The following is a 138,050-nucleotide window of genomic DNA, read 5'->3' on the forward strand; positions in this document are numbered from 1 at the left end:
GTATAATACTTTCTACTGCGTCACACAAGAATAATTTCATGTTTTAAATATTTTAATTTTTTCACTTTTTTAAACGTTTTTAGAACAATTTGTAGAACATTTTTAAAACAAAATGACAACAACAGCAATTTTACAACAGCAATGATGATGTCAATAATGGACAATGTCAACATCCATTATTGGTGTGTAGGTGTGTGTGTGCATGGGGAGAGGGTGCGAAAGAGCACATTTCTTGAAACTAGCTAGCTAACCAAGCTAGCTAACATTACTGTCTGTATTCTATGATGCTATGTGTATCACGCATGTGAGTGTATGTGTATGTGTGCATTTATCCATCCATCCATCCATCCATCCATCCATCCATCCATCTTCTTCCTGATGGATGGAGAGGCTACTCCCTACTTAGACATATTTTTTGAGGAATACCTGGAATATGAAGTGATGAAAACTTTTCATTATAAAGATATTGCAAAAAGATGACCTTACCGGGTCAAAACGGACCCACTTACACATCAGAGGGTTAAGATAAACCCAATCCGCTAACCGTTGACTGATTTTGAAAGCACAATGACTCAAAAAAGGTCTACACGTTCACTGCAGCATCATAAGTGATGAATAAAAGACAAGTGAAGTATTCTTGTTTATAAAGGCTTTTCACATTTTCTTTTGGTTTGGAGGTGAAACAGTACCCTTCTATTTCAGTACTTCAGATTGTCATGTTCTGAATGACTGAATCTTCACCACCACACTGCATCATCCATCAATGGTCTGATTCACACAAGTGAAATAAATTTATTTTATATGTACATGTGCAGCAATCAGTCAGAGGGAAAATTAGAAGTGGCAGAATGTCTTCAATTTTGTCTGTAGGCAGCTGCTGCACTTCCTGTCATGCCTCCATGTCTCTCATCCATCAGCCTAAAGCTCTTCAGATGTCATGTCTGTTTGTGTTTTTACAATTAACCTCAACATTAACAGACTTCTCTCTGTGTGAGGTTTCACTTAATACTACACCCTGGAAGTATTTTTACAGCTTCGTGAATGTGCAGCCTTTGAACCAGAGGTCTTCAGATCTCTGGTGATAATCTTTATTGCCTTTCTTAATGTTAGTTTTTCATGTTTGTGTTATTGATGTTCAAAGGAGCTTTTCTGTCTTCGCCATAGTCGGTATTAAAAAGCACTGATTAAAGCAGCTAAAGTCATTAGTGCACAAGTGAATGCCAATATTTTATGTGGCTGTGTTATTTACGTAGTGTGAAATTTACAAATGCAATCAGACTCCCTTGGAAATACTTCCCACAGATGCTTTGATGAGAAAGATAGACATGGCTGAGTAAGATTGCTTAATGGATTTAAAAAAAAAAACTGCTCATGGTCTATATTTAATTTGTGAAGAAGTACACTGAAAAAGAAAAGAAAATCTATTCTTGGTTATCAACTTTTCAATTAATTTCTGATTACCGTATTTGTTTAAACACCAGTGTCCTTCTTGTCAGGACACAAAGTTAATTTAACCCCAAACCCATCATGAAATGCTTGGAAAGTGATGAAAGTTTCTGGGAAAGAGTTGTCTTCAGCTGAAGTACCTGTTAAATTTTCAGAAGAAATACATTTAATTACTCATAATGTTACATCACTTTGCTTGTAAATGTTTGGCATAAGAAATCAAGCTAAAATTCTTACATTTTTCACCTCAAGTGTGAAGGGGATACATCTGATAGACAACCAGCCAAGGTGAACAACTGTATAGCTCTGCAGCATAGTGTCAAATTGCTGAGTGGTGTTTGAATACTAAGCTGGGGGAACAATAATGTAAATAAACACTGAATTTTATCAATTCACACTGTTATGATTCAAAAATAAGGATAAGAAATTGCTTCACGAACTTAATTCAACAAGCCCCACTGTGAGGCTTTTAAAGGGCAGATTGCAATGATATGAAAGACATTTGTTGGCAGAAGAGATTGCACTCTCAATAACAGACTCATAGAAACTCAACATTGTTAAAGAATAAAGTCTCCTATCTCTGTTTTTTGTCGTATTGTTTATAGTAATTGTCAATAAGTTTATGCTCCCCTTCAGTTGTTCTGCATTTAGTTAGACTCACATTTTTATTGTTGCATTAATCACAGAGGTCTCAAACTCCAGTCCTTAAAGGTCGCTGTCCTGCAGTTTTTAGATGTGCCACAGGTACAAAACGCTGGAATGAAATGGCTTAATTACCTCCTTGTGTAGATCAGTTCTCCAGAGCCTTGCTAATGACCTAATTATTCTATTCAGCTGTGGTGCAGCAGAGGCACATTTAAAAGTTGCAGGATACCGGCCCTTGAGGACTGGAGTTTGACACCTGTGCATTAATCACTCTGCATTGTGTTTTCCCTCAGTTTTTTTAAATTTTCAGCTATGTCAGGTTCCATATGCATCACCATTTTGCATGTTGTTGATTTTCTTTCTTGACACCAATAGTTTGAGAAAGAAAATACTTTATTATTTGCCAACCTGCCTCTTGTGCAGGGGTGGGCACTCCTGGTCCTCGAGGGCCGGTGTCCTGCAACTTTTAGATGCATCTCTACTTCAACACACCTGAGTCAAATAATGAGGTCGTTAACAGGACTCTGGAGAACTTGACTGCACTTAGGAGGAGATTCAGCTGTTGGATTCAGGTGTGTTGGACCAGGGAGACATCTAAGAGTTGCAGGACACCGGCCCTCGAGGACCAGGAGTGCCCACCCCTGCTCTTGTGTGTGCTTGGCTTTTTGACACAGACACATCCATCCATGTTCATGTTCAATCACTGCATGTCATCATTGAGGTGTCTTAAAACAAGGAAAGCTCTGAAACATGCAAGGGATTGGCTCTTGAGGAAAAGCTTAAGTAGCATTCCTTAAAAATCACAATCTACAAGTATGTATCTCTATTTGACATCAAAAATAGACAACACAACAAAATTGTGTTTTTCTTGTCCAAATTAATGACGCATAGTCTTCTTTCAGACAGATCAGCAAATTGATAGGTGGTTTTAATCTCCCCTACTTCAATTACAACTCTGGGTTTTATCTCAGATATTCACCACAGCATCAGGATATACTGTAGATATCTCAGTAGTGCTTTTGGGATCTTGATCTTGGCTGCTAGCAGTGCAAGTTCTTCCATATCAATTCACAAACATTGCTACGGATCTTATCGAAAAGCAAAAGCACAGGTGTAAACAATACATCCTGTGGTGTAAAGACAAAGCAGTGGTGCACTTGGTTCCTGCTTCCCATTTACCCAGGTTATTCTGTGTTTCTAACCGGGTAGCTGCTGTGCTTGTCTGATTCATACTAATCCATCTGACAGAGCAGTGCAGATCCAGCATATTCCCTGCCTCTCATCCAAGGACAGGCGGGAAAGTCAATGACCCCTGGAGGCCTTTGCATGATGGCTGGAAATTACATTATTATGTACATATTTTGCATCTACCCATATTTCTCGTGTCCTGTTTGTTTTGATTTGCAATATGCCTTGCAAAGACAAGGCCAAGGCCTTTTTGCAAAAAGGCCTTGTTTTTTTTTTTTTGCAACCTGTGAGCAGAAACAGGCAGGTGATGAGCCAATAGGAGCATCAAAATAGGTAAATCCATCTGTAGAGATGGCATATGTTGCTGGACAGTGATCAAGTTGAATCCTTTCATTGTAATTAGGAAGATGATGAGTACTCAGTTGAATATATAATTCAATTAGTTTTTCTCTCTGTTGGGCAGTAGTTGTCCGTTTGATGTATTTAGACTGGCAAGAGGATGCATGTCATTTTTGTTAACCTCCTAAGGGTGTTAAATTTAAAGTAGATTATTTACTTCAAAATTGATTTTAAGTTTATGAAACTGAAAAATGTTTGCAGAGGGGCCTCTCAGATTTGATCTGTCCATTTATTTTAGTTTTGGGGAAACTGCAGGAAAAGGGACATGACATTGTTTAAACCTGCTCTGTGAAAAAAAAAAAGATGATATTTTAACTTACTTGAACTAGGAACAGCAATGAGCATGTAAATAATATAAATGCTTGATTTTAAAAAAGTAACTTCTTATAAAAAGGCAATTGCACTTTGAAAGGTTTGTTTGTTCTGGGAAGATGACGAAAACAAAAAACTTTCATCCTTATCAAACATCACTCCCTCAGCGGACAGAGTGGACTTTACAAAACTAAAAATTAATTGTTGGAAGCAGTGAGATGACATAATTTCAAATGAAAGACATTCATGACAATTTACACCAGATCATCTTTGACATGTTTAATGTGGTTATATAATTACATGCTGATGTCCCTCAGGGATGATTTTTCTGAACAACCCATCTGCCGGGGGTGTTGAGCCATCTGACAGCTGTTTAATGACCAGAATTAGATTAAAAACATGCAAAATAAAGATTTGCCTTACACGCCCTGACCCTGATATTATTACAACAACAACTCCTGCTGTGTAGCTACATTAACAGAATTTACAATTTTCTTGAGCAATCTTCACTTGGAAATGTCGAGCAAGAGAATCACCATCAAAAGGTATTTACTGCTAAGTGGGGTCATGCCACTTCTCTTGTGAAGATATAATGCATTTCAAAACAGTTCTATAACAAAACAAACAGTGATTCAGAAACAAGTAGCATAGAGATGAAAATAAATCATTCAAAGGATTCTCTGTTGTAGAGTTGTGTAGCTCTAGTTTGTGCACTTAGTGTGCAGCTTTGATGAGAGTTGTCATGTTTGCTAATACTGTAAAAGGGTACTTTCTAAAGAATAAACCTTATCTACCCAACAAAGCTGACAGTGAACAATGGCATTCTGACAGAAACATGGATAGCACGCCATTCTGAGAGACATGAGAAATCAAACTCCAACTAAAGGTGAGAGCCAATATGTGTTATCAGAAAAGACACACCTGGATGAACAATATTGGGAAACAGTTTTTCTTTCTTTTTTTTACACTCAAAACCTTCAGACGAGAATAACCAGAGTAAATACAGGAAGTAGTTTCATTTATCAAGGGAAAAAAGATGGCTGATATATGTGTGTGTTAACATTGTTATTTTCTTTGAGCTTTACCACCCCAAAAAGTTACTGCCCTGGTCTGGGGCCATCATGAACATGCTTTAAGGTTTGATCTGGTTTAGTGAATTAAGTCTGGACTGGGGCAAAAACAAGATGCTATCTTCAACAAACCTGGTCTTTTTTGTTGTTTTCAGCACTTCTCCCCCTCATCACACCGTAGGCTGTGATGTCCCCGGGCATCTGCACTGCAATTTATTTTTTGTAATTTTTGCTGCTTCATCTACTTGCCCCAGGCCTTTCAGCCAGCATTCACACCAGCTGCTGGCGTTTGTTTTTCTTTTTAAACTTCCTTTTCTTTCAGATAATTAACTCTGAATGAACACATTTCTTTTGCATTTGCTAACCTCTGTGTAACCAAGACTGCCCTTTTCCCCCCAATATGAACCAAAACATAAAATTGAAAACCTTAATTAAGATAAATTAATTGCAATGTTTTCATTTTAAATGCGTATTTCGCGTTCAAACAAATGCCACAAAAACACACATGCGCCTCCCCAGTCGGCCAAAGCGCCACAGTCTTTCGTGACGTAAGAGCAGCCGTGCCTTTAAAGCTGCTGGGAACCACTGCACGTTAATCCTGCTGGAGTCTGCACTGTGAGGACGGATTACAATCAACTCTACTGCACTTGAAAATGACAGGCTTCTCCGAAGCATTAATACAGTAGAATCCTGAATCAATTTAACCTGGCATGGTGTAGACTTTTTAACAGAAATGTGAGGTTCAGCAGCGCGCTGAACACAGAAGGAGTGATGCATTGAGGTTAACAGGTGGCCCCCCCCCTTTTTTTTTCCTCTTGGAAAGGAGTTTTCATTTTGGAGGTATGTGCGTTTTGTACTTAACACGAGGCTCTCAGGTTGTGCGAGCAAAATCAGCCCAGGGAAAAACTTGAGAAAACTACTGCTTTTTTAAAAAAAAAAAAAAAAAAAAACAACAAAAAAAAAACTTTCCACGTATGAAATGAGTCGCACGGTTGCTTTGTCCAGTGCGACCAAACTCCTCCAGATCAAAGACAGAGTTAGATGAATGGACCACAGGATGTTTTCTGGTCAGGGTGCTGTGAATTACAGCTTCAACCAGAGCGATGGCCTGGAGCCCGGCGACGCGTCCGCGGGCGCGGCGAAGCTCTCCCCGGCGGGCTTCGTCGTGCTTTCCGTCGTCCTGGGCTTCATCATGACTTTCGGCTTCCTGAACAACTTTATAGTCCTGCTGCTGTTCTGCAAATTCAAGAAGCTGCGCACGCCGGTGAACATGCTGCTGCTCAACATCAGCATCAGCGACATGCTGGTGTGTTTGTTTGGAACCACGCTCAGCTTCGCCTCCAGCATCCGGGGAAAGTGGCTGCTGGGGCGCGGCGGCTGCAGCTGGTACGGCTTCATCAACTCCTGCTTCGGTACGTGTCTTCTTCTGCTCTCACAATCTCCAGCAGAACGTGTCCAACTCAGTTTGTTTTTTTCAATTTAATGCATTGATTCGACTTTGTTTTTTTTTATTTGAGTGTAACTTTTAATTATGAAACAAACAAATAACTAATGTAACTGGCATAAATCCTACATGAGGGACAAATGTAACGTGTATTTGCAAGATACAGATGTCACAGCAGGAAGAGGGAACAGAGTGATATTTTTGTTAAACAAATTCCCATTTAGACTTGGAATAGTTACAGTTTTTACACGTATCTGCAGCATTTCTTAAACTATAACTTTATGGCGCATTTCATAAAAAGGATGGCTGACTTGACTTCACAATGAAATCCCATCAGCTACAGTACTAACACACTGCTTGTCTATAAAGCTCTAAAGCAAACAGTCGCTACCAATATTTAGCAAAGGAGATAGGGTTTTGGATAGTTATTGCATAGATGATCATATTTCAGCTGGTAGCAGTGATCAGCCTTGTTTCTTAAACAACCATGTCAGACAACACATCCATGTGGTCAGGAAAAATATGTTCATTTATTTTAGAAAGACTTAATTTAGTGGCATCCAGTAATGAAAACTAGATGCCACTAAATTCCAACTGGATGCCAGTTTTCATTACTGATAAAACTGTAATGAAAACTACTATAATGTAGTTTTCATTACAGTTTTCAGCCAGTAATGAAAACTGGATGCCACTAAATTCCAGTTTAGTGGCATCCACTAAACTGGAATTTAGTTTAGTGGATGCCCTTAGAAGTTCCAGCAATTTAAGGGGATTGCTGGAACTTCCAAAATTTGGTGAAAAACTATCCAATGCATTATTCAGAACAGAAATGATAGTGGGGAACCATCATCTTTACAATAAGAAGTGCATTTGTAAAAAATAAACTCTAAAGATTATGATTAGCAATTTCTTAAATGTGTGGTGGAAACAAAAACAGGAGAACTCACTGTTGTTGTTTTTTCAGTAGTGAAAGTAAGAACATTTCCACAAATAGTGCGAAGGAGGCTCAAGGAATTGGGACAAAGCGGATCTGTGAGGGTAACCAGGAAAAACTTTGCTGGGCAGCATAAAGATTGGAATCTGGATCAGTGGCACGCAGTCGGCCAAATCACAGACATATTTGTAGAGACATTGGCAGGTTATTAGGCACTGCACTCTCCCTGGTTACCTTAATAGTTGAAGGATCTTTGGTTTCTACTGATTAACTATCTGTGTCTTTCATGATCATTTTACACATCTGAAATAAACTCTTGCAGTTAAGGTAAATGTGTTGCCTTTCAGCCATCTGACTGGCAGCAACAGGTGGGGAAGCGAGAGTGCAGAAGTGGTCAATAGATAATTGCTCCATCCTGACCTTGAGCTGTCTCTCCAGTTATGGTTATTTTAACATACAGCACAGATTATAAACTAGTTGAAATGAACAGAGCTTTTCAATAAGTTAACTATTTCAGTAAAGTGTGAAATGGCAGCAAATCTCTTAAATTGTCAAACCTAATTAGATGCTGCGCTGGAAGTATTTTTCTCTTGTACAATTGGGGCAGAGAGGCTGATGGAGATTAGAGGCACTAATGTTGTTTCTACTTGGGTAGCAATGCAATTATAAAAACAATTGTTTTAAATGTGGCAAATCTGCTTTCATTCAGAGCTTTAAAGCGCTTGTTTAATTAATAGTTTCTGACAGTTTGGGCAAGATTAGAAGATTACACACTATAATTCTGACATGCACATTAGCAAGTGTTATATTATTACTGAATATTTCAGAGTTGGGTTAAATTTGTTGCATTTTTTTCATAAGGGACTGTTACTGCAGAGCAAGATAGTTTTATTTACTATATTGTTTGCGCTGCGATGCGCAAACTACAACTGTGACAGTTTGAAAATGGTGAAAAATTGCTTATTTAGTTGTCAAGTAAAACGCCGGCTCAAATCTGCACTCTCTATAGAAAACTAAAATCCAATTTTTACAAACTATTTCACCATGTTCAAGATCCACTTTCCCTTAAAGACAAACACCGAGGTTAGTTTTTTTTCTTATTAAACAGGTCTCAGGGAGGTATATGTTCTGATGCCGATGCTGGGGATTGCAGAGCCTGTGGCTGAAGGCTTTTTGTGTATCTGTCCAGAAGGTGGTGTGACAGAGTAACAAATTGGATTCTCCAGTTACCGCTCCTGGAAATATTAGATAAGACTGCTGAGCTCATTTGCATTCTTGTTAGCTGCATATTGCAGGGATACTAGCTGAACACTGAACAGCTGATATCAATGTGAAGTCCCTGGAGACTGGGCCAACAAGTGTGAGTGAACAAATAAACCCGACCCGAACAGCTTTAACATTAATTCATATGAAAAGCCCAAAAACTAATTTGTTTTTAGCAATTACTAAAAGATCCTTCGGTTCAGAGCATCACTTACCTGAAGAGCTTCAAAATGGACATTTCCCTTTGCTTGATTTGACCAGAACCAGCAGGCAAACAGCTACAGAGTCATCATAGTGATCCAGTAATAATATGTCCCCTGATGTTAATGTAATAGCAAAGTTCTTCATAAGCATTTTACCTGCCATTTCTACAGATTTTACCTATTTTACTTGTCATTCTGCTATGTTAAAGATGGGCAGTGGTTAGGCTTGAGCTGCAAGTGAAAGACCAAATGTCACTCTAAAATATTGCAAATAGATTCCATTAGCTGCTAAGTACAAGGGGCAACGTGGACAGCAAATGCTTATTTCAAGGCGTGATTTTTAAAGCTGTCATAATTTGCTGTCAGGCTTCAGATAATTTCTGGTTTTCCACTTTCAATAATGTCAAGAGTGTCGAAAACCGACGGAAACGGCTTGTTAATTTCGCTGCCATTAGCTGATGCAGTGCCTTTCAAAAGTAATTACACCCCTCGAACCGTTTCACATTTTGACTCATTAAGGCCACAAACCTCATTGTAAATTATTTGGATTTTATGCATCTTTGCTACGTCAAAGGAAAATGGCAAATTGGGTCATGGGCAGAAGTATCAGATTAGGGTCACATTCACCTGCTGTGTGAACGTAGCTTATTCTAGCAGGTTTGCTGCCGTGCCATTTGCTTTCCTTGTTCAGGTGATTGATTGAAGACAGCTCTGTGGCTTGTTCGAGCTTGAAATATTGTTTCATAAGCTAACTCTTCTTTTAGCATTTCTATAACTTCATCCCTGAATGGTCTGCTCTGTTACTTGGCCTTCATGATGCTGTTTGTTCTCTTATCTTCTCTAATAAACCTCTGAGGCTTTCACAAAACTACTGGATTTATTCAAAAAATAAACTACCCACAAGTGGACTCTATTTGCAAGTTGGGATACTTCTCAAGAAATGTAGGTGCTCTGACTTTTTATTCTCAGATTCATACTCTTAAAAGAATCAAAACTCTGAAGTGATAAACAATTGAGGAATGTTTTTAAATACAGGAACATTTAAAAAAGTCCACTTCAAGCATTTTTTGTTATAATTTTATGGACGTTTTCAGACATAGACAATTGGCACAGGGAATCGTTTCTTTGTATAGTCTAATTTTTTGTCATTAGACTGGAATTTACATGTTTTTTTGTTTTTCCATGCTCCATGGAAAAACATTTTTTATTATTTTGTTTTTGTACAGGTTTGCTATTTCTTCTAGCAATAAAGCTAAACTTTTATGTAGTAATTTTTTATGTAATTTAATCATAGAATAGATTTCTTTCATTAGCAACTGTTCAAAAACATTTAATAACCCATGTTATGTTATTAAGACAACTTTTTCTTTAGGAGGATCAAGAGCAAAAATATCTATTTGGATTATAAAGGTTGCTGACCTCAGCTGTTTTGCATAAATCCAATAAAACTTTTGGTTTAACAGGACAAAATCTTAAACAATTCTCTGCATACAGAACAAAAGACTTGGAAAAAGTTTATTGAGACAAGAACATTTGCTCACACAATAATCAAAATATCTCTAATTTCTCTGCACCTATGGAGCAGTTTTGAGCTTAGTCTTATTTGTTTCTATATTCATGTTTGTTTGCTTTCTTATCATCACAGTGGGGATTTTGGTGAAGCATTATGATAATTTCTCATCCCAAAGCCTTAAATATTTCCTGCTGTGTTAAAAATGAGCAGGTGTTTGGACTTCATTTTGCCTGGGGCTTCTATGCTGTGCTGAAGACGCATGATTTCTGCATGAACAAAGCTTGATCCAGTGCTCTTCTGAATTCTCCTGTATATTCTGTTGTATATACGGGCATATCTGATGGAAAGCAGGCTGTGACTCTTAGAAGTGAAAGTCTATTCCTTTCAAATTTACAAAAAAATACAAAGTTGGTTTTGTACTCATATTTTGAAGTTTAGATAGTAATTGAAAAATACCTGGCACTGTACAGTCTTTTGGCATTTTACCAATTAATTCCCTTGTTGGGGCAGCAGTACACAATCATTTACAGTTTTTGTGGGTCCCAAGCAAATATAATAAATCTTAACTTTAATAATTTATTTCAGCAAGCTATTGTTCTTGCTCTTTTGCTTTTACTTCAGATAACATTGCCAGGAGTCTAACCAGAAAACCATAATCAAAGATTAATTTGCATTAAGTTGCAATGTCACAATTGATCACCATATGCTCCAAGACTCCAGCAGGCTTGATTCAAACAGGGATAAAAATGAAGCAAGGTGCACAAAGGATCCCATCTATTCTCCTGAGGGATGGCAAAGACACAGACATCTGGCATCTTTTCCAACATCTGTGTCATATCTCGTCTAAAGTGCAATCACCTTTTCAATCTGTTTACCTTTTGCTTTTCTATATGGAACCAAATGCCAGGATCCGTCCTGAGCGGGATGACTCATGCTCATCTGCTCTCAGTCTTTATGTCTTGACTTTTGCCTTGTACGTGTGAGATTCCTGAGATTCCTGTCTACCTGTTGCCAGCATCCACAGCATTGCTGTCTGCTGATAGTGTTCGTTTGAAGTAAGCATGGTTTTTAAAATGACAAAGTCTTCTTTGTAACTTGGCCTTGCGTTTGTACGCCTCTCAGCATGGTATGTCGCTACAGGGGATCTTAACATTACCAAATGTTGAAAAAAAAAAAAACAGACTTGTACCTGTAAATGCACTGTTGTATTGTGATTTTATATAATGTATATACTATCTTTTACTGAGGTCGCTCAATCCGGGTTTTTTTTCTCAATTAAAGCCTTTTCTTTTTATAGAAAGGGTCTCTTCATGTGTTCTTCAAAAAATGTTCCACTTTTATTTGTTCAATAGATCTCGTTCAGTTGCTTGTTGCACAGGCTCAAACATCCTGGGAAGGGTGTTCATCTGCTTTCAATCTGCTGGTTATTTACAGTAACAAATAGATTGAGTGGTTTCTGTGACATACTGCATGCCCTCAGTAATTGTATTCTTGTTTTATCTCTTATCTTTTGTTTCCTGTGGCCTGTACTGGGAAGAAGCCTCAGTTTTTCACTGCATCATCATATCTTTGTTGCATCTGGCTTTTTTGACTCGGTCAGGCTAAGCGGTCTCATGATGAAATTGAACTCTGGCTTTCTTTTGAGTACATCCTGATCAATTTGGAACTGATCATACATGAAGGTAAACCACACACCTCCCTTGACTTATTCCCATTTAAATACCACAAGTTCAGTGGTACCAATATTTGGACAATAACATGAATTTATTCATCAAGAAGTTACCGGTTCTACACTGCGCCACTTTGCAGTTTACATTTGAGGTCTGAACCTAACCTGCTTGTCAGTACAAACGAATTGTGTGTTAACCCATGTTGGTTAATTGCAAAATTAGTAATTTTGTCCTGTACACCCGGTGGGTTGACCCAATTCACATTATGTCCATAAGCAATAGATAGATCTTGTAATTGTTGCAACTGACTGAAGCACTTGTGCCAGCCATGAATTTGGCCCCAGGCAAAGAGCCACATACAGAAAACTGATAAACACTGTCAGACTGAGCGGTCTCATGATGAAAGTCAGCTCCGGCTTTTCTTTCAGTACATCCCAATCAATTCCCTATTCCCTATATTTTTGCAAGTAGATATGGGGAACTTAAAAGATGATAGCTTCCACGCAAAAAGCTGAGTGAACATTTGCATTGTGTAAAATAAAATAATTAAGAACAAAAATGGGCACGAGTTGCTCTTAATGCTACTCCTATTATGAATTTCAATAAATGTTTTTGCCTTTCTGGTATGCAATTTACCTTTTGTGTTATGTTTTTAATTTAAATCCTGGCGCAGTTAAATGCTCCAGAGAACTGATAAAAAGCTAATTAAATAAAGCATGTAATTGCTAAAGCTGGCACATCTACAATGTCAGGCAGCTACAGAAAGTAAAACTGCTTCAGCAACATGAGAAAGCAACAAAAACTTTTATCTTAAAGTTATGTTCCTTTATAAACCCCAGAGCTTTCTCAGTTCCTTTCTTTTAAAGAAATGGTTGTCGAATAAATGAAGTGGCGAGATGGTAGACAAGGCTATAATCTGCATACTGTATATCAAAACAACAGCAGCGCACCTGCTAATAAGAAATGAACTCCTTTGTTCATATTGAATACTTGAGGAAATTCTATATCCTGCAGCTCATAGCCACAGACTTTCCACAATGAGTTTAGCCTTCTATTAATCAAGCTTTAAAAATAGTCTTGCTCATATTTTGCATAATATCAAGCTTGAATATAATGCAATGCAGTGTTAAGATATGATAAATATGACAGTCGTCCCTTTTTCTGGTATCTCTTCCCTTCTTTGCCTAACCCCTATGTTTATTTGCTTAGTTTTTCCTCTTATTTAACCAGCTTTGTCAGCTTGTGCAGGACAATAACTCTGTGCAACCTTGTGTACTTGTGTAATATATAGTTCAGCTTATCTGCAAGATCATTTGGAAAATATGTATCAAAACCCCTGTATTTAAAGCTTCTGTTAAGTCTAAACAGTAGACATTTTTCAGATCACAAAACACAATGTAGTGAATGAGGGAATATTTTGGAGCATACAATGCAAAATAAAACACTATTTTAGTGTTTTAATAGAGGGAATTTAGATTTTACGTCTGCAAAATAGTATTAGACCACAAATATGTCAATTGCATTTTTGTGAATATATAAATGAAAAAAAAATCCATTCTCAGGAGCTGAAATTCCCAGATGGTTGCAAATTATTTCACTGTAAATTAGGACTGAAATGATTCCTGGAGTGATTCGAATACCTCGAATCACTCCAGATACTTGATTATTAAACTTCCTCAAGGAAAATTTACCTGCCTCGAAGCTTCGTTATGTTTTATTATTTAATGCACCGTATTCCGCCAGGTCGTTATTTGCGTTGCGCAGCGCTCTCACTTCCGCCTGAGTTGTTGACGAAAGCCAAGTGTTAGCAGCAACGTCCAATTTTCAAATTCGGCCTGGGAGGATTTTACTGATTTATGATAATCCCCGGATTTTTGTCATTTTTCGGGAAACCAATAAACACCCTCAAAATGACGGGAGCGATGCTTTGAGTACGGCAGCTTTTCTCCTCCCGGAGCTGCTGGTTCAGAGCGAACGGCAGGGACGAGCACGGCGGGAATATTTATACAGGTGAGCGGATAGACTGAACACTGTGGGCGGCTTTGCTTTAGATGTGTAGCTCTACTGACTAATCCCGGAAAATAAATTTTATTTCATCCCGGTGTCAACAAATGGGTGGAAAAACGCATCGTGGCGGTACATAGATGGTAGATGAGTTTATGTGTGTGACGAATGCAGGAGTCAAATCCCGCCGCTAACATAAACACAAGAGCTATAAATGTCTGGGCAAGGTGAGAGTTCATCTGTTAAACTGACTGAAGATGAATACAGAAGCTGGAGTATAAACATCTTTCATAAGCGTATTTGTGAGCTTGTCCCTTTATTAATGAATTGAATATAATTTCAGACTTTTGTATTACTTTTTCTTCAGGCTAACTTAGAAAGTGAGCTATTATTGTTACAGGTTGATTTTCTATACTACAGAAAAGTTATTGTTAGGGAAGCTCAAATGTGAAAAACTATTGCAAGAATAATCAATAGATTACTTGATTACTTGAATATTCGTTTACAACAGCCCTACTGTAAATAAATTGGGTAAAACATAAATTTTATAATCACAAACAGGTATTTAAATCTAGATTTATATTTTCATAAATATGCTTTTCATCACTTTGCTTTTATCTAGTTAAATTGATGATTTTTATAATCACTGACAGAGAACTTTATTAAAGACAACAATATTTGGATAGCATTTCTTGTGTTTTGCTGTGTTGGCCTTGTGATGCACTTGGTTTTTGTCAAGGCTTTTTTTTTTCGTCAATGAACTTTACCAGGATAAGCCAGGAAGGAAACCTGTTCCTCACTTCATATTGTCTGAAAATAACCAGCAGAATTGAAGCACTTTGCGCATTTTCCAGCACACTTCAGCTAACAGGTGCACAGCTTAAGGACATAAAACTTACAAAGACAGGAAGAGCTGGAGTACGTGCCCTGTTGTTGTGTTCACTTGTAGCGATAAAGAAGACACACACTGAAATGTTCTTACAGCTTTTTTCTCAACAGTGATTTTCTTATTGGTACTCTATGATAAAGGCCATTTTTGTGGAATTCACAACTAAAAGAAATTGTGAAAAAAAGATTCTTCATCTTTGATGAAAGATAGGTATAATAACTTTTATTATTTTACTACATAATAATCTATGCTTTACTATTTTTCTTTACTTTTTTCTTCAATATACTTTGCAATGTCAGGTCTAGGTATTGACTGCCATGGAGGTTCTGTTTCTGGAAAAGCCTGGTCCAGTCAGTAGTTAGTGGTTACCAGTTTGTTTAATTCACCACACCTTCCCTTTTCTAACCACTAGCATAGATTTAAGAAGCTAAATAAGATCAGAGATCCCTGTGAAAGTTGTCTGAGAAATCAAATCTAAAAGGAATTTGAGTGACCATGTATTTTACATTTTTTTCCCAGACAAAAACAGATTAAGTATTAAGTGCAGTTTGAAATACAATAGAAGACAAATTAATTTGACTTTATACCTTCACAAAATTTCTTCAAACATTTCCTCCTGCTGTTGTTCCTTTAAATAAGACTGTCTGTTCATTCCTCAGTCTGCTGAGACTGATCCTTAAAAGACAACAAACTGACCACCTGCAGAGAGAAATCTTCAATTTTATTGTTTTTTCCTTCAGAGGGATTTTCTTGTCTTAGAGTTTGATTGAGCCTTCACTCTTGTCATTTATTTTTGAACACACAAAAGACAAGAGACAATAGCAGACCTTTCAGAAAAATGAAACTACAGGTCAGCTGCTGATTCTGGGTTTTAGGTTAATGGTAGTACCTTAGAAGTTAAGGCAACTAATGGATGAAATTCCATGCTCGATGCTTTTTATGTAGTTTGGCTGATTTGTTTGTAGAGTCGGTTGTTCTTTTAACTTTGATTTACTGCAAGTCTGGAATAATATGGTTGAACAAGTTGCATTTAAAATTTTCAAACTTTCACCACAAATTAGATTAATTTGCAAAATGTACAAACAAGACGCTTCTTGCAATAAACTATTAAAACAAAAATAGGTTTAATATTACAGGTGGCTAATAAAAAAAAAACATGCAGAAGACTTCACAAAGCAGTGTTAAATAAACCATATTTGGTTCTGGTTTCTGCAGGTTAGACTCATTGTTATTGTAATATAATGAAAGAATACAGGACTTAAGCTGTGTGTTATACCGATGTCATTATTAGTGAAGTGAACAAAATATTTCTTGTATTTTCCTTGCTTTCATTTACATAACACTGCCATAATAGTATGGTGGCTAAGTGACAAATTAAAGTACTGTAACATCATAGCCATTAAGGATGGATTTAATTGTGAAAAACAAGCTTAACAGATGGTATTGCACATCAGTCCTGTGATTAACAGTGCCTAGCAGCACAGATGCTTTAATCCACACTGGCAATATGACTGCTGTGTGTTTGGATACAAGGCAAATATTCTTTCAAATATTAATGCTCTATAAAAAGGTTTCAAAAATTTTGCCAGAAATTGAACAGGTGCTACTGCCCTGTGATAACTGCTTCTCCATTTGCACGCTGCGTGAAAGCCAGCGACGAGCCGTAGTGTTGGGGGTTTTATTTCTAATCTGGCACAAGCTGAAAGCAGGTGTTTCTAATACAAGGGAAATTGCTCCCCAGCTGAAGGCATACAGGTAGAATAACCAAAATCATACAATGACATCAATTTTGGAAATGAACCGAAATTGGTATTATTATCATGAGAACAGCAAATGCTCCAGGAAATAAACAGCAAAGAAAATCAGTTAAAAGATTTTTACTTTTCTTTTGCCATAGACGGCATTTTAATAACTTCCACACTGTTTAGGAAAAGAGGCAATTCCTCAATGGAAATCCTCGTTACTTGCTTCATGTAGCATGAAAGTCTCTCCTGGCTGTGTTGTAACTCAGTCCTTTTGAACCTTAACAGAAAACTCCTGCTTTTTCTTAAACAATTTGCTAAAGGCAGCATGAATATCTTGTATTAATCTTTATTCTACTTGACATCAGTCCCACTAGAGTCTTACCCATAAACCAGAGAAGTACCAGGCACTGGATGTGTACAGATCTTGTCTCTGTGCCCACCCTCTTTTCCCAGGGGGTGTGCATCTTAGAAACCTTTGAGAATGAGAGCTAAGCTGAGACCGGCTACAACTTGTTACGAACAGAACAAAGCGGAAAAAGCACAAGAAGGAGAGAGACTTTCACTGGGTTCTTTTTCTTTAATCTGTGATTAAAGCTCCTTGTCAGACTTTTCTGTTGAAGTTATTTGCCATACAGATACCCCTGCCATCTGACTTATGAAAAATGTTCAGTTACATAACAGCAGATCAGAAATCCTATGGCAGCAACTTGTTGCCTTTAGGCATCTAGAAAGAAAGAAGACTGGAAAGAAAGCTGGTGATCAAACTGAGCATCAAAATTGGGGAAGAAAAGGGATTACAGTAACTTTGAACTTGCCGTGATTGTTGGTGCCAAACAAAGTGGTCTGATCTATTTTTCATTGATTAAGTTCAAAGTGCCTTACTTAATAAAAACACAATAAGAAGACATTAAAAAAATACAGTTAACAATTGACAAACCAGTGACAAACTTTACATTTTGACAGGTGTCATTGTCAAAACACATCGAACATGTTGGCTAATATTCAAAAGCAACTCTAATCTTGATTTAAAGTAACTCATTGTTTCAGCTGTTTTGCAGTTTTCTAAAAGTTTGTTCCAGATTTGTGGTGCATAGAATCTGAATGCTGCTTCTCCATGTTTGGTTCTGGTTCTGGGGATGCAGAGCAGAGCAGAACCAGAAGCGCTATACAAGTATTGGCCATTTACCATTTTTATCGTTTGTACTTTCTCTTTTTACTCAAACCCGTACGTCAAAAACAAAAATGTGCGAGATGTGTGAGAGCAATGCATGGATTTCAGAAAAATTGGACAAGAACAAAGCGGTTGGTGGTCGGAGTACCTGTCAGAGAATAAAGTTTGAAAAGAATATCACCATAAATCAGTTCCTGTGGAAATGATGAACCAGGTTTAATTTATTGCTCAGTGAGCAATTATTAACTCAAGCAGCAGTGAAGGCTTTACTGCACCTCAGAGTGCTAGAAATGAAGGAGTCAGCTGATGGTTGAGAGGAGCTCTTCATTTATTCACCTGTCATAAGAATTTTTTTGGTTGCTGCTAAAGTCTCTAATTTGTTATTGTTCACCACATATCTGGAGGAGTGATGTATGGGCGCTAGCTTCTTTGTGAGTAAATTCTCAGGGGAAAATTAGTGAAGTTGAAGGCTATCTAAAAAAGAAAAATTCAGCATAACAAAAACTTCTAAAGTATTTGGTTGAGTGTTTGTGATCTCCAACCCACTGTCAGTACCTCACACTTCCACTTCTTTGTTTTTGTTCCCCAGGTATTGTATCCCTGATCTCACTGGTGATCCTCTCATACGACCGCTACAGCACTCTGACTGTATTGTACAACAAGCGCGGACCAGACTACCGTAAGCCCCTGCTTGCTGTTGGGGGGTGTTGGCTTTACTCCTTGTTTTGGACAGTGCCTCCTCTGCTTGGCTGGAGCAGCTACGGCTTAGAGGGGGCTGGAACGAGCTGCTCCGTCTCCTGGACCGCTAAGACCGCTGAGTCACATGCCTACATCATCTGCCTGTTTATCTTCTGCCTGGGTCTGCCCATCCTCGTGATGATCTACTGCTACAGCCGCCTGCTCTGGGCAGTGAAACAGGTACACTGGTGCTCGGTATTCACGTGTGTTTATTTGTAGAGGAACAATTACGGCACATCATTCTACTATGTCGAAGACAAACAGTGGCTTTAAATACTTTCAGCTCCCCAGAGCAACTTTATCCTGCTACTATTTCTGGTGAAGTACTCAAACATCACCAGATATTTTACTAGATTTAAGCATATTGTCCCACAACTATTTTTAGCATCTCAATCTTTTTATCTTTCGGTTTTTATTTTTTTATTAATCCATAGTTTTGCAACAGTTATTCTAAAAATATGCCTTTACCAAAGATTAATACCAACTTTGGGAAAGGCTTTTTTAAATTAATACCTAAAATCTACCTCTAGAGCACCAAAAGCTTTTCTCAAATTACAGAACCCTCCAGGTTTAATTGAGTCCTTAGTTAAGAGAAAAAGTATGAAATATAAGATAATGCATTTTTTTCTTACAGTAGCATTATTCTACACTGAGAAACCTCACTTTAGGAAATATTTATGTATATCTTTTACAAAATTATACAAATATTTTCACTTCTTCTGTGAATACATTCTGTCCTTTACCAATAGGACATCAAATGGTCTTTTTTTGTTACATTTCACAAGATTAGAGCATGCAGGGGGAACTTTAGCCATTGGACCATGATTGGTCAACAAAATCAACCTGATTTTGGAATTGGATCATTGTCCTATTAAAAGATCTAATGGTGAAATATTTTTTTAGTTTTATTGCTAGAAAGGCCCCAGGATTTTATTTGGATGTCAAAAAACCTCTGGAGGAAAGACGGGTCTAAAGCATCATAGATCCTAATCTGCCCTGAGGTGCTTCTCTCCAAATTGATCCTTTGTGTCAGCCAGCTGGAGTTTGTGTTGCCAAACAGTAAAATTTTAGTCTGTCATTATGCTAAAGTCCCAGCATTGCTTAGTAAACTCCTTATCCATATCCAGCTCATCCATACTTGTTTAGACTTTGACACTGACTTTCTATTTTTTCACATGTACCTTTTCGTAGAGCTAGTTTCTGATTTATTCAGATCTGCATATACCAGTCTTAGTAGTCAAAGATACTCTGATCAACTTTAAAAAGCTAAATATAAATTGGAAATTGCTTCAGTGGGAGATCGACTGGAGTTCAATTCTAGAACTCAAGACCTTTGCTGTATGTGTTCCCCATTCTCTCTGAACATTTTCTGCCTGATTGCTGTCAATAAAGACCACTAGTGCCTCAAACTCCTCGGGGAGAAAGAAAAGGGTTCAGTTATATTTATTTTGTAAGAATTGTTAGGATAAGATTTTGAAAAAATAAATAAATAAAATGGGACAGTTTTTCATTCTTCTATTTTTATCCACATCGAGGAAGGAGGGTTGTTGGTGCATGCAAATCTTAAAATGTGTCCAGAAATGTCCAGTGTTGACTGATGTCCACATTTGTTGGCCTGTATTCAGAGTCTGCCAGGTTGACACCTCACCATGCATTGAAATGTTATTTTGGTTACTACCTTGGCTGAGTTAGCATTGAGAAAGCCGTTTGCTGAAAGATGCAGGAAAGATGGGTCTAAAGCATCTTTCCTGGAAACATAGAGAGAAAAAAAAAACCAAATAAGCTTACAAAAACCTGAATACAATGCCATTAAGTTGAGCCGTATTATGCTGTGTAATAGGAAAATCATCTTAAGCAGCTTTACGGAAAGCTTTATGCCTGCATCCATTGTTTGAGATGAAATCTCTTCATCCTAGGGGCAAAACTTCATGTAAAGAGACAGAGGGGAGTGCTGTAGGTAACTGCATCAGTGAACTGGAAACTTCCGGGCGAGGTTGTAATCCTCTTGTGTTTGTGTATCCATAGATAACTGAAAATAAAGCTATTTCTCTGTCAAATATGCGTGTACATTCAAGAAAGGAATCGGTTTCATTGTGTTTGTGTTGCTGTGTATTAAAGCACCGTAATACATTATTTTATTGCATATTTATTCATTTTTGAAATACTTTATTGCCCTCTTACTATGGAAATAAAGAGCTAAAAGTGTCTCCTTCCCCCCGGCTAGAAAACATCCACTTATAGGTCCTGTATGTGTGTCTTTCTATGCGAGGACACAAATTCAAAACTAATAAGTAAAGTCGTCTTGTATTGCATATAGCTGGTGCTGGACAATATCACCTTATGTGGCGCTCGTGTAAGCTCTTCCACTTCTGGCTAGATGTGGCTTTATGCTGCATGCAATGTCACCATGGGAATGCATCTTTAGAAGAGTACACACTGATTCCACTAGCAAAAAAAACCCCATTAATATTTCAAAAATTAAATAAGAGTTTGAGCCACTTGTCATGAGTTGGAGGGACATGTTAGACACTTGAAAGACCTTTTTTCAGCTTTTCATAAGGCTTGGTCATAACATTCTTATAGATTGACTCTGGAGTCTGGCCAGGATTCAAGATTGTATTTTTCTTAATTTTGATTCACATCCAAACTATGTTGCAGAATCTGGTCTGCTGAAATTTACTTTTCTCCACCTCATCCCCTCCTGTTATCTGTGGAGTTCCTGAAGGATCCATCTTGCGACTCATCTTATTCAAACTGCAATTGATTTTTTTGGGTCTTATCATCCGTAATATATTGTATTATACTTTTATGCATTCTGTGCATGCTCCTGAGTCCTAATGACACTTTACCTGTTTTTCATTCATTTATTCATTGGCTATACCCACTTATCCTTGCAAGGTAGTAGAAGGGGTGGTGTTTGTCTCAAGCAGTGAGACGTGGGATTCATTATGGAAAGATTACCAGTCCATCACAGGGCAACAAAGAGACAAAAAAAGGTATTTTAATTAATTAACCAAACATGTATAAAAGCTGGAGAACCTGACACTTGTAACCAAGCATGTGTGAGAAAAACAGCTGCAGGATCACTCAAACCCATTTTGATAAATCTCTAATTCTTGCCTGAGCACAAATTTTCATTACTAGAAGTGTTTTTGATTGGAAATTTAATTTGCGGGTCTCAAGATGAATTAGCTGGACCTTTATTTCAGGTCCAGCTAAATAAAGCAGGAGCAGGAGAAAGTTGCAGGGGGATTATCACTGGCCTGCTCATCTGACGAAGCCTAAACCACCAAGGCTTGTTGAGAGTTGTGGAGTTGCTTTAATCCATTGTAAAGCACTCTGGACCTCACAGTGACCCCACCGTATCAATAAGCAGCTTTCACAAAGTGCCTACTAACTTAAGAAATCTGCATAGGTGGCATTAGATGAAGTACATTCTCTTAACTCATTACATTTATTGTCTCTGTCTTTGAGCCGTCATTTCGCTAATGTCGAGTAGAATAAAGAAATGCATTTGAATCTGTTTCACTGGGATTATACCTTCTGTCAATAATTACACACAAATGAGTGGAAATTACAGTATAAGCAAAGAAGGATTAATTTGTCATGCTTGATGGTAAGTCAGTTTGAAGTTATTTATTTCTTATTTTAATGCTGAATTTCTTTGATGAACTTTATAAACAAGGATAATTACAACAAATTAATCAGAAGGAAGTGGAAAAGCAGCACATGGAAAAACATACATACAGATGAATTCAGCTAAAGCTCAAAATCCAGAATCAATTTAGTGATCCTGTCTTTCTCACTTTTGCATTTAAGTCGTCTCTAATCAAGGTCCAAATTTAGAAATCATGGAAATAAGATTAATAATTTTTTAATTGACAACATGTTTTTAAATTATGTTGTGCTTTGATTACATCCAGCCATGGTAAAATGAAAAGTGCATGCTTCTTTGACTCTTGGGTTTAGGATAACAGGACATGATGAAGTCATTTGGTCTTAAGGTACTAACTGTTAAATACACACATTATATTTCACACTCATTAAACAAATAAATGATACTAAAATGGAAAAGATGTATGTGGAATAACTAAGTAGACATCACTTGTAGAACTAGCACCATTATTTACAACATTGCTTTTGTTCATCCCACCAGCACCAGTTCTGCTTCCCAGTAGGGTCCCACTGGGAGCCTGGGTCCAAGTCAGTGAACCAGCAGTTGGCCATCTAATTTTGAAAACGGATTAGGATCGTTTTGTCATGAAATTGTTGCTTTACCAGAGATAACTGAGAAACTGAGCATCAGCACTCCTAAAGTTTGAGATTCTCAAATATTCCTTAACGTAGATCACATCTTGTTTCAATCTAGTTGCGGTCTGTCTGGACAATTTTGAAACTTGAATTTTTGTCAGTCTTCATCTTTTTGACCTGGATTTCTATGTTTGTCTCATTGAATCCGTTCCTCACTGTGCTTAACAATTGCTATGAGCTGTTTGTGATGATATACTGTCTATTGCATTTTGCATTAAACATGGTGGTGCATGTTCTTTCCAGAGGTCTTGATGTTCCTTCAGGTGCAACTTTTCAAAACTAAGCTATACTGCCGTATTCTTTTGAGACAGAAAAAAAAATGCTTTTTCATAGCAACTGTTCCAAACAAGAAACATTGGTTGTGTGTTTCAGTTTGTTAGGAGGATTTCCAACTCTAAAATGTTTTCTACTTCTCAAAAATCCTTCTCACAGTAGAAAGGACAGTTTGGCTCGTAAATCATTTATTCAAGTAAATTTGATCACCACCACCTGACTTCTACTTTTCTTCTCAAATTCTCTTTTTTCTATTTTTGCTTTCTTTAAACCTGAAGCTCAAGTGATACGAGAAAAAAAAAAGTTTCTCAAGTGATACAAGAAAAAAAAGTTCAGCAGTGAAATTCTATCATTTATATTCTCATCAGGGAAAGCTGTCAGGAAAAGTGGCATTTAGAGGAATGCGTATGTGTATCATGAGACCACAGGGAGCATTTCTGGAGATAAAGAGCATCATGAATATGGTAATCTCACTATAATCTTTAAAGGCTCAGATTACATGATTCTTGGAAGAACACAATGTTCAATACTGCCATGATTCTCAACCCATGATCAAGTACTACTAGTGGTACTCGGGATGCCTTGAGTGATACTTATAGTAAAACCTGTTATTTATGAGGCAAATATGAAGCAAATTAGATGTAATCTGTAGCTTATAAAAGCCAAATAGATGGTAGTCAAGGACATTGAGATACAACTCATACTGGGAGTGAAGTGAGGATTATTTTAGGAACATTGAGGTAGAACCAAAAGCAGAAAACTGAATTGAAAACTGTCTGTTTTTAATTATTTTACGTTTAATTATTAGCTCCGAAGTTGAAAACCAGATCTAAGAAAGCATCCACCCAAGTGAAGCATCTTCTAGACAAAGGTTGAAAAAGGATTTGCCAAATTCTGCACTCAAAGATCAGACTAGTTACCATTAGTTAAAGCTTTAGCAGTTTGCCAGCCTATACTTTGCCTTCAAATATAAAATAAGCTTTACAAATATTTACTGAGCATGTGTGGATGTGCTTTAATTAAATAAAAAATCTCAGAAGAGCAAATAACTTCTTTATTAAGAGAGTTATCACAAATAACTCACAGCAGCCATATTGGTTTTTAAAAGTCTTAAACTTTCAACCCTGATCCAAAAAAGGTTGAAAGTTTCATGCTTGGGTTTATACGTTCATACAATCTTTCTTCTTATTTTCTCAACTTTTTATATGGATTTTTTATTCTCATTAAATTTAGCAGGAATTGAAGAGATCTAACTCCTGCTCATAGTGCTCTCTCATCTAATGAACCAGGACATATAAAATATCAGTATTCTACGAGAGTAATTTTGTAATTTTACTTAAAAAACACATTATATGACTCCCAAACTTAAAAATGATTTCACTCATAAGAAAAGTTGCATGGAAATATAAATCCTGGGAAATATTTTAGTGTAGTTACGCAACTTTCTTTCATAATGAAGTAATTTTATTTTAACCTTGGGCTGGGTGAACATAACAATCTTCCTTCATTCTTGTTTTATCCTTTTAATGAAAAGTTCTGAAGAAACAGGATAAGGCAGATGTAATTACACCTGGCAAAATATTTGGCAATTAACTGGAAAACAATTCAATCAACTCAACTGAACTGAGAACAAACAGAGGTAATGATTTTTAGCCATTTCTAATAGATGATTAGTTAGTCCACATATGTTGCAATGAATGGACTTTTATAGATTATATTTACGTTACTTTAATTTTCTCATATTCTTGTTTGAAATTTAGCTTAACACATTGTATTCATAACCTTGGAATTCTCTTTACTTTAAAAAATGTATCATTACTTTTAAAGGAACTAAAACCATAAACTGTGACTTAAATTACTTAATAGTTTGTTGTTTACAACATATGTATGCTTGTCCACTGAAGCCCAGAAGAGGGTCTGGACTTAAGTGGACAATTATGTGAGATTCATACTACCTGGAGGAGTCCTTTTAATGTTGAGCCAAATTAAATCTGACATACTAAAATGTGTCTGAGATGTTGGAAGGAAATGGTTTGTTGTGGGATAAACTTTCACCAGCATATCCAGGAAGTCACCCGACTTTTCCTTTTGAACACCTGGCATAGCTGAACTTGGACAATGCAACACTAGTCTGGACTTTATTCTCATCCTGATCCATCCACCATGTTGGAATAGCTTGAATCAGGAATCCTCAGACTACCTGACTTTTACCTCTCTGTGCAGCGTTCAGGCTTCATTGGTCTGTTTTAAATAGTTTGAGTTGAAAAGCAGACTTCTTAAAGATACGCAAAGAAAGCTTTTGAATCAACTTTCTACCGCCTTAATATGTAGTCTATCCCATAACACTTAAGTAATGTCATTTTATATTGAGCTTAAGTTTCATTTTATTTTATTTTATTTTATTTTATTAAGTATCATTAACATAATGCAACAGAACATCTTGCATTATATTAATTACCAGAATTTTGGATTTTCATGAGTTGCAAGCCATAGACATCAAAATGAACATAAATAAATACGCCTACTCTTTTTGAACCGAATACGTGAAGAAAATTCACTTTTAAGAAATTTTGGTTTCTTAAAAGTGAAACCAAAATTGTGGTTGTCTGAGGATCTGAGATGAAAAAATCTGCCAACTTCCCTTGTGCTCATACTAATTTGCCGTAATAAGATGTCCAGATATTAAAAGAGAACCAGAATGTGTTTAAAGATGTTCATCTGATGTTTTGATGGCTAAACCTTCTGTGTAATCAAACTATTTCCAGATGCATTCAGGCACTTAGGCGCATTCCTCACACCAGTTCCAATATTTGAACAACAGCTGCCGCCTTTCTCAACACAAGTGTGTTACTTGCTCCACAGACAGCTTATTCCTCAAAAGCAAGTATTTATGTCAAAGAAAGTGTCAGCATCATCAAAATGTAAAGTCGTGACGCCATTGTTTAGAAACAAGACAGTGAAATGGCTTTCACTTATCAACATTATGGTTGTTCACTTTGTTTTCTAATGCGAAAAAATAAAATCTTATGACAGTGCTATACACTATCTGATAGGTATTTTCCTTTCGAACCTAAATAAAAGAAAGAACCACAGACAACGTATATGAATTTTATGTAGAGCTTTTGCAAAAGGAGAAGGCTTTGAGAACTCCTGGGAGAAGGCTCTGAGAACCCTTCCTCCGAGGAATCCACAGAGCATTCTGATCTGCTCTCACAAGGACTCCTGTTTTTATTGTCAAATAAGAACAGGCAAGGGGGCAGTCAGGAAACACAACAGAGGTCGTAAAGCTTCTAACCCAAACATCTAACAACCCAGGTCCAGATGTGATATCTGATCAAAGGTCTGAGCCCGGTTCAAATCTCGGTCAGTACTGTCAATAAAACAAAATACGACTGTTCACAGGTAGTTACTAAATTAGGGGGTGCGTAAAGTTGAACCGACAGTAGTGACCTCCATACACACGTAAGGAAGAGAACACTTTAAACAGAAAATCACAATGATCTATAGGCTGAATGTGAACTAAAGTAAGAATAAAATGATAATACCAAAAAATCTCTAACACTATCCGCACAGTCACACAAAATCTACCTTAAAGTTACTCATTACTGTATTTAGTGAGGTAAATAAGTATAAGACACTGAATACAAAAACTTTGCTATTCTACTGCATAGTTTTCTATTTGCAGTTGTCATTTCTTCACATAATAGTGCAAGAGAAAAATACAGATTTATTTACAAAAACCATAAGAAACATCTTTTAGGTTACCGACAGTTTTTACTGAGGTTAGGAGTGGATTGTATGGAAGCGTTTGATGCATGTCCAAAAGGATTTTCAGTTTGTTGGCAGGAATGAAAAACTGCCACTTATGATGTTTGCAAAGGACTAAAATTATGGAGGTTGAGCTGTAATTTATGAAGATTTAAATTCTGATTAGATAAATGCAACAGAGCAATTGGGAAACAATAACCGGATATTGGACATGTAGTGTTAGATTAAAAAATGGTTATTTCAATTAGAGTAAAACTGAGCTTTTAATTGACTAATTGACACAAACATTCAGTTGAAGAAACTCACAGGCCAACTTGGATCACTGGTAATGATCCCTTATGTAAAGTAGAACCTAGATGTCATGTAATTCAAATATTATATTTAATTAAGAATAACAAGATGTTTACAGAAAATTAGAAAAGCTGGAGACAGCAGCTGCAAACAGAGATTGGAGAGTGGTTTTGTCTGTTTCTGCGAAAATACACAATTTTCTTGGTTTTTTTTTTATGTTCAATGAGATTTAATGGAGGCAGAGGAATCATGGCTGAAAAGGGAACTAAACACATATCCTTGGGTTGGTGAGCATTTCTCATCTTTAGTTTTAAATCAAATTGCATCAAGCTGTGATTATATTGATGCATTCCCTTACAGAGATATTGCTTTTTTCCCCCTTTTTGCATCTCTGAAGCATTAGAAGTCTCCTTATATACAACCTCTGGCTACATCACATGTTGATCATAGTTTACATTTTGCTAAATGCTTTTTGTGTTTGAGGCTGAAAAGCTGTTTGTGTCTGTGCATCTCATTATTAGTTTTCACTTTGAGCTGAACCCTCTTATTTATGAGGACTAAAATATTGAGGTCCTTATATTCAGGAGAGCGTTTCTTATTTGGAGGACTATTGTAAAGATGTTTCTTACAGGATAGGATTTTGCATTCATTCAGCTGTTCTCTTTATCCAAAACTTTTTATTTTGCCCAGCTTGTCTTTGTTGCTTATTTTCATCTTAAATGAAGCCTGAAAATGTTTAATTTCTGCATTTTTGTTGTTTTACATTAAGGCAACTTTGATCCCTTTCTCTGTTGTTGTCCGACAGGTTGGGAAAATCCGGAAGACGGCAGCCAGAAGGAGAGAGTACCACATATTGTTTATGGTTCTGACTACGGCAGCGTGCTACCTGTTGTGCTGGATGCCGTACGGTGTCGTAGCCATGATGGCAACATTCGGCCCACCCAACATCATTGGTCCCGTTGCCAGCGTTGTCCCCTCTCTTCTGGCTAAGAGCAGCACCGTCATCAACCCTATAATCTACATCCTGATGAATAAACAAGTGAGCAACAGTATATTTTTTTGCTGTGTTATATAATTTTGGTATGTTTTTCAATTTTAGAATTAGTGACACTTAACACTTTGGCATGTTTCAACAATTTTATTCACACAGTAAAAAAGGAGATAACAGCTCAAATCATACAAATCCTCCATTTAAATATCATTCAAGTGTAAGAAGAAGAAGAAAACCCACTGAATAATAAAAATCAAGATCACCCTAAGGCTGCTGGGAGTGAAACAGGACCTCCTATCGCACTGAAGTATAACCTAAAATTAAATGCTGAACAATGCTTCAGAGGCAGTGTGGTCCAGAGTAAATCAAATCCCACCATAGTAAATCAAAACAAAGACATGAAAAGTAGGCCTCAAGAGAAAAAAAGGCTGGAGAACGGGTTGAAAAAGGAAAAACTTTATCATCAGTGTCTAAACAATGTACTCTTTCACCACTTATCCACAAGCTAATGTCAAAATTTTATACAGCTTCCGGTATTTAACACTGGCAATAAAAAAATCAGTACTTAAGTGGACAGAAAAAAAACTATTAAGGTCACAGAGAGAAACCCTAATTTCCCAGACGTGTCTTTATTCTGAGTTCTTGTTCCACTTTAACAATCTGACAAACAATTTAAGGTGGAATTTGGCACAATACTGAATAAATGAAGTTGCCAAGAGGCATCAGGGACCAGCTGAATGCTACACCACAACCCAATGTGGTCCACAAGCATGCAGTAAAAAAAAAAGATGCAAAGAAAAATCCTTTAATAAAACAACGAAGACCTTAAAGCACAGTCGACTCCTACAACATTAATGGCAATGATCTTCAGCACAACACAGCACACACAGTTTAAGACTCAGCCCTAATCCTGACTTTTGCATGCTTTGTGCAACAGAAAGCACAAATGTACAATATGTTCAGGGCTTTTTGCACGTCAACACCCCTGCAGCGAAACCTGCAGCCTGTAAAAACATCATTTTGTTTAGTCTTATAAGCCTCATTACTGGGGTTCTTAGACCAGACTGGGGTTGGGTATATGTTTATTTTGAAAAAGTGTCAACAGGCCTTGCAAATGCTTCTAGTCTGTACTGGGAAGAGTGAGAATATTGACTACAATTATTACTATGCATGGGCCTGCATTACATTCCTTTGGTACAATAACTACCTTAAAGAAAATCCCAATTAATAAGTAAATTTGAAAATAAAAATATATAACATGACATAATTGCTTTGGTTGAAAAATAGAAAAACTTTTTTTTCTACTGCTGCTAAAACTACATATTTAATATTAGTCTAACATTCTATATTAAATTTAGTACTTTGACTACAGAATGAATACCCACTACATGTATCTCCAACTGTTGTGCAGAATTTCACCATTTTTGCAAGAATAGCCAACTAATGATAGCTGGTTAATTAGTTGGGCTATCTGCTGTGGTACATACTACAGCCTGTTGCTTAGCAGACATGGTAGTATCTTCATAACTGCAGTTTTAAAATTGTGTTAACTGTTTTAGAAATGACTTTAAATGTCTGCATGGGTTTTCGTGTTGATAAAGGGAAAATTTTACAAGCACAGCAAGTTGGCGGGAGAACGCGCCAGTCAACCCAGCACCTCCGCTTGCATCTCTTTAAAAAGCAATAGCATAAAATTATTAAAACCAACTTTCCAAAATCTTGGCACACACTGACCTCAGGGCATGCCCACTTTCTAGAAACATCCTGAACAGAATTTACTAAAACCTTTTCAATATCTCATTGTGGGAAATGTTTTCCTGGTTACACAATTTTGCATCAATGTGATGAAGCTTTTTTTTTTTTTTTAACTAACGTCTAAGTAATTCACTGAATTCTGCGTTATCTTATGCGTAGTGTACTACATGTTATCAACCACAACATTGAAATCGGATGGGGAAAAGTATGTTGCTTTATTACTTGGTGTGAAATACACCTCGCAAAAATGATTCTGGTAGTTTGACAGAAGTTCCCTTAAAATGTCATTTCAACCAAATCTCTTTCCAGGTCTGAAATTGTGCTTGGCAACTATTTCCAAAAGGACTGTGCACTATACTTCATAAGAGGAGCTACTCTTTGAAAGACATTCATATGAATCTATTTTTTTGTCAGGATTAGTTTTTCTTTCCACAATGCAGGGAGAGAGGGAGTAGGGGAATTAATGATACATCTTCATGTATTAATGGATAACTTAAGCGTTCTTGTCACAACGCCCCTTGAAAACTTTGCTTTCTTCCTCCTCCGCAAAACCTTTCCAACTTCCAGCAGCAGCTACCTGTGCTGCAATGCTAGAACTATAAAGGGCAAAAAACATGGTCTCTGTTTTAAGTGTTATATTTATTGAATTGGATTCAAGTCTAAATGCTAATTCTACTTTATTTTTGTTATAATCTCTCATCTTTAAAACTACACAGTTACGTTTTTCAAATAACAACAAGGGTCTGCCGGCTCATTAAGAAGAGAAACACTTTGCATCAACATCTTGGAACATGGAGATGATAAACCTATAAACTCCAAACAACCAATCGTGTATGTTGGACAGCTGAGGTCCCACATTAAAAAAAAACATCTACACAACTGATGGTTTTTTATGTTGGCTGACCATGGCAGTTTCTCATAGTATTTGCAAAATCACAAATTTATATTAACACACAGTGTATAAAACACCAAAAAGTGAAAAATGGCACTCGATTTTAAAGTATTTAATCATTTCTTTCATAAAATAAAGATTGAATAACTTTAAAAAAAAAGCACATACCCAACCCAAGTCGAACCACAGAAGCAGCTTTTTCCTTTCTACACTACTGCAGCAGTCGCTTTCTTCACATGCAACATCTTCAAATCTTTGATCAAACCACTACCGATTGCACACATTTATTAAAACACTTCCCTCAAGCCAAATATTTTCAGACCTTCATTCCCGTGCTGACTTTAAATGTCTACAGCTACCGCCTGATGTGGCACCGGCTCACTGCAAACAAAACAATCAAAACTTGGAGGCAAAGTAAATCTCGAGACACTGCTGGCCAAAAATCCCGTATTTTTAACCATCTCTGTTCTGAGCCGTGGTGGATATTGCAACTCTGAACCATGTATAATTGTAAGGAATGCACTTTACCCAAAGTAATATCCCTGCGACGTATGTATGCAGACAGTACAGCAGAGGTGAGCTCCAGTACAGGGTTGGCCAAAGCAGGCAGTGGTAAAAATACATTCAATAAACAGTGAAATGAGAGCAGAGAAGGATAAACTAAAATCTGAGGGGCTGGTGATTGTTGAGGCAGAGCTGAGAACTATATGACTGCAGGAAAATCCACTGCTCCACACAGCATCACAATCAAACTGGATGGCAATGCAGTCCTGCCGCAAAGTGTACTGCATTTATCTAAACAGTGACAAGGCAACCCGAGGAAAGTGTTCAGCTGACCATCAGGCACGGGGTAATGGCTGTTCTCGGCACCCGTTTCATTTTTTGGCCCCCATTTACGTTCATTTTTTACAAAACAAGTGCATCCTAAAAAAAAAATAAAAAAAAAAAACCTAAACTGTGATCAGACTGGTGACTCTCAGTCATCGTGCAAAGAACAGTGATTTTAGACCAATCATAACATCAGTAGTGAGAAACTAACGCCCCGGTGACGACTCGAAACGGCTTCTGATTCTGCTGGAAGATATGTACAGTAATGCGGATAATCTCTCTTTAAAAACTGCACATTCTTTTTGTTGCTGCAGTATGTGGAGACTTTTATGAAATTCAGAGTGACTCTTCTCTTCACTCACACGACTCTGGATTGTTAAAAAAGAAGTCTGAAGTAATAAACTGTGGCTTTTCCTTTTAAGTGGGATACCACCCATAAAACTGCAAAACTTGTTTTTGTTTTTTTGTTTTTCTTTACATGACTGATACACACCAAGTTATTAAAAACTGACTTTCTATCTAAAACACTGATTTGTTGCTACCCTAGTCAGCTCCACAGCTAACGTGGCTCAGCTAAAGCAGAGTTTTTGTGTTTTACCTCTCCAGTCTCTGGTCAAGTAAATTGTTATTAAAGAAGAGAAGGTTTTTAGAGAACCTCGGAGCTGATCCCTCCCAGGAGGGCTATGGCTTATGCTCTTACTGGGGCTAATTGAAAACAAGTAAGCCTCAACCTTCTTGTCTGCTGTGGCTTTATTGCAACTCTCCCATGGTCAACCACCAAAGACCAGTGTATGCAGTTTTTTTTTTACTCTTTTACTTTCATCCTCACAGGGTTTTATATTTCAAATGCCACAGTCGATGGTGCTGAAGCCCGGAAGAGTTGCGCGTCCCTTCCTCCGGAGGTCGCTCTCGAGCCCCTTATTGATGCGCTGGATCAGGATCTTCTCGAAGAGGAGGGGGTGATAGGCGCCTAGTGTACAGGCAGCATCGTAGTAATGCTCGTGGTAGTGGCACAGGTCGGACTGCCTCATGGAGGGAATGTACTCGTACACGTGCACCTGCTCACACAGCGCCATCATCAGGAGAATGCCTGCAATGTCAATGTAAACAGGGAGAAAGTCCAGTGTTTATGTTTGAAATACTTGCAACCTTAAATTTACGTATTTTTTGCAAACTTTTTTTTTTTATTATTAAATACGGATGTTTCTATTTTGCACCACTTTGCTAAAGCGGATCTCATCATGTTTGAGTGAGAGATGGAGTTACATCCACATCCTGGGCACCTTTTCTGTGGAACATCTTAGGTGCTACAGTAACATTCCTGACAGCATGCAGTTAGTATAAAAATACCGGTGATGAGAGGGGCTGAAATTTTATTGAGATAAATTACTGTCTGCAGCAAAAAGACAGTACATTTCATCACCCTCCTCCCCTGGCCAAGATTTCTGCAGAGTATTTGCTCCAATAGAAAATGACTTGTCATTTCTCACACTCTCCTTGCCATGTCTCAGGAAAACTGTAAGCGTTGGTTCACGGTGCAAGCTGCAGTAGTAAGTTGACTCAGGATAAACACCACCTAGTTTTCGGAAACAGAAACCCCCAGGATATGCACATGCTTACTCCAAAACCTACTCTGAATTTTCACAAAGCCCACGTTCTGAAAGAGGCCCCAGGGAAGAAATAACAGAAAACATGGATGAAAACAATGTATGAAGAGTGAGTTCGTTCCCCACGGCGTGTGCTGCAGGAGAGCTTCTTGCTGTGACACGCTGGGAATACAAATGGCATTCAGCATAAATCTATATTAGTAGTTTTGTCATTCATCATTGCTCTGCTCTTCCCTGCTGATTTTGGTTTGTCATTCAGTCCCCGATGGTTTTTGTGCTCGCAGCCCTAAATGTCCCCACATGTCTAAATCTTCTCCACTGTTGCTCTCTCCGTGTGAACATTTTCAGCAAACTGTCAAATGGAGGACATGTTTAGTAGGCCCCATTTTTTAAATTTATTCTTCCCATGCTGCTAAAAACCTTCGGTGCTTAAATATTGCGTGTCAAACGTTTATTTCTGTAAGTTCAGCATTTTCTTACTTTCTATAAACTTTTTCAACTTCTTTGTCTACTACAAATAACTTAACATTTGCACTTATTTGTGTTATTGTTGTGCTTTTATTTCCTTGTAGGTTTGGATCATTTGTGTTACATTTGGTGGAAGCTTCAAGTCAAAAACTCCATTAGAAACATATTTACTTAGAAATGTGTTGATGTGCTCAGTCGTTTTTTCTGTGGCATAAAGTGCAAAACAAAGCAATATTAATTCCTATATATACCTATCATTATGGATAAGTGTAAAAACAGAAAATGGCGTCTGTTTTGTCCTGTGATGTTGGTAAATGGTGACACTGCTAGTATAGAAGATGAATGGATAAAGTAGACTTTTTCATGTTTTTTCTTGTACAGCTCAGTTCCAGAATATCTAGAAAGGACAATACTTTTATCTTCATGACAGCACCCTGAAGAGATATCACAATTTACAGTAAATTACTCTTTAAGTAATTGCACATTTTCTTGTCAATTTTTCACAACTGAACCACTGAGCTATTAGAAGTTTGTTCTGCTCTTTATTATTACCTGCTGTTTTAATTTGGAAACTAAAAAGATCAACATTTTGTAGGAATACTCTGTACAAACACAGAATTAGATAAAAGAAAAACAGTCCCGATCCACAGACAGAGACCCAAAGGACTCTTCGTCTTTTAAAAATGAGGATAAATCTGTTCACTGTGTATCTTTATCTTTTTAGTCCTTCTGTTTCTCAGTTCTACAGGTGTTTCCTGGACCTGTTCCACTGCACTCACTGGTCGTCAGAAAACGGCAACACTTCGTTGCCCTCCAAGACGACAGTAATCCCCTTGAACCGCAGAGTCCACAGCAACACAGTGGCCCAGATCTCTACAGATGCTCTCAACTAGTCTTACACCAACTAGTCCACTTCTCAACCACATGACCCAAGCATGAAAGTCCCAACCGTGAACCACCTGTACTAATATGCCGTCGTGACAGCTTCAATGATTCCAAAAAGACTTTCCACGGGATTTCAGAGGTTCTACGCAGGGATAAGCTTCCTCTCTGCTCGAGGTGATGCTTGGTGATTTCGTCTCGCACGGAGTCAGCTTTATGCGTCATCCTGAACATGTTACACTGATTGAGGTCATGGCTTTCTGCGTGCAGATTAGATTTTCAGCCATGCCAAATTTATCAATGCCAACAATTTGCTTGCCAGTACAGAAAACGACCAACAGCTGATGTTGCCGGAAACCAAGAAAGGTGGATCATATAGGTGAACAATAATTTCTGGCAACACTTTTGTTTTTCTGTGAAAAAAATAACATGGCTGCTGTGTACTGGGCTTTTTTAAAGTGTACCTGCTTGAATTTCTTTTTATTTCCTCAAGCCATCTTCTGTATTCCTCTGCCACTCAATTTCTGAGTATTTAAAGGACTTTTTAAGGTATAAATTCATCAAAAATCCATTTCATGTTTGCTCAGATGTTCCCTTTGAGTCAATTCCCTCTTCACCAATTTATACTCCACTTTGTATCAATGCATTACCATTTCATCCCAGCCTGCTTTTCATATCTGTAACTTAAACTGTGTCAAACCCACGTAGGCTACCTGAAGATTTGCTTCTCTCAATATCAAGTTCTTTGATTCATTTTTAGTGTATAATTGTAAAAACAATTCATTTTTAAATAAATTTCATTCCAAATTAGATTTTATTTATACCGATTCTGGTTGCAAATAGAAAAATAATAACAAAAAAAGAGAAATACTCTATATTTCACCTTTCAAGACACAAATTCAAAATGTTACAAAAAGCAGTTAAGTTACTAAGAAAGATTCACCTACCTGAATTCTCTCAAAACACTGCTTTCCTCCAATAGTATTGTGCTCACTTTAATCAGTATTATCCTCTGAATGACATTTTTATAAGGGGGACATAACCACTCGTTATCTATTCACACATTCATTAAATAAATCTACTGAAGTGCAAGTAAGATCAAGGATTCAGACTGAATAGAATTTCCTTTTCTGACAGATACGACACGATGGCTAAATTATTACAGCAATGCATCTGCTTTCAAATGTTTTTTTTTTCTGTTAAAAAAACTGTAAAAGAAAAATCTTCAGTCTATTCTTCAGTCATTCATTCTCACTGTAAAAGCCAGCCAAAGAGAAACTTCTGCCTTGCTTTGAAATTTAGTCAGAAATTTTGGGACTAAAACCTGTCCAGCTGTTTTTAGCACTTTGACTGTAAATAAAGTAAAACGTTTCAAAGGATCACAAAGTACATGTTCCACCACCATTTACCTTGTGTGTAGCCTAAACCTAATAAATTTGTCTCTATGTATTCATTTGTCTTGTCATAATGTTCTTACATCTATAAAACGGCTTATGTTGTATTTCTTTCACCGTATTTTTCTTCTCATGCTACGTCTTTACATTAAAGCCTACCTTTACCAGATTAAGATGTATTAAAATAAAACCCATTCTACCAACGAGAAGTCGCAGGAAGGAAAGCTGCAGTGTCTCACGGTGGCATAGACAAGGAGAGCAAACGGGGAGCTAAATGTGATTTCTGTGGGGGAGTTCAAAATATCTGAGGCTGTGATGCAACACATTAAGAGTGATTAAGGGGGTTGTACACGCTTCCTACGTAAGCATCTCAGGGGAATATTGACCCTTTTTGCAATTTTTTCCAGTAGAAATTAATAAAAAACAAGATCCAACCACTTCAAATGCATCTACTTAGTTGTGACTAACACAGCGAAACATTCACAAGGTCTAAAAGAGAAAAGAAAACACACTGCACGGTCAGTGGTCAATTAATTTTTGACTGGTGCCAAATTAAACCTTAATCTAAGAAATATCCCCAAATTGCTTTGCTTTGTTAAATAAATTTATGATAGAAATTATTCATTAGAAAGAAAGGAAATTATCCGTCAGATAAATTTTTCCTAGCTGAGGAAGCTGAAACCTAAAAAGTACAAAGGCGACTGAAGGAACGGTGAAATATGTAGCACCCATATTTCGCTGCCCGTGTGTGTCTTCACCTATGAAGCCAGACGAGGGGGGATTGGGCTGGATGTTCTCCTGAGTGTTGCTCTGAATCACATCCCACAGTCGCCACACGTAGCTGGGATGAAGGATGTAGAAGGGCTGGTCGGGGTGGGCCTTACGGTGATCTATGTACGGACCAAACAGGTTATAGTCCGGACTATCATACCACTGAAAAAAGGACAAAAATACAAAAAACACCTTAGTTGGAGCGAGAAAGAAATTCAATTTAAATGCTTAGACATAAAACAGTTACAGGTTTCAATAATTACCATAATCAAAGTTCTTGCATTTAGTATTGGTGCTTTAAAAACTAAACTTACTAGATAATCTATACTTGACTGCAGTGCTAAAAACCTCCATATATTTTATTGCCCTTAATGCACATCGTTTTTGAAATTCAAAACGACGCGAGACCCTTTTTTAAAAAAGGTTGTTCAATTCCCTAAATGACGAAGGAAGCAGCAAGAGTTTTCTAAATCCATCAGTCACCACCTAACAAATAATCCTAAGTAATGATCTGATTTCTTACTTTACCAGTTAATTTGATTTCTTGGACTACAATTATAATAGCAGAGTGTGCCAATACTCAGCAGGGAAGCCGCCATAGAAAACTTACAATTTTAAGGGGCAATTTTTACTTTAGATTGGAAGAACATCTTTAAAATTTAAAAATTGCAGCTACCAACAGAAAAATATTCTTTTGGTGAAAATAGCCGGCATTCCAGAGGCTATTTTTCTATCTTTTTGTAGCAGAGAACATAAATGTCTTTAAGCATTAGTTGTTTCTTACCGTTTTAGTGACTGTGGACCAGAGGTTGGCAGAGTAGCCAAACATTGGACTCAAGTAAGAGTAGCATTACTTCAATACATTTTCACAATTGTTTCTCAACAGCGCAGACCCTCTGTACGAAGTGGTCTGGTTTTTGCCAGGCTAAGTCCATCTCAAATATTTGGTTTACTGGGGAAATTAATGTGTGTTGTGTGTGCTGAAACCTTATATAAAGAAATTTCTAATTGCTTTCTTCATTCTCCTTTCAAACAATTAACATTTCAGTGAAAAATGCAACAAAAAACCAAAAACCACGACAAGGATTCCAAACGGATAACGACGTGATCTGTCATTTCAAATTACATCACAAATATTCAGAGGTTTATTCTGATGCTAATCCGATATCCTTGAAGCAAAAGCTAATAGTCATAAATGAAAAAAAAAACACTTTATTTGAAACATTTACTGGACTTTTAATGACCTGACCATGAAACTTGAACAAAAGCATTGAGAAGACTCATAGCCATCAATAAAGAGATAATAAAAAAAGAAAAGGTACAAAAAGCAGGAAGGCCAATTAACAATACTAGGTGGATGACTTTTCAAAGTGCCACAAACTACACTTTAGTAGCATTCTTGATTTGATAAATTCAGACAATATTGTCATCACTTGACAGCAGAACAAGAGGCAAGGCTGTTGAGACAAGAGCTTTCCAAGCATCGTGCCATTTACAAAAATCTTGACAATAATCCTTCTCCCTTTCTTCTTCTGTCTGAGAATTTCTCATGGTGAAACCACAGAAGAACACTGAACGTTATTTGAATTTAAGTAAACTAATTACCCTTTTTTTAAAATCTAGTTTTGTTCCCAGTTTTTCTGAAAAATATTTGCCAATAGCACGGCTTTTTCTTGATGTGGTCTTCGTGTGAAGCCGTAAAGCACAGAGTAAAATCATTTTCTTCTGTTTCAACCCAGAGGATGAAATGGAAAAAGCTAATTAATGATCTAGTAGATTTTTTTTTGTAACACCATACTGAGGAATAATTTAAACTATTCAGACAGCAGACCACCAACAGCATAAATGCAAATCAATTTTAATTGCAAATATAAAAGTAGAATGGATCTCAGACTGTTGGAACTAGAGATGCATAAAACATGTTTTCCTGGCTGAAACCAGATTATGGATGTATTTGCAGGTTGAGCTGTTATTCCCATTTTGACCAATTACAACATTTCTTCCCAAGGACTGCGGCACATAAAAGAGGAAATAGAGCTGCTAGTTCTCTCATGGAAGTAGTAGCGTTAAAAGCAGCAGAAAAAGAAGAAATTACAGGATTATCCACATTTAAGTATTAAAGGATATGTACCTAACATTTGTTATTTGACTCATTTTCATACTTTTTTAAAATGAAATAGAAATAATAAATTATAACTTAGAGTTGACTATTTGGTACAGATCTTCTGGAAACTCACGTTTTCAGGAAAGAGCGTCGGCACAAAAAAAGAAAGAAAGCAGTAAAGTAAACAAATCAGAGCTCGTTCAAAGTCACACGGCGATCAGACGAGAGCATGAGAGTGAGAACTGAAGAGTGTGAGATCATCTCTGGGAATTATAAGCTCAGATATCATGTCTGAAGTGACCTTGGCAATGCGACGAGGAAGGAGAACATTTCTACAAAGTGTGTCAGACTCATCAGATGCATACTGGATTTTCTATAGACTGCAGTTCACACATCACAGCGTTGATGTTTATGAATTTATAATCCTTTAAAACCGCTGATGCATAAGCAGCCGGCCCTCTGCAGGGTACATACCTTATGCAAGTTAACATTGTAAGGTGCAGGATCCCAGGCCACCAGTGTTATATTCTTATAGATGGAGCTCGTGTTGAACTCATAACTGGGATTCGCCAAAATCTGTGAAGAGGAAATATGACGATTTAGGTATCTACTTATGAGAATATCAAGCTTAATTTAATGCTGGCTTGAGCCTTTTTTGTGCCAAACATACTTATTCAAATGCTTAAAACACAAAATTGATCAAGTTGACTTTTTTGTTTAAACTTATACCAGAGATGGACTGATCAACCTTTTTCTTGTTGATACAAATTTCCAGTTTCCTTTGGGTTCTAATCTGCTGGTTTGATCATGACATTTTTTCAAAGGACTCCAACAGGATTGAAAATATGCAGCATTTTCTTTGAAAGACTCAGCAACTTTGAATCTGCCAGGAAATGTAATCAATTATAAAAGTAGTCTAAAGAATTAATGTATCAAGATACAGTTCTGGAAAAAATTAAGAGCCCACTGCACTGAACCCCACTGAAAACCTCCTGGCTTTTCCACCAAGTATTGGTTTCTGAACTCTTCTTGAGTTAAAACATTAGTATTGTTGTTTCTAAATGAATATTAACTTGTTTTCTTTACGTTATTTGAAGTCTGAAAGGACTGCATCTTCTGCAAATAAATACTAAATCTTTGCTTGGAATTTCGGAGACATGTCATATAATAAAAGAACAATGTTCATTTTACTCAAAAATATACCTATAAAAAGTAAAATCAGAGAAACTGATCATTTTAAGTGGTCTCTTAATTTTTCCATAGAAAAATTAAAAAATTCTCTATTTGTTTTTGTTAAACTCAAACAGAGAAAATAAAAAACAACTAATATCTAGTCTTTGTCAAACCAATCAAGCAAAAACATGTTGATTGCTCTGATGGCTCTGTGCCTCTCCAATTCATACCAGTATAAAACATAAAAGGTATGCAGTGTAAATCCAAATAGCTGTAACCTGAGTCAACATTAACAAAACTGAAAACGGTCATTAATTGTATGATTATTAGTTTCTCATACTGAAGCAAATCTGTAAAAAGGTTGTTGTCAAACAGAGATTTCAAATTTAACAACTGTTAACTGGAAACAGTTTAACAACTGTTGTTAAACTGTTTCACTGGAAACAGTTATTAAACTGTTTCCAGTGAAACAACTATCTACTAGCTGGTAACTGTTCCTCCACCCAACATTGGTGTTGTGTTTCGTCTCCAGACATCTCTACTCCAACCTCAAACAAGTTTACCCAGAAGTATTCTGGTGAATTCATGCACTGCCATATCTATTTCAGAAAGATGATGTTTTCTCCTGGCAACCTACTCAAACATGCATGGTCTGAACTTGGGGTGAATTGACTGAGAAGTCCACTTCTGTGGTGATAAGCAGATATCTAAATGCTTTTCATCAGAGTGACCTTTCTTCTTGTAAAATAATGGACATCAAGTTGTTTTAAAAAGGTGCTATAAGTTATTTTTGTAAAAAAATTAATAAATAAACCAACTGAATTGCACCTCTAAAGTAAATACTGACGTCTTTCCTGAGTGTTAACACACTCCCGTGTGCTCTTAAACAGAAACTTCTCAATACCCATCCCACAAAGCTTTTCAGTTTTGTTAAGTAAATACTGAATGACAAACTGGCATTAATATAAAGTCCCAAATTGAAAGAGAAGTTCTTTCATTTTACAGAGACTGGAAGATTAAACTTTCACCTTCAATTTACAATTATAAAATTCAATGACTGAATGAGTCATTGAATTTTGTATCGACTGAGAGAATTTCAATCAGTTTTAACAACAGTGCCCTTTCTGAGAAGTACAATATAGATACTTTTCAGGTGAATCAGAGAACTGCACAAGTCTGAAATACAACATTATTTAAATCAATTTGAGGCCAGATTTTGACGTACCTGTGAGTTGATGATGCGGATGGTAGTTTTGCTTCCCACATCATGTTCATATCCCTCTGTAGGGGCTGCGTTGAACCGCAAAACTGCATCATGAGCGTCTAAATGACAAACAAGGGCCAAAGTCAACAAAAGGACAAAGGATTGAGCTGATATCAAAGTACACAAAGAAGTAGGAGTGGGCAAAGAAACGATCTAAAACTGTGAAGGATTGGAAAATGTTAATGAGCTGCAGAGCGATCATAAAATATTCTGCAAAGCACATTCTATGAATTGCAGATTCTTGTGCTTGCTCAGGTGCATTCATTGATATTCCTCTTAATACCTCAACTTATGCGGCAGGAATTAAATAGGTTACTGGCTTAATGATTACCATGAAACAATTACAACATTATTCCCGTTTGTGCATTCACAATTAGAACTATATTTAGCAACTGAGCTTGTAAAAAGAAAAAATCCGATTTTTGGGTTTTCCAGCAAAGTCTTGTCTCAGATGTGTAGCAGTAAAGTCAGAATGTTAAAAACACCAAAGAGCAACAAGTGTTGCATCACTAAACTTTGGACTTTACAACTGTTAAAGGACAGCATTTTGAAGGCGTTTCCTCCTCACTACTTTAAAATTAAAAACTAAAACAAAGCAGCCCTCCCATCCAGCTGTCACTATCTACTAGCTGGCAACAGTTCAGGAACATCTAAATGGATGTTGATGCTCTTCAGGATCGGCTGGTTTGTCACATTCGTTTGGATTGCTAGCGTTGTATCCAAGGGTGTGATCACACTCAGCTGAGAGGCTAATGCAGTGCCATTTTTGTGCCATTATTAATAACATAACAAACCTTCACAGTAAAAGCATCAGAATAGAATAAGTTATTTAAAATGGTGGTAAAAAAAAAGGGTAAAAAGAACCATCTAATGCTTGATGCATTGTGATCAGGCTTCAATTTGGCATATCAAGTACAACTGAAGGTATTCTGAGTGGGATGGTGACAGTGTGATTAAATAATAACTACAAATCTAAATTATATGATAAACTTATTATAAATACTGCCGTTACCAATATTAATTGTGACAATGATGCTTAAGATAAATCATTTGTGATAAAATTTCCCTCAATCATGATATAGAATCTTCTTATTGATAAATGTGGATATGGAGGTAAGAGTGAATGTGTTTTTGGTTTGAAATTAAAATAAATGAAACTTTGAGCTACAAAGTAAAACAGCTTGAAAGACTGTCTTAAGTATTTTAAAATATTTCTTAAATATAAATTATGTCTGATACAAATTGGCAAATGAATGCAATCTTATCAAAACACGGTTAGAAATGGTATTTGGCCTAATACATAGTGTTGCGTTCTTTAAGAGCTATGATTGTATTTAGGGAAATCTTAATCAGAAAATTATGATGTGATATTTTTGTATTCAGAAGAGATGAAGCTCGTTGTGTCAGATAATATTTGTGTCTTTCAAGTCAGCAAAGTGAGGGAGAATTACTATCACGATTTTAAAATAATCAAAGTTATTTTTTTTGTTAAATAATCCAACCTTTGTAAACGAAGATTAGCCACAAAAGTTTCTCCATCTCTGTTGTGTCCATCATCGCTGACAACAAGCAGTACTAAAGCGCCCCCTAGTGGTTGGCTCAGGTAACTGATGGGTGAAGAGTAATGAGTTCACTTTTAAAAACATTTTCATACTGCACGGCCGTGAAACGATTCATTTGACGTCCTCTGATGTTTATTTGCCTTTGTGAAATCTGCAGCTTAACACATGGTGCAGCATTTACATACATTTCAGCCTATTTGCTGATCGATTGAGCTTCAGAAATCCTCCTCTCGCGTTGAACTGACACATGGAATAATGATCCTTCAGCTTATGATCCGACTCTTCATCATACACGCAGCCCTTCAGCAAACAGTTGAGCTTGGCCAGCTGCTCTAGCGAAATACTCAAAACACGTCTCTTATACAGAGCTCTACTAAAATGGTAGACTTTAAATGACCGTCTCTCTAAACACATTGTTGTTTTTCTTTTCATGTTCATCAAGGTAAAAGCTTTTCCAAATGAATCTTAGCATTTTCGTTTGGTTTTGGAATATCATTAAGTAAGAAAACAGTTTCTCAAAAATGAAGCTGCTCTAATTTAAAGAAACACAGTCGATGTGTTTCTGAATGTTAGTGGTTTCTGCAGATAAATATACAAAGAACTAAGAGAAATCAGTCATGACCAAAATCACACATCCACACAACAAAAACACTAAATAAAGGTGCCATTATTTAACAGTCCTGATAAAAACAATACATTGGAAAAAAAACAAAACAACAACAATGTATTTTAATGAATTTATCTTCCAAAAGGTCAAAACTTTGAAAGCCAGCTTTCAGGACAATTTAACCCAACAGCACAATATGTATGGCATAAGTAAATCATATTTACCTAAACTTAAGATATTAAGAACTAACTAAAATCTGAGTCATGACATTCTCAAGGAGGGACATAAGTTCAAATATCAAACATCCACAGAAGAAAAGCATAAAATGGTAGTGCTGTTATGTGACAGACATAAAAGTAATAAAATGCAAAAAGGAAAAATCAATAAAGACATCTCACAGCCCATCGGTTTGAAAGTTGACCTTCAGGCTGAATTCATCTTATAAGACAACCTTTGCATCACAAATGTAACAAATTTATCTTCATTGTGAACTACGATGAATGAATTGTTGTTTAGCATATCATTGGTAATGAAGCACTTGAAAAGAAATAGTAGCCAACTATTAGACGTCATGTTCTGGTCTGAATGTGATAAATCATTTTGTGTTATTTAAAATTCACTTGAAGTAAAACAACAACAACGAAAAAACAAGAAACAAGAAATGTATGTCTGTTAAACCAGAATGGTTTCTTTATTGTATGTGTATTTCTATCACCTTTTAAACAGTGATAGAGATGTTTTAATCTTCGCTGCTGAAGACTAAAATATCTTCAGGGATGTAATTACAGCTTCTCTAATTCTTTACTTTTATCAAGGATAAAATCAAGTGGCTGGATGCTGTTTTGAAATCTTCTGCCTCCAGACATCAGTTTCTACAGCATGTTAATGAAACATCATTTCCAAAAGACACCTTGCTTCCTGTTTTATATTTGTCTGACTAACACAGAAAAATGAAGTGATATCTCTCCTGTCGCTCTTTTTGCTTGCTGGTTGTTTGTTCAGAGATTGGAGATCCTGCAGGTTAACAGCTGTCAAAGACTGCATAATAGAGTTTTAAGTATAAAAAAAATGTATTTTTTGATATGAACAGTGAGAATAGAAAACCATCCCCACGATAAGAGGATTGAGTGGTTTTTATGGATTTTGTGCCCAGGGTCAGCCTCACAGGAAGCAGATGCTCCTTACAGAGACTGGAAAATAAAGTGAGATAGAAATGGAGCAGAAAATGCCCCGTTAGAGTGAAAAAGACCTCCAGCCATAATTATTGTCTTTTTAAATGTTATTTATTGTATTCTTTTTGCCATAATTATTTTAGTTTTTCACCTCAGTATATTTATTCAGTACTAGAAACAAGGGCTGACTGTGAATATGTTTAGATGAGGAATATACAAAATGCTAAAAAGAGACATTTGGTCATTTCAGTCCTTTTGCATCCAGACTCGCTGATTGCCATGTGATTACATTACATGCCTCTGCTTCTGGCAGATTTTGGCATTAACTGTAAATTACATTAAAAGCCAATAATCCTACTGAAACACCGGACATACAGAGAAACAATAAATGACAGAAAAACTCATACGATGTACAGATTTAATAAGGTTTATAACTTTTATGATGCTGTTGTTTCCAACGTAATCAGTGTCATGTCTGATTTCACCACTAGAGGGCATTCTGTCATTTACTCATTCATTTTCAGCAGATGTCCTCCAAATCACAGCTGAGGGAGCTAAACTGTACACAGGAGTATCGTAATAAAATAAGGCATTAACAATATTATTTTAGATGTTTATTGCTTCATGCTGACAAAAACACAATGTTAAGAATGTTGAATCTAAACAATAAAAGATTTAAGGGATTTTTAATCCAGAAATATTGTATTACAGCCCACGTTATTATCAGACCAAACAGTCTGAAACTATCTGCAGAATGTGATTTAAAAATGTCATTCTTAAAGAAGCTGGCTGCTCACAGAGTAACCTGTTTGAGCAGGCTGGCAGAAAGTTGAGTGAAAGGAAAAAGTGTGATGGAAAAAAAATCCACAACCAACACGGACAACCACAACATAAAGATGACTGTGAAACTAAGATTATGAAACAGTTTGGGGAAGATTCCCAGACACAGACCCAACAATGGACAGAATACAGATGCAATGACAAGATGGGCAAAATTTGTGGAGCTGCTCTCGTCCTATTCTCAGAGTGTGAGAAGTGACTTGTCTGGGTTAAAAAGAAAAAAAAAAACTGACCGTTTCCTCAGGCTTCCAAAGTTCTTATGTTAAGTAAAAATAAATCTTATATTTAATTTGGAAATTAAGGTTCTAGAGTCTGTAAGAAGTGTGGAGAGGCACAGAATCTGCTTGAGGTCCAGAATGAGTTTCATTGTTGGTGAACTTATTGGTGATTACTTTTCATTAGGCAGACAAATATTTTATTTATTTATTTTAATCTAATGTCCTAAATTTCTACCTAACATTTCTTTGTGTGTTTTTGTCAGAACAAGTTAAACAGAAATAAAAGCTTGCCAAAGTTGTTACTTTTTCAGTAATATTCCAATTTTTTAATTTTTGGTTTTATTAATTCATTTATTTTTAATTTATTAGACCTTTATTCATACAGGTCGTCTCAATTAGATCCCAGATCTCATCTGCAAGAGTGACCCGTTTTGATAAAACAAGCAAAATTTTAAATTGGATGAGAGAAAACACAACCTGCAGCATAAAAAGCCCTAGACAATTTATCACAATAACAAAGCTGAATGTTACATCACTTGTGCCATGCAATAAAAAGACAATGCAACCAAATCTTTACCTGCTTGTTCACGCACCCTTTGTTTTCAAAACATAACATTGAAAAGAATAGATTACACTTATTCCCCCCACAGTCTCATTAGTCATTTGTTCACCAGCCTGACATGGGAGTATCTGGCTCCTATTCCTGCATCTTTGAATGATTTGTTGTTCTAACATGAATGCCTTCGCCCTCGGATTGGGTGTCGTTCCCTCCATCTACCAGATGATGGCAGTCACCCACCGTATCACTTCCACACGTTTGACTCAACTCCAGAGCAGCAAACCACTCACATAAAGGCTTCAGCCAGTGAAAACACCAAAGCCAAAATGCCAGTAAACCTGCATGTGCCACGGCAAAGATGTCAGATTCTCATTTATTTTCAAGCATATTGATTATTAGTGATGAGCTGCATAATGCACATTGAAACCGTCGTTCGAAAAGCACAACAGGGCGACGGCAAGTAGAGAAAGATCAATGCAGTTTGATTTCCTGTGGAGGCCGAACTAAAGAACTGCTGTCATGTAAAAGCTAGATCATCCAGCACCACACGCTTGCTTGGTGGTTACTGTGGCCACATGACGCTCGTCTTGTTCATTGAGTTGCATCAAGTATCTTACCCCTTCTCTTATTTATTGAGAAATGGGATGATGACACACTGAGTCAACACCCCTGCTGCTGTATTGTATTTGTACGTATGTGACAAACGTCAGCGCCGATGACCATGAATAATAATTTATGGTACTCACTTTTTTTAAGCCGTTTTCAAATGTATTTGTACAGATATACTGTTGAAACCAGATACTTACATACAACTTATCTTTTCTTACTGTTTGTGAGTAAGCCATACTAAACCTATCCTGTTTTTAGCTCAGTTTAGTTATATCGCTCATTTTTCTGGCTGTTCACATAAGCTTAGACTGCAATGGGTTTAAACTACATGTGAGAGCCTAAATTGGAATATTATGGCTTTTTAAGTTTGTAATAAGTAAATTTAACACATCTGTGGTTAAATGGAGGCACATCTGTGAAAGATAAAAACAGTGTTGGAACGTCCTGCCATCGGCTTTAGAGTGAAATGTGCCCATCAAGTGCAGAGCAAAAGCCCTTGTGAAGAAACTGGCAGAGGCAGATAAGAATTATCTGAAGTGAAACGGATCCTTTACTGACATGGGCTCGAAGGCCGCTCTCAAAGGAAGAAGCCATCATTTCAGAAGCAATTAAAAAGACAGATTAAAGTGTACATGTTCCAAGATGACTTATTTTTCATTTCCTGTGGTCTGATGACACAAAAATAGATTTTTCAGCCTTGACGGGCCTTGCTACATTTGGAGGATAAAGGAGAGACGCTTGCAAACCCGACAACACTATCCCATCTGTGACGTACAGCGGTGACGGCAGCATCATGTTGGGTTAGTTAGCTACAAAGTGGCTTAAGGTGAACAAAATCAATGCTTTGGAGTGGCCTTCACAAAACCCGGAAAAATCATGACCGGACTCAGTTATGCTAGTTCTGAGTCAAGAGATAAGGACCAAAAGTAAATCATTATGAGTAGCTGATCCAACTCAAAATGTTCTGGCACTTCACAAATAGAAATAATTTTGGTAATCCCAATTGGTGTAAAAAATTAAAGATTTAGTCTGATTTCATGACAGATAATGAGGAAAAATGGTTTCAGAGTAAACAGTAAATGTCTGGTTTCAACTGTATAAGAATGTAAATCTGTTGACTTGTATGAAACGATAGAAACAGCAACAAAACAAAAACAAACATGGAGGCTGAAAGTAGAACAGGATTTCATGTGCATGAGGAATGTGAAATGGAAAAAAAATTGGAGATAAAATCAAGCTGCCTATTTTTACTTGTCAAATCAGATATGTCCTTTCAGGAGACAGGAGAAAAATCAGAAGAAAAACTCACAAAACATGTAATCACACGCAAAAGGGTATACTGGAATAAGCATATAGTCAGCATTTCTGTAAATGTGCAGGAATCTTCCAGCACTTCAAGCTATTTCATATTAAGGAGAGCTGCGGAAAGACTAAAGCAGAACGACTAACGTTTCTACTGACACAGCACAACAAGTCAATTCCACTGTGACCGCAAGATCAAGTGCATAATGCAGGTTTACATCACCTGCATCTGATTTTCCAAGAAACCTGCTTAGTCAGTTCCTCTCTGTCCAGGACAATGTCGTCTCAGGCAGCAAATGCCTTCATAGTCTCAGGAAACAAAAATGTCACAAAAATGAAGTTGATAAGCATGAAGCTCAAGCCGAGCCGATTAATCTTACTGCTTATTCTGCATAACTGTTTTCAGAAAAGAAAGGAAGCTATACGTGATGTGAAGAAGGCTGATTAGCTACCAGAGGGTTTTTTTTGCTTTTTCTGGTGAGCCATCTGTCGCCGAGTTCACACTCTCCCTGCTTACAGAAAAGCTGCCAATAGTCGCTTAAAACCCAAGAACACACACGTTCTGATGGAGAGAAATAAAATGTACAAAGCAAAATCTCAACTTTCCGCACAATCAGATTGGAACCTGAACACCGTTCATCGGAAGACAGATAAAAGTAATTATTTTTTCTTTTTTTTAACAAGCCTGTGTGTTTTTTATCAGAGAAACCAATATAAAACTCCACAACATTGTAAACAAATGGGCTACAATGTATTTGAAACATTTTTCACTGCAATAAAAGCTACAATGCCAGTGATGTCTACCGGTTTTACTCCTTTAGAAACTGAGATGTTTCCTCAATCCTCCTACAGCTCTGTTAGATTGACTAGATACAGTTCTGATCACATTTCTTAATATGACATTGCATTGTAACTCTGACTGCATGTAGCTGTTGTCCTGATGGACGCCCAAGATATTTGCAGCCTCTAGCAGGTTGTTCTTCCAGGTTTGACATGTATTTAGCTCCATCCATCTACTAATCAACTCCCCTTTGCTTCCTTGTCAGTGCTACAGAAAATCAACCCAACAACAGGATGTGTTCAGTATAGTGTGAAGGTTAGTTTTTGTACTCACACATGGGCCTTAAATCTCAGTTTTGGTCTCATCTGACAAGAGTTTCTTCTTCCACGTGTTTACCATCTCCTCCACATGGTGGAGGCAAACGTCAAAGGTTTTTTTTTTATAAGACTCCCTTTCCTCACATAAGGGCCAGATTACAGGAGTCTGTTGTGCTTTTGACATGTCCCATGTGAGCTGTGGATCTCTGCATCTCCTCCAGTCTCCAGAGATCTTCCATGGGTTCTCAGTTTCTTGGCTGGTTTCCCAGCCAAGAAACCAGCCAGGTTTCTTGGCTGGTTCTCTCTGATTGAGTTCTAGTTTTATAGTCGAATTTAGTGTAAACTTTTCCGCCCCTGATTTTTATTTGCAAGAAATAGCTTTTCTATCACTTGTGAGAAAGTACATGTGGGTCTAAGTTCTTTTACAATATGGTGTGTTTAAATTTGGTGGCACATTTCTCCAGCAGTCATATGCTGATTGCTGATTTTCCTTGCAAATTTCATTTAATCTCCTTACTGCAGGTGCAGCAGATTTGCATTATAAAGTGCAAGTGTTTTTCTTATCTGAGCTGCTTCTAATCTTTAGACATGCGCAGTAAATAAAAAAAAACGGACAGTGACTACATACTACTCAGAATTAGTTGTTTCTTATTCAGGGAAATATGTGTATTTGTAGAATGCAACAAGATTTCCAAGTGTATCACACAAAATCTTCTAAAATGTCCCTTTGTACTTTCACCATCAACACAGTGCTTCTTGTTGTTTTGCATTCAGGGCATGCTGGAAAACACTTCTTTCAGTCCAACAGTCATCCTGTTGTGAAGAACAATGCAATTTCCTTCAAAAATATGTTTTAATATTTGAGAAAGTACAGACATTTCTCCAGGACATTACCTTTTCTGCAGTGTTTTATATTGCTTTCTCATGCTTGCAAAATAAGTCTTTTTGTCTAGATTATCATGACAGACAGGCGACGTGAAGTTTTCTGACTACTCATAAAACTACTCATAAAAAGCTCAATTTTAATGAAATGACTTAAGTTTCAATAGCAAAGCAGCAGCTATCCAAACAGAATGTAAACATTGGAAAAGCCTAGGAGCCACTGACAGCATGTAGCAACATGTGTGGGAGTGGCAGTACACCGCAACGTTATGCGTCAAACATCCTGTCACGTCAACACACTTTCTGGCAGCTTATTAAAACAACTTTAAATTGTAAGAACAGTTTGATAAAACATGTTTTTTTTGCATCTATGGCACTGCTACTGCTAACAAAATTGCTTATTTTCACATAGGAGAACTGCAATTTGCTGCCGTTTCTGTTAAAATATATCTATGTGCTTAATCTACCACAAGAAGAGTAGTCTCACACCAACAGATTGAAAGATTTACAAACCAGCTTATGCTTCATAACTATCATAGCTCTTATCAATGTTTGTTTTCAACACTCACCTATTTCCTTGCCCAGTCTGGAGCGCAGGATGGCGCCAGCAGAGGTGACCACAGCACAGCTTTTGAAACCACTCCTGTCCTGTTGCTGTTTGTTCAGCTGCTCCAGCGGATGGGATGGCACAAAGTCGGCCCAGCCAAGAGAGGAGAAGGGCTCCTCCAACCCATCCACTGTTTTCAGCTGAGCCTGGGCTTTCATTTGACACAGCAACTCTTTGGCACTCTGGGTACCTTTCCGATGTCCGTTGTAGAAAACGTGATGTTTGTTTGAGCTCATGTAGTTCTTCATGGCGCGCTGCAGTCGGGGACTGAGCATGCCGGCGGACGCGTGGCCCTTCCACAGCCTCTGCACCAAAGAGTCAGATCGGAAGAAATAGTAATCTTCCAAGTCAGAAGACTCTCCACCAGTTCTCCCGACTTCTGCAGTCCTAACTTTGTGCTCAAGATCTTGATCTTCTCTGCCATTATCTTCATCCTCACCACCGTGGTATTGAGTGGCACTGATCTGGTTCTGGTACACTCTCTCACGACTCTGGACTGCAGGGTCTGAATGAGAGCCCACATTCTCTGTACCAAAGGAGGACCAGGCAGCCAGGCTCTGCGGGTCCAGATACTCTTGGCGACCCGCCTCCTGGCTACCATAAGTCACGTAAGGGCTCTGGCTTGCCTCCATGCTGGTCTTTGAGGTTATGGAGCTGGTGGAAGGTTCTGGTCCTGGTTTGTCTCTGAGATATGTTGTAGTTAATTGCAAAGCCAGTTCAGGTTTTAAACCAAAGACGGCATGCTGCTGATTGGAGGCTTGTATGGAGGCCAGCCGCCTGGTGTCAGGATGCTGGTAGAGTAAAGAGCCAACAGAGGTCAGAGACTCATCCACACGGGCATCCAGGAAGTAGGAGAGCAGAGCAAGAAAGACCAAGACCCAGACCAGCATGGCCACCAACAACAGCCTCCGCCACTGCTTCATGCTGGTCTTCATTACCGTTCGCTCACATAGACACCAGTGGAGCTGGCCCGCCAACAACAAATCCCCACAGCCAGGACTCAACACACAGGTCAGCTGGGGAGGGGCTGTAAAACAAACCTCAAAGTTACTGCTTCAGGCAGAAGGGAAACATGTGGAGAGTTACTGCAGACTGATGAAGCACTCACCTGAACTGATGCCTTTATTTCTTCCTGCCCATGAGTCTCTTATGTGTCCGACGCAAACAGGACCCTGAGGAGAGGAATGGAAACCGTTAAGGGTGTGAAGAAAACATATATAGGCCTGACAGTTTGTGCAAGTTGGCAAACTTCTGTCCCCTTTCCACACAACTGCTAAGTACATTTATCGTGACTTGCAACAGTTTTAAGCATGGACCAAACTACGTCGGATTAACTCTAATCAAAATCTTTGAAATTATTCAGGGGCGTCTGAAAATGGCCTCAAGAACAGTTTGAGGTGTGTCAAGCTTCAGCTCATCCCTGCTCCTTCACAGTTATCTTTGCTTTGTACAACATGTACTCAGCTTTGATAGGGATCTACAAAAATACCTCATTGATGACATCTCAACCAGGTTAACAAGATTCCTTTAAAATTATGTTTAGACAGACTTGAATGAACAATTGTGTGTAAACAGCTTTGAAACCAGTCATGGAACTTCATGTGCTGAGAGTGGCTAATCTGCTCTTTTTTACCAAAGGAAAAAGACAAAAGGTCAAAGCAATTTGCCCGACTTCTTAACCCCCAAGATCCCATTTACCATTTAGATAAGCCCCAACAAACTCAATATATTGAGTCTACAAACTCCAAAGTCTCGCCACCGAGATCCAACCACAAGTTCCCAGACAACACAAGATATACCCAAAGGACTGCGCCTGAATATCCTCAGTACCAAATGACGGTCCAGCCATCTAAACTCTATTATATGTGATTTTTTTTTATAATGACCAATTTACACATCAGTCCCCCAAAAAATCCTATATTAAAGATCAGTAAAACTGGATTCAACAAAAAAAACAACTCTTAAATGTTGCTGATCAAACAAATATTTTTATGCAAAGGGTAAATACAGAATGAGCTTTTCAAAAGATGATTTCATCATCTTAAAATATGTTAAAGTTTGTGAAAAAGTACATAAGACAAAATGAAAGTAGGTTCAGTCTGCCATAATATCAAATATTTAAACATCAAATTGCACATTTGCTCTTACGATGTCCCTGATCACAATTAATTTTCCATCACAGATTTATCTAATTCTGGGTCATATATTCATGACAAACAAACCAAAATGGATCAAGTTCCTGCTGAGTGTCCTTAATTTTAAGAAAATTCAGAGATTAGAATGATTATGCACATAAGTCTCACCATTTATTTTCCGTTTCCTCTTTTGAGGCATTACAGTTATTATTGGAGTACAAACTGGTCCAGAGACTCAGAGGTCGTTATTAACACAATGCCAAAACCAGAGCATGACTGTTTATTTTATTCCTTGTTGCAGTGAATTTCACAGTAATTACTAACCAACAGTATCATTAACTGACTGGCTTACTTTTAACATCTTTGACAATTCTCTTGTGCACAACGCGTTGGATGGATTCTGTGCAACACACAACAACAAAGGTGAATAAATGAAGCATTAAATTGCCTCAGATCTGTGGTCTACAATCCTCTCAACCACATGCAATTATGAGTTTGGGTCTCTTAATGCTTGAGCGTTTTTGTCAACAGAACGAGAGAGAGATCGGGGTAGAGAGGAGCAGAGCTAAGCATGAGAGTTAAGCCTCCTCCAGTCCTAATTACAGCTTCCTGTCTCTGTAGCTGTCGAGTCCTGCGGAGTGCAGCAGAAGTGATCTCAGGTGGCCCTGTAGCCTGGCCTCTTTCGAGACTCTCTCCCAGGGTCACGCAGAAGACCAAAGCTCATCATGCTGACCCTAAACTCAAAGAGAGGAAAGCAGCGGGGAGCTAGAGGGAGCGCTAACAGTATGGGAGAAAGAAAAATACTGGATGGAAAAACATGCATCTGCACGAATGCATGCAACTGTGGCGGAATAGCTATATCAGGGACGAACAGATGAAAGCAGATATTCGCATCACGGTGTATAAAGAGACAACCTTTTTTTTTACCTGCTGTCTGACACATACATCAGTCTGACCTTTTCCTGTTTAGGGTCAGCGAGGATTACCAAAGTTGTTTTATTAGCACCATTTCAGAATAACGAGACAGATTTTTTAAGATACATTTTTCTAACCATCTTCAAATGCAGAAGCTTGCATACATTTCCTTACTATTCGGTAGCATTGCCTTCTAAACTACAAGACTTGTTTTAAATGTCAAGTCAACTTTCTGAGGTTTATCTTACTGCATCTTACTCCCTCAACAAAATTCATGCCTGGAGTGTTGCTTTGATTCTTTCATTAACGTTTGAGGAATCCTGTGAAATTTTGTGAGCTTCGCTAGTTCCTCTTGCAGAAAAACACCCACACAACATGATGCTGTCAACACACTATAATGCACACTTTACACTGTATTCTAGTCTGCTGGCTTCACTTTTTTTCCTCCAAGTATAATAATGGTCACAATACCAAACATTTCAAATGGTTTTGTTTCATGAGACCAAACTACAAATCGCAGAAACCAAGATATTTTCCCAGAATGCATTTGAAAGCTTTATCTGAATTTTTTTGGTCATTCTTGGAGTAATGTCTTCTTTCTCTCCCGGTCCATCAGCCATTGTACTGTGAATAATGATGCTTAAACAAGTCCACAAGTCTCTTCCTGATATCTTAAATGATTCATTTTGATTGTTCTATATCACACAATAAAACCGTGTTTAAAGTGCATCTTAAACACTCTCACAGGTGTGGATCATTGGGGCTTACCCATATTGTTTGAAGACGCAGTAATCAGAAATTCAATGTAATAAATATCCCCCTCACAATTTTAGTATTTCAAAAAATATGTGATTCTATTAATCCTAATTTTAGCTACCTAAAATATATAATGTCACGCAGCGAGTGTTTACCACGATCTGGTTTCACTTGGTTTTCACCTATAGTGGGCTACAATGCTCATGCTATCCAAAGACCCTTTTCTAAATAAACAAATTAGCACAACATATTGCTTTGGAAAATCTTGTAGAAAGCTCGATCTTTGCCCTTCAGGCAACAAGCCTTCAGCATAGATCAGACAGTAATCTGCAGCGTATTAGGTCAAACCTTCTTAGAACAAAATGGAGCTAAAGTGTAAAAAGCCGCATGTACAAATAGAAAATAACAGCAGTCTCTTGAAGAGAATCACATAACTGGAAAAAGACAAACCACAAAACACACAGGTACTTTGCAGTAGTGCTGTGAACAAGCAAATGTCATCTGTATGCATTACTGCTGCATGGCACCCCACTGAAGAGTGCTCCCTGAGGCGTGACGCGCAGGTACGGGTGCCCGATGGTTGCTCAACCTCACCTGATGGTGACCAAGATGTGCGTCTCTGTTGCTGTGGTGAAACACGCGTGTGCGGCACAGATGGAGAGGCGGAGGTGGAGGAGAGAGTTACTCTGGTGAGCTCTTCACAAAGGAACAACAAAACGGAAAGCATGGAAAAGCGACGTTGCCAGACATCAAACGCTGACTAAATGACTTGGCAGGAAACAGTGAGTAACAAAAGGAGCCTTTTGGAATATAAATGAAAATGGATTGAAAAAAAAAAGTAGTTCAGAAAAAATGATGGATGTGTGCAAGCTGCTGGTGCACAGACAAAGGAAACACCTTTGTGAGTTTGTTGGCACCTGTGATGCACAAGCCGATAGAAACACCAACTACAAATATGGCTAAACCCAACCCAGTCAAGACAGACTGCAGCAACAAGAATGTCAAAACATTTAGAAAAGTTGTGGTTTGCCTAAATAGACTTCAGGTATACAGAATTAAAGGAGTAGGAGTAACAACAATTAGACCTGTTTTGTTATGTTTTTTTACAAATAAGCATTTTTTAAAAATGTGCTGTGGACTAAAAGAGTGTTATACAAACCAAAACATGGCCGTCCACCTAATCTGACAGCACAAGCATGGAGAGCCTTAATCAGAGAAGTGGCCAAGGTTAGCCCTATGGTAACTTTGGAGTAGCTACAGAGGTGCATAGCTCAGGTGGCAGAATCTGCTGACAGGACAACTATGTAGACTCACACTACACAATCTGGCCTTCATAGGGAACTGGTTGTTAAAGGAAAGACATAAGAAGTCTCTTGTTCAGTTTGCCAAATGTCTCATACTATGGGGAAGCTTTTCAGCAGTAACAGGGGGGTTTGTTTGAGGATGATGGATGAGGCCAAATACAGAACAGTCCTCTAAGAGAATCTATTTCTAGGCAAACATATTAAAAGGCTCAACAGAGTGGTATAGATCCAGGCATATTTAGGTATATCACGGTGTTAAAGTGACAAAGTCTGAACCTGAATACAACTGCAAATATTCCACAAAACTGAAAAACTGGTCTTCCCAGATAGTCTTCACAAAGAATGACCGGCCCTGGGCTATGTTACAGAGAATAGGCTAAAGTTTCAGTCACTAGACGTACAAAGCTGGTAGAGTTCAAGCTGCAAAATGTGGCTCTAAAATGTACACAGTTATACAAATTTCTCAAATATGTTTACAATCATTTAAATGTGTAATTTTTGTCTGTTGATCCACAACATAAAATGGTGTTTGCAATGTGGTAAAATGCTAAAACCTCTAAGGGCTATTTGAACATTAGTGTACATAGATTACTGCAGATGTCTCCATCTGTGGTTGGCCCTATTTTCCCCACACACAGCATCAGCAAAATGAATTAAATGAACTAATGTCAGCTGGAAAATGCATCATCTCAGTTTTCCTGCGTTTTTCTAAGCTGAAATGCGCAGAGCCGTCAGGGTGTCCTCAGGAGGATCGTTAGGAGATCCTAGTCAGAGAAAACCCTCAAAGAAAGGGAGTTCCAGTCGAGAGACAGACAAGTTATCGCACGTCTAGTGATGGCAGACATGTCCCAGACATTTAATCTAGTCATAGATAAACTTAGCTATACACAATATGTTTTAGTAAATGGATATTTCTGGTTTTAAGAAAAATAAATAAGCCAATAAAATCTGTCTGAACAGTGTCTGGGAGTCCATAGATGATTAAAGTGAAACCTACTCATACTCAGTGGTAATAGGTGGCAAAACTGACAAACATTTAAATTAAAGTTGTTCTGAGTGAAAGTTGTTCTGAGTGGCATTAGCCAGGCTAATGATTTTTCCAAAAACAATATTAGTTAGTCACCTTGTTGGTTCAACAACTAAATAAGCTTAGAGGTGACATTTAAAAGAAGTCAGGATAAACTGACAGATGCAGAAATAAACACAGTTGTTTCCTGACAACAAAATAGTTAAGACTGAAATTAACCTCTATGTAGTGGTTTTTAAGAATATTAAAATATCCAGAATCCAAATGTTAAGATTCAAAGTGAGTATTTTTGTCATCACAAACTCAGTTTATAATTGCATATGACATGGCATAAATTATCAAATTTGCAACAAATTTCCTTTAGTGCTGATGGGACCTTAGCCTGCATCTTATGTAGATTAGAATGTTTATTTTTTTGTTTTTAAAACTAGAAAAACTGGGTATTAGATTTCAGTGTCTTTACACTCACTCGTGAGAAAACCCAACATAACAATTTAGCTTTTTATAAGTTGGTTGAATTAATCCATCAAAATGAAACATGATGCAACATTTTCATTCTTCAATGAAATAAATAAATGCTCTCCGTTCATCTCAACATTCAAGCCTCTTTTTTTTCCAAACATGAACTACAAAGCTTTACACCCACCTACAACGTGGCACTCACCAGCTCTGTTTGCAATAAATAAATAATAATCAAATAATAACTGTGGAGATTTTATTCCAAAGCAAATCTTGCACAAGTCTGGCATGACTGTGCTTGTATGAACCATTCAGAAAATGACAGATTACAGGGTTAGGATTTCCATTTATCTCTATGGAAACTATTGCAATCTGATCTCTTGTCTTTGCACATTTCCTACCCTCCAGCTCACTGCAACATTTCACTATTGCTCAAATAAATTGACAATCACCACATTCATTCATGTTTTAATGCTTAGTCTGGTTGATGCCTGCTTGTAGTTGAGGGAGTAGTTGCAGTGTAGCTGGGTTTCATGCAGGCTTTTTTGGAAATCACAAAGGCCCTTACAGATGGCATGAGGTTTGACTGTGACTGAGGCGCATTTATGCACCATGGTAGCAGATTTTGTCCTCCACCCTCTTTCCATCTCAGTGCTTTCGTGCTGAATTCTCCTTACCCAAAAGGTTTTTAATGACCAAAACTTTCTGCGGTTGTTTGCACAAAAAAAAACTGCAAACACACATTTTTCTAGCCAAAATTTATGAGGCTGCCTCATGCATCTTCAGTGTTTGGGGACTGCACATCCCTGTTAGCCTCATTTCTTTTTTCTGCTACTGGCTTTAAATAATGCTGCACTGAAATATTGGCTGACGCTAGAGTCTCCAAAACACAGATGCATCAACAGTGTTCATACCTAAAAGTGCAACAAGGTTGCAGTTGTTAGGCAACACTGGCAAGATAATTAAATGTTTGCTAGGAGTCATTCTAAAAATGCTCAAATACGCACATTTTCCTTTTAACATGACAAAATACTCATCCTTGATGAGATAATGGCTTGTTTGGTCAACACATGCAGCATTCTGGCCCATAATAGTTTTTAGTCTATGTTTACTTATTTGTATACTGATTTTATGTCTATGCACCAAGTAATTAACCTGACGCACAAGATGGACTGCTACACTGAACCAACTGAGAGATAATCTACAGCTACTGGAAGGCACTTTCAAAGAAATTTTTGTCAAAAAGCAAAATTATTAGCAATACTAAAAAAAAAATGTTAAAAAAGCCATTCACCTTTTGTTTTTTTGTTTGTTATTAGCTTAAAATTAGACCAACATTTCATTGTGAGATTTTTTTCCTGAACAATTTTGTCGAGACAACCCAAACCATCAACAAGCTTTTTCACCAATTCAATCATCATTTTTAAAAAAAACTTGATTTGTGATGTCTAGGGTGTTTCTAAATCCACAAAACAAAATTGGATATCTGCAGTGAGTGATTGTCATTCTTTAAATTTCTGCAATTTCCATTAATATATGTCAAAAAAAAGAACAAGATTTAACAGCACTCTTAAGAAAGATGTGTAAAATGCATTAATGTATAAATTAATCTTTTCAACATTGGAATCGTAAGAAGAGAAGCACTTTGACTGTTCCTCTTTGCACAATCTCATCAGATTATCCACAGTCCTGGATTTTCTTATGCTCTCCTCAGTTCTCTATGACAAGTAGGTCAGCGCGCAGACAGTAGTGGAAAATTGGCGATTTATTTTATTTTTTAAAGTCTATCTGCATGTGTAATTTGAATCATTATTCTGTTGAAAGAGGATGATTCACAACTCTTGGTGTTTTAAGAGAACTGATGATGTACTCCAACAGAAAAGCTTGCTTTACACCGTGGCACCAAGTCCCAGCATGTTCTGCTTGAGCCTCCTGTAATATTCTCATTGCAGTGAACCTCAGATGCAATTTGATAGCCATGTAAGTACGGACCTTGAAGCTTATAGCCGTTCAAAATATCAAAGAAAATTCACTTCATGCTGCCCTGCTCAGAAACCAGTGGGAGAAAGCCCATGTTATGAATACTTTAATCGCAGCCACTTTGAAAAATTTATCAGACAAGTTAAAGTGGTTCTGTGCTGAAGTTTGAGTTTTGTCACACACACAAAAAAAAGTACAACGATTTGGCATTGACAGAAGATAAAAAGAGAAAGCTGGGGAATGCTCACAAGCTTTCATTTTAATAATATTTTAACAAGAAAATTATAATTAATAAATCACACTGTGTGGTTAGAGGGATATGGCTAGAAATAATTACACTTACATTAAAATGAACTTACATAAAAGTACAAGGTGAGAATAAAAAACAAAACAATGATGTTATTCTACAAAACCAGCAGCAATTAGTCGGTTGTTCTGCACACTACACTTCAAAACAGCACAGATTAAAATCAAATATGAACCAGAAGACATCATTCTCATAAAATACTAAGCCCTGACACATCTAGGTATGCTATGTAAAAGAAATTGTTCCACCTTGAAGCAATGTTGTGTTGTTACATTTAGCAAACAAATCCAATAAGACAAAAATAAGTCAGTAATATTACCATGCCAAAAATCACAAGTCCTGTATTTATTTTTCTAGTCAAGTCTCTTTTTTGCCTCTTTTCTTATACTTTACTTCCCTTAATTTATCTTTATGCATTTCATAGCAGTTCATTTCAGTGACTTTTTGTCATTTCCATCTTAGTCAGTTTTTTAATCCTCAAATCTCAATTCATGTATACATGTGTGTTTCCTGCTTCATTATTGCAGAGAATACACAGCAGTTTTCCATGTATTGTTCGACTCCCTCTAATCGGGGAGATCTGTTACAAAACGTCATCAGAAACCAGCAGTATCCCAAACATCCCTTCCTGTTGTGTGCATGGTTTATTGATTCAACCAAATGTGACGACTTGTGTCCTCACTGGGACAAGCTAATTGTTCTATTAAATAAATAAGTTATATATTAACATTTCTACTGCTGTTAGATAACCTTCCCAATAGCACAAGCAAATATCTTAAGCAGGTTGTTGTGTGCTGCTTGCTGCACAGTACTGCTAATAGGTTTACCTTAAAAAACTCACCACAAACACAAACATCTTTGAGACTATTAGTGCTGTAGTGAAGCCCAAGGAACCAGAAACCAAGTCAAGGCTAAGATTATGGGGGATTTTTACTGCCATAAGTCCAGAGTACACATTTTCAATCTGAAAGCAGGTTTTGTTCTTAAAACTTGTAATGGTTGTTCTAAAAACTTCTGCTCTCTTTCAAATATTCACTGTATTCGTCAAACCTTTCTCCTCGCGCTCGGCTCAGATCTCGCAAACCTCTCTGCTCGCTTATGAATCATTTCTTGCTCTTTCTGGAAACCCCTCAGCCAATAGAATAAAAATGTTACACTGGGTGCATTTGTTTCCTTCTAGTGGGTGAGCTAGTGTGGCTGAAGTCCTGCTTTCAAACAGAGAATGTAAGCACAATTACTAAAAGTTTTGAGAACAAAAGACATGAAATCCTGCTTTCAGACTGAAAGTGTGTGCTCTCGACTTATGGCAGAAAAAGTCCCCCACATGGCTGCATTTAAAAGACAAATGTATTTCTGTTCGTTAACCAGGCCTCTTATGTGGCTTTTGTTAAATTAATGATTTCTGACATTATATTAGATGTTTTTAGTTTTCTGTGGCTCATTTGCTCATGCTTTATGTGTTTTATAGCAATTTTTTAGTAGATCTAAGTTATTTGGATTAGATCTCACACCTATTAAAGAAACCTTATGTGACATTTAAGGTACATATAGTCGTTTAGACGCACTAATTCTTAATTTCTTGGAACTTCAGTCCTTTGTACTACTGCAGACAAAAGTTTTGAAGAATAATATGGAAAGCAAAAGTTTGATCTCAGACAGAAATTCCTGGCCAGCTGGTATAAATGCAACTACAGTCTGGGCTTCTCTTTGTCAGGTTTTCCAGCGAGAGGCTTCAAGATGGTGGAAAATGGCTGAGTGGGTGGGTGCACAATTCCAACTGGGAATCGAGGCTATTTATGGGCTGAGTAAGGATTTTTTTTTTTCCAGGTTGACCCCGCCAAATCACACTTTGGAGCTGAATTTGTTTGCTTCATAACAGCTTTTTAAAGAGATAATCAAAAAAGTCACACCAATTCAACTCCGAACTGTTTGACAGAAGTGCAACTAGATTTTTGTAAAAGGTTATTGGATCATTTTCAGACTTGACTTGAACTTTTTACCTGAATCAGCCTCGAGGTTTGGGACTAGCAGAGAGGATGTTAACAGTTTAACACAACTTTTTTTGTTTTTATTAGATTCATAGTAATGGCCAAAGAGATTCCTCTTCAAATGAAGGCTGCATGAAATGACGTCAGGGTTGGCACCAACAGCCTGTTCACTCACTGTTAAGCTGACTTCACTGACCAAAGCTTCCAACTTCCCTAAATAAAAACATCTTCTGTTCTGTTCTTCTAAATATTTGTCAAAAAATTTCCCGCTCACTGCACTTCGTCTTTTTCTTTTGTAATGCATGATTTAATGCAAATTAAGTACACAAGATTAAGTACACAGTTCTGACTGTTCTACGTGACCGTGAGGAGGAAGTACCACAATATGGTGAAGGAGTGTGCAAATATTGTAGCCTCAATTGCAATATTGCACAATTGATCTGTATTTTTAGTGGACAAGATACTATAGTTTGAAGTAGGGATAATGCCATAAAGGAAAAGTAAGGAAAGAGGTAGAAAATATGCAATAATTGAAAATGATAATCAACTGCATCAAATGTCCTTGTTTTTTTTTTGTTAAAGATTTTGCAGCCCAATATCACATTAACAAAAGGTTGTGGTGCATAAACAATATTTATTTAGCATTTATTACTAATCATGTTGAAATGTTACATGTTAAATCTACTCACATAAGCATAACTAGATATAATTACTAAGGCAGGGGCCTTAGTAATTATTACTTAATTACTAAGGCCCCTGCCTTAGTAATTATACTACCACAGCCACCAGCCACAGCAGGTGGCTGTGGTGGCGCAGGGGGTTAGCACGCCCCATGTTTGGAGGCCTTAGTCCTCGACGCGGACGTCGCGGGTTCGACTCCCGGTCCCGACGACCTTTGCCGCATGTCTTTCCCCTCTCCTCACCTTCCTTCCTGTCTGCCTACTGTGGAAAAAATACGAGCCACTAGTGCTGCAAAAACTCTTCGGAGAAAAAATAATAATAATAATAATTACTAAGGCATGCTTTCTTGCTTATGATTAGTAAAAATTGCACTCATGAAGCAGAGCTGCTTTCATACAATCATAGTTTCTGCATTTGCTGCTTTTTAGGGGTCCAGAAGCCTAGTTTTATTGGTCAATTATTCAAACAGTATGATTTAAATGGGATGAATCTAAAATTGGTAGTGCTTTTTTATGGTGAAATGTCAAAGAAAAAAAAAACTTATAGTTTATTGCTGCACAATAACTCTCATCCTGATTTTAAACAACGCAGATTTCACATGGCAGCGGATTTTAGGTAAGTCAGAGGCTCTGACAAGCCCTTCATTTCAACTGCTAGGCTACGTTTCCTCAGAAACGGCTCTAAAGATGTGCTGTCGGAGTACATCAGAAATCAAATTCTTGGTCGTTCCCAACGGGCTCCCAGTAAGGTGAAGTGAAAAGCTGCTTGACAGATAGTTGAAGATTTTGTACAGGGTTCTACATTCAAAAAGGTACAAGAGAACAGAACTGCAGTCTCTTCACCACACTTGATTCCCTTCTGTGCTACTTGCTTCATTTTTACAGCAGCTTTGTAGCATCGATAAATGTAGAAACTAAACTCTTTATTCTAGCTGCTTTACCCCATTGTGTTGCATTGCACTCGTTTACCCAGCTTCACCCAGAACATCTAACATAGGAACCCTTTGGATCAAAAAAGGGTGCTGGTCCAAACTGAGCACAGCTGTCCACCAGCACTTCATGCTTTCTCCTCCTAACAACATTGCGGAAAGACTGCAAAAGTGCTACTCCCTAGTAAGTAATATCTGTAGAACTGTCAGGAGGAAAAGACGAGCTATGAAACCAAACCGTATAGAGAAGCTAAAGGCTCGTATTACGGTAAGCGGGGCTGGTTTAACGCCACAGCAGAACTGTAGTCACAACCACATTTGGGTTAAAATAACTCTTGCATGAAGAGCACAGACACATTTTCAGAGGCCAAACAAGTAAAAGGATGGTGCTATTGAAAGTTAGTAGCCAATAAAAATACAGTTTGCATGCTCTGCAAGTGAGTGATCATGATCTTCAGCACTTTAAAAAAATAACTTGAAGCTTAAGAAACACAGGCTCTGAGTTTTATTTTTAGAGCAACATTAAGCTTCTGCAGCTCTGCAAAATGGTCCTGTGGTAGACTGACTTGGTGTTTCAGATCTGAGGGTGACAAGCATAACACTTTGAAGTTGGGTCACTGTGATCGTGCTTGTTTTAGATTTTCTCTGGCTCAGAGTGCTTCTGTCAGACAGCACAGTTTCCGGTGCCATCTCAACACAGATAAACAAAAATAAGAAGTGTCTGCTCCCTCTCTCTGACTGTGGCATTCTTTGCTTTCCACCTGGAAAACATTTGTTTAAAATCTACTAACTAATGCACATAAAATACATGCTTCCGGGTCTAGTCTTATTTTCTTTCTGGAACAGATTTGTTTTTGTTTTTTCCAACGATAGTCTAAGCTTTATTGTAGTTAATAAGCAACTATGTGAAAACTGTGAAAGTAGTTTGTGTTTATGTGATAAACCAATGCAAATACAGACCATAATAGTGAAGAAGCAGGAAAAGTATTAATTTCAAAAAGCTTTATAAATAGAAATATGAATGAATGTGACATGTATTTTCATTACTTCGACCAATTAAAATCTAGTAAAACCAATTGCCTTCAGAAGTCATCAAGTGAATAAATGAATAGAGTCCAAAAATGTGTAATTTACTGTCAGTGTAATTTCCAGCGGTACTGCAAAGGCCTCAAAGGTTTATTATGGAACATTAATGAACAAAAAGCATCATGAAGATTAAAGAAAACAGCAGACAGATGAGGGAGAAAGAGGTTTACATTTTTAAACATATCAATACTTTGGCAAATAACTAGAAAGAGCTGATAATTTTAATCTTAAATGTAGCCCAAGTAAATCTCGGAATAAAGGTAAAACAAAATCTTAGTCTTCAGATAACAGAAGTATCTTAAAGATTAAAACCAAAAATGAACAAAATGAGCATAAATAAGCAGAAAGTATCTCAAATGTAGATGGCTTGCATTTTCCCCTCTTCCTCTCTTTATAAAGCCCTGTGCACATGTCCGCCCTGTTTTAGCCTCTGGAGGCAACAAGGTTATTACCATGTGGGAGAGCAGACTTCACCCTGTGTAATTATGCTGGCAGCATCTGAGCTCTCCAAAGGCTCCGCTGCACTTCATTACATCTTCAAACCCCAAAGTGCTGCTGTTAGAAACAGCCATTAGGCAGAAAGTAACAAAAGCACAGACAAATGAGCAAGTGCAGACAGGACAACGTCAAAGAGAAAAGGTTTCTTGTCGTTATAAAAGGAGATTTAAAAAAAAAAAAAAAAACATAACCAATTTTCTGAAAGAGTGTGTAGTGATTACATCTTTTTCTATACAGCATCTCAAATAACTGAAAGTTATTACTTCTTACCTCCAAAAAAGAGGCTTAAAATTCCAGACTTTAAGCTTCCTTATACATCCTGCCCTAATCCTACAACTGCTCCTACATAATGACATAATGAAAGACTTTCTCCTCCCATCACTTCCACAGCTCACCTTCTTTCCTCCCCCCCACGTCTTCCCTGTGATGTGACCTACATTCGACTGCAGCGATGTGCATGTGGATACAAGTGCACACACCCCACCACTGAATACATTTGTGCACATTTGCTCTAAAGTATTTTAATACCAAACCATATCCAGGCAAAGAACAGAATTTCCTGCTGCATCCAATGTTGCAGTGACAGGAAATCTGTGCAGTTGCTCTACTACCGCACGACCGGCCAGATTTTCTATGCGAATGTGACTTACTACCAGCAGCAGATCAGCCATCTCCTCGCCACAGACACCTAGCATGAGGAGGTGAGAATACACTGCAGGCGATGTAGCTCATTCCAGCCATCCAAGTGGCTGCCAATCACACACATTTGGGCTTGCAAACACATGGCTGCAAGAATGCAAAAACACAGTGGGGGCAAAAAAAATAAATAAAAAACGAGAAAAAGATAAACAGACAGCAATAAATACAACGAAACAACATACGCATTTTAAGTTTTTTCCAGAACTAAAATGGAACAGAAGCATGAAATTAAAAGGAGTCAGGTATGCAAAGTGTGATCTGACACCAACTTGTAGAGACTTGCAATTTACATCAACGGTTTCTATTTTCCATTTCCACTTGTGCAGATTGCAGAGATGTCAACACAAAGAAGTTTTCCCACATAAAAGCAAAAACACCAAGCAATTAGTATATAATATTCTGCTTCATATAAACAGCAGCATACCTGCAGCTCAGCAAACATGCACTGCTTCCAGCTTCTTTAAAAATGCTTTTAATGTGGACATCTGCTAGATTAAAATGGTAAAATGTCATTAAATATGCTAATTGCTGCTGACTAGTCTGAAGGAACTGAGTGGGGGAGTCCCGGAGGAGGGCTGCTCTGTGGGGCTTGGAAGCTTGGAAATGCAGCTCCAAGGAGGAGCTTCGTCCTCAAAGGCGGCGCTCAGTCCAACCAGACATTTTGCACAGCTGAACGGTTGCCACAAGAGATTAAACAATTTCTTAAACATCCATGAAAGAATCAAGGCTATACTCCATGTTATAATGTTATTTCCTCATCAAAAACACACCTGATGCATAGCCAAAAAAAAGTTGTTTTACATAATACTGCCACTGCAACTAACTTTAAATAGATGTGCCTCACACCAGACATTATTTTATTAGATTTTATTTTTGATGTTCATAGAAATCGTCCTCTCTTAGCTGGAGATGTCATTATGTATGCTATATGCATAGCAGTTAAATGACGCAAAACGGGCAAAAGAATGGAATTCGATTCAAGATGACCTCCTTTTACAGGCTGGTTACAGCACGACGGAGCTGCAGGCATATTAAGTAGGTGTCCATGTACATTATGTAGCCCAGGACTGACAGACATTCAAAAGCTGCCAGGGTGTTGTTAATTAGGACTATGAGAAAGACGAGGTTAATTAATGGGTAGAGGGTGAGTGCTGATATCATTTCTGTCATAAGATCTGACAACCTAGCATATCATATGTACAGCAAAGGTACATGCTATTAGCAGTGAAAGCCAAATCTCTACAAGTCAAATAAAGGTCATGCATTAATTCTGGAGAGGTGCAGAGCCCACCTTAAAATGTACATTTTCCTTTTTTGCAATAAGATGTTCCCCCCCATTATCCCGGTTCTCCCATGGAGGTAAAGGGATCAAACTTAAAAGTCGGCCTCACGCTGCTGTAGAAACAGATCCTGCAAGGTCAGAGCAGAAAGGACCAACTCCATTAAAGATAGACTCCGCTGAGGCAGATTAAGTCTGTCCTGTCCTCTCTATCCGCCTTCAGCTTCAGGAGTGATTACATCAGTGAGGCAAAAAATGTCTATTTTTGCAATGTCGTTCTAAGAAGCTCATTAATCTTGATCCGAAGGCGCAACTACACCCAATGAAGGTAGGGGGAAATCTGTTACACACCAACATCAGAGTCCATCTGTGGAAGAAAACCCACAAATATTTCTTTTTTTGGGCGGGGGGTTCACAGAGAAAACACAAGACTCCAAGCAGTCCCTACACCAAATGAACCCAAAAAACCTTTAGTTCTTTTCTAAAAAAATAATGAAAAAATAAGCAGTGAAATAACACCTGGGCAAGGTTGCTGCACCGCTGTGCAGGCTGGTTTCATCTGAGCAGGTCATAACATGCTCTTGCACACCCCCACTTCATGTGTGTATTTCGTTTTTAACAGGGAAAAAAAACTTGACTTAATCAGTGAGAAACAGTCAAAGTTTCATCTGGACACCTGTTTAGTCTGAAAATAAAAAAATACTTCAAAGTACCTGAGAAGTTAAACAGGAACTGACAATTCTTGGAATTATTCGTCTTTACAGAGTAAAGACAGCCAACAAAAACATGGTTCTGGGAAGTGTTGAGTCATTGCGTGACCAAAACACAACTGAGGATAAATCATACAGAGGCAGCAGTGCTTAACGACAAGCTTTCATTGCTTAACAGGGCCGTCTTTAACACATGCTGTCAAACTCAAGGTCCTATGAAGGAAATTCAGCCCTGCACTTCACATTATGGCTGCCAAATGCAGCTGGGAGCACGGACACACACAGCCAGCCATGGGCAGGTGTGAGATCGCCACACTATGAAAACCTTGGGTAAAAATACTCTGGTTTTATAATATGTCCAACCTCCAACTGCTTTTATTTAAAAACTAAAAATATGCATTTGTAATGCTAAAATATAATGTCAATTTATGCTGATTTTTCACTCCACAACACTTATATACTTTCAGTTTGAGATTATGTAAAGTAAGTGAGTAAGTTACGCTTTGTTGTGATGTCAACCTTGTTTTTTTGTTTCGTTTTGGTCACTGAATAACTGCTAGACCATTTGTGAAAAAAAATGGTCTAGCAGTGAATCTAACCTCTAGCTGCTAAGAGGTTACATTCACTGAATAATTCAGAAAATGCATCAAAGTTCCTTGTCATGTCAGCACCTCCAAACAATTAGCAGGCAAAAGTGAGTGACTCTTCATCGGTGCATACAAAGCATATGCATAGAGTAGCATAAAATTAAGTAATGTAGTAATCTGTTCATGCCTGCCACATCTGAATTTCAACATGTCATCAAAAACCAAAAAACAGCTTTTGTGAGCTGAAGATCACATTGTTTCAGGTGGACTTTTGAAAAATCAGAAAAATGTACATTATTGTTTGTGCGGCTATACACACAGTCCATTTAGGTTTTACATACATTCCTTAATGAGCCTGTTCTGTTAATAACATGAAGAAATATGACACACTACACTCACCCTTCTCCTTTTATAAAGTATACATCACTGCAGATAAAGACAACAGATAGCTCAAGACAAATCTAGAGGAATTGCATTTTAACTCCAAGAACAGTCTCACTTGATAAGTGTTAAAGTTTTAGTTTTTTTTTATGTAACAATTGCATCAAATATTCCCTCTGTGATCATAAATGACACATTTAGTCATAAAAACTGATGAGCGCCATTCAGGTCGCATGTGGAAGATTAAAAAAAGTCACATTTTGAGTGAAATGAAGAGCACTTGTCAGGCAAAAGAAAGGTTATGAGTCCAACTCTATATTCATGAAAACTTACATCAGGGTGGGCAAGCCACTGACCCTTATGACTATGACCTGTATAGTAAGTGTTTCCAGAGGTCAAGAACACTATGAAAGTGCTATGGAAATTCTGTCTGTTAAATATTCACCACAACCAGCCGAAGCAGAAGTACTCGCCTCCTTTTGTTTCAATGTGGTCGTTTCTGTCATGAGATCCAGTTTGTTTGCTCTCTGCTCAAACAGAGAATGAATAAAACTGACACTGTGCCTACATAGATATTTAATTAAAGAAAATTTTTAATTATATTGTTTGTGATTGAAGTTAAAACAAAGATGGAAACATACCTAAAGACGGTGTCGGTTCTTTTGTCTCTGAAAATGTAAAAGACAGGAAAAGCCCTGCTTTGTGTGTTCTTTCTATTGACCTTGCTTTCGCTGATATGTTTGGAGAAAACAACAAAAGATAAATGAGAAGAATTAAATTGTAGCCATTGCAAGACCAGAAACTGGTAAGATTCCTGTACTGATGAAGGGCTTTTGCATGTCCAGGTATGTGCATGTGTATACTTCTGCCTCTTAGGAATGCTAACAGGACTCGTTCACATCAGTATTTTACATGCAGGCTGCTACATTTGTTAAAAAAAAAATCATGTTAAGGTGTCCAGAGAAAGCCTAATAGTCCACAGCTCCATAACCATTTTCAGAAAGCTTAACTTTTTCATAATTTGTCTGAACTATTGGACACTTACTTTTGCACACAGCCTGAGATCAACAGCTACTCAATTTTTTTTTTTTTTTTTACAGAAGAAATATAAAAGCCACACTGCAATAAGCTGCAGAAACACCCTTGGTCCCATTTCGGGGAAGACTCAACATCAGGATTTTACTGCAGGCCTCAACAATCTATCCTTTGTGTGGACAGCTTGTTACAAAGCAATGCAATGGATATGTGTTTCTCATGTCCTCTTAATGCTTGCACACTCCGCCAGAAATGAGGGGGCACAGCTGGTCCTGATGACTCGAGCGCTCCAGCTTTTGAAGACTGACCTCAGATAACTGCTGGCCTCGTCACTTAGAGCACCTCTGAAATTACACCTGAAGTTTCCCTTGGTGCCCACAGAGTCCCACACAGTCAGGTGTTCGAACAGTCGGGGACAAAAGAAATGAAACTCCACTTCAAACTACAGCCAGCAGTAAAATTATATGAGCTTTAACTAAAAGGACTTTGAGCTGTATACCCAGTAAATCCATGCTGAATCATAAAATCCTGAGTGCCTGGACCATGTTCTTTATAGTAAGCCTGGAAAGCTATCTGTTATGACATATCATTAACTCTAGTGTTGAAGGTTGGGAATAGCAGATTATTCAAGTGGGAAATTATTTTACAAGACACATACAAGGCTATTCTCCCAGAAAAAGAAGCTGTATGGATGAATATAACAATTTATGAAGTTAGAAAAAGAGATTTTTATGCCATGAGTTAGTAAAGAGTCAATTATTGTTGTTCTGGTGTACCAATGCTTTTAATAAAAATAATGCCAGTTCCATGCTGTTGCTACAGTGTTGTCACATCTAAACATTAGTATTATTAATATGTATGTTCTGATTTGTTTTCCTGGTAACCAAGATAAATATAATGCAATAGTATGTTTGAAATGAAAGTTTGTAACATTTTTGAGGGGTTCTAAAATTCTAATTTCACCCCAAATAGCTTTTGTAAAGCCACAGACAATACTCAATTTAATGCAGAAGGACAATTAATATTTTCATTTCTTGGCAACTACTATAGTTAAAACCAAACATTGACATGTTTCTGAGGGAAAACTCGCCTTCAAACATCAACAATTAGACAAGACCAACACATCCACCCCCCAAAACTCCCCAGGACAAGGCGATCACCATGAAAACAAAGGTATGCAAAAGTGCTTGTTGTTGGAGATGAGGCAGTAAATGGAATCAGTCACGTTTGCAATACCAAGAAAACGAGTGTCATTTCTTTTTCTGGTAACATTGCTGAAACACCCTTCGTCCCATTTCGGGGAAGACTCAACATCAGGATTGGACTGAAGGCCTCAACAATCTCTCCTTTGTGTGGACAGCTTGTTACAAAGCAATGCAATGGATATGTGTTTCTCATGTCCTCTTAATGCTTGCACACTCCGCCAGAAATGAGGGGGCACAGCTGGTCCTGATGACTCGAGCGCTCCAGCTTTTGAAGACACACCTTAGATAACTGCTGGCCTCGTCACTTAGAGCACCTCTGAAATTACACCTGAAGTTTCCCTTGGTGCCCACAGAGTCCCACACAGTCAGGTGTTCGAACAGTCGGGGACAAAAGAAATGAAACTCCACTTCAAACTACAGCCAGCAGTAAAATTATATGAGCTTTAACTAAAAGGACTTTGAGCTGTATACCCAGTAAATCCATGCTGAATCATAAAATCCTGAGTGCCTGGACCATGTTCTTTATAGTAAGCCTGGAAAGCTATCTGTTATGACATATCATTAACTCTAGCGTTGAGAAGGTTGGGAATAGCAGATTATTCAAGCGGGAAATTATTTTACAAGACACATACAAGACTATCCTCCCAGAAAAAGAAGCTGTATGGATGAATATAACAATTTATGAAGTTAGAAAAAGAGATTTTTACGCCATGAGTTAGTAAAGAGTCGATCATCGTTGTTCTGGTGTACCAATGTGTTACGGCCGTGGGCCTTATGGGCTGGGTTGCAGGTGTCTTGTTGTCTGTCTTTGTGCTCCTCCCCTTTACAGGTGCTGCTGATTTTATTAATTTGGAGCACAGAGCATTTAAACCTGGCTGTCTTCTGGGTCGCCATCGGCGTCCACTCTGCCTTGATGCTTGCGGTGTTTTGTTGCCAGGCCTCATCTCCCCTCCTTTTGCACATTTGAGTTTGTCTTTGTTTTTGCACTTCAACAACTCCATATGCACTCATACACCACATCCAAACATTTGCATTACACCACTGATGCCGACATCCTCAATCCATTGTTGTTTGTGTTAATAAATATTCCTTTTTATGCACTTTAATCCCTGCATGGTCTCCCGTTATTGTTATGCCCTTGAGCCAGTCGTAACACAATGTTTTTAATAAAAATAATGCCAGTTCCATGCTGTTGCTACAGTGTTGTCACATCTAAACATTAGTATTATTAATATGTATGTTCCGATTTGTTTTCCTGGTAACCAAGATAAATATAATGCAATACTATGTTTGAAATAAAAGTTTGCAACATTTTTGAGGGGTTCTAAAATTCTAATTTCACCCCAAATAGCTTTCGTAAAGCCACAGACAGTACTCAATTTAATGTGGAAGAACAATTAATATTTTCATTTCTTGGCAACTACTATAGTTAAAACCAAACATTGAGATGTTTCTGAGGGAAAAATCGCCTTCAAACATCAACAATTAGACAAGACCAACACATCCACCCCCCAAAACTCCCCAGGACAAGGCGATCACCATGAAAACAAAGGTATGCAAAAGTGCTTGTTGTTGGAGGTGAGGCAGTAAACGGAATCAGTCACGTTTGCAATACCAAGAAAACGAGTGTCATTTCTTTTTCTGGTAACATTGCTGAAACACCCTTCGTCCCATTTCGGGGAAGACTCAACATCAGGATTGGACTGAAGGCCTCAACAATCTATCCTTTGTGTGGACAGCTTGTTACAAAGCAATGCAATGGATATGTGTTTCTCATGTCCTCTTAATGCTTGCACACTCCGCCAGAAATGAGGGGGCACAGCTGGTCCTGATGACTCGAGCGCTCCAGCTTTTGAAGACTGACCTCAGATAACTGCTGGCCTCGTCACTTAGAGCACCTCTGAAATTACACCTGAAGTTTCCCTTGGTGCCCACAGAGTCCCACACAGTCAGGTGTTCGAACAGTCGGGGACAAAAGAAATGAAACTCCACTTCAAACTACAGCCAGCAGTAAAATTATATGAGCTTTAACTAAAAGGACTTTGAGCTGTATACCCAGTAAATCCATGCTGAATCATAAAGTCCTGAGTGCCTGGACCATGTTCTTTATAGTAAGCCTGGAAAGCTATCTGTTATGACATATCATTAACTCTAGCGTTGAGAAGGTTGGGAATAGCAGATTATTCAAGTGGGAAATTATTTTACATGACACATACAAGACTATCCTCCCAGAAAAAGAAGCTGTATGGATGAATATAACAATTTATGAAGTTAGAAAAAGAGATTTTTACGCCATGAGTTAGTAAAGAGTCGATCATCGTTGTTCTGGTGTACCAATGTGTTACGGCCGTGGGCCTTATGGGCTGGGTTGCAGGTGTCTTGTTGTCTGTCTTTGTGCTCCTCCCCTTTACAGGTGCTGCTGATGTTATTAATTTGGAGCACAGAGCATTTAAACCTGGCTGTCTTCTGGGTCGCCATCGACGTCCACTCTGCCTTGATGCTTGCGGTGTTTTGTTGCCAGGCCTCATCTCCCCTCCTTTTGCACATTTGAGTTTGTCTTTGTTTTTGCACTTCAACAACTCCATGTGCACTCATACACCACATCCAAACATTTGCATTACACCACTGATGCTGACATCCTCAATCCATTGTTGTTTGTGTTAATAAATATTCCTTTTTATGCACTTTAATCCCTGCATGGTCTCCCGTTATTGTTATGCCCTTGAGCCAGTCGTAACACAATGTTTTTAATAAAAATAATGCCAGTTCCATGCTGTTGCTACAGTGTTGTCACATCTAAACATTAATATTATTAATATATATGTTCTGATTTGTTTTCCTGGTAACCAAGATAAATATAATGCAATACTATGTTTGAAATGAAAGTTTGTAACATTTTTGAGGGGTTCTAAAATTCTAATTTCATCCCAAATAGCTTTTGTAAAGCCACAGACAGTACTCAATTTAATGTGGAAGGACAATTAATATTTTCATTTCTTGGCAACTACTATAGTTAAAACCAAACATTGAGATGTTTCTGAGGGAAAAATCGCCTTCAAACATCAACAATTAGACAAGACCAACACATCCACCCGCCAAAACTCCCCAGGGCAAAGCGATCACCATGAAAACAAAGGTATGCAAAAGTGCTTGTTGTTGGTGATGCGGCAGTAAATGGAATCAGTCACGTTTGCAATACCAAGAAAACGAGTGTCATTTCTTTTTCTGGTAACATTGCTGAAACACCCTTCGTCCCATTTCGGGGAAGACTCAACATCAGGATTTTACTGCAGGCCTCAACAATCTATCCTTTGTGTGGACAGCTTGTTACAAAGCAATGCAATGGACATGTGTTTCTCATGTCCTCTAAATGCTTGCAAAAGTGCTTGTTGTTTTAGATGAGGCAGTAAATGGTATCAGTCATGTTTGAAATACCAAGAAAATGAGTGTAACATCCTGGTAACATTGTATCTGATTTGACTCACAAAGTACACTCTCTGACCACTGATCAACCAAATATTGAGACTTTAGTCGTGCATGTTGGTGCCAACGATCTGGCTAAACAAAAATCTGAGATTCTGAAAAGGGACCTTAATATTCTTCTAAACACTATGGGACTATTAAAAATGAAGTTATTTCTCAGGGGTCCAATTCCATCACCTCAATGGGGAGACAAAAAACACTCCAGGCTGTTCATGATAAACAAATGGCTGATTAAAACCTGCTCTGCCAGCTCAGTGACCTTCATTGATAACCTCAGGATCTATTGGCAGCACTTTCACCTCTTTGGAAGAGGTTGGCACTATCTTAATAAACAGGGGATAAAGCTGCTCACTGCAAATCTTTTTAATTTTATCAACAAGAACAACGATGTGATCATCGCTTCAGAAGAACAGGCTCAAGCATGTCTGATTAGGATGGAACACTTCGCGTATCAAGAACAAATTATTCCAAAACAAACTGATACAACATCGATTGGAGACGGAGCGACTGGTCCCTCACCTCCTCCACTCATTCACTGCAGTCACAAAATACCTATGAAGAAAAGTCTTCTGGACCAGAGTTTCTCAAATTTATGGATGGAATGAATTTTCAACAAATTTTCTAGCTTCTTTTCAGAGAAAATAATAAAAAACAAAAATCTGAGGATTAATCTGCATATCCACTCCAAAGCCAGTACCAGTGCTGTGCCCAAACAAAACAAACGCAGGAAAAATGTTCTCACTAAAACCAGAAAGTTAGAGCACACCACACCAGTTTTAATGTTCCTACACTGGCTCCCTGTTTCTCAGAGAATAAACTTTAAAATACTGTTGCTAGTTTATAAATCACTGAACGGCTTAGCACCACAATATATTAAAGATCAAACTTTTATCAAACTTCCAGACCCCTCAGGTCTTCTGGTTATGCTTTTCCAGAGCCAGAACCAAACGAGAAGCAGCATTCAGCTTCTATGCACCATAAAATCTAGAACAAGCTTCCAGAAAACTGCAAAACTGCTGAAACACTGAGTGTTTCAACTCTAAACCCACCTGTTCAGAGTTGTATTTGAAACATAATCAATTAAGAATTTAATGATGGCACTTGACTTACTGTAAGGTTTTGATTGTTGATTCTATGTTGCATGACTTTGTGTTTTCATGTTTTTATGATGTAAAGCACTTTGAAATGCCTTGTTGCTGAAATGTGCTATCCAAATATCCAACATTTGATTGATTGATTTAAACAGGTATTGCTCCATAATTTAGAAATGTACGTGAAGTATTTTATAAGCGAAAGAAGAAAAAAAAAAAAGAAGATGCTGACAACAGAAACTACACTCGTATGATTAAATGATCGTTTGAAGTCATGTTTTGTTTGAATTAAAACAAACCAAATTCTTTCTGGTATTTTATCACGATGCTTTATTTCCCAAACAAATTACTGAATGGAAGAAGATGGTTCTCTGACACTGATTTTTACATAAACCAATCTAGGAATATCTCAGACTGACACAAATCAAAGACCCAAATTTAATCCGGAGGATCTTGCAGAGTGTGAAATTTAATAAACGAATAGTGTTATTGCAGCTGAACAGACAAAAAGCACAAAAATAAGCCTCCCCCCCCCCGCCCCCCCGACATGCGCCGATTTAGATTAATCTAATGGCTACCGAATGTGTGGGCATGATGTCACAATGAGCTTTTCATTATGAAACTGCAAGAGCAATATTCCTTGTTGTATGTACACAACCTATTCATAATAACAGGATGAATGGCTTGGTGCCACATTAACAGATTGCCCAGCACAGTAGTCGTAATGTAGAATAATACGCTGTCCTTATTATTCAAGTCTGATGGAATTTATTCTTAAAGAAAAAGAAATAAGAATAAGAATAAGAATACGGCTGCGACAGACTGGCGACTTGTCCAGGGTGTATCACTCTCCTCTCGCCCGAAACGTTCGCTGGAGATAGACACCAACACCTTTCCTGACCCCATTAGGGACAAGGGTGTAAGAAAATGGATGGAATAATAATACAGAGCTACTCGTGGAACTTTTGGTCACAAAATAAAAGAAGCAAAACAGAGAGGATACGGTGAAGCAAAGTTTATCAAGCTGTGACAAATGGTGGCCTTCCTGCTGTAAAGGCCAACAAAACCTTCAGGAGTAAAAACATTTTCAGATTCCCTTTATTCCCACTAGGAGTGAGCCTTTATGAGATTCTGACAGAATGGTAACCTTGAACAGAAATATCACACTCTCATGATGGTACTATAAAACGAAAAACAGAAAAACTAATTCAGAGACTATGATTAAACAGTTGTATTTACTGTTGAGGAAAAAATAGCATATTAATAGAGTTATACAAATGCTTAAAATGATGACTTGAATGTAGATTTTGGTGCATGTGAAAGAGTACAGGTGAGTGAGTTCTGCTGCATTCAAATCAGCCAGAATCATCTTAAAAATTAAGGTTGAAATTATTAGACAGTAAATTTGCTGATCAGAGGTCAAAAAATATTTTTTTTCAGTCATGTTTTAAAATGTGAATACAGCATTTATTGATGATATACACCGTGTTTCAAATTATTATGCAAATTGGATTTAAGTGTCATAAAGATTACAGTTTATGTTGTGCTATTAAATTTATAGATGGTATTGTGTGTCAGGGCTCTTTGAATCACTATAATTAATTTCAGAGAGCTGGGTTCATTAGTTTGTCTGGTGAGCTCAATTAAAGGAAATCTACTTAAGAAGGATGTTCCTCATTATTAAGCAGGCCACAGGTTTCAAGCAATATGGGAAAGAGAAAGGATCTCTGCTGACGAAAATCATCAGATAGTGTAGTGCCAAATGACAAGGTATGGAAACATTAGATATTTAACAAAAACTGAAGCGTTATCGTACTGTGAAGAGATTTGTGGCTGATTCAGAACAAAGATGGGTTTGTACTGATAAAGGCATAATGAGGAAGGTTTCTGTTAGACAAATTCATCGGATTAAGAGAGCAGCTGTTAAAATGCCCTTACAAAGCAGCAAACAGTTAATTGAAGCTGCTGGTGCCTCTGGAACCTCAAGGTGGAGGATCCTCCACAGGCTTGAGGTGCATCAACCTATCGGCCTCCCCTAACCAGAGCTCACAAGCAGAAACGGTCTCAGTGGGCCCAACCGTACATGAAGATTAATTTTCAAACAGACTTGTTCACTGATAACTGCTGTGCAACCCTGGATGGTCCAGATGGACGGAGTAGTGGATTGGTGGTGGATGGCCACCACATCCCAACACAGCTGTGACGTCAGCAAGGAGGTGGTGGAGTCATGCTTTGGGCTGAAATCATTGGTTGGCCCTTCAGAGTCCCTCAAGGTGTGAAAATGATCTCAGCAAAGTATATGGACTTTCTGACTGATCACTTTCTGTCATGGCTCAAAAAGAAGAGCCGTACCTTCAGTAGCAAAATTATCTTCATGCATGACAATGAATGCTGCAAGGAATACCACTGTGTCATTGGCTGCTATGGGCATGAAAGGGGAAAAACTCATGGTGTGGTCACCATCCTCCTCTGACCTCAACCCTATTGAAAACCTTTGGAGCTTTGTTCAGTAAAATTTGATTTATACTGTAATAGTTCATGACTTGAAAATTATACTGACCATCATTTGCATTGACCATTTAAGAAAATATCACTTGCATAACAATTTGGAATACGGTGTAGTAAAATCAAATGTGGAAAAATACACAGAGTGTCTGACATAGGAAAAATACAACACTGACTTTTTGTTGATTTCTACCACCGCTATTTTTCTCTACAGTTTTCAAGAAGTCCACTTCGCACTTTGTAGGTGTAAACAAATTACTAACTTGGATTTGTTCTAGTTGGGGGGATTGTCTGGAGGGGGAACACTATCAAACCCAGAAGAACAGTAACTTCAGAAAAAAACATCTCTTCCTCGCTCACTCTTCTGCATGAATCAGTTCATCTCATCTGATGCTAATGAGAGGAGTAGCCCTATTACTGGGTCTTTATCACTCACATGGACGATGTGAGTGATAATTTCATCAGCTTTTTTAGATTCCTTATTGCTGTGAAGCAGCTGGAGCAAAAAATCTCAACCTGCAAAGATTAACCCAATGACAGTTGTTTCAGCTTTTGTCGTAAGTCACATGGCAGCAAGTTTATTAATACTTGACATAGATGTGGGGTTTTTAGAAAACAACTTTAAATCTATGCCCATTTCTATGTACATTCAAAAATGCAGTCAAGAGTGAACAGGAAAACTGAAGTAAGTGCTCAAGAAGGATCCAATGCCTTAAAACTTTCTGCTCAGGATGACATTTTAACCACCATTTATTGAAGCTCTGATAAAAATGCTTCAGAAGCTTTAAATGAATTCCCTTTTACTACTTTTAAATAATTTAACATGAAACATTGAGATTTTTTTACCTCCTCAATGTGTATGTTGGCAAAATAAACTCATGTCCAGTTGTTTACGTGTTAAACGTTTTAGTTATGGCCCTTATTGCGGTAATGTGCATGCTTAGACAAACCGTAGCTGTTTTGCTGCAGCCATTTTTTGACTTATAAAAAGGTCAACATGCACCTTCCTTACTTTATTGGCCTTTTCTCTCGCATTTGCAAGAGTGAATAAGAGAAATGAGTCCTTTAGTGATGACATATTTATGTCCCAGGAATAGAATAGAGGAAGTCACAGATTACAGATCAGACTCACCACCATTACAAATCGTTTTAATAGAAAAGGAAAAACTGATCCAGCTTCCAACTTGTAAATAAATTAAAGCTACTTTTGATTTTTGGAGAAAAAAAAATGTTTGGTTAAAATGAAAGAAATTCTACAAAATTAAAAACAATCTTCCAAATAAAAAGATTTCAAGACACTGTGAATAACAAACTACGAAACACAAAAAAAAATACAGTTAGTCATTTTAAAAGGAATTGTGTTTTTGTTTTGTTTTTTTTACAAATTCTTAACATCAAATTTCTTTCCTAACTGAAATGTCCTCAAAGGTCAGATTTTCAGACTTTTTTCAAATATATTTTCAGTGTGAGATTACAGCTCAGCGATTAAAGGTTAATTTATTTTAGTGACTTTAGAAGGGGCCTGATAAATGTAGAATGCTCTTTGCATAGCTTGTTGATTTATGGAAACTCTGTAAAATACACAACCTTGATGAGCTCTGCTTCAGCCTTTCAAACAAGAAGAAAAGGCATCTGTTCGTTGTTACAGAAATATTTTTAGCTGGTAGTCTTAGATGGAACTCTCTTTTTCTCCATCTACTCTAAAACACTGCACACATGAAAGTTGTCAATTGTCTCTCTTTTCTGCCGCTCTCAAAGCAAAAATAATCTTCTCTCCTCGCAGTGCGCATCACAAGCCTCCAAAACTAAGACCAAAATTAGTTAAAGGGATTGTTTTAATCGTGAATAAACAGAGACGAGCATGCACCGAGGAAAAGAAGAAACAAGAGAATAGGGTGTTTGCTTTAATGCGGTTTGGAGCTGCAGGATGAAGCTCCATTGTTGTCGGTGTGTACGCAGAGAACAGCTATCCTGCACACCTGTACTCTGCTGTCTTCGATTTGCAGACACAGAGGGAGAGCATCTCATTTCAGACAATAAGTATCCAGCTGCAGAGACAAACAGATACCAGACAGCAACCAGGAATAATTAGACAGTTCTATGCCAGGCATAAAATGAATATTTTGGTATGTTTGAAGAGCCTTTGGGTGATGTGCGTACGAGTACTTGCAGTGCAGATCGCCTCAATATGGAAAGTCAGGTGAGGCCATGAATAAGACCATTGTTTAATGCACAAACAATGTTGTGTAAAAGCATTCAATTTCTTTGAAGTGCAAGAAGTTTATGATTTTGCACTTCCTGTTCTAACATCCCCATTCTGAACAGCAGGGTTAGCTAAAAGAACCTGGTTGAGTTTCTAAACTGAAGGCGTCCCAACCACCATCAGCTACACACAGACATTTCACACGTCAACCCGCAGACTTAAGGAAATTACCCCATAATGCAGAAGATTAGCATTTATTATGAGAATTAATCTATTTCAATAGAGAATATTACAGAGGTAGACATGTTAATGCCTCACAGGTCTGTTTCGCAGCACTGGATAACAGACCTGTCAAATACAGGAAACCACAAAGTCTCCTGTATTTGACGATGAGACAGTGAGCTTTTTCATGTTTTTCTGATAATAGCAGAGCTACAGACGGCTGGTGTTTATATTCAATGGGCAAAAAGTGAAGAGCACTGGGGTCAGTTTACCGGGTAACACAGCAGACAGAAATCTATGCGTGCTTATAGCTGCACATTTTAATGGTTCAAACAAGAAATATACCTCAATATGCTTTAATACGCACAGAAGAAACCACCTTGGCACTGCCACATCTAAGTGGAGCTAGCATCTAAGCTTGCCGTAACAAGCAATTAAGCATTTAATCGCGTGATAAACTAAGATGAGCTCGCTAATTTTCATTCTGATGATTATTTTTTGAAGAGCAATTTTGCTTGCAGAGACATCACAATCCATTTCATTGATGGTTTGTAAGTGGTTTTTATCTCCATTTTGTTCATTGTTTTGGACAGCTGTGTTTTATTTTGTACATTTAAAATGTTTAAAGTGTTCTTTTTAAAATTAAAGTTTATTAGTCTTGAGAGAATGAACTTGAATTATTATCCCATTATCATTATATTACTTGAAAATGGTTTCAATACAACAACATTACCAAAATAATTACTGGGACAATTTAGCATCCAGCAAAATTTCTTATTGTGACAAATTTTACTACTAGGCCGACTAACATCTACGGTCTTCCCTATTGCTGCTCTTTGGGTTAAAACCAACCAGAGCCAAGAAAAATTAATGGTGCTCCTGGATTGACTGCTTTGTAGATGCCACCTCATAATTATTTTGGCTTCCCACATTTTCTTTGGATTATTTTAGAAAAGCTGTATGAGAAAATTTGGAATTGTGTTCCACTGAAAAATCTGCCAGCATGATTCTGCAAAAAGGCAAAGGTCCACTCTATGTATCAACAACAATCAGTAAAATAAAATAAAATTAAGTATCAAAATCCATGATGAGTTTAGGCAATGGCAATTAAGTAAGAATGCTTTTTGTTGCACTTTTCTAAAATCACACTGTGAGTCTGATGTTGGAAACAATCAGTTTCACCATATAAGGGTCGTGACGTTACCGATCAACTTTGATAACACAGGTGGAAGTAGTGGAGGATGACATTTTAGAAAAAAATATACAGATTTAAACTCCTGCTCCTCTCTCATTTTAGACAAGAAAATAACAATAATCTGGCATTTCAGAGTATTTTGAATATTATAGAGGTAAAAAAAAAATGAATGTATATATATATGTATAGGTGTGTGTGTAAAAATAAGCAAAGTAACCACTCGATGTTTTTGTTCCTGATTAAATGGAAGAAAACGTGTACAAAAACAACCTGCCCATGCAGCTTACAGTCCGAACGAACACAAATAAGATGAGACTGCACAATTTCGTTTCACAGTTCTGACAACAATGCAACTGGGGTTCGTCATGCTGCATCAAGGGGGCAACAATCAGCTTCTCCTTAAGTTCCACAGAAGTATTCAGGCAGGCCTGATTTCATTATGGGCTATGAATGAAGTCACTTTCTCCAGCAGAAAACCCCCATAATGATTCATTGTCGTCGTACAGAGTAGCGGCAGCCACTAACTGGAAAACAGTGAACTGTCCTGCTTTTGTCAATAACGCCTTCCTTTGACTAAGCCATTTGTCTCAATGAGCCAAACGCGCTTAAATCAACCGCCGTGATTCCGAATAAGGAGATCCTGCGAAGTACGGAAGGCAAAAAACGCGTTTTCTGCATCAAGATCATTTGAAAACCCGATCCGGCGGTGGTGTTTATTTGTCATCAGCCGAACACCGAGCATGCACATCGTCTGTGGATGTTGTTCCGAGTCCCGGAACAAACAAAGCGCTCCGGAGCATCAAAAAACATATCTGAACATGCAGATCTGCACGGAAAACGAAAGGAGAGCGAACAAAGCCTCACCTAAACGCCGCCTCGTTGCTGTCTGGATTCTGCTGGCCGCCGCCTCATTATTCCGCTCCCGTACGCCTTGTTGCACAGCGAGCATGCGGCTCGGCTTGGCTCGCCTCTGCCCTCCCTCCGTTCACTGAGCTGATATCCACTACAACTCCGAGCCGAGCGGCTGTGTTGTCTGTCACATTGTTGCTGCCCTTTTTCTCTCTCTCGCATCCATATCCGATTTTTTCTTAAAGAGGCGGAGCCAGAGAGAGACATTTTTTGTTTCCTGCCAAGCACCGAGGTAGCTTCGTATGAAGGGGAGGGAAGGAAAGAAAACAATTTTTTTTTAAAAAAAAAGGATGGTCAGTAAAATATCTGTCACCCTGCAAATGCAAAAAAAAAAAAAAATGATGGAAGCTGACAAATATTTCAGATTTGAAATTCCTTCTGGTTCAAACCAGATTCCTTCTGGTTTGTTTTGCTCACAGAATATATATTTTTTTAGCTAATATTGTTTTAGCATAATTGAAATATGTCACATTAAAACAAACAATTTGTTGAGCAAATTTAATCGCACCTCAATATCCTGAGACATTATTTATTTCCGTGATTAAATTTTACGAGTGGTACTTTTCTGTCAATCATTTTAATGATTTTCACTTCTAGCTCAAAAGTCAGTTCTGAAAGTTTGAAGTCTGTGTTATATTATGTCGTGTACACTTCCGTGGGAAGGCAAGCATTTAACATCGCCAACCATAAGGCAACAAAGCGTCACGATTGCAATCCAACCATGGCAATGAAAGTTAGGTGGAAGAAAAAAGTGGTACGGGCAAAGTTTCACAAGCAAGCTGAAGCTTATAAACTACTGATTTCACTTGTTGGATCTATTTGACAGCATGTCCTTATATTGTGAAGTATGCATCATAAGTAATTTCTTCAAAATTTATTTCATGTGAATTATTGAACAATGCAGTGTAGCATTGAGGATATCAGTGTGTGACTCGGCTGAGGTGTTTAGGAGGCCCAGATTGCTCTCATAGTTTCCTGCTGCTCACATGCATAACTGGTTGTGTTATCTCTCATCTTCGTCTTGTTAATAGACAGTAGGTCTCCTTTGGGGCTTTGGTCAGATCAGTTTTGTTCAGTCAAGCACAGTGATACAATGATCATTAAAGCAGATACAGTGTGGGCAAGTATATTTTGGGTTTTTATTAGCTTTAAGTCATAAATGTAAAAATGTACAGAAATAAATGGTTGAACAATATCACTTTGTGTGTAATTGAGCTATAGTAGTTTCTCATTTTGAATTGAATTACTGAAATTAATTAAATGTTTGATAATATTCTAATATACTGAGAGTTGTCTTTATGTAAACATCCTCATTACACAGGATCATGACGTGGGATTTATTTCCCAGGAGATTTGTCCTGCTCATAACCAATCGCTTTGTCAAATATTGTCCTAACTTAATTGGCAAACGTCAGCACCATTCTTTCGTCTGTAGAGCAAACAGATTGTTGAACATACAAAGTGCTGCACCTTTCCTACCGTGCTCTTTAGCATGCAAGAAAATTCAATGTAAAAGTTTTGTTTTCTATCTAAGAGACTCCAAGACTTGCTTTTATGATACTTTTAAGGGACTATCTGGAGAACCCAATGAACCAGCAACGAGACCTTGAGGCCAAGGGCGTAAATCCCATCTCATTATTGGGGGGGACCATAAACAGGAACATTTCTTCAGACCAATTTTGGGAGGGATTGGCAAAGTTACAATGAAATGTAACGTAAAATGTGGTTTAGAAAGTTTTTAAACCACATTTAAGCTGCAGGACCAAAAATGACTAGTAATGCATATCAAACGTGTTTTTCTCAGTAAGCAACCTATTGAGAAATAAAACTAAAATTCAAATGTTGCTTCTTTATGAGTTTTGTTCAGACTCACTGATCCAATCTCTGCTACACCTTTACAAAAATGTAAGGTTCTAAATAAAAAATCTTTAATGAATAACTCCTCTTAATAAAATTCCTCATAAACATTGATCTATTGAAATGGCTTCTGATACAAGTTATGGGTAATTTAAATTATAACTTGTTAAGTTGCTTTATTTTTAAACTTTTTTTAGTTTTGTCATGTGCTGGGTGACAGAGAACCAACAGGTAGATAGAAATGAATATCTGGGGAGTATCATAACTTAAACGTAACATTTAAAGCACCGGGTTTATATAGAAAAATATTCAGATTTTATTTTGTGGTTTTAAAGGCTCTACATTGAAGATAGTGAGAAATAAAAGCACGGCTTTCTTTATTTCTATCTGTTCTCTCTTCTGTTCTCGGCTCCCTGGGTCCACTTGCTCAGCCTCTCCCTCCCGTTTCAAGCTCTTCTAATTAAAACTTAAAGTGTTAAATATGAATGAGATGTTTGCTACCTTCGACAAAAAAAGCTTAAGTCTATGAAAGCAGTGTAGCAGTTTTGCAAATGAGGCAGCTTATCATAACTGAGCCAAGGTAATGAAACAACAAACTGCAGTCTGATCTTTATTGTTAATGTGTTTCTTCTTATTGAGCAGTGAAACTCAATAAAAGTTTTACGTGTCTTTTGCTTTAAGTATTTACTTACTGGTGGTGATGGGTCCAGCAACACCGGTGCGTCGGCTCATGCAAGCCCATAGACAAAACCTCGTGTCGACGCGCGTATTACTTTCGGCGAGGCACGTGACCGGTACAGGAACTGTTTGGAAATGACACTGAAGTAAATCTGTCAACGCGATGCATTTGCCAAAATAATTCTTGATCTTTTACGGTACAGCGTCAACTATGGAGCCTCAAGGCAAAGGAAAGGTTTCGTTGTTTGGGACCATTTTGATCTACATCAGAAAATAAGGTATTGGTTGTCACTTCGTTGTAGTTTCATCCGGTTCTTTTCAGTTTCTACTTGATCTATCTGAATCCAAATTCAGCTGAAATCGACTCTTAGTTTACTTTCATATTATGTTCTGCAGGTTAAGTGTTGCATATGTTTGACAGAACTGTCTTATTTAAATAAATCCACCTCCTCGATGCTGAGGCATGATAGGGCCAGGCATCAGAATGAAGTCCCAAATACAAATAGGATAAACTCAGGTTTTTATACATTATCTCATATAAATGTATTGTTTACTTCATTTTTTCTACAGCAGGAGAAGTTGTGTCAAAAAAGCATAACAAACAAAATTCCTAAATGTTGGGAAAACGTATATTTTTCAATGAAAATTTGTGAAAAAAAAACAACTAGTTCACAAGCATCCTGATTCCAAACACGTTCACTTAAATTTTCACTTGATGGTACATGTTCACATTATTTATTGACTGTGTATCTAAGAATATCAAATATATTTTTAATTTGACTGAAGACATGGCATAATATAAAATACAATAAAATACAATGACTTAAATCTTATTGTATAGACTAAGTCATCAAATCAGTCTGTCAACTGCGTTGCCTGTAGGGATTTTTAATGTCCAGCAGGTGTCAGTATTCAGTGACACAGTATCGACTCGGCATCAATACAGTTTTGCTATGGGTCGAAATGCTTCATGACGCCTCATTTACCCATCACTAGTATTTACTTTGTGCTGCAAAGTACAGCACAAAGTGCTGCAGAGCCACAGGTAACTCCTCACTTCAGCGGCTCTGCCGAGCCTGTACCTTTCAGCGCTGCTGTTGCTCCTTCTGCACTTTGGACTGAACCATTGTTCTAACGATGGTAGGGGGAAACCAAATTTTTTTTTTCTGAGATAAATGGCAGATTTATTTCGTTCTTTGTTTCTTTTGCCTGTTCATATTGATATTATTTAAATGCAAATGTTTCTTCAATGATTTTTTTTTTTGGAGAGGGGGGCAATTCTAGACTTTTCCAAGATTAGGGGGGTCCGGACACCCGACCACCGGGGCATTTACGCCTATGCTTGGGGTAGTATTCAGAGATTCTAGCAAGGCAAGAAGCTAAAAGGATGAAGTGCAATACATCACCATAGACAATAATAGACACAAAGGTTGTTTCCACCAATTTCTTTTCCACACAAAAGGAAAAGCAAGACTTATTTGTGTAGAAAAATCCCAGGGTTTTTACAACATTCTGATGATAATGCTTCTTAAAAAACTTACCACATTCATGCAGCCTGCAGGCTCATGAATGAACCAACACCGGAAGATGACACGATTCCAAAAATCATTTCTGACTCAAGCTGCTTGGATTCCGTGCAGGGTCAATGGCAACATTTCAGTACTTTTTGTCCTTAAGAGGCTCGGATGTTGCTCCAGGTTATCAGATTTTTAACACAGATTCAATGTGTTAAAAATTCTTATGATAACATGAAAATCACTCAGTCAGATTTATTAATAATCCTGTGCATGATATGAGAGACACAAAGTTACACTCTTGAACTGTCTTGACAGATAGAAAGCTCTGAGTACCAAACATGTCTGTTTTATCCAAGGAGAGAACATAAGAAAAGACAATGGGAGGCAGACTGTTGTCTTTGCAGGTGCTAAACAAAAAACAACATTTCTGGGGCAACTTTCAGTGTGTTAGACAAGATCATTCTGTGAAAGTTCGTAAGCATTAAAATAAAGATGACATGACCTTCAGAATAATAAAGCCATAAAAATCCTCCTTGAACATTTTTTTTCCACTACATTGTATTCACAATGGCTCAGACATTTGCATGTTTATGTATAAACACATCTGGGTATCACGCCTTCTTATCTTTCTTTTCTAAAGAAATATAGAAATTACAATCTCAGCTCTATGATTGGAAGCCTGGAATAACATACAATGAAAGCTTCAACTTCAAACCTTTCTCACATTAGCCTGGCCATTGCTTTCCCAATCAATGAACGTGACACTGTCTGTTAATCATTCTAGCGGGTTTGTCAGCAACTGACCGATCGCCGGTCACTATTTGTCCCAAAGTACACGCCCCTTATCTGGAGGAACTGAATCCCTGACAATGTTGCCGGGGGTCATCATTGCTAATGCGCTTTGGTCAAAGAGATTTTGAGGAATAGGAAAACATGGTCCAACGTTGTCAGTGGGGAACATGCCGTCACCCAGAGTGTTTAGAGGGCGGGAAACGATTTAATATATTTCCCAAACCCAAACGGAGTCTGGAATAACGCAAGAGACTGATTAAGACCTGCAGTCGACCTCATGTCCAGATGAATCAACGACCACATGTTCATCTACAAGAAGTTAACTAGTAGTAAACATGCCATTTTTTTGTCATAACAACGCTTATTGATAGTCAAATTAAAGATCAATAAGTAAAGGTAGTGATTCTTGATTTCATGTGTGTAAATTCTAATGGTAGCTGTATGGCAGCATTAAAACATGTGCTGCAGTAACTGCAGTATTTGCATTTAAGCACCTTTTTGTGCTAATTTTTATTTTTAAGAATTTACCTGAAGGCAGATTTTTTTTTTGTTTAAGTATTGTTTAAGTCATTAATCACCTGTTTTGAACATGTAAAATGTGTCTTACACAGCATTCTCACTCATGTCCAATGAGTCTTTGTACCCACCATTCTTCCTGTGGCTGAGAAAGACGTGGCCTTTAACATTGATTTTGTTTACAGAGCTGATGTAGGACAAGTTGTAAAATGTTCTTTCATTTTCATCTTTGCCTCAGTGTTTGCTGATAAAAGCTGATAAGGCAAAAATTACTCAATGTCTTGGGTAACACATTGAGTTTGTATTCTTCTTGTTGACATTAATTAGCATTACCGCCACCTTCTGGTATGGATATAGATAGATACTGTATTTATACTGCCTGTATAAATATATGTATACACAACACATTGACTTTCACTATCTCTGCCATCTTAACACTGTAGGAGGTTTATTTGATTTCTGCATGACAGCATCATGTCAATTATGCTACTTCTTTCTTGGTCAGGTCTCTCTTGAATAATAGATTGGTTGGTTCCATCTCATGGAACCAACCTGTTTAAATAAAATAAAATCTCAAACATTTTCTATTTTTGCAACCATAAGACTAGCTGCCATCCTTTCACTACTCTGAGGATCAGTGTGCATTTCAACAAAGTTATAGCAATGGGGAAGACCCAGGACACGCTGGAGAGACTATGTCTCTCGGCTGGCCTGGGAACGCCTCGGGATTCCCCCGGAAGAGCTAGAAGAAGTGGCTGGGGAGAGGGAAGTCTGGGCCTCCCTTCTGAAGCTGCTACCCCCGCGACCCGACCTTGGATAAGCGGAAGAAGATGGATGGATGGATGGATATAGCAATGTGGCATATTTCTACAACAGACAAGGAAATTCTAAATGGTCATAGCTTTACAGAACCTCACTTCAAAACTTTCACTTTATTCAAATCAATTTGATCTAGTTTACTGGCATTTATGTTAACACGCGGGGTTCAGCGGAAGCAAAATCAATCTTCTTCAATTGCCATCTCAGTCCCCAGATTTCACAAATCCAATAGGAAACCTGTGCAGTGTCGTTCCTAGAAGTATTTCAAATGCATGGCTAGATGGTGACAAATTATATTCAGAACCGAAAACAGAATTTTGGGTCTTTGATTGTGCAGCTTTTCTATATTATGGCAAACAGACTTACAGTTGAATTAATGCAGAAATGATTTATTAGGAAGTCACCAGAGCGAAATGCTACAGGAAAAGATTAAGTGCTATCCTGTTGGCTAAAGGGAGTTGTACAAAATATTGACAGCTGAAGTACCAATAAGATTGGTGTAAAACCATTTTTCTTTGAATATGACCTCTAAAATCACATCAGTGGTATATGTTATAATTTCTTTTTCAATTAAGCAATGCATTTTTTTAAATGTTGCAGTTTGAGATCATACATACTGCAATAAGTAGTTTGTGTATGTTATGTTTTTTCACATCTGTATCAGGGGGTCCCTATAAGTGTGGAGAGCACCCCTGTACAGTTTCTCTTTAGGATAAATACTTTGACCTCATTTAGGTGGCATTCGGCTCCCTCTTGATGTGTTTTTGCTGGATCTGTTTTTGATCGCGCTTTTTTGCACCGTATCAATTATGGTTACGAAAAAAACAAGAGTGTAAAAGCACATAGTCCTGCTGAATTTTTGCAGAAAATGCCTTATCTGCTTTCAGCATAGCAGAGAGACTGTGCAACAGCTATAAAGGTATTGCTTTGTTGGTTGACCCTGGTGCAATGCAGAGTGTGTGTTTGTGTGTTGCTCCCTTAATTGCCTCATCAGTAAATGTCAAATGTTCAAATGGTTCGAAAATCTAGATTTATTCATTCATTTGTGCCTCATCGGATGCAGGCGCTCTGCCTGCATACTGCAATTACTGCTGCACGGCTAAATGTGGCAATGAATAATAAATCACAGCACAAAAGGGCCTCACTAGCTGCCTGTGAACTGTAAGATCAGCTGGTGGAGCAAGCTTGGTGTTTGCTCTAGAATCTTTCCCCTGAACCGCTCCAGGGAAGCCGGGACAATTTTTCAGAGAGCAGAGGACGGAAACTGGAAAGCTAAATATTCTCAATAAACAACCACAAACATAAAAAAAAAAACCCTGAAATGCATTCATATGGATTAGGAAGTTAAAACAGACACTTCCAATGTTGCCTTGAAATAACCACAGGCCACTGGCTGCTTTGCGCACAAGCTGTTCTTTTTAAAGTGAAGCTCAATAACCGGAGCGTTCGAAGGCAGATGACTCACATGAACTCGATGGTGTGCTCAGAGCCCGTGACTGAAAAATGGAGATCGGAAAGGGGGGCTGTGGGAAATGTGTTTCTGGCCCCGAGCAATATGTTAAGACCCTCTTTCTAAAATGTCTCCTACTGTCATACTCAGCCGCCCCCGAGCAGGTCGGCAGCTCTTTGTTGAACACCTGACTCAGGTGCTTATCATCTCCCTCCAGGTGCCCGTCAGTCAGCTACACTTCATTATACTGCGGCCTTTGTAGTGCAGAGCTAAGAAGGATTTGAAGGAGAGAGTGTGTGAAGGAGTATGCTGGTTTCTTTGCATAAAAATGGTTTCTTGCTGTTTTTTGGACAGGAGCAGAGTCATCATCCTTCTCATTTGATATTTTATGTACAGGGCCTTGCAAAAGTATTCATACCCATTGAACTTTCCTGTTTCAACCTCAGATGTAAATGTATTACTGGGATTTTATGACATTAACACGGTAGTAGGTATTGCAAAATTAAAGAAAAAGGATACTTTTACAAATAATAATCTGAAAAATGCACACTGCATTTGCATGCTGTGTCTTCTTATTTTTGTGATATTTTTGTCCATTTTCTTTGCAAGCTTTAGTCTAAGCAAGTCCACATTTGCTCTTGCTATATGTGTATGGCTTTTTTCCTGTTGGAAGGTGAACATCTGTCCCAGTCTTTGGATTGCCCTGAATCCATCCATTTTCCCATCAGCTGTCTCAAGCTTCCTTTCTTCTATTGATGAAAATCAACTCCATCACATGATGCTGCAACGTTTTCAACATTTAAGGTACTTTCCACCACAGATGTCCAAAAATCTTAATTTTGTCCTCATCTGAAAAGGCTAATGATGACACAGAAGATACAAAGTAACAATGACTTTCTGCTTCTACTCCCACATAAAGATAATATTTTGGGGTTCATAACAAACCCCAAAATATATCAGTCACCCCTGGTGACTGATTCTCCCTGGTGAGAATCAGTCACCAGGGAGAATCAGTCCTGGTGACTGATTCTCCCACCTGATTAGTGGAACTGTGCTGCTCCTCCATAGTTCCCAAGGCATTATTGGCTCCTTTTCTGATTAATGGTCTTGTTTCCTATCTTGTAAGTTTAGGTGGACCGCCATGAATTGTTTTGCCATACTCTTTATATTTCACGTGATAGTGGGCTCTATTTATTAAGAAGGAAGTGCAATTTGTTGCACTGGATTTTATTTGGGGATATGAGAGTAAGACTGGACATTTCAGATTTTTGCTTTTTACAAATTATGTCGATTTATCACAGAAAATCCCCCCCAAAGTCTGTCTGGTATAAATATATTAGAAAATGAATGTACAAAATGCCATTAGCCACGAAGGTGCATATATTTTGGTATTTTTTGCTTATTTTAACTTTACAGATTTAAAGCATTAAACAAGGTAAGATGCCTCTCCAAATGAGTCTTTTTTTGCCTATTGCTTCTTTTGCAGGCTATGATGCCTCAATGTAAGTTGAGGACTTACATTCCCACAAATGGTAGCATGCACTCCAGGCTTTTTGCCTGTGCCTCCAGCTCTAATCTTTTCAGCGTAATCATCACCGAGACTCATAACTGTGATCTAGATGAATCAGAGTGCAGACAAAATGCTCTCTGCCACTGCTAAATTCATACCTGAACATCTGGCCCGCTCTCTCATCGGCCCACTTTGTTGCTGCTTTCAGTTAATTGTGGGCATTAGGAACCCGCGAGAGCGTGACGGTTTCCATGGAGATCCACTGATGTTGCTCGGGTGTTTCAAGCCTTCCATATCCCGGTCATTTCACGGCTTCTGTCTCTCTGTGCCACACAAGCTTGACCCATTAGGGAGTGATGTGCGTAAGCAAATTCTGGGAGCCTTAATGGGCTCATTCAGATCAGCAGAACGCAGATATTTGATTTCATGTTTCTTGACAGAAGGATGAGTGAAGACCCTCATGTTTGTTATCAGCTTTTACACACAACACATCAGTCAATACATGGCATGATGAAAAACAACAGGAGGTTAACTCTTATTTTGACAGTTTCTAAACAGATAATTGTGAGAAATGACTTCAGGCAACAAAAAAGGTCTAATAAAATCCCTGCTGTCAAGTCTGCACATGACAAAATGAGTGTGGTTGCCAGGTGGTGAATTTGACTTGAGGACATGTGTTCTGCATAAAACAAACATATTAGCACATATGAAAATGCATGCGCATGATGCAAATGACAGACAGTATTTTATCCGACACTCAAAAATGTGATTTTGCAAACTGTGTTGCAAAGTCTTGATAGGTATGGGAAAAACCAACAATAATTTTCGCTTATAAATGTTTACCACCAAAAGCATCTTTCTGCTGCAATGCTTCCATAGACATAACAAACACATCAATCATAAATGGAATATAGCATAAATCTCAGAGATTTAGTTTGTTTCAAAAGGCAAAACTTGGATCTGGAATTGATGGCACACCTGAATGATTGTGTTCTGATTGGAGGTCAGAAAACCAGTTAGTATTTGCTAGTAAAAGTGACTACTGCACAGACTAGCTATTGTCAGCAATGCAAGCAGATGGAAACTAGATGTAAACAGATGACTTTTTGGGTTATTTCTGGAGCTCATTGCTGTGGCCACCATGTTAGTGTCCACTACTAAAGAAGAAATAAGCAAAAATGTTTTCCTTTAAAAATATCTGTACATGCTTTCGCTATCCTTCCAAGTTAACTTAGATTTGGGAGTAGCATCATGTTCACATTTCCTATTTAATTTCTAGTATTTGTTCATTGTTGTACTCAGTGGCCAGCCTAGTTAACATTAACTGGAAGCTGACACTGAAATATTCTCATGTTTAGGAGCAGAAATAAGCAGCATCCACTGCTTCAGTCTATGAGACAATAATGCTGCAGTTTAAAGTCCAAGCTGTTGACAAATCTCCAACTTTACCAGATGGAATTGAGATTTTGGGACAGTTTTAATTTGATTTACAGCACCCTCAAGATCCATTGGTATTTCTTGAAAAATGTGTTGAAAGATGACTGAAAGATTAATTAGTATTTTATTGCAGGAGCAAAATTACATGTTGAGAAATTAAGAAAAACCCAGCCATTATTTAGATTACATTTTGTAGGGATAATATCTCAAATGAGGAAATAATTGTTTTCAATAAAACTACATGCGCCACGAGGGCTGAAGTGTTAGTGTGTGTGAGACAGAGAAGTAGACAGAGGGAAAAGTAATTATATATTTTTAACACGTCAGCGTGCTAACTGAACTTCATATCAAAATTCAAAACCGTAAGAAAAACAATCAAGATTTATTATTGTTCATCAGCTACATTTATTTCTATCATGTTCTCTTTCAGTGGTGTGTTTATTGTGGTATTATTGTTTATATGCTACATAATTCCTCTAAGTACATCACTTCCTCCAATAGAAACACTTATTAATGATTTAAAATTCTGTGATTGCTGAGCCCTTTTTACCAACTCAGGTTTGGTTTTCTTCACCCTGAATTTGAGTATTAAGCTTCTTCTATAGAGCTACATGACCAAAGGTTTTCTTGTTACTTTGGGTCACCACCAGCTCGTTCTAAAGGGTTTATGCAGACTGCATTGCATATCATCACAGATAAATGTGATGATACAGTGTCAACTATGAATTTAGTGTTCCTTCTAGCATCTCATGTTGGCTGAAAGCTTGGAGCAGAGCATAACACCACATATAAGTCAGAACTACTACAGACATTGTTACTATAACAATCAGATCTTTGTGTCTACTCTGTTGTACGGTGTACACAGGGGAACAGGTGTAAAGTACAATAAAAGGGTGTCATTTAAAAAGTTACCTAGCCTGGCACAGTCGACAGCTTGATTTTCAAACATTTCCATTTCCCTACTTTATCTTCGCCTTTATTGTAGCACATCAGTCATCTCTCTGGGACCCAAAACCTCTCAGTAACTAAGAGACTTGCTTAAGCTGTTGCATGTCTACAGTCAGATCAATAAATACACTTGAAAAAATGTAAATGTGACAAACAAGGGGTCCATGCATAGCGTTCCTCTGCAGACAGCGTGCAGCATGGTAGGGGAGGCTAATAAAATTTACGTTTCACCACTAGAAAACCAGAGTTATTTTTATTTACTGCAAATTTATGGTGCTGCAATGCAGATGGTTCAGTGTTGATCAATTAGAAACTTTATTTTCTGCTGGGATTTTTATTTTTTCTTGATGACAAGTAAGAGTATTCTGGTCAGTAAACTGGTCAGTTGGTGTGGAAATAACTTAAATTCTTGTCATTTATTAAGTTTGAATGTCAAAATTATACCACATTCACAAAGAAAAACATCACATCTGGTCTGTTGTTAGAAGCTTCCATCTGTCATTGCATGCTGCACGACAAAGTGTGATAGACTGTTGTGAAATAAAGCCTCTGGGAAATAACGTAACTCACTGACTCCCTCACAATTATTAATAAGTTGCGAATAAAGGCATCTACATCTTCAGTCAACAGCTGAAAGGTGTTCTATTAGTTTTAATTTTGAAATTGATAATCTGTTCAAGAGTTGGGGTTGTGAGGGTGGGGCTGTATGAATATTGCATATGTGAGGTATGGGAATAATTTAAGCAGTACAGATCTTCTTCTCAGAACTAGTAAATTAATAGTCTTCTCCAGACAGGGGGGACTTTAGGAAATGTGATGTTTTGTATTATTAATGTCTCATGCGCCTCCTGTTCAGCGATTCAGTACTATACCTTTGGCGCCAATTATGCAACACTTCACCTCCCGCTTACTGTTGTTGCAGGGAGGAGCTCTGCAGTCTCTTTATGAGTTGTGAAATTGTTTTGGGGGAAGTCTGTCGCAAATAAGTGAGTTATAATAGCAAAATACAAAATGGAGCTTTTCATTGGTCGCGTCTTTATGTTGTTTCAGAAAGCATAAAAACAGCAGCGAGCAAAAATAGACTCCTTGAAAGCCACAATGACATCTGAAAGATAGATGCAAAACTCACAAAATTGACACTTACTGTGCATGAATTATTCCAGAGAGAACAAACAGTGAATAAAAGATTTTCTTTGGATGACATTTCATTCAAAGTAAGATTTGTGACATGTCTGAAATCAGCTAAGCTCAAATCTCACTCTGTACAGTGCCTAGAAAAAATATTCACCCACTTGAATGTTTTACCCCTTTTATTGCTTTTACAAACCTGTCAGGATCAACAAAATTTGATTTTTTTGATTTTTTTATTTGGCTTGGCGTATAGCAGCTACTCGAGGTTGAAAGTACTCACTTGAGATTATTCTGGTATTTGATCACAATGTATAAGGCTATAGATATTTATAAAATGTGCATATTCTGTGTTTGAACAAAAAATATGCTACTGTCTTTTGTTTCTTTGTTGTTGTCTAATGACTATGAAATAAGAGTCAGAATGACCAAAAAAAATTTAAAAAGAGAAAATCTCTTCCTTCTCCTTTGTGTTTTCTGTTGCACACGGGAGGAATTCTGGTTAATGGGGATGCTGTGAAAGCAGCAAACATCTGCTTTTCTCCTGACTCCCTCCAGCCCTTTGAAACATTCGATGAACTCGCTGACCTAAAAAGAGTCTGAATCATTGCAGGAGCAGACTACTTGATATCTCTGCATGATGTCTACATATAAAATAAGTAAAAGCTCCAGGGTGCTCTTCAACAGGCATGGCAATACCCTCTGATTTTTTTCAACCTGTAGGACATCAGCAGCTTTTTGTTGAATTGAGAAAACAGTCAGGATGTTTCGCTAGGCACATTTTCGCACTAGGAAACCTTTCCAGGAACAAACGTCGTTTTTTTGGGAGCTATTCTTTGTCCTCCTCCAGTTGCACTGCATCTACTACGGTAAAAAGAAAGAAATTTACTCCCAGAGAAAATCCTTCAGCCTTTGGGGTAGAGCTTTGTGGTGGGATGCTGATCAGCATTCTGAATGTTAGAACGTCACTATTATTTTTCCTCCTTATGAGTTTAATCACATCCAATGTTCACGTTCTCTGTTGACTGATATTGTCTTGGGATTTCCAATTTTTGATAAAATCGACATGGTTTTCTTCCCAGATTGACACCAAAAAGTTGACCCTTTCTGAGAATACTAACGATAAAGAGATACAGTCTGATATTTTTGCAAAAAGATGTTTAAAATACATGTAAAAGATGTTAGGAACAGGCCGTAAGAGAAGCACTACAAATGTTACATTTGAGCAGGCGAAAGGACTAAATTTCACTTTGAGCATGCTATCCAACTCTTTGCTATGTAGAGTTCCCTTTTGAGTGGAGGACTATAATTAGGTGCAGCGATACGAGCAAAAGATGGGTTTTAAAAGTAAAGACAAAGTTAGATGGAGCCTCTCTGCAGTACTATTTATAACACATCACAGGCAGTGAGAAAAGAGAGAGAAGACGACCTGGAGATGCTGCAGCATCATTATTAATGGTAATGGCTTGGTATGTAAATGGTTAAAGTTGAGAGGGCGAACGTTGTTTTTATTTAATTACAAAATACTTCCAACTATTTTAATTGTAGTATTATATAAATTCTACAACCCAGAAATATATTTAAGCAGTAAGCCATGAAAGTGTGGACAAAAATCTGTGTAATAACAGATCAGGCTGAGACTCTGGCAAATTGGATTGTATTTGAAATGTAATCAATTACAAATTTATTGATGGAACCTGACTTAATGTCGTGTTTTGATTGTTGATTCTATGTTGCATTGTGTTTCTGTGTCTGATATGAAATGCCTTGCTGCTGAAATGTGCTATACAAATAAAATTTGATTGAAATTTGATTGATTGAAATGGCAAAGAGCAAAGCTTTATTTCATCCACAGACGGAGAACAAACACAGCAGCAATCTGCTCTGAGTTCTGATTTGGAGCTGCAAGCCCTCACAGTGTATAGAACTCATGTTACACAATGTAGTCACTCCAGTTTCAGTTGAACAATATACAAGCCACGTAACCACACTGAAGGATCAGTTAACTCCTTGGATGATAAACATCTTCTTGTTCAAATATGTGAGTTTCCAAAAAATCAGGTTTGCTAATGGAACAATTTTGCATAACAAGAACATTGTCAGACCAGAATGTCTTAAAAGTCATCAATTTCTTAAAACTCTGAGCTGGTAATATTCCATAAAGAAACTTGTTAAGACTCAGGGCTTATTCCATCACACTATATCTATTTAAACTATCTATTCTTACAGCGCCTTGCTGTGGTATGTATGGTGAGGCATTGTCGCTGTCAGCCTGCTGCAATTGCTGCAGGGAGAGGTCAACAGGAAACCTATCTAACTGGTTCTGCAGAGACTCTCTAGCCTTCATACTCTAACCGGCTGAACAAAACTAATGTGGATAAATGAGTAAAACAATTAAAATTGTTCAGAGAAATAATAAAACAATTTTAACTTCACAAAAGAACACCTCAACCACACAAACCTTAAGTTTTCAGCATCAGAAACTGAGATCAAACTCCTAACATCGAACTCAACCAGATGGGTTCAAAAGATAAAAACAAATGTTAACATAGAGGATTCAGAAAAGTCTGACAGACACAAATGTGGAAAGAGGTCCAACACATCCTCCTTTTCATAACTACGTAATGAAAATTCTAGTTGTTTCAACTAGAATTAAACAGTTCATGATAAATTTCCGGTATAGTTTAGGCTAGGAATAAGCTCTGGCGTCCTGCAGCTTCTAGGGCGAATTATCTCCCCACTGAGCAGTCAAGCTCTCCAGAGTCCTGCTGATGACCTGATTATTTGATCCAGGTGTGTTAAAGTAGATACATCTACAAGTTGCAGGACACCAGGGCTCAAGGTCTGGAGTTGAATACCCAGACCTAAAGTTTTCCCATAACCTTGGGTTATGGAAAAAGAACAATTGAGTGCTGTATGGATTGGTCCTCTAGTGGTAGGATGGACAGAGTAATGGATGAACAACAAGGACGACAGACGACTGATGAATAAAGGGATTGACGAATCGTTGCGCATGGATGAACTGATTCCTGAATAACTGGACGGATGGTTGACCGCTTTGATGTTGACGATCAATTGATGGACGAATGGATAGTTTGATGGATGGACAAATATAGGAAGCCATTCACAGATGGAAAAATAAGATAGATTGAGATATGCACTAAATAAATGCAGGCAGATGGATAGACAAAGCGACTGACAGAAGCATTTGATCATATTGGACATGTTTATCAAGGTTACAATGAAACAGGTGAAACAAATCTAAAAAACAACATTTTCCCATACTTACTTTTCTTTTTCCATATGAGCAACATAATAGCCTATACATGAATTTTCAGCAAAGCGGAACATCTTTTAAGCACTAAAGTTATTTTTTGTTGTTACATAGTCAATTGTTCATGGAGAAAACAAAGATCTGTTGTCTTGTGATTTTTGTACTGTAGCATTTACCTTAGCCTGATAAATTTGAGAAATTGTAATTGTGCACAATACATTTCAAAATTCACCCCCTCCCCCATTTTTATTTGGACATCGTTTTATCCTACAGTGTTTTCTTGGAGAAACAAGAATGCAGAAATATGTTGAGAAATCAAAAATAGGGAATGTACCATAATTGTAGAAGTTCACATGAAATCAGCAGTTTCTGACAAAACTGCTTTTATATCAGAAATGTTGCTTAAAGGAGTGTAGCTCTACAAGGTGTGCTAAAAATTAGAGCCGTCTTCGGGAATAAATGTGATCATGTCTCTGTGATGTCAGCCAGATCATCTTCAGATGAAATGTTTCAGTAAGCAACATGACTGGTAAATTAGAACATCAGTCTGACTCTGGGGAAATTGGGAAATGCCTCTGAATCACTCCCACATTCTTTTGAAGTTTTACTAACGTTTTTATAAATGACATGACCTCCTGAATTACAGAGATAAATGCAATCTAGGTTAATGCAGGAAACAAAGCTGTGTGAATAACAGAAGTTGAATCTGTTTCTTTTTTTAAAACTTTGTCCTTAGAAGAAGGCAGGACGCTAGTTAGAGACGCCGGTTTCTCAGTTGTGGACCTTGATGTCTGCACACACCTTGACTTCTTCTGTCACTTTTGAAACTGAATCAGCCGACGAGGGATCGGCTGTGAGAGCAGAAATTGTTACAGGAAAAATAAGAAACAGGACTTAGAACCCACTCTCGTTTTTTAAGATTGCAATATCTCAACAAAGGAAGGATGGCATTTGTCTGTACTATTCCTAATGAATAGCTGTGAAAATATGAACAGAGATAACACAAACTTAACATCTTAGCACTTGACAGAGCTGCTAAAAGCACATTAGTTTTCAGCCTTGACTACTTATGAATTTTTCTCTCTAACACCGATAAACCGAGTGTTTCTGACAGAATGAAACAGAAAGAAATCTAACCGAGAGAAATTGCAATGAAAGTTTAAGATTTGTGCATTTTATAGTTAGAAGATGTGATTTTCTGTATTGTTTTGGTCTCTTTTGTTCTTTAATTGCCAATATTCCATATCACACATTAAAGAAATCCTTGTGGTCTTTTCCGGTTTACATATTGTGAAATTGTGGGAAAAAATATACCTGTAAATAAATTTTTCCGAAAAATTTAAAATTCTTTTTTTACACTCATTAGCTTAAGAGGGCAACCATAACTAAAAATTTACTCTGACTTAATTTATTTTATTTTCACAACCTGTGGAATTTCTGCAGATTTATTTTTTTAAAAATATTGCTATAAATACTTTTTGAGCTGCTTTTCAAATCCATGTCTTCTTAGCATACCATTCTGATTAAACATTATATAAAGCCGAACTTATCCTGTGACATCTATTTTTTTCCGTCACAGCTAATCCGCAGGGTGTTTGGGCTGCACCATTCGCTGTCACTCGCAGCTGCTAAATTAATCTGTGCTGCTTTTTTCCCAGCTGACCTCAGGAGGCTTGCCTGAGATCTCTTCACACTGTACCTGTCACTTCCCAGGAAATGGCAGCTCCACTCCCACAGGCTCACCGCACGGCGATGGCAAACTGCCTCTGCTCACCTTTTGTCCCTTTTAGTGCGCTTCCCATGTCTCCTGTGCTTCAGGACTGTGCTTTGCAGTTTTATCCCCACCTCGCACTACATTCCTGTCAGGTTTCACACTCTGTGAAACAGCAATTATGATTTTTTTTTTAGCATGGATTGCAATGTGTGTTCAATCTTATTACCAAGCAGAATGAGCTTTTTTACACGAATAAAGAGTATCTCTTTTTTTTTCCAACTTCTGAAAAAGTAGTCATCCAATCTTAGTGTTACTTTATCTGTTTTTCAAAATGTGAAACTACTTATCCTCCATCCTATTTACCCTGGTGGCCACAACTCACATCAAAAACCATTTGTTGTTTTTACTGTAGCATCACTGCCTCATTTTAATTATATTTTCTACTTTGTGAGACTCAGTTTAATGACCTTAAGTGCTCCCTGTTGGTCTAATCATTGTGTAATTTAATGCAGGAGTGGGTGGGCATGTCATCAGCTCAACAGTATAGCATGTGGAGTAAGGTGGATCTTCATCAGTGCAGACAGAGAGTCTGAACAGCATAGCATGTGATAAAGTTATACCATTACTGGGTCATTGTCAAAGAAGTTGTATTGTTTTTTGCAGCAGTGGAGCATAATGTGGTGTCTGAGGCTTATGTCTTTACAACAACAGGGCAATAAAATGCAAATGTTTTGTCTTTTTACCAACTCCTCAAGAAGAAAAATTGTTGACTGCCCTAAAACTCATTAGTAGTGAACTATTTTGCATAATTATCCATGTGCATGTAATTGTAACAATGTTGCAGAGAGAAATGTTAGCTTAGATGCAAAAGGTGAGGGGGGAAGCACCTAAATAAGTTTAAGCTTAATCCTTGAGCCTCACACTGCTTTTTGAAAAGAGTAATGAAGAGACATGCTTTCATGAGGGAGTTTTCAAAAGACTTGAACTGGAAGAATTCACAAAATTTTCTAACAGTTGCTTTTTTTGAGTGTTTTTTAGTTGGCGACATTGGCAAATCAAGCAGCAATTGAGAGCTTACAGTCAAAAACAACCAATCAGAGCCAGGAGGAAGGTCTTAGCCCCATCAATCATGCTCATGCATGTGCTGCTCAATGTGCTAATGTTGGAGAAACAACTAACTATTACAGGAAAATTGCTAACTGGATGCTAACTAGCCTGAGCATTCATGGAACGCTCCACTGTGCTTAACTAGCTGTAGCATTTCAGAGAGCAAGAGGGGGTGTTTGAGTAGCAGGTACATGAGCATGATTGATAGGGCCTTAAAACCGTCCTGCCGGCTGTTTGGTTGTTTTCCACTGAACACTATATTTCTGTAGATTACAGGCCCATACGGAGGAGGCACATTATCTGTCTCATATTGTATATATACAGTATGTTAGTGACAGTTTTAACAGATATGTAGAAAACATATTTTATAAAAGTTACATACAGCAGCTTTTATTGCATTGTCACCCTGCCCTGATCATAAAGTTTCAAGGTGCCTCCATCCTCTCTTTCTATTCGTTTTTTTCTTCCATGTTCTACATCTGTTTTGTTTCGTTGCTCTGCTGGTAATCTCCCTGGTATCTGACTGATGTAAGCTGGATGTAATACCTTTAATGACTGCATGTTGCTGATAAGATAGATCTTTTTGAGCTCTCTGGAAGCCTCATGTCAACCTCTCTAAAGCTGCTTTAAAGTCTCTAGAGGAACATTGCAGAAAGAGTTGGGCCTGTCTATTTCAATAAGAAGTAGAGCACACAGCAGCGCCATGAGCACGTAACTGAGCACATATACTGTAACTTTGTCCTGTCCCTGTGTATATTTCTGGTACCAGAGGCTGATACGGTGCCACACTCCCTCTCCCTGCAGTTCTATCCTGTCTAAGTGGTAAAGACAAGGATGAGGACGGTCGTTGCCTGTAAAGCAGCCCATCCCCAGGCAGGCAGGCAGGCAGGCAAGGCTCAGTCTGGTCCTTCATTATATGACCACGCCCGCCTGGCACTAGTTTGGAACTGGGTTGTTTCCATGACGACAAAGCATTTGATGGACAGGTCTGTGTGTGTGATGCCCAGGCGCCTGTGTGAGCTAGCAACCCTCTGCTGTCTGCTGAACAGGATGTTAAAGATTTGGCATGTTTGGATGTCTACTCATTAATATATTTATTGCGCACACAAGGCCCTTCTGTACACACACACGCCCTGTGAGGCTTTCACTGTCGGGCCAAGTGTAGGGATTAAAGAATTTGGAAACAGCTAGCATTCAGCAAATCTACTTTTAGATACAAACGCCTACTCCGTACTTTCTAACAGCCAATCACAAAGCAGAAGACACAGAAGAATTTGAGTGTCTGATGCGTGAAATTCGGGTTTAAAGCCTTGTTCTTTTCTTTTTTCTTTTTTTTTTTGCATTATCCTTAGACAAATAATGGTCTTGGATTCCAATGTAGAAACTTAGTGGATATACTTAATTACTTGAAGGAGTCAAACACTGAGCAGTGCTTACAGTTTTTACCAATACATGTCCTGATTGTTACAACATTTATTCTATTAAGCAACTGGAATCAATTGAAAACAACAAAAAATAGTAATTTTCCTGCATTATATAGTTGCAACTAAAATTTCGGTAAAAAGTATTGCAAATTTTACAAGATATAGTGAAATTTTATTTTCCCCAATAGATTTTTTGACTTCATTATGCAAATTAATGTAGCTGCATTTTAAAAAGTGCATCTGTTAGGATTTTGTGTTGTTTTGAAGTTTGTTTATTATTTATTCCTTAGTCTCTTTTATTAGATCAGTCTTGCTCTGTTTTACCTTAGTTATGTCTTGTCTCTAGTTATTGTGTTTCTAGGTTAATTATGTTTCTTAGGTTTAGTTATTTTTTGAGCAAAATTTTTATATGAATGTCTAATTAAAAATGTGAAGGTGTAAGTACATTTCTGGGTTTGTTTGTACAGATTTTACCTTGTGTAGACATTTCATATTTCAAATTCATAATAATTAAATTTGTACACCAAAATCCATCCATCAGTCAGTTTCATATAGCAGTTTGTTGCATAATCATCCTGCTCTGGAAAAGGAACAGCTCAGATGCATCACTGAAAACTGAAAATATGTGACACATTCAAGCACAATTTGAGCATAAGTAAAGTTTTCAGTGAACAGCTAAAATGATGAGTCACACATGACTGAGAATGCATGTACTTATAGCTGCAGTCGGTTTCTGACTTGTGTCTGTAGTGAGATAACCTGACTGTGTAGCCAACATATGACTTGAAGCTTTTTCTTTTGTGAAGTGCCATGAATATATGAAGAAGTTAAAAAATTCCGTTTATTTGTGTCTTCATATACTAGCGCACTGTATTTACGTAAAGCATAAGCTCTTATTCCTTTCATTCGTTTTGCGTTAAAAGAATTTTGATCAGTTTTCTGACATTAACAAATTTTCAGTCACTGAGCAAAAAAGTGGAAATGAAAACTTTACACTTTAAATAGAATAACATAATCATGACTGCACTTCAGTGTTTTAAAGAGCTGGAAGATAAGCTGAAGAAAAACGCCTCAGTACATAAGCTATAGAGCAACTTTTCAACCATGCAACAGAGAAAGGACATAAGTCAAAATATATTTTAATTCAGTATTGAATTAAAATATATTCAATAAATATTGAATATATTCAATAACATAGATGATGCTGTAACCAATCATTTTAAATTGGTTACAGCTTATTAAATGTGTTTGAGGGTTTTTAGGGTTTTATTTACCATTGTAAGGTTAGGAATAGAGTCTGAAGTGGAAAGACTGACATGATGAACCATTATAACAAGTAGTCATGTTTGGACATGTATGAACTTGAGGACATGAAGGGGAAATGGAGCCTTTTGCAATACTTGGTGTGATTAACGAGTAGTGGCGATTGCTGCACCACTTCCTCGTCTTGAAAAAGGACAGGGAGATTCTAAAAATATTCTGAGGGAAAATATTAAATCACACTCTTTCTCTTTCTTTTCTTGCAGAGAATGCATGTAAAGCTACCAAGACTGAAATTCACTCTGATCTAAGCTTTTTTTGCTGCTATTTTCTAAGTGCCTGAATAAACATGCGTGGCAGTGAAAGCTAGCCAGGCTTTCTTTGAAGGATCACTGGGTGAGTAGGATGAGTTCTTTCATTTCTTCCCATATCCTCCATCTCGGGCAGCACAAAGGAAGAAACCTTAGTGATATGGCAGGTTTCCAACTCTTGCTTCTAAAGAAATGGTCATATTCTGGTTCTAAACTGTAAGTGCAAAACTGAAAACCTGTTTAAAGGGAGAAATATTTTTTTAAAGTAAACCAGTCTGGGTTAAACATTTAACAAGACAATAAACAGAATTATGAATAATAAAAAAAAATTACTTCAAAAATAAAAAAAAACTCATGGTTTTACAGTGCATAAAACTTGTATGTTATTTTATTCAATATTTGGAAAAGTGTTTGCAAAATCTGGCGCTTAGATGAAACTATGTGAAAGAAATCTGCCAGGCTTAGTGCAGTGTGGGAAAACATACTCTGCAAGACTTCTGAACAGCTCCAGGCGGGTTTGGAAAACTCTGGATTGGTGGTTTAAGTCGGTACCAAACACTGCACTCTGAATTCAGAACCAGATCTGAAGAAGGTGAAATAAATAAATAAATACAAAATTTTTGCTTGTAATTTTGGAAACACGTTGTCAGTAGTTCATAGAATAAAAGAACAATGTTCATATTACTCAAACATATACTGTACCTATAAGAACAGAAATAAAACAAACCCTGATAATTTTAAGTGGTGTCTTAATTTTATACTGACTGACCAATTACTTTATTAGATAGTGACTGGTTGGAACCTCTTTTGGCTTCAGATCCGCTTCAATTCTCTGTAGGAGCACTTTAACTAGACTTCAGAAATTATCATTATTTTTTTTTATACTCATACTGTCACAATCTCATTATCATGTTGCCTGCAGATCCATGTACTACATCTGCACAGAGTTCAGCGTTATTGTAATGTACAAGAAGTTAGTTTGGACTTATCTGTGCTTTGGGACGTTCTTTATTATCCTAGCAGAAGTAACCATCAGAAGATGGGCAGACTCTGATCATAAAGGGATCGTTGTGGTCAGTGTTAATACTCAGGTAGGCTGTACCAATAAAACAAGGCCGGTATTAAGGGACCCAAAGGAATCCAAGAAAAAAATCATCATTGCACCTTTCTGACAAGCCTGAATCATTGATGCAAGGCAAGATGGAGCCTTTAGTTCATGTCGTTTAAATTCTGATCCTATGTCATATTTTATAGCAGATGGACCTAAACGTAGGCAGAACAAAGCAGCTAATAATGATTACTGATTTTAGTGATGAAAAAAACACATGAACGGGAACAGGAAGTTATATAGGAAGTTAAACTTGAATGAGTGTAGAGTGATTTTGAAACCAGCTTAGTCTAATGAGAGAAATGCAGAGCAGATGGAGGAGAGTGCAGAGCAGAGGAAAGATGACGACGAAACACAACAACACAGAGGGACATGATTTATAAAACAGAAAAAATGAAACACTAATCAAAATACAAATTAAGAAACTAAACACAATTGAATTAGCTGAGTCTGAAAGCACTGAATCATTGTAGTTTGCAAGATCTAAACTACAATAGCAACACAGAGTCATGACCTATATTTAGCAAGACATAAATAACAATTATGAAAATCCCTACACAATTCCAACACAAACACAAATCAAAACGTTAGAGGATCGCCACACCCTACCCTCAGCTGCTGGAGTCTATTTGCAAGTTCAAGTTTGATTTGTGTGTTCAGAGATTTTGCATATCTTGGTTGGAATGAGTGATTGTTTGAGCTGCTGTCACCTTTCTCTCATCTTTCTGAACCATTCCCCTGTAAACCTGAGAGATGGTTTTGAGTTAAAATCTCAAGAGATCAGAAGTTTCAGAAATACTGACACGTCCAGCATAAAACAATCGTTCCACATTCAAAGTTGTCTAAATCCCATTTCTTCCTCATCGTATTGTTCACTTTCAATTTCAGCAAATCATCCTCATCACGTCTACAGTCGCTGTGATCAACTTATTTGCTATTTGTTTCAACAAGTAATTAATTTAGGCATACCTAATGAAGTTGCCAGTGAGTTTCTGTCTCTGTTCTGTACATACAAAACACATGATTCATTGTAAGTAGTACTGAAGCATAAAACAAGGAGCTGTAAGCCTCTGTAATAAGGAAGCTGCCTAATCCATCAGAGGGCTTTGAGCAACGAGGATTTGCATGACAAAACAAATATTGTGAAGCACCACTAAGATGATGTGATGGACTGAATCGAACCGGCCCGGCCTGCTGCATAATTTAGCAGCACGACTTCATCTTGTTATGCTAAAGCACCCCAAACGCAACAAGTAGGCAGCAGATATGTGTGGCGTGATTGGTTGTCAGTCGTAGTAATGTATAATTCATTTCTCATGTGGCTTTCTTGAGAGCAAGATGGTAATTATTTTAACATATGTGTTCGTCTCAGACTGACGCTTCACACTGACCCTGCCAGCTGTGCAGTCACAACGTGTGCAGGAATATGACCCAGAGTAAAAACGAACCCAACGTGTGACCACTTGGACTGCCGAAGCCACTATTGTTGCTTTATGAGTGTGTGGTTAGGAGCAGTGCTGTGCAATATCACTGCAGCTCTGTTTGGACTTTGAAGACTTGTTTCCTTTCCTCCCAAATTGGCCAGACTCCCCATAAGTTATAATGAGGGGGAATTGGAAGCCAAACTACAGATTTGAAATGGTAATTAGTAAGACTCCCTGCTACTGAGGGAGGCAGAGGGGCTGATTTAGCAGAGCAGAATTAAAGATTGGAGGATAGTACAGGACCCATTTAGATGACTGTGGTATATTTAGCTGTGTTACCCAGAAACAGGAATGGAGCAAAGTCATATTTTAGAGGAAAGATCTACAATATCACATTACAGATTACAGATTACTTGGGCCATGCTGCAGTCCACTCAGTAAAGAAAGGACTGCTATTTTTCTACAGAATATTGCCCTGCTTTATTCTGGTCAGTTTGTGTCTTTATTAAATTATGAAGACAAAAAAAAAGAAAACGCCACACCAAAGCGAATACAACCCAATTAAGATACATTCTTCTAATTTGCATGCCTGCTTTGTTTGCGGTAGAACGGCAAATACCCAGACAGAATGTGTGGGACAATAATATGCCTCAAAGGATGTCATTATGTCCATGTGACAGTACATTTCTCCCCAGCTAATTGTTGCTTCCTTCTTCTTCTTTTTTTACTTTCACTAATTAGTAAAGTATGTAGGGCGCTTGGAGTTCATCTGCTCGACTCTGACATGGTAACTCTCTCATCTATTCTCCCTTCACTTCTTTGTATGCCGAGGCTGAGCAAACAGTATTTTCAGCCGTCTCAAGCGATTCGCTAACAACATGCATTTAAGAGCGTTGTAATGACTCATATCATATTCTAATTATTAATGTATGACTGAGTCTTCAGATAGTCTTTCTGCTTACTGAGACTCTGCAGGATGCTTTTAGAGTTGTTTACCTGCCAGGAAACATTTTCACCATGCATTGTGCCAACCCCACACCTATTAAGTTATTGTAATAGAGAAGAGCGAAAATATTTATGCCTTTGTTGCTTTAAGCTCACATTTATATTCTGGATATGTGCTTTTTGATTAAAGGGGGAAGCAAAGTTATGCTTTACTGTACTGCAGGTTTTACTCTACCAGATTTTATTTGAATCCATGTAATATTAATGAAGCCCTTTTGCCTCAGTATAAGTATCTCAGTATCTGAGCACCACTGACATCTTTATTAAGTTTGTATCGGTCTTTGAGTGGATGTTGGGACAATTGTTGAAATTATTTTTAAGTCCAGCAGTTCTGTTAAAAAAGTATTTGCCCCCTTGCATATTTTCTTTTGTTCTCGCTTTTTGTCACTTGTAAAATCAAATAAAGATTTGAGGAAATACAAAAGCTGTTTTCAAATGATGATTTCATTTAACCCTCCTGTTCGTTTTGGGGGTACAAACAATAATGTTCGTGGGTCAATTTGCCCCGGGGAGTGTTTAATCATGCAATTGTGTCAGAAACCAAAAAATTCCTCCAAAACATTTTTGTATCTGATTACTAACTCCAATACTAACCATTTCAATCAATATTTGTGCAATGGTGTTTTTTTATTTCTCACAAATAAAGGATCAATGACGACAACTTACTCGTTTACTCATTTGGACATAAAAAAATTTAATTAAAATTTTTTATGTCCACTGAAAAAAACCTACAAACAAAAAAAAAACAATAATAAAAGTTTCATACAAAAAATACTTCCAACTACTTTCAAAAGAGTTTTTAAACTTTAAAACGGGTCAATTTGACCCACGACATAACAGGAGGGTTAATAACCAAATTAGCTTGAGTTCACTAACTAATGGAGGGACTTCAGTATTTTTCCATTGAGTAGAGTAAGTTGTCCTGCTTGCTGTCATGACGGTGAATGCTTCATTAGTTTTCATCCACATGTGATGGAACGCAAAGCATCCAAGGATTTTACTTTTCTTTCGTTAATAGGCAGAATTTTTTCCCTTGGCAAATATCAGGACATTTCCTGTCAAACGTGAGGTGGGTCTTTTCAGTTGTTTTCTCTCTTTTATGAGTGTTTTATGAACTCTGACCTTAACTCATTCAAGTGCTACTGTACTTTAGATGCTGCTCAGGTTCACTGCTCCACGTTTTCTCCATTTATGTATCGCAGCTCCCACTGTGGTTCACTGGAATCCGAGAGCCTTAGAAATTGCTTTGACTTTTCCCAGGCTAGTATATGTCAATAATTTTGTTACTCATAGCTTCTTGAATTTCTTTCAAGTTGAAGCAAAAAAAAAAAGGTTTATCACAAATATTTTATGATTTAACACAGGGGGATGACTACTTTCCATTAATTAATGAGCTAATGATGAAAACATTGATGCAAATAAGATGCTAACATAAGATGCTAACATAAGATGGCTTCATTTTGTCTCTTAGTAGGTGTTTTGTTTAGATCGAACTTTGGGACTCAAAGTTTCATCTGTAAATGATGTTGCATCAGATGAAACCTTCTTCTACTTGCAAGTCAGAAACTTTGCAGGGTTTGCCGAGTGTCGCCAATGACCAAGCTAAGCTACTTTATTTCTTTGAAGACTGTTGCAAAATTTGATGAACATAAATTGTGGCAGAGAATCATTGTATCACTCCAGTATATCTTATATGTACAGAATCTGGAGTATTTGTTGGATTTCGAGGCAGCTGACAAACCTCATTTGTTCCAAGTAAGAATTCCCATTTCATTTTGCATCAAAGTTGATTTTTCCGACTTGGTCGTCAGACGAGAACACAGGATTAAACCCTAACCTGAGTAACCCTTTCTGCATCCAGTTAAGTAAAAAACTTAACTAGCTGCCATGCTAACAGTTCTATCACAATGAAGCAATCAGCTGGTGCAAACCAACTCAAAATAGTGGAAAAAATGGTCACTTGAACTGGATGACTGGTTGCTTGGTCAGGTACTTGCAATAGAAAATGATTTTGGTCACCCTCAATTAGCATTATTCCCTGAAGTTAAATCCTCCACCTTTTCTCTGTTACTCTTCCTGCAGCAGAATATAACCGGACTCTAATACAAAGCGTTTGTACCATTGTCTTACAAGCATCCCTCAGTCAGTTCCTCAAAACTGATTGCTGAGAATTTATTAGCTTGTGCAATTCAAAGTCAGTGAGTGTGAATGCAGATAAAGATATCTACTGCTCTCTGTGCATTTGTATTTTTCATAATTCCAAATGCAGCATTCAGGAGAAAGAAAAACCATAATAAACAAATAAAAGACATGACTTTCATCTGATTCTTTAGATTATCAAGAGTTTATGTGCAAAACAACGAAACAATACTTCTGTAATTACTTCGTATTCTTAATCCAGGTACTCTGTCCAATCTAAAATTGGACAAATAACTTTGGTTAAGAGATGTGAAGACAATCATCAGTTTTGAAAATAAAGTGTGAGCTAATTGGCACCTAAGTGAGCTGATGAACATTCAATCTAAGTATAACTACGAGGGTTGAGCTGATCCAGACATCTGTCAAAGATGATGCCTCGGCTTCTCCTTCCAATTATCTCGTAATAACAGGTCTGAAAGCACCAGATTAAAAACCAGCTGTTGGCGAAAACTCTCTTTTTTTGTTGTTGTTTTTTCATTATTTTCCTTTCAGTTTTAGTTAACTGCCAAAAGAAATGGAGTTTGCTTCATGTTTTCCGTCGGTACTTTCTGCTGAACTCCAGCAGAGGAGAAAGATTGAGGTGGGAGCGCATGGATTCTCCCACAGCTGCATAAAACAACTCCCAGCAGATTTCAGACATTAAACCAGAACAGCAGGAGGCTGAGTTGGTGAAGCTGTCTGTACAAAAGCCTGGTTGAGATTCAGAAGAGCCAGAAGGAAAGTTATTACAAATGGAATCAGCGACATGGCCTTTATTAAGTCTGCATGCCTGCTGCATTGTGCGAACATGAAGGGTGAACATTTTGTCCAATGAGACCAGGCACCTGTTTCTACTCTGTATAAATGGTAAGGTCAAATATTTCAGATTGTCTTTTACCTTCTTTTAAAAATTATTCTTAATTGATCATCTCTAAAATAACAAATGAGATTATAAATACTTTCCTATTTTAAAAAAAACTTCTAAAAACTAAGCAATTAAAAAATATAACAAAGAAAGGCTTTGTGCAAATTTTTCAACTATATTCTGGACAAAAATGTTTATTTGTTGTTATTTATGTGTCTTTTCAACATATTATAATACACTCAGATACAACTTTAAAGTATCTATCTAACTACAATAATACAAAAATCCAGAACAAAAAATCCTGGTCATGACCTAACATACAATTCTAAGCTATGCAGGTGCTCTATCTGCAGTGATGAAGAATCCTAGGCATTCTTACCCCCTTATGTTTGTGATCAGCCTTTAGGTTTCTGTCTCTAGATCTGCAAAGAAATAATTGAGGTGCCAATGAAACAGCATCACATCTGGACAAGTTAGACACTTTTTCTAACAACCTTATACAAATGTTTCTCTGTGTTTTCCTGTCACTAACTGAAGTATAAACACAGAAACTACTTCTTTTTTTTGCACGCTGGTGTGATATTTAAGTCCGTGTTCTAAGAAGTCGATTTTACCCTTTTCTTTATAGAACTTCTTACCCTTTCTCTCTGTGAGAGAAAAGCAGAAGTTACAGACAACTCAGTTTAGCAAGTGATTGAGTTATTTTACTCTCCATTTTCAGTTTTATATAATGCAGTACCACAGAATACTAAATGTCTTACTAAACAGCATGTTATTGATGTAAAGTATTTTTGAAGAGTGCCCAAATTTGCAGCAACCCCCTGCATTCTTCATTTTCCCTCTCAGGATTGATTTCAGACTTGGCAGCGGCTCACACTGTGAAAAGAGAAAATCCTTCTCCAGTAGCACACCAACACCCAGGCTGAAGGTTGGTGTTTTAGTTTAGTTTTTTTTTTTTGTACTTTTCATGTGAATTCCTGCTTCAGGCTCGCCAGAGGCAACCATTAATGACTGGAACGGGCGACTTTCTACGCACTCGGCCAAGTGCGAAGATGGCTTGAGAAAGAGTGATGCACCGGTCATTAATGATCTATTTAGGGCCTGACACTAGCTGGCATCCCTTGGCATGATATCCTGGAAAGGTCACCGCTGCGTGAGAAAACTGTTTTAAAAGAATCACATGCTTGGCTGGACTGCTTTGGGTGCAGAGTGACCGAAACAAGAAAGATGGATTTGGCCACAGAGTTTCAGACGAAATAGAGAGAAAGAAAGAAAAGATGAGCAGCAATCACAAGCAGATTCACTTTCACTATTTCAGTCAGCCGTTGCTCCCTCTTCACTGCAGGTGTTTATCTCACCGCTGTGGTTTTGTGGTGGTTAATTTAAAGGGTGTTTTATTTATGGGGTTATTTACTCTGGAGACAAATGTGGAGAAGATCAAAACCTTTTCTTACATTATTCCCACTGCAAAAGTGAATGTGTCTGGAATGGAACAAAGAAATGGATTTCAGTGCATAACAACAGCAGAAGGAGGTGTGTATGCACCTGCATGTAGGCACTAATGATGCCGCTGATAATCAGGGTTGCTGTTTTTCATCAGTGTGTCATCAAAAAGTTAATCTATTTCATGTTATTTCAGTAAACCAATTAAAAAGGTGAGAGTGATTAACACATTTGATTATGAATAACAGCTCATGAAAACCTAAAATGAAGCTTCTCTGGAAAAGTGCATTATTGCTATCGACCAATATTTTTATTATACTGGTCTATGTTAATATTATTAATTATATTCTCAAGCATAAGGAACTGTTCAGCAGACAGTCACTGATATATTCTACAAACAGGCTTTAAAGGTCTTTTTCTAAACATTTGATTCTCTACTCAAGCATTCTGATGGAAAGTTTGCTGGAAGGAAAATTGTAAACCAACAACTGGTACAATCACAGCTTTGAGATTATCATAAAGCAAAATCTGCTGAAGAGTTTGGGGGAGTTTAGCAAACTTGTGGACTGTATCTGAACTCAGATCTTCAAGACTCAATAGGAAAACAACAAGGTATTTTCTACAAGAATACAAGAGACACCAGAACCAACAATGCAGATGACCTGAAAGACATGTTAAAGAGATGAGCTCTTGCTGTTGCATTCCTGTGCAGAGCTCCTCGTAACTCAGATATAATGTCAGAAGTATTGTTCCTGAGCTAAAGAGAAAACAGGAGAGGCACAGAATCCAAGGTCTTTGAGCACCACTGTGAAGTTTCCACAGCCAGTAATTTAAGCAGCCATGTCATCTGCTGGCACGGATCCACTGGGTCCACTGGGTCCACTTATTGAGCCCAAAGTCAGCTGAGGCATTTACTAGGAAATTGCTGGTATATGTCTCTGCTGACAAGTTCTGCTGACAAACTATCTGAGGATACTGACTTCATTTTTCAGCACGACCAGACATTTGTCCAGAAGTACCAGTGCCCGCTGTAATAACGGCTGCATCTGTCTGCTTGACTGGCCAGTATCCTCCAGAAACCCAACAGAGACTCAGTGGGGTGGTTTCAAGAGGAATATGAGAGACACCAGCACCAACGATGCACATGAGCTAAAGGTCATTATTAAAACAACCTGGACTTCCTTAACTACGTACTGATGGATCTGCTTCCTGCCCTGCTGCACAATCATACAAAAGACCACACAGAACGAAGGTATGCTTTCCAGCAGACATTTCTGTATAAAAATAACTTTGCATTTGTCTTTCTTAATACTAAATTTTTGGATTTTTATTAGGTAATAAAGTTGGAACTCAAATTGCTACAATAAATTAACTTTCTTCTGCTATTCTCAATTATTGAGATGACTGTATTTTCCAATGCAAATATCAATCTGATATTTATTTACCGAGGTAAACATAAGAGAGCTGACAAATCCTCATCACAGTCAAGTTTTTTCTCCTGTAGCAAAAAAAAAAAAAAAAAACATTGTCAAAAAGAAGAGCAGTCAGTCAGAAATGAAGCAGTGACAGACTCCCTCAGGGCAGAATGTTAATTAAAGAAAGTTAAACATAGGGGTTAACATTTACAAACAAATGTGCATTTTATTTATTCATGCATACATTTGAATTTTATTGTAAAATTCTGTAAAAGCAGAAATGCAGACTGCTCTGTGTCGGCTTTACACCCTGAATTTGAGACTTGAGTAAAACAGTACATGAGTGTTACATATAAAGTCACTCAGTGTAAACAAGAGAACTGAGCGGAAGTACACTCAAGTGACTTCATAGAAAAAAGGGAACTACTGGCGACGGTTACACTGAAACTGTTGGGAGCAAGTGTAGCAGATGATTAGATTAAATGATAATCTGTATGTTTTTGTATGAAACCGGAGTGAGCAGGTGATGGTGCTTTGCATTCTTGTTCTTTTGAAAATATCTAACTGAAATGTGTAGAACATATTTGTTATAATGATACAACAAACTATTACTACTACTGTAAACTACTTACAACTATTGATGAGGTTGTAGAAAGAAAACAAAAAATCTGTCAGTTTTAGCCTTTAAATACACATTTAGGAGAATCTGTTTTGCTTTTCTGAACTTATACTCTTAATTTTGCTCAAAGAGGCAAAACCTAAAAGACTTCCTGTTGTAATTGAAGCAAAAGCTGGTGACTCGTGGGCCTGACTGTAAATGTCAGACTTTTCAGATTTTTATTTGTAAAGAATATTGAAAGCCATTTGTTTGTTTTCTCGTACTTTACAATCATGCATGACATAAAGTCTCAAAAAATCATAGAAGTTTGAGGCTGTAAGGTCATAACATGTTAAATTGCTGGCAGCAGTATCTCAGCTGATGCCCTCCTCCAGGAAGTAGCAACTTCCTGCCCTCTTCCTCGTTCAGGAAGAGGGCAGGAAGTAACTTTTTAGTTAGTTTTTTAGTTAAGTTAATAGCTAAACATTCTCCTTTTCCGCCACTAGAAGGAGAATGCTAAATTGGTGGTAGCAGTATCTCAGCTGATGCCCTCCTCCAGGAAGTTGTTACATCTAAACAGAGCGCCAGAGCAGATGTAGCAAGAGAAAAACACAGAGAAAACACAAAATTACCAGCTGAAATAAGAGCAAATAAGGCAAAATTGGAACGACTGGAGAACTCACCAGAAATAAAACCATTTTAAAAGACTAAGCTTTCTGTGGTTATGAAACAACCAGGCATTTTCATAGACTGCTTATAATCTGATCATCAGTGTCACATCAGATATGCCTCATGACTTGGATTGCATAAAAGTTCCCTGGAGATTTCCTCAGCTGAAATGTACAAAAAGACAAACAAACAAAACAAAACAAAAAAACACAGGGACCTACTGTAGATTCTCATCTGTTACGTCTATGTTGTTTAATACTGATAAAAAAGCAAAACCCAAACTCTGCTGGGGACCTGATTGTTGCTGCTAAAGGGAGTTCAGCCACATGAAAGAGCAGCATGGCCGCTGCCCCTTACGCTCCCACTGATACACCACAGAGAGAAAGCTGAATAAGCACTAAAGCTGGATGAAAAACACGACCCTAAGGTCCAGTTCATGTGCAGCAGCAACCCCAGTCAGCCACTAGAAAGCAGACATCTGCATTCTGCTGGTCTTTTATTCTTAAATGCAACATGAGCAGTTCTCTGCTTTTAAATGGCCATATTTAAAACTTTTTTTCTTTTTAGCTATTTGGACAATCCTCCGTAATATCATGTTCTCCGTCTGTGAGAGAAAAATGTTTGTCATAACAGCAAAAATAAGCTTCCTGTTCGGACAGGACACTGATCAGCAGAATGTTTGCAGAGCTCCACATAAACTTCTGTTATCTGACTGTGGGTATGCGTGTGTGTGTGTGTGTGTGTGTGTGTGTGCAGTTCTACTAGCCCTGGTTTGGCTTCCTTTTGGTGATAAAATCTATGCATCCTGAATAACAGCTGCAGAGCGGTTAGGGTTGGGTAATATTTAAGCTGGGTACAGTCACAAGTTACTTACTTGCCTAAATCCAAACAAAAAGTGATTAGAAATAACTAATAGCTTTTAGTTACTTTTGAATCACTTTCCATTTTGGATTTGAGTTCACGGTCGTTGGCACCGTAAACTGAAGTTGCTTCCAGATTGTTAGAAACAGGAACTGTTGGAAGGGAGCTGGATGCTGTGAAGGTTTCCCTTTTAAAACGCTGTCCAAAAAAATACTATTTTTGTAATTTTTCACAAAGCCAATCTGGAGTAACTACTTTTATTTAGGAAATAATTACTAGAAAAATACTTACCTGGACAGATATTATAAAACTTAATTGTCCACCACTGTGGAAATTTTCCCTCGGCTCTCCAACCGTAAAATAAAGCCCATTCACACAATAAAAATGTCAACAATTTGTGACTAGAATAAAACACCATGGATGCTGTAAAGGTAAATGTTGTAATTAAGTTTAGCTTAGACTTCCACCCATTCATTCTCTACACATAGGATGCATCAAACTTCTCTATGTAGTCATGCAATGGACAGACATCACAGGACAAATGTAAAATGCAATTTGTATGAAAATTACTTATTAAAGCAAAAAAAAAAAAGCAGTCCAAAGCACCTTGAATCTGTATGGAAACTTATTGCTGTGATGATTATTATAGTATAATCAGATGGTAAATGGATATCATTGCAAAAAGATGTTTGAGGTTTTCCTCATCAGATATTTCAACCTCCATAATGATGGTTTCACATGAAGATGGACGTCTGCCTACCCAAATATACATTTCCCTGTTTAAAGCATTACTAAATCTGTTTCCTGTGTGACTTCCTGGCTGCCTGGAAGAACAACGGCCAGCCACAAGGGTTACAAATCAGTGATCACAAGGCGAGTGAGAGGGTGGAGTACGGAGGGGGGACTTCTGAACAGATGGGGAAACAGAGAGTGAAAAACAGCCAGGGGTGTCCGGGCAGTGATATATGGGCGAGTAAAACAAACAAGTGCAAAAGGTCAACAGACGGAGATCTGAATGCGTAGCGGAGTCGGGACCTCTAGAGGTGGAGGAGGAGCAGAGTCAAAAGCAGCAATAAATAAACTAACAATGGAGGCTGCTGGGGGAAGGAGAGTTCCTAGGTCTGTGCGCTCGCAAAGTGGAGGTGAGGAATGCTGTTTGGGGGCAACTATGGTTCACATCCCTGTACAGAGTTAAACGGCTTTGAAAATGCTTGGTGATAAAAGTATATTTTATTGGGATGTGTGATAGGTAGACCCTAAGTAGCAAGGAATTGGGAAGTAGAAGGAAACAGGTTAATCTCATAGTAAAAGTCTAACAGACGTACAAATATCTGACATAAAAAATTGGTTACAGAGGTACTGAAAAGATTGGAAACTTGACTCTGGAAGAACATGGCATTTTGGGAAGAAATTGTGAAGGAACTGGTTAAGTTGCAAAACAATATTCCAACCTCTGAACATCGAGGAGATGTGTTCAGGTCATCATCCAAAAATGGAAATCATGAACATCCACTTAAATTGACAAACTAATAATCTAATTCCAGCTCACAAAACACAGGATCAATCTGTTAAATGCAAACACTTTTGTTTTCTAACTGGGAGCTTATTGATGCAGTTTTTTTCTTGGTATTAATAATTTTTCCTTTCACTAAATCACGCGTTAGCTTTCTAAGGAAATCTTTGGTTTATTCATGCTTTAGGCTGGAAGTGTGGGAAGTACTCCACTTTCATCAGCATTTGTAATTAAGAAGACACTTGATCTTTACTTGCAACATCACAGAAAGACAGAGCTTGCTCTTCAGCATTTGGAGGAAGCCCGGCTGAAACACGTGGAGCCATCGGCAACAACCAGTGACAACTATGATGGATGCAGCGAGACAAAAGTGACAGATGGAGAGAGAAGAAAAAGAACACTTGATCACGTATCCCCATCTGCAGTGAGATAATGACAAATGGCTTCCATTTGGAAATGGCAGCAAGATTTCCCTTTGCAAGGATTCCTGTAGGTCTAAACCACTGAGCTTGTCTTCATTTCTCCCTTGAGCTTCGTCGTTTTCTCTGTTCCTCCTGTTCATTCTGTCTGACTTCAACGGTTAACATGTTAAAAGGATTAAACCCAGCGGTGTTAAATGATTCAGCAATGTGAGCAGGAGTGTTCCTCCCTGGTTTCCGTTGCTGCTAAGCTTTTTTAAACCAGACCCTAAATATTATAAAGTCTGTATGGCAGCTGGTAATGAAATTGTGTCCACAGACCTTTTGAGAAGACTGTTCAAATTTGGGGGACATAAAATAATTTTATGTGCGTTTTCTTTATGCATCATGCAGATATCAGATTATTTATCTAGAACTTCCTGAAGTCTTGCTGTTGCGGAGCTTACCAAGATACAAGTCGCTGTCAGAAAATAAAACTATGACACATGCAGCCATTTTTATTTATTCAAACAAATCAGCAAGCAATTCTGTGAAAATAATTTTAATAGTGATTCTGAACATTTCACATCTGAAACATAAGCAGGATGGTTTCATTTCAGAACATTAACAAATAAGGGTTAGGCTGAATACACTTTTTTATGGTTTCACATAAAATGTTTAGGGAAATACAAGGATTAGGAAATGTTTAGGATCTTAAGGTGGGTAATTTTATTTATGCAGCATATGTTCAGCTAAAAGGCAATTCAAAGTGCTTTACATGAATTAGAAGGAAATACAAATAAAATAACAAACCAAAGGAAAAAGTAGAAAAAACTACATATTAGCTCCCTGTGTTTAAGAATAAGTAGTCCGTAATTCATAAGCTAGTAGGGCGAGACCTTAGAAGGCGGGTAGATCCTAAAACAGATCCTCCCTTTCTTGCACCTTTAAATTGGCTTTTACGTAATATTGACGACGAAGCAGTTGCTGGTTTTAATTATTATAATCATAAGTAGAGGTGTGCCCATCGATCGGCCACCGATCATAATCGGCCGATTTCCGTGTATGATCGGTGATCGTCGATCACTGTCTCTTGTTGCCGATCACCAGAACCAATCACCTGCATCTCACTTCGCAGCCTGCGCGCGCATCTCCTCTTTCCTTCACACTGCGCAAGTGCGCAGCAACAAACCCTAAGCGATGTGGTGAGGAACTATAACGCTCTGAGAGCGAATGGGGAAGCTAAATCCAGTCATCACCAAATAAAAGTTTTGACCAGGTTTGACTCTCAGAGGGGAAATAACCTGAGAGCCAGGTTATTAAACACCGACTTGATAAGGCGGTGTTTCTTTACCAAGTCTGAACTTGGTAAGGAAATAAACCTGATAATTACAGAGAAAGACACAGTTGATAAAAATTGAAAGAGGGAGGGAGACAGTTAAAGATAAAAATGAAGAAGGATAAATAAATACTGTACAGAGAGGATGGATAAAGAACATTGTCGAATTTTTCTTCTCCTTGCTTGCTACGTTGAATAGACATACTCAAAATGTTTAAGTATTTCTTTAATAACTACTCAGTGTATTTTGTTTGTAGGAATGATCTTTACATTCATTAAAGATGCACCGGTAGCAATTTTCTGGACGATCACCAATCTCTAAAAATCTGACTTGCTGAAATTGTTTTGTGTGTGTGTGTGTGCAAAATATAGCAAAAAAGTTGGTAATCATGGAGCGACTGTTGTAAACCTTGAATGGAGAGATGACCTGGTAGTTGGGTCTGTCCATCAGCCCCCTCTCATGGTGGACAGTGGCTGATTTTTGTGACCTTGTAGGTAGATAAGGTTTATGGATAGGATCGGTTCCACAAGTAAGTTACGGCCAAGCGCCGACCACCCAAAGGGAAAGAAATCAGGGATATATACAGTGTATATACACACACAACTGTATAACGATGATTAAGTAGGGCCCGCACCTTGGCTTAAACCCAGGGGCCCACATCCTCCTAAGTCTGGCCCTGGCGATCGGTATCCGAATCGGCAGCAAAAAACCTGATCGGAGCATCCATAATCATAATCTTTTAAATTTAGTATTAATATATGACTTAGTTTTACCATTTTACAATGGAAATCACCATAAAATCTTAAGAAAAAGGTTTTTTTTCATTGTCCATTAAAACACTTCATTTCTCATGAGACACAAGCAGATGGCAGTAAGTGAAAGCGATGGTGTTTCAACCACTAAAGAGTACCTCCTGTTAAATGATTCTTTAATTTTGTGATATTTTTTAAAAGAAAGAAGAAAAGTAGGACTAGTAATAAGTCTATAGCCTTTTTTGTGTTATCTGTGACCTTTTGATCTCTAGCATTGAGCTCAAAATGTTCTTTCTCTCTTCAGTAAACAGCTGTGCTGCTGGTGTGGGATTCTTCCTCATTTCTAGCTCTCACAAGTTTGTTTGTTTTTCCTTATGACCTGAGTTTCAACAAAGAGAAATCTTGGGAACCATAATCTTGCTGCAAAATGGATAATATTCTTTTATTCCATGCTGCCTCACACAACTACAGTTTCTTACCCTTCATGTTTTGTCAGTGCAGCTTGTCGGAAAGCATCTAAACTATGTGGTCACGTTTTTACGGGTTTTTTTTCCTGATTTGAAGTCATATAAACATAAGCTCTATTGCCTGGAGAGAAGTTGCAGCCTGTAGCGTACATTTCCTGCACCAGTGTTTTCCCTTTGATATCATAGCCTGCTGTTTCTCTACGCTCCAGCTTTGCTTTTTTTTTATTTATTTGTTTTATTTAATCAAACGTCTGGCCAGTCACAGATTATCAGCACCTTACAGCTGGTAATTTTCTCCATACAGGGATTCAGTGTCTTTTTCTATTACCTTTCTATGGATACAGTAAAAGGAGGAGAATGTAATTCATCTTGGCAAACATTAATTTTCTTGCTGTCTTTCCCACCTGCACCATGGTTTGTAGACTTAGCACCCATTTCTGATGCTGTCCTTGCTTGGATGGATTTCTGGCTGCGCTGCAAAGGAATCATAAGTCTGCGAGTGCAATCAGCAGGAGAGCAAGTGACAGTGGCACAATATCTTATCTGGTTTTCCTGAGGACTGTGGCGAGTGTCCTGCTCAAGGACTGGAGATCCATTCTTTATCAGTAAGGTCAAAAATATGCCACTATTACGCAGCACACAAAGATATATAAATTCACTGTCTGTAAAAAAGAAAAAACTATTTATAATTTACAACTCAGATTGTGATTTTTATCATAAAACCTTGGATTCTTGAAAAATAATTTCACATTAGTAAAATAGCTCATTGTGCATTACATACAGTTCACGTTGAGTTAACTGGGATTAAGTGAGTTTGAGTTATTGCACTTATTGGACCACAGTATAACTAAGTATGAATAATTATGTAGTCAAATTCACACAATAACTGTGTGACCATATAGTTAGCACTGTTGCCTTACAGGTTCAAATCCCTGAGGTTTTTGCTGCATACAATTGCAGGATTTCTTCCACAATAACGTAAATGCTTTATGCTTTAATACGCCTTAGAAGTGACATGCATGTTTTCTTCTTTTGTCTTTTGTGTGACCTCCTGAAAAGTTTACATGGATAGAAAATGGGTTCTTTAACAAAAAATGGCACAAATAAATAGTTGTATATTACCTTCCAGATTTGTAAAAGTGCATTATACAAAGTTATAATTATACAAACGTAGTTCCTTTTTAGCTGTTTTTTCACCTAAAGCTTTGACAAAGATTTTATGCATAAATTGTTGGGATCACATTTTGAGCTGGACTGTGAAATGGTCACTCCTCAGTTTTATAGGAAGTTAATGTGAGATGACAAAACCATGTTTTGCGCGTTCAGTGTGATCTGTGGAGGAGTTGGGATTTATTTATTTATTTTTAATATAGCAAAACTGATTTGAACTCCAGCCACGAAGGACAGAACTACATACAGCGAAAGAGTCTGGCATAAAAATGATTAATCCCAGATTACAGTGTATTGGCACTTTTCTAGGAGGAAGAGAAGGAGTTTTACTGTGTGAATAATTACTCTATTCTATATAACCTTTTAACAGTTATTTGTTACCAAGTGGTTATCAAGTTGTTTAAACAGAAAAGATTGAACATGTATGTATTTGCAGGAAGAACGTGATGTTATGTCGGATTCTCATCTTGGAAGCATAAACACCATGGGTACGTCTAGCTAGCACACCATTTACACAGCTGATAGGTTCAGTGTTACAGAGACAAGAGTGTTTTGAAGCAATATGAGTTTAATAACTCCAGAACAAAAGCAAGATACCTTCTGAAGGAGCTAAAGATTGTCTTTATCTATAATAAAACCAGCCCTGTGCCAACAAGAACTGAAAAGTCCCTCAGACAGGAAGAGGCCTGAATGCACCATATAAAAACAAATAACAAAGAACCTTTATTTTATAGACATTTTCTACGGTATTAAGAAAGTAAAATGATATTTGTTAGTGTGGAAGAAAAAGGCTGAAGCTGGCAAACGCATTCCAGCTGTGAAGCACGAGGGTGGGACCATCATGCTGTGTGGATGGTTAGCTACCGGAAGGACTGGTGCACTTCACAAAAAGGATGGAGTCACAGAGAAAAAATGTTATGTGGCACTATTGAAACAGCATTTTAATACATTAGACAGGGAGTTAAAGCTTGGGCACTAAAGGACAACAAAGTCAATATTTTGAAGAGAGCATCAGAAGGAACTGATGTCAGCCCCAAGGAAAATCTATTGTAGAGCTAAAGAATAGATGTATGTGGTCACCAAAACAAAGATATTAAAAAAGAGAAATCTATTTCAGAGCAAATAAGTTGAAACATAATAATTTTTTTAAGCAAAACTCAGTGGTTGGAGGTTTGAACATACTCTTCACTGCTTGGTAAAATATGCACCAAACAGACAGAAAAAGCAATGAATATTTTCTCCTGCTGGAGAGTGAGAATTTATATGAGATCAAATGCAAAGTTTGTTCCTATGGAAACACACGTATTGACTACTGTTCTGTCCCTGTTCATCAAAAATTGACCTCGATCAACAAAGTAAGGAGTGTTAGAGACTAACTGTTCCCTTAATGCTGTAAATGAACAATTTTATACCATCAAGCTGTTATTAGAGCATATAAATAAGAAGTATGTCAGCTTTATTAATAAAACCTGGTTTTATCTCAGCCACATGGATAAAGTCACTGATAATAAAAATCTATTGCCAAATAAGCTGCAATATGTCAAATAATCAAATGTTCAGAGCGATATCTTTAAGCGAGGGCGTGCCTGTTACAAATTTAACAACAGATTCTGAAAAAAAAGAGAAGCCAAGTCTTGTTTCTAGATTTATTATCCCTCCAAGGTCACTGAAGCTGTTGGAGAAAGAGGACACCAGGAAGACAACAGTCCTCACCAGGATAAGAGGTTGTAATCAAGGAGAGAAGAACTACAATCAAGCACAGGGCCTCTGGCACAAAACAGACAAAGCATGGCAAGAGAAAAAAGAATTTAATCATAGCTGGGAAGGAAGGAAAATGATAATATATCTGAAGCAAAACCTTTAATCACTCAGGGGGACAGAGACAAAGGCAGAAGGAACCGGGCGACAGAAGTAGATGGAGTGGGAGAGGTGAACAGGCAGCAGAGACAGAAGGTAGGCTGGAGTAGACAGAGGAGTGAAGTTGGTATTTTTAACACGTTCTAATCAAAGCCAGCACATCAAAAGTGGCCTGCTGTGAAAACGCCCTCTCAGTTAATCAGCAGGAAGAAAGGACGAGGAAAAGAAAAAGTAATCGTTATTGATACTAGAACAAGACTGTGGCAGACCCGACCTTTTTCTTTCTTTTTTTTTAAATGAAGATTTGTCGTGTACAGCATGCAGAAATGAGGGCAGGGTGGAGTGAAATCTTCTTATGCAAATCTTTTACGCACGAAAAATTCCTCTTGTACACTTTAGGGTTTAATAAGCTGGGAGTCCCACCCTGTCTTCTACTAGTTCGGTGGGTTTTTGAGAAAAGAAAAGAGAGAAGCTGAGTTGTGCCTGAAAACAGGATGAGGGCTGACTCAGGGGAGGATAAGATCTGTCTGCCTCATGTAAGGATGCATTCTGCTCAGCTCCCGCTCTGGCTTTTCCTTTATAATCCTGCTGCCATAGGATAGTTGTGTCAGCCCCTTTAATAAATCCCAGCAGATTAGCATACAAGAGAACACACTGCTACAGCCTGTCCTTATAGGGGTTACCTGCAACATAATGTGAAATAGTGTCAAAGAAGGAAATGTGAAAAATACCAAATATCCTGAAAAATCCTTCAAAATTATGAATAATGTTGTTTTGCCTTGCAAAACTGTGCAAAATGTAAAAATAATGTTACAACTTTTGGACATCTTAAATGGCAGATAGGAAGCCCATGGTAGCAAAAGTTTACAGTGTGAAGAAAAAATTAATTAACAATGTTTAATTACTTTGAATGTACACTTTATGATGTTTTTATTAAAGGTTTGCACTCAGTTGCAGCTCAGCAGGACATATAATCTTCTAACCCTCCGCAAATAAGTTAAGAACAGGGTGTTCAGCGGTTAGAGATGTTAGACATGGCTAAGGTGACAAGCCTATTTTGTAGAAGTTCAGTTACTAGTATCTGTTCAGCCAACTGCAGAGAGGCCTTTTTGGAGAAACACATGTTTGGACACAGAAAGAAAGTAGAAGTTATCTATTATGTTTCGCTAGATAAACCTAAAAGGGTGTCTTATCCACAAGAAACACAGAGAATATGTCCAAAGTTGAGCTGTGAATGTGTATGCAACCCTGCTCAACTGAAGTAACTTATAGATTTTTGCCTGACACTTGAGCCAGGGGTTGTGGCTACGTAATGTGTGATGTATCCTATGTAGATGAGGGGACGTTCAGCCCCAAGTCAGAACTCGTCCGATTCTCACTGAGATGTGAGCTTTGTACGTTTTCTCCATTTGCAAATGTTAATTAAAGCTGTGTTTGTTTTCTCCTAAAGCTGAAGTCTGGTCTCGAATTTTGTGCAACTTAACAACAGCATGACATCTAGAGTGCATAGCAAACATTAAGAAGAAAGCTAAACGTACATCTAGAGGTGCCAGGAAATGGTTTAGATGAAAGCATCATCATTAGAATGACCTAGTCAAAGTCTGTAGTAGCACTGAAAATTATGATTCACATTTGCTTTCCATCAAAACCCGAACAAGCTTTTAAGAAGAAAGAGCAAGAAAGAGCAAGATCCAGTCTCTGGATCTGCAAAGCCGGCGGGAACTTAACCCAAGAAATCTACTGCTACAAATGTAACAAAATTGTAGTAAAATTGCAGGGTTCCACACACACACACATGCGTCACACTTTTCTGATTTTTATTTGTAAAAGCTTTTTGAAAATCAGGTGAAACTGTTCTCATGCTTTGCAATCGCAACTCCGGTACGTTGAGTTGACCGATAGCGAAAAATCCCAATAAAAAACGAGACAAAATCTGAAAAAGATTCAGAAAAATTATTACCTTAGCAAGTCACTGTAGCTTATTAATGTTACCTAGTTGGCAGTGTCTTTTTTTTTCTTTGTTCCTTTCATATTTTTTCACATGGGTGATCCTGGGATATTGGCGAGCTGTGAGCCTGAGGAGGCTCAAATCACACAGCAATCAGGCCCAATCACAGCCCCTGTGCCCCGCGGATCAACGCTCAGGTACAGCTTAACGCTCCCTGACTTCACCCTCCCATTAGTATGGACGCTATGCACCAAAGGATTGCTTGTCATTCCACGCACTTTCAAAGCTCTGCTGAAGAGACGGAAAAAAGTCACATCCAACCATCAGCAGCCAGCCAGCGGTGGGACAATACAAGAGCTTGTATGCAGCAACACACTTCCAGCCACCGCGGCCCGAAGGGAGTGGGACGGTGCGAGCATTTAAAAGCCTGTTGTGGGCTGGATAGTGGGGTTATTATCCAAGAATCATGACAGGAATTCAATACCAGCCCTTTGTCTTGAGAAATTTTTCTCTTCCCATACAAATCTGTATGTTTCTGCCTCTTTTTTTTTTTTTTTTCCCCTCCAAGTCCGTCCTCATTTTATATCCCTCCACTCTTCTCTTTGGGGAACAAGTTAAAAGCATAACATTGGGAGTACTTGACTGTGAGGATTCCTCTTGAATGTTAATCAGTCTTATCAAATGGCAGACTGCAGCACAGTCCCAGGCATGGGCAGGGATATTCTGAAAAGTCATCTGATTATTCTGTATACCTCACAGATAAGGGGGGAAAAAAATCAAACAAATCTCTGAGGCCTGGATGGGCTTTTGCTGCAGGATGGATGAAGCATACGAAGTGTCCTGTTGGCAACGCGGCATCAAGAAGTGACATTTCAGGATGCAATCATGTCTACCGGAAGGAAAGGTTTGGGTTGGATGCCTGTTTTCTCTTTATTTGAAAAATGCTGTCCTTTCACTTTGGTTATTTTCGTCAAAACAATAACAACAATAAATTGTTTGATGACATGAAAATGAGACACAAATCCCAAACAGAAGAAATAGGTAAGATGACAAATACTTTGATTTGCCCTGCATGTTTCCATTAAACAATCTTAGAAATATAACATTATCTGTCATGCATAAAAGTAGTTTTAGTGGGATTCTTACAGTTTGTAGTTTTTAAACATTTTGATTTTTTGATACTTGAGTCAATTCAAATGATGCGTTGATGGATCAATCTGCTGATTGATTTCTAATCTGTTCACCTGGGTGGTTCCAATGCAAAAAAGCAACACAGACAGTAGGATGCAAATATGATTGTCTTATAAGCTCAATGATAGCAAAGCAATAAGGAAAATGAGACCATTTTGGGCCATTCTAAGTTGTAATTGTGGTTCTTTGATTTGTTTCTGCCTGTAAAAATGATATAAATATATATATATATATATATATAATATTGACGTAACTTGTCTTTCCAAAGTTGTCAAAGGGTTGCCTTTTAATGTGATTTAAAAATTTACAAAAATCAACCAGATACAGAGGCGTGTGAATAGTTTCAAATGTATGATTAGATCCACCATTCCTCTGCCAGATTAACAGAGTTAACAACTTATACAATTCTGGCATCTAAGGAAGACAAAATGTTCCAACATATTGTGAGACTAATATGACAGTAAAAGATGGATCCTCTCATATTTCAGATTTCCACTCACTTAATCCAAAAAGAATGAGATGATTGAAAAAGATTAACACATTTTTCCATGCAGTGAAATAAAAGTCTCAGGCTTCCCATAAGCTTAGTGCAGTGTTTCCCAACCCTGGTCCTCAAGGCCCACTGTCCTACATGTTTTAGAGGTTTCCCTGCTTTATTGTGCCTGATTCAACTGATTGCAGTTCAACAAACGTTAATCTGTCATCAATTGAAATCATCTGCCTTGAAGACCAGGGTTGGGAAACACTGGCTTAACAGTGCTGCCGTCCTTGTAGGTGAAGGATATATTAAGTTTTGTTACAATGTAGAACCGGTTGCTGCTTCACGAGGTAGCGGTATGAAGTTGTCATTATGACTTTAAAATTTGTTCCTTTCTGCCGTGTGTCAAAAAGAAATAAACTTGCAGGTTTGGTGGTGGTTCCTAAAGTTTCTAAAAGTCAAATGGGAGGCAGATATGATCAGGTTCTTCTCCGGTGAAACCAGCTCCTATGGTTTGTTTTGTTTTGTTTTCTTTTTTTTTTTACTGTAAATCTGGCACCCTGTCAACTTTTAAAATAGATTCAGGATATAGTGTCTGTTGTTTTGTTGCTTTGGGCTGAGGAGATGCTGTACTTTTTTCCTTGGTCCACTTCTAGTTGTACTTTCTCTTACTCTTCATTTGTGCACTATCTGCAATTATTGTTATTACCTTCTGTCTTCTGTCCAGACATACAAAGTCTGCATTTTTAGGATGTTTGGTCTGTAAAAGCTACTTCAAACTGTAAAATCTGTTCATAGAAAATGTTTTATGTTTGAGTTTGTTGCATGTAACATTAGTTCAGATCAGACCAGACCAGAAAAAAAAACTGATATAAAAACTGAAGCTGAATTCAAGTTGTCTTTTTCTTTTGTCCTTGTTTGTCGTTTTTCATAAAATATTAGAAAAAGCTAAAAAGCTTGGATAATTATCAAAAGAAAAGCTTGTGGAACATCTCAAGGTGACTGAGTTAATAAGCAGCAATCAGTAAGGCGATTAGCTAGTCAAGGCACCCATTGTGGTAACACTGGCCTCACAAGCATACACAAAGAGAAAATATTTAATCTGTACAACACTCTGCCTACACCGCTGCTGTTTGTGCTCAAATAAGCAGCAGCGCTGTGTTTCTGTGGGAGTCAAAATCCTGACGGATTGCGTGTGCTGGGGGGGACAGGACGTTGTGTTTGTGCGCATGGATCAGTTGAAGCAAAAACCATTTCCATCCACCATTTCTCCTGTAATTACACACAGCAGTTTGGACAGTGAGCGTCGGTAAATTACAGCTCAGACGGACGGCAGAAAATGGAGATTAGAGAGATTCCGTTTCTCTTCAGTGGTTCGCGTAGAAATGCGTAGCAGGACCCTTGGCATCGTAAAAGAGACCCGGAGCATAAAGATTTAATGAAGCTGTAGAGAATGTCGTCTGGTGAAGTTTAAATGTTTTAAATGCTGCTATTTTTGACGCGGCAGAGGGATGAAGAGCATTTCCTGTGGTAATCTCTGTGTCGGTGGTCGTCTTCCTTCTGCCTGCACCACAGCAATTTCCCTCAGGCCTCAATACATTGATGTCTGTATGATGTAAGCTTTGCATAAGCTATTGCAGAGTGTTACAGGGCTCTAAATGAGCAACAAACTATGAGGAAGAAAGCCGAGCATCAACAATAGAAATCAAAATTTAGCTTCTTTTTATTAGATTTGTAGAAAGAAAATCTTCTTCTCTGTGACAGTGATGTGTTTGGGGTAGACTGACTTACACACAGTATCCGGAGGCCACGATTTTCGCACAAAAAGAGGAACATCATAAAAGAAGGATGGCTTGTAGCTGAATTTAACAACCGAGGGAGAAAAAAAAAGGTGTCCTGACACAGAATTTATCCAACAGCCCACTCAGACTCAGCTGCTCACATATTTTTTACGCTTTCACAACTGTCGCTCTCCGTCTGAAACACTTGCGTTTACAAATGGGATGTTACAACCTTTCAAGCTGCAGCCCAGGGCGAGCACATATGAAGATGTTTGATTAAAAGAAAAGGGATCAAGTAAGCTGAGCAGTGTTGTTATGGAGCCAGGGAGCTGAAACGGAACTGATTCGATGCTCATATCTACATTTAAATAGGTGCCAATTCCAGTCCATTCCAAAATGCTTTAATTTAAAGAATTGATGTAAGACGTTGTAGAAGCAACCACACAGTCACACTCAGCCGCTGTACTCTCTAACCATAATTATATTTACAGATGTGATAATTAAGAGTAATTATTCAATAACGACTCCCAGAAGGATTTGCTCATGCCTACTTTGTCAGCTGCACAACAGACCTCAGAACAGAAATGGTGTTAAAGAAAATAAATCACAGTTTTTCCAGCTTAATTTGTTTGACTGTGTTCACAGTCGCTTTATTCTCATTACATGAAGAATAAAGCCACATGTAGGAAAAGCCTGATAGAAATAAAATGAGCCAAGAAAGTTACTGATGAGTAATGATGTGTTTGGATGGTTGAACTGTGGCATCACTCAGTGGTTACCGAGACAAAAGTAGCTACGTCAAAGTTTCCATAAAGCGAGGATTTATATCTTGTTCTGTAAACTCTGTATGCTGCTGCCAGGATTATCTTGTAAAAGAGATTTTTAATCTCACTGGGATTTTTTAGGTGAAATAAAGGTTAACAATATATTTTCTGAGATGCAGGAAATCCGAAGTCATGATGTTCCAGATGTTTGCAGTTTTGGTTCTGGTTCTGACCATCATTGTCCTTTTGAGGCTCACAGAATCAGCATTTCCCATTTTCCCCAAACAACTGCCAGCAGATATTTTTAGACTGTTTTTATACAGTGATTGTTTCATTTTCTCAACACAATCAGTTTGTGTTTTACTTGTGAGGGTTTGACTGAACAATACAGCAATATATCAATATTTTAATTAAAACATATTTTGGAGCATGCTACTCTTGGTCTATGAGTCATCCAGCCCTTACTTTCTTCTCAACAACATGTTGATCATTTGGCTCTAAATAATCAATTCAAGCTGATGTTACACATGTGGAGCATATGAATCATACCTATCAGGTGAATATTACATATTTCCAGTTTATTCATATACATGATAAGTCTTACTGGGATTTAGTATGGGTCTTTTTTTCTTTTTACTAAAAATCATTGCATAGCATGGGATTAGTTTCTACTGTTATGCTGATGATACTCAGTTATATTTATCCGATACATCCTGACGGATCCAATCAGTTAAGTAAACAATGACATCATAAATAACCTGATTAACTTTGAAATTTCTGCTTTTAAATTCTGACAAAACAAAAGTTTTCATCTCTGGACCAGAACCTTTGAAAAAAAAAAAGGCATTAAATGGATGACATTACACCTTAACCCTAAATCAAGCAACATAATTACTTGGTAACAGTGTAATTTAACAAGCACGGGGCCATGAATGGGCATTGATAATGAACATAAGCAGTGCTAAACTGGGAGGGTGCATAGGAGATTAAAAAGAAATAAGACCAATAAGCACATTAACATATTGCTGTATTTTTTAATTAAAAATCAAACCCATATATATCCGTGACCTTTTTAAAAATATGACCTTTTTTTTTTACTGGCACTGTTAAATGGGTTAGCACCAATAACTGCAATGGCAATCTCCCCAAACATTTTCTAGATTGTAAATATTTAATCTTGCATCAAAGTTATCAAATATAGCTGTTTTATTTCCATTTAATCTGACTGCTGATTGATACTGGACAACTTTTTAAAAAATGGCAGCATGAGTAAAAAATGTTTGAATATGAACCTCGCATTTATATAACAAGAAGAGAAAGACATTCGTTTCAAAACAAATATGTCAAAATAAGTCAGTCAGTTATGGCACCTTAATAGTTCTGAACAACAAAAGCTCATCCCAAGAAAATGTTTACGCTTCCAGTCATGTGCACAGAGAGAGGAACTGACAACCAAATGCAACCAAATCTAAAACCAAGCTGTATCAGTTTTTTGAGGCAGGTGGACATGGAGGTGCGTTAGTGCTCTTCTGAGATGAATTAATTAACAGAACCGCTGAGAGAGCAGTCAAAGACAAATTGTATAATGTTGTGATGCACGTTAAAGCCTGAACTGCTTCTGGTACTTTGGTTCTGGTGCTGTGCATCTCTTTCCTGCATGTCACAGGAAAATTGAAGTCAAGCTTACAACATTAAGCGTTATTGACTTAAACAATGCTTTTAAGAGTGAGAATTGAATATTTCTCATATCTTTCCAACTTGTTAATCAATGACTTTTGTTCATTTGAAATGTTATTTTAAAGATAAATATTAAATGTGTGCAACTTTATCCGTTGTTACGACTGGAGTCGTTAAATGTGATTATGTAAATGAGTGTGCAGGTACTTGTTTTTGATTGGTGCCTGGAGGACGACGGGGGACGTCCGATTGGTGGCTTCCCGGATGTGACGAGTATAAAAGCGGCTGACGTGGACTTCCTGGAAGATCCCTCCTCTGCTCATCTCAACCGGCCACATTGTTTGTTTTGTTTGTTAAACTTCTTGGTTTGGAGTTTGTAGGAGTGAGCTGCCATTTATGTTGCCTTAGTTCTTTCCTGTTTTTTTAGTTAGGGAGGTAAGTTTTTGTCATTTGGTTTATTTATTTTCGGTTAGGTAAGTTGATTATTATTTAGATAGTTCCTTTTGTTTGTTTTGGCACTAGCTCATTCTGATGTTATATGCTCCATTTTTGTTATATTTAAATCAAACATATTTTTTAATAAATATCACTGTAAAATGTTTAACTTTGTATGTGTTGGCTGTTTGGGATGGGACGAGGAGGGACCTTTCATGTTATGATCTGGCCACCCCTAGACGGGTCGTAACATGAATTGGGGGCTCGTCCGTTCAAACCCCTCCCAATTTTGAATTTGGGTCTGTGTCTTCTCTCGTTTTCTTGGTAAGTGTTCATTGTTCTGATTGGCAGTTTTATTTTGTGCACGGGGGAATTATGGAGAAGGGATTTTCCCTTGCTGATTTTGTAAATTCACCTTCTTGGGTAAAATTAGAAAAATGTAGAAAAGCGGACCTAATTATTGTGGCTGACCATTATGATGTTGAGGTGTCTTGCAGTGATCGAAAATCGGAACTGAAGGAAACGCTGTGTGAACAACTGGTGGAGAAAGGTGTGTTGCACATGACTGCAGTGGAGGAAGCTGGAGACGCCGCACTTGGAGCGGTTGTTGGCGCAGCACTGGCTGATGTGCCTGCTGCAGTCTTGGAGATTAACCAAGATTCTAAACCTCTTGAAGGTATGTCGTCTGAGAATCTGCGTCTCGCACTCCATATCAGGGAGGTGGAGAACCGCAACAAGGAGCTGGAAGTGGAAGCCATGCATCTGCGAATCAGAGCTCTTGAGCTCCAAAACAGTGCTCCTGCAGTTTCACCAAAACCACCAAGCACAGATTCTTCTATTTCTGTTTCTTTTGACATTAGTAAGCACATCACATTGGTTCCGCCATTTCGTGAGTCTGAGGTCGACTCTTATTTTGGCGCATTTGAGCGCATAGCCGCTGCTTTGAGCTGGCCGAAGGAATTCTGGTCCCTTTTGCTACAGTGTAAGCTTGTTGGAAAAGCCCAAGAAGTGTGTTCCAGTTTGTCTATTGAGCAGAGTCTAGATTATGACACTCTTAAGAAAACCGTGTTGCAAGCTTATGAACTTGTCCCCGAGGCATATCGTCAGAAATTCAGAAATCTTAATAAAACTGCTAATCAGACATTTGTTGAGTTCGCACGAGAGAAGAACGTTTTGTTTGATAAGTGGTGTCATTCTTGTAAAGTTAAAACTATTGGTGATCTAAAATCTTTAATTTTGTTAGAGTTTAAAAAGTGTCTGCCTGAACGGATTGTGACTTATTTAAATGAACAGAAAGCGTCATCATTGATGAACGCAGCACTGTTGGCTGACGAATTTATTTTGACTCATAAAACTGTGTTTTCTTCACAGAATTCGTTTCAAGAAAATTTTTGTGAACGAAAAAATGTATTTTCAAGGTCAGTAAGTCGAAATGTGCCATCTGTTGCTTCAAAATCAAACAACCGTGATTGCTTTTATTGCCACGCACCTGGACATTTAATTGCTGCGTGCCCAGTCTTGAAGAAAAAAGAAGCTAAAAGTATAAAAACTCCTGCGGGTGTGGGATTTATAAAGTCAGTTTCCCAGCCGAATGTACGCGGTGATATTCAACAAAAACCTAAAGTTGATGTTGATCCGCAGTTTTTGCCATTTATTTCGCAGGGTTTTGTTTCTTTGACGGGTGAGGAAAAAGATCAAGTCCCAATCACAATCCTTAGAGATACAGGTGCTTATCACTCTTTTTTGTTGGAATCTGTGCTACCTTTATCTAGTCAAACATCTTGTGGTTCAGATATTCTTGTGTGGGGAATAAAAATGAGCGTAACCAAAGCCCCTTTGCACATGGTGCACTTGTGTTCACCATTAGTTTCGGGACGCGTTAAAGTAGCCGTGCGTCCGCAATTACCTATTGAAGGAGTTTCCTTCATTCTTGGTAATGATCTGGCTGGCGGAAAAGTGTTTCCTCCACCAGAAGTTGTTGATGACCCAATTTTGTTTACCCTTGTTGATGAACCAGCTGCCACTTTGGATGTGTTTCCTGCGTGCGCAATTACACGCGCGCAAGCTCGTAAAATGGGTGAAATTGTGGATTTGTCTGGGTCTTTTATGGCTACACTTGATGAAAATGGCTTTGATTCAAATGACTCTGTAAAAATGTTAAAATGTGACGTCTCTGAACTTATTCCTGCAGATAAAACTTTGAGTTTGAACATTAATAAGGAGATGTTGGTCAAAGCGCAGCAGAATGACCCGTCACTGAGTTCTTGCTTTTCTGTTGCAGATAAGAATGGATTTCAAACTCAAGTGACCTATTTTGTTGAAAACGGTGTTCTGATGAGGTCCTGGTCCCAAGATTCAGGTGATCTACATAGACTAAACCAGGTGGTTGTGCCAAAAGATTACAGACCTCAGATTCTGAGCCTCGCACATGATGCCAGCTTGGCTGGACATCTCGGTGTTAAAAAAAACGTATCACCGTGTGTTACGTAATTTCTTCTGGCCTGGGTTAAAGTCTGACGTAGTGAATTATTGTAGGTCATGTCACATATGCCAATTAGTGGGAAAGCCAAATAAACCAATTCCACCAGCGCCTCTTCATCCCATTCCAGCGCTCGGCGAACCATTTCAACGAGTTTTATTGGACTGTGTGGGCCCTTTGCCAAAAACCAAGTCGGGTTATCAATACATCTTAACTCTGATGTGTGCTGCCACTCGTTTTCCGGAAGCTATTCCATTACGCACGTTAAAGGCGAAGAACATTGTGAAAGCCCTCAAACTTTTTTTCGACTTTTGGTTTACCTAAGGTTGTTCAAACGGATCAAGGGACAAATTTTATGTCAAAGGTCTTTGCTCAAGTTTTGAATGAATCGAAAATTAAACATCAAACCTCCAGCCCTTATCATCCAGAGTCACAGGGTGCGCTGGAAAGGTTTCATCAAACCTTGAAAATCATGTTGCGCAAATACTGCCTTGAATCTGATAAAAGTTGGGACGAGGGTCTTCCACTTCTGCTATTTGCAGTTAGAGAAACCATCCAGGAATCCCTTGGATTCAGTCCGGCAGATTTGGTATTTGGACACACTGTTCGTGGTCCGCTCCAACTCGTTAAAGAGAAATGGTTGTCAGAGTCGCGTCAAACTGAACATAATGTGTTGGATTATGTTAGTTTTAGAGAGCGTCTTTTTCATGCATGTCAGCTGGCCCAAGAAAATCTGGCTAAGGCTCAGAATAAAATGAAAGCTCGTTATGATAAAAAAGCTGTGAGTAGAAATTTCACTCCAGGTGAAAAGGTTTTAGTACTACTTCCCTTGAGTGGATCGAGTCTTCATGCACAATTTTCAGGACCGTATGAGGTGGAGAAAAAAAATAAATGAAACAAACTATGTGATTAAGACTCCGGATCGAAAACGAAAAACGAGGATTTGTCATATTAACATGCTCAAACGTTATGTTTCCAGGGAAGGCATTGTAGATAACACCTCTTTTGTTACCCCTGTTTCTGTTTGCTCTTCACCCCCACCATATCATCTGGCAGATGACGATTTGAGGGAGAACAGCGGTTGCATGCCTGTGACCCGTTTGCGGAACTCTGAAGTGATGGGAAATTTGGAATCTTTTCTATCTCATTTGTCACAGCCTGCCCGAAAAGATGTTACTGACCTGATTGAAGCTAATTTATTACTTTTCTCAGATCATCCGCACCAAACATCCGTGCTGTTCCATGATATTGATGTGGAGGTTGAGAAGCCAATTAAACAACATGCTTACAGAATAAATCCAACAAAGCGTGTTTTGATGCAACAGGAAGTGGCTTACTTGATTGAACATGGTTTAGCAGTACCCAGTAACAGCGCGTGGAGTTCGCCCTGGCTCCTAGTCCCAAAGCCAGATAATACATTTCGGTTTTGTACAGATTACAGGAAGGTTAATGCTGTCACCAAATCCGATTCTTTTCCACTTCCTAGAATGGAAGATTGCATTGATCGTGTTGGCTCCGCTAAATTTGTCACAAAGTTGGACCTGTTAAAGGGTTACTGGCAAGTTCCGTTAACACCAAGAGCTTCCGAAATTTCTGCTTTTGTAACTCCTGATCATTTCCTCCAATATACCGTTATGCCTTTCGGGTTGCGTAACGCACCCGCTACATTCCAACGTTTAATGCAAAAGGTATTATCGGGAGTGAAAAGTTGTGAAGTATATTTGGATGATGTAGTTATTTATTCTGCCACTTGGACAGAACATCTGGAAACTCTTTCGGAAGTGTTCAGTCGTTTTTGTGATGCCTCTCTCACATTGAATCTCTCGAAATGTGAGTTTGGAAAAGCCACAATCACTTATCTAGGAAAGCAAGTTGGTCAAGGACAAGTACGTCCTATTGCTGCTAAAGTGCAAGCGATAATTGATTTTCCTATCCCACAGACAAAAAAGGACTTGCGTCGCTTTTTGGGAATGTGTGGTTTTTATCGCGGGTTTTGTAAAAAAATTTCAGATGTGGTTAGTTCATTGACTGAACTTGTTAGTCCTTTGAAACCTTTTATTTGGTCTTCCTCTTGTCAGGTCGCGTTTGAGTCCGCTAAAGCATTGTTGTGCAGTGCACCAGTGCTGGCTGCGCCAGATTTTGAGCGTCCTTTTAAACTTGAAGTTGATGCAAGTTTGTGTGGTGCTGGAGCTGTGCTGCTGCAAGAAGATGAGCAAGGCATAGAACATCCTGTCTGCTACTTTTCGAAAAAGTTTAATAAACATCAGTTTCATTATAGCACAATCGAAAAGGAAGCTCTTGCTCTGTTACTTGCGTTACAGAACTTCGAAGTTTATATTGGTTCTAGTGCACGACCTGTCCAAGTGTTTACCGATCATAATCCGCTGGTCTTCGTTTCCCAGATGCGAAATTCCAACCACCGACTGATGCGCTGGTCTCTGCTGCTGCAAGATTTTAACTTGCAGATTAACTATAAAAAGGGTAAGGATAATGTATTAGCTGATGCTTTATCTAGAAGTTTTTAACTCATTTGAATTAAACACTTAGGGGTGTGTTTAATTCTTGTGAATGGGGGTGTTACGACTGGAGTCGTTAAATGTGATTATGTAAATGAGTGTGCAGGTACTTGTTTTTGATTGGTGCCTGGAGGACGACGGGGGACGTCCGATTGGTGGCTTCCCGGATGTGACGAGTATAAAAGCGGCTGACGTGGACTTCCTGGAAGATCCCTCCTCTGCTCATCTCAACCGGCCACATTGTTTGTTTTGTTTGTTAAACTTCTTGGTTTGGAGTTTGTAGGAGTGAGCTGCCATTTATGTTGCCTTAGTTCTTTCCTGTTTTTTTAGTTAGGGAGGTAAGTTTTTGTCATTTGGTTGATTTATTTTCGGTTAGGTAAGTTGATTATTATTTAGATAGTTCCTTTTGTTTGTTGTTTTGGCACTAGCTCATTCTGACGTTATATGCTCCATTTTTGTTATATTTAAATCAAACATATTTTTTAATAAATATCACTGTAAAATGTTTAACTTTGTATGTGTTGGCTGTTTGGGATGGGACGAGGAGGGACCTTTCATGTTATGATCTGGCCACCCCTAGACGGGTCGTAACACCGTAATGCCAAGGTTGTTTCAGTGTTTACATTCAAAGGATGCATTATTCATCCTCAGGTTTTACATTATGGACAGCATGAACCTCACTGTGTTTCTATCAGATGCTTCATCTTTTCTATCATAATTGCCTGGTGGTGTTTGCATCACATTTTAGAAGTTTGACTTTATCAACTATGAAGTTTAAATACCTACAGGCGATTAACATTTATTATTATGCCAATTTAATCTTCTTTAAAATGTTAAAATTGTTTAAAATTTGTTACATCTTTTTGTTACATTGTATAGCAGCAGATTTCTTGGGTTAAGTTCCCGTCGGCTTTGCAGATCCAGAGACTGAATTTCTTGCTCTTTCTTCTTAAAAGCTTGTTCGGGTTTTGATGGAGAGCAAATGTGAATCATAATTTTCAGTGCTGCTACAGACTTTGACTAGGTCATTCTAATGATGATGCTTTCATCTAAACCATTTCCTGGCACCTCTAGATGTACGTTTAGCTTTCTTCTTGTTTGCTATGCACTCTAGATGTCATGCTGTTAAGTTGCACAAAATTCGAGACCAGACTTCAGCTTTAGGAGAAAACAAACACAGCTTTAATTAACATTTGCAAATGGAGAAAACGTACAAAGCTCACATCACAGTGAGAAAGGTTCAACAATCAACCACTATTTAAGTGTCTGTTTCTGAAATAACTCAACAAATAATCTTAAGCCTTTTAAAGCAAGCACACACCTCTTGAAGTATATTTGATCAATGGATACATCATCACACAAAGCAAATACTGAGACTCAAATATTAAAACTAAATGCAAAGTTTAGATCAGTATTTAATGTATTGTTCAGACCAGGCAAAACAGCATCAGTGATGTAATGAAAAATATTTTTTTTATTTATTTTTTCCTTCTTTATTTGTATTTCACAGACAAAATTAGGCCAACAGCAGCAGTAAAGCCTGGCG

At 37.9% G+C, this 138,050-nt stretch overlaps 2 protein-coding genes across 2 annotated transcripts; one reads left to right on the forward strand and one right to left on the reverse strand.

The window, feature by feature from the left end:
• Positions 1-5,667: 5,667 nt before the first annotated feature.
• LOC102221459 (opsin-3-like) lies at positions 5,668-36,841 on the forward strand. Its single transcript, XM_014468442.2, has 4 exons — positions 5,668-6,472; positions 18,486-18,814; positions 28,083-28,316; positions 34,559-36,841. The coding sequence occupies exons 1-4, from the start codon at positions 6,106-6,108 to the stop codon at positions 34,709-34,711; spliced, it is 1,083 nt and encodes a 360-aa protein (XP_014323928.1). The 5' UTR covers positions 5,668-6,105; the 3' UTR covers positions 34,712-36,841.
• On the reverse strand, positions 28,401-82,611 carry st6gal2 (ST6 beta-galactoside alpha-2,6-sialyltransferase 2). Its single transcript, XM_023336627.1, has 7 exons — positions 82,386-82,611; positions 51,971-52,034; positions 50,825-51,889; positions 41,368-41,465; positions 39,444-39,545; positions 36,853-37,027; positions 28,401-32,833 (listed from the first exon to the last, which is right to left on the reverse strand). The coding sequence occupies exons 3-7, from the start codon at positions 51,795-51,797 to the stop codon at positions 32,586-32,588; spliced, it is 1,596 nt and encodes a 531-aa protein (XP_023192395.1). The 5' UTR covers positions 51,798-51,889; positions 51,971-52,034; positions 82,386-82,611; the 3' UTR covers positions 28,401-32,585.
• Positions 82,612-138,050: the final 55,439 nt, after the last annotated feature.

Source organism: Xiphophorus maculatus, chromosome 7, assembly GCF_002775205.1.
Source record: "Xiphophorus maculatus strain JP 163 A chromosome 7, X_maculatus-5.0-male, whole genome shotgun sequence".
In the NCBI taxonomy this organism is placed as follows: Eukaryota; Metazoa; Chordata; class Actinopteri; order Cyprinodontiformes; family Poeciliidae; genus Xiphophorus; species Xiphophorus maculatus.

What these genes read in the sequence shown, in the direction of transcription:
- LOC102221459 (XM_014468442.2), top strand. Translation starts at nt 6,106, where the DNA reads ATGGACCACAGGATGTTTTCTGGTCAGGGTGCTGTGAATTACAGCTTC. An exon ending in CTTCATCAACTCCTGCTTCG is followed by an intron (nt 6,473 to 18,485) that starts GTACGTGTCTTC and finishes TTTGTTCCCCAG; the next exon opens with GTATTGTATCCCTGATCTCA. An exon ending in ACATCCTGATGAATAAACAA is followed by an intron (nt 28,317 to 34,558) that starts GTGAGCAACAGT and finishes TCTGTTTCTCAG; the next exon opens with TTCTACAGGTGTTTCCTGGA.
- st6gal2 (XM_023336627.1), bottom strand. Translation starts at nt 51,797, where the DNA reads ATGAAGACCAGCATGAAGCAGTGGCGGAGGCTGTTGTTGGTGGCCATG. An exon ending in TCCGCATCATCAACTCACAG is followed by an intron (nt 39,546 to 41,367) that starts GTACGTCAAAAT and finishes TCCTCTTCACAG; the next exon opens with ATTTTGGCGAATCCCAGTTA. An exon ending in ACAATGTTAACTTGCATAAG is followed by an intron (nt 37,028 to 39,443) that starts GTATGTACCCTG and finishes TCCTTTTTTCAG; the next exon opens with TGGTATGATAGTCCGGACTA.